Source organism: Chionomys nivalis, chromosome 6 (assembly GCF_950005125.1).
Source record: "Chionomys nivalis chromosome 6, mChiNiv1.1, whole genome shotgun sequence".
Lineage (NCBI taxonomy): Eukaryota > Metazoa > Chordata > Mammalia > Rodentia > Cricetidae > Chionomys > Chionomys nivalis.
Genome location: NC_080091.1, coordinates 36,664,869 through 36,786,764, shown reverse-complemented (window position 1 = coordinate 36,786,764; position 121,896 = coordinate 36,664,869). Strand labels below are relative to the sequence as shown.

The following is a 121,896-nucleotide window of genomic DNA, read 5'->3' as shown; positions in this document are numbered from 1 at the left end:
AAACAAGGTACGTTTGGAGAAATGAGGTTATTTTCTAGCTCCGGTTGTTGTGCTGGGAACTGAACCTAGACCTTGAACCCCACCCCTGAATCATACCTACAGCCCCAAATTGGGTGTCTCATTGGATGTATTTTGTCTGTCTACCATTATAGTATGTAGCTTCAAGACCTCAGTGATTTGAGTATCTTTATACTCATAGAGAAAGATGAAAACAGCACATTTATTTTCTCTGGAAGTCCTAATTAAATGTTCCTTGTACCAAAGGATTTCCTTCCAACCAAGCACCAGGTACAGACCAGATTTCCTTTGTGCTTAACGTATTTGTTGACAAAGAAAAGCAAGACAGTCTTTTCCATGACAATAGAAGATTAGATTGACTAAAATATGATAATGGTAAGGGGAGTATACACCATCCTGACACATTTTGTGACGTGTGGCCACAGCTTCTACTATACTTGAGACTCCTCTAAACTTAGCTCTTGAGCCTAAGAAGATCATGAATGTAGGTTCTGTAGCCATGCAGGGATGATTCTCTCCCCATTCTACTCTCTTACTGGCTCTGGGACTCTAAATGTCTCTACAAAATGGCCTGGAACTTGCCATCTGAGCCAAGCTAGCCTTGAACTGGTTTTCCTCTTGTCTCAGGCACTGAAGAACTGGGATTATAGGTATGTATCACTACGACTGCCTTCTACTTCTTACAATTTTTGTAGTCAAGGAAATAATAGACATGAAGTTCATAATCCATTATCTGAAGTATAATAAATATTTTCATTATATCACAGCTACCTCTACTATGTCCTGAGACCCAGGGTAGATGGGTCATGTCTACTTGGCAGGCCAATTCTAAGATGCTTCTTTCTAATCCCCGTATCCTGCTGCTCATATCCTCAGCAGGAGTTGTGACTTGATTCTAACCAACAGAACACAGCAAAAGAGAAATCACCTTTGTGATGTGGTGAGATTATTTGTCTTCCTAGAGGCTCCCTACTGCCTTTTCAGTTCGCATTCCTTGAAGCAAACTCCTTTTTTTAAGATTTTTTTTTTAATGTGCATTGGGGTTTTGCCAGCATGCAGGACTGTGTGAGGATACTAAATCCTTTGAAACAGGAGTTACAGAAGGTTGTGAGTTGCCATGTGGGTGCTGGAAATTGAACTCTCCAGCCCTATTTTTTAACAAATTTTTATGGCTTATTTAACTTTATTTTATGTGCATTGGTATGAAGGTGTCAGATCCCCTGGAACTAGATCTTCAGACAGTTGTGATCTGCCTTGTGGGTGCTGGGAATTGAACCCTGGTCCTCTGGAAGAACAGTCAGTGCTCTTAACCACTGAGCCATCTCTCCAGCCCCCCCCCCATGCCTAGATTCTTAACCTACAGAAAATGTGGGCTATGCTGTTCTAAGTCGCAGTTGAAATATAACCGATTAGCAAACCCCTCTCACCCCATTTCTGGTTTAAAGCCCATCGCCCCACTTCTTCAGCAACTTAACATCTATCCCATTACTTCGCAGCTATTAGTTTCCTTGTTTCTCCTACAGTGTGAGCTCTTCCAGGGCATAACCCTAGCTGGCCTGGAATTCTCCGTCATTCCTCAGTCTCCCGAGGGGCTGCATTACAGGCTGCATCCCCAGAACTTGCCAATGAGTATTAGCAACTAGTTTTCTGTGATGATTCTTTTTTTTTTTTTTTTGGTTTTTCGAGACAGGGTTTCTCTGTTGTTTTTGGAGCCTGTCCTGGAACTAGCTCTTATAGACCAGGCTGGTCTCGAACTCACAGAGATCCGCCTGCCTCTGCCTCCCAAGTGCTGGGATTAAAGGCGTGCGCCACCACCGCCCGGCCCCTTCTGTGATGATTCTTATCCAGGCTTGTGAGCCATTAGCTCTGCATCATCTGAGTCTTTTCCAGGAAAAATTGCATCCTACTCTTAAGATAGTTTCACTCAGCCTTTCTGATTTAAAGTGGAGCACGCCTTTAATCCCAGCACTCGAGAGGCAAAGACAGGAGAATATGTGAGCTCGAGGCCAGCCTGATTTACAGAGCAAATTCCAGGACAGGTTCCAAAGCTACACAGAGAAACCCTGTCTCGAAAAACAAAAAAAAACACAAGACAAAAACAAACAAACAAAAATTCTCTGAATTAAATTTGTAAAACGGTAACTGAGGAAGTGTAAACCGGGATTTCGAGAGCTTCCCAAACTGGAACGCCTTAGGGGGAGGGTGGCCACCGAGGAAGAAAGAGCAGGGTCAAGTCCCTAAACCTGCAACGGGCAGAGCCGCCTCGTTGAAGCCCTGATACCTCCAGGAGGCGGGGTCGTATCATAGGGGCGTGGCCCGTCCCGAGCATCTTCCCGGACAGTTGGCTCCGGGGGAGGGGCCGGGAGAGCAGGGCAGGGCTTCCTGTCTTCGCCTGCGGAATCGCCATTTGACCCCGGAAGTGTTGGCTGTGTCTAAGCTGTCACCGTGTACGGCGGCTGCACGTCGCGGGTGTGGAGCCGGGAGGTGAGTGAGTGCCCGGTCCCCACCAGTGGAGCTCGGCAGGAGCCACGCCGTGCTTCGGGCACCCTCGGCACCCCCAGCATACGGGCTTCACGGCGGGACCAGGCTTACATTGCCCCAGGGGCCGTGAGTCGCCCCAGCGAGGCCAAGAGAACCAGAACCTGGAGTTCCGGTTCGGTTTAAGGCTTGGCCCCAGAGTGGCCTGGGACGAACCCCAGTCCCCACCTCCTCCTCCCAAGCTTTAGTGTCCTCGGCTTTCATTCGTTCAGCATGTGTTTGTTGATCGACTCTCATGTGCCTGGTACAGAACTAGGCGCCGGGACTACAACAGCAGAAGAGACAAGGCTCTTGCCCTCGTAGAACTTAAGAGTCTAGAGGAAGGAGACAGTGAGCCAGTAAATGCATAAAGCAATTAAAGATATGACAATCAGTCACAAGGACAGAGATAATTTCAGGGAAGCTCTGGGAAGGTTTCTAAACAGAGTGATGTTGAACCGAGACCAGCAAAGTGATGGGTGACAGTCAGAGAAACTGAGGCAGCAGTAGCCTTGAAGATGCTCGTTGGCCGTATAACAGTTGTTAGTTTCCTCGAAAACACTTTCTTAACTTTCGGCCTTTGCTGCCCTGCCCAGAATAAGAGGTATAGTGGTGCATGGCTGTCCTGGTGTTTTACAACTCAAAATCTGGTTTTTGCTTTACTTTTTACCCATACTTTAAGTGAAAACTCAAATCCTCTTTGATCCCTCTGTCCTATAAGTCATTTTTGTTTAAACTTCATGAACCTTGCATATTCAGCAAACATCATGACACTGATTATTAGTTGGGTGGCAGTTGGTTTTGTACCTGTTCTCGTGAAGACTAAGTTTTGTGAATGGCACCACCAGGTCAGTTCTTTGCCCATGTTGGTATTTTCTGAACATCATTACCTGGTACATAGTAAGGACTGAAGTATCTAGAGCCAGGTGTGGTGACACATTTCTGTAATCCCAGTACTTAAGAGACTGAGACAGGAGGATTGGTTCAAAACCAGCTTAAGCTAAATGAGACCCTGTCTACTCTGTCTCAAAATTTAAAATAAAAAGTACAATTAAAAAAAAAGAAGAAAAGGCAGTAGGTGGTAGCGCCTTTAATTCCAGCACTAGGGAAGCAGAGGCAGGCGTATCTCTGTGAGTTCGAGGCCAGCCTGGTCTACAAGAGCTAGTTCCAGGACAGGCCTCAAAGCTAGAGAAACCCTACCTCTAAGGAGAGAGAGAGAGAGAGAAGAAAAGAGTGAGCCAGATGTAATATTGCATGTTGTGATGTATGCCAGTACTCAAGAGGCTGAGGCAGGAGATTGCTGGAGCTAAGAACCAGCCTGTATCACAAGACATTGTCTCATAAATACTTTAAAAGGTAAATTAAAGTGCCAAGGAAAGCATTTAGGAGAGTGCTTAGTGTCTAGCAAGCACATTGCTATTGTCTCGTCAGTATGTCTCATATCACCAGGACTGGGCCACACAACCTGATAACCAGTGGCTGATGATGTCCTCAAAAATCTGTCAGGACATAGTGATTTCCACCTTCTAGTCTTGATTTGTTTCTTGTTACCATTGGGACTTTTTTACTGGCATGTCTTTTGAAAGGCTTAATTCCGTGATTCAACCAATACATGTGTTCTCGCTAAGAATAAGCTCAAGTGGTGTTAGAAAAAGGGACCGTGGAAGAGCTGGTCTGCTGGTTTGGCTTTGTGAACTGTGTTCACATATATGTGGGCACAGATGTATGTGTGTGGAGGTCAAAGATCAACCTCAGGAGTTGGAATTGTTCCTCAAGTCATCTACCTTTTGTTGTTTGTTTGTTTGTTTGTTTTGTTTTTGAGATAGGGCTTGTCTGGTAGATTGTGCTGACTGGCCAAGGAAACTTTCACCTTCTGCTTTCTCAACGCAGAATTCCACGTTTTTAATGTGGTTTTGGGAACTGAACTCAGATTCTCATGCTTGTGCAATCTGGATGATGCTGACCGAGCTATCTCCAAATCACTTTGTGATTATTTTATTATTTTATTTTTGTTTGAGATTGAACCTAGAGACTTGCATGTGGTGAGCACAAATTCTATCACTGAGCTGTACACAGCTGACCAACTACTGCCTTTGAATCCAATTTGGCCCCTTTGTGGAAGGGATCATGTGTTGGCAGATTCCTATGGATTTTCTCTTCCTTTTGTTAGTTTGTCATGCCTTCCTCTGAAGCCTGGACAAGTTAAGTCTTGACACTATATATGAGGAAACGTCCATTGTCCCAACCCTTAAAAGACCGAAGGTCCCCTAAGAATTGAGAAGAGATTTTTTTTTTTCTTCTGAAGAACATAGCTCAGATAGACTAAACTAGCATCTGTGATGAGTTCTGTCCCCACCACAGCAAAGAAGATTGCTCCTCATAGTCTTTCATCCTTCATTTTGTGAGGCTGCATCTGCTAGGCCTGTGCTGATTGTAGGAAAAACGGCAAGAAAAAGAACTGTGGGTAGTGTCTTCACAGTGCCCACAGGCTACTTGAGTACAGCTTGATGCCCTGGGTTCCATCCTGGCACTATAAAAACAAAACATAAAAAGTAGTCTAGGTCCTTTTAGCTAGGACTTCTTTCTTATGGGAGTGGAGTTATCTGGATGGTATTTTTCTTCAGAGCTGAGAACTGTTTTAGGAAAAAATCATCCCTTTAGGCCAGCAGATGCATACCAGGTCTTGAAAGCCCACATTAGGAGTTCACTGTGGCCAGGGGTTGATGCTGGTGCTGGGCTCAGTCCCAGACTAGGCCTTGCCTCTAGGAGTCTGTGTGTCTGCTCTCTTCTTCCCATCCATATTCCTTTCAGGAGGGTCACACAGCACAATGCCAGCTCTGCCCCTGGAGCAACTCCAGATCACCCACAAAGACCCGAAGACAGGAAAGCCGAGGACTTCGCCAGCGCTGGTGAGCCAATGTCTTGATGTTGTTCAGCCTGATAGCAACCAGCCTTGCAATTCCAGAAGCAAAAAGTAAATCCTTTTCTGTTCCAGGAACGACCCTAGGGCCAATGGCTACTGCCGAGTAGTTGAGATGCTGCTAGGCCCCTGCAAGCCTAGCCTAGTATAGAACTTTATTTCTGAGGAACAGTGGAAATTTGAGTAGTATCTTCTATGTCGGGTCCCCTCCCCAAAGCATTTATTTCATTTCCAGTTAGTCTGAAGGCAGTTTTTGTTATGATTTTTTAAAAATGCTGCAAGATCCCCAGTGGCAGTAGGAAACAGAAATGCTCTAGGTTCCCGAATGGTGGTAGCGGGCCTTGTGGGCGGCAGGCAGCGCGCCCTAGGAGCAGCCAGTACCAGGCAGAGATGGCTGCCAGTTCACGAGAGGTGGCTGGTCCCAGGCAGGGAGATACATGGTGGGTGGGCTGGTCCCAGCTAGCCCTGCAGTGTGAGCAGGCGGTGGAGGCATATGGACAGACACATCATACAGAATAGAATTGGATATTTATTACGGGGGGGAGAAGGAGAAGAGGACAGAAAGAGAGAGAAGGTGGGGAGAAGTGGGGAGAGAGGCAGAAGCCAAGCTGCCTCTCCGAGAGGAAGATGGAAAAGAGCGAGCTCAGGCCGGAAGCTGAAGATCAGCCTGCCTCAGTGGATGGGAGAGGGAGTGGGCGTGGCTTGTCTCTTAAAGAGACCAAAATCATAACAGTTTTGATTTAGTCTGAGCTGGGCTAGAAATGGCTCCAAGTCCTGGTTTGGTGATTGGCCTTTGTGGTGGCCTTAAGATTGCATGTAGGAATATAAATATGCATTTAAATCTAAGCAGCTGCTCATGCTTGTATTGGATCAGTGATTTCAGAGGTCGGGCCAGTCTCTTATCTGGGGCAAGAAGTGAGACATACAGGGCCTCTGACAGGGCCTGTGAGACCGAAAACTAAGGAGGCTGTAAACGTGCCAGTTCCCACCGTCAGAGAGAGACTAGAGCCATGGAGAGGTGCCAGGCTGCTAAAGTAAGGGACAGAAGTGGGGATTTGAGTCCTTGTACCCACTTGTAGATTTCCCAAGAATATGAGCTTACGTGCACACGGTGGGAAAAAGTAGTTTCTGGAGGCTTGAGTAAAGTTGTGGGAAATGGGAGCTAAGTGTTTTATTTCGTGCATTTTGGTTGGCTTTATTATTTCCTCTTCAGTCTCTAATAATAGAACGTAACATGTATGGGATACCTCATGTGAGCCAAACCATTCTGAGCAAAGCACCCAGATTAACTTTTCTTCTTCCTTTCCCCCCTCATTTATAACTAGTTCTTTGAGAATTTTGTGCAGATTCATCCCCGATTCCTCACCCAGCTAACTTTGTGTCCTCTTGTTTTATGAAGCCAATCAAGTCCAGTTGGTGCTGACCACATGCTCTTGGATGTGTGACCTTTCTTAGAAGGTGCTCAACCCACCAGCGACTGTGCCTTTAGAGAGAACTGACTTTACCCTCCATCAACTGTTAGTTGCCAACAGTTCCAAAGCTAGGGATGAGACTTCGTGCCCACCTCCCCAGGTTACCCCTTTGTTTAAACTGGGTGTTGAAGGTGAATTAGCTCTGTCTGGACAAAGCAGGAGGGGAAGGAAGGCCTTGGCTAGGGAACTCGGGAATGCTTGAGGGAGCCTGACTCTTAGATCAAGCACAGATCCCTGGGGATAGCACTATGGCAGAGCTAGTGAACATGGACTTTGTACATATTTGGCAAGTTCTTTAACCTCACTAGGTCTGAGGATCCAAAGAAAGATAATAATGGGCTAATAATAGTGGGGTGACTGTGAGGATTACATGAAACCTCTGTGAGTTAGTCCTCTGCCTGGAGCAGAGCAGTTAGGATGGGGAGAACAAGTAGCAGCTGTGACGTTGAATGGGATAGGGTGGGGCGACAGATTAGCTCAAAGACAATTTCCTGGTCTTGTTGGTCAGACTGCGGAACATTAAGCTCCTGAAACATTGTCCTGAGTGCAGGTAGGGTTTTGTCTTTTGAGTCTCAGCTTGGGGCAAAAAGATCTCTGCCCTAGGAGCAGGCATTACAATGCCTCTTCAGAGTGAGGGTAGAGCTTATTGATATTAATTGAGTAGTTACTTACTTTTCAAGGATCATGCACTTGAAAAGCCTGTAAGAAATATGGTTGGACCCTTAGGCCATTCTTTGAAGGACAGTAAAAAAATGAGTTCCTGTCAAGATGTAGAGGCTTGAAGGGCAGTGTTTTCCTAGTTTTCCAGAGTAGAAGGGCCCTAAACGATTGAAAGGTGGGATTAAACTTGATTAGAGAGACACCCCTGGAGCTGCTGCTCTCCTGCTCTGAAGCTGTCTATGGCTACATGTGGCTTGTCATTCTAAGCCCCTCAGAGGCAAGATCTGGCCATTCATTCTTTTGTTCAGCGAATGAACGTGTGGAGGTCCTCTCAATGTCAAGCCCGGAGGAAGTATCATTGAAAGCCAGTAAACTGCATATTTAAAATCAGCACTTTGATTTTTTCGACATTGGTAAGATATCAATGAGACTGTCACCATCACCAACGGCCAAGACAGTGGACATTTTACCTTCCCTAAAAGTCCCCGGTGTTCTTCTATAATCCATACATCCCCCCACACCCCCGTACCCAACAAAACTGATCCAAAAGTGACTTTGATGCTGTTTAGCAAGTGCTATAGTCAGGTGAGCACAATGCAGGTGCTGGGCAGAGCTGTGGTAAACCCTAGTCCGGGAGGCAGGAAGGTCAGAAGGACAAGCGGTGAGCTCAGGGTAGCACGTGGATTGGTCTGCATTGTAAGCTTTGCTTCCAATCCTGCCTCAGATGCCTGTTTAACCTCAAGACCTTAGGAAAGTTCTTGGACCTTACTAAGTCTTTGTTTCCTCCTCTGACTGACAAGGAGAATACTGTCTCCCTTTTAGCTAATTGTAGATGAAAAAGGAAATAGTGAGTTTAGCGTACCTGCTCCACCAATTGTGGCACACACCTTCAGTCCCAGAGGTAGGCAGATTTCTATTAAGTCTGAGCCCAGCCTAGTCTACATAGCAAATTCCAGGCCTGCAGGACTATATCATCACACTTGAGAAAGAAAGAACAAGGAAGGGAGGGACGGGGAAGAGAGGGCAAGGTGTCTTTCCTCCACCTAAAAATCCTTTTCCTCCTCTTGGTTCAGTTTAGGTACTGGCTCACCTGAGAAGCATTCCTTTTCCAGGAGCTGCTATTTTCCTCCTGTGCTCCTATGACCCTCCAGGCCTAAGTTGTCACTTCATCTGTTTAGGGCTTCCTTGGTGACTTAGATGTGCATCTTCCTCTGTGGAACGTAAACCTTGTGACTTGGAGAAGACTCTGATCTGAGACCTGCAGCACAGGTCTTTTCTTGTCCCAACACCTGGTAGGGACCCTGTAAAGAGTGTCAGCAGGTCAGGGAGGAAGGAAGCTTGGAATGCAAGGAGATAAGCTCTCTTTTCAACAGATTAGTGGCTGGAATGCTGCCACTCTGTAAATGGGAGCGGGCCCCTAGACCTGTATGCTAAAGGACTGCAGTGGGTCCTTATGGGACTTGTGGAGCTTGCGCGCTCCTGCAGAGGTCCACACGGTTCTTGATTGTTCTAGAGGTGGCTGTGGAAGTGGGAGGCTAAGGCTGATAACAGCTGAGGCCTGGCCCTCCTCCTACTACAACTTCCCCTGAGAAAGCCACTCTCACTTAGACTGGGATGAAAGCTGAGCCCTCGAGCCCATCGGCTCTTCATTAGGTGAACAAAGTGGGGTTTGTTCATGGTTAGGCTGTGAGAGAGAACTTGTGACTCTGAAGCCGAGATCTGCAGCTACTTGATAAAAATCTTTAAAAAAAAAATTAGTGGAGCCGGGCGGTGGTGGCGCACGCCTTTAATCCCAGCACTCGGGAGGCAGAGGCAGGCGGATCTCTGTGAGTTCGAGAGCAGCCTGGTCTACAAGAGCTAATTCCAGGACAGGCTCCAAAACCACAGAGAAACCCTGTCTCGAAAAACCAAAAAAAAAAAAAAAAAAAAAAAAAAAAGGAAAATAGTGATATATAGAATATGATGCTGTTATATCAGATTATATCAGAAAAGGAAAACAGACTCAGATACTTGGTGTGCTTACACTATATTCTAATGTAAAAACCTAGAAAGGTAGCTAGGACAGCGTATGGTCAGTGGTTTCCCCGGGGAGGCCATGGAAACGAGGAATGTGCTTCCCCTCTCCCTTCTCTCTCTCCTTTCCCTCCTTCTCGCCTTTTATTTCTCCTTCTCCTCCTTTACCTCTCCCCACCATGCCAGGGATTGACCCCAGGGCCTCACATACCCATTTGACCACAGAGTAAAAAAAAGATGTTTATGTGTTACTTGATAATTAAATATTAATCTTAAAAATATATGTTCACTGTTTAAAAATGGGAAAATAAGGTCAAACATGATGACACCTTTATTCTAGCACATGGGAGGTAGAGGCAGGTAGATCTCTTAAGTGTGATGCCAACTGATCTACACAGTGAGCCCTTGTCTCTAAAAAAAGTCCTGAAAAATATATTGAAGCCATAATTCCCTAACCTCAAGATAACCATTATAAATTTTGGGGATTATCCCCGTCTTTTTTTAATTTTTATTTTTATGTGCATTGGTGTTCTACTTGCATGTATATCTGTGAGGATGCCAGATCCCCCGGAACTGGAGTTACAGACAGTTGTGAGCTGCCATATGAGTGCAGGGAATTGAACCCTGGTCCTCTGGAAAAGCAGCCAGTGCTCTTAACCTCTGAGCCATCTCTCCAGCCCCCCTTACTTGTTTTTTTACAAGTGTGTGCCAATATGTGAATACATAGACTTTAAAAAATATTCCAAACCTGTTTATATTAGAGTTTTGTGTCCTTTCTCTTACCTTAATCTGTCCACACCACTAAAAATTCTCTAAAAACATGTTTTTAACAACCGCCTGTGTTCTCTAGGTGCAACCATGGCGCCTTTGTTAGACACACTGGGTTCTTTATACTTACAAGCTCCTTGGAGGGTCTCTGGTTGGAACAGCCAAGTACTGTCATTGCTGTGGGTTGGCAAATGGGCCCTCGCTGACTAACCTCTGCCACGTTAACACGTGGTTTTTGGATCCGTAGCACCCTGAGCAGAAGGCAGACCGGTATTTTGTGTTATACAAACCGCCCCCTAAAGACAACATTCCCGCCCTAGTGGAGGAGTACCTGGAACGCGCCACCTTCGTAGCCAATGATCTCGACTGGCTCCTGGCCTTGCCTCACGATAAATTCTGGTGCCAGGTAACATTCTATCAAAATTAACACTAAGACAAAGCACATGACATGTCCTTGGTTGGTTGCTGTTTTTCTCTCCCTTAGGAGTTGCTTTTTTGTCTACCTTCCTTGATCCTTAACAGCAAATAGTGGTCTGGATTGCTGTCTCATGTTGCAACCTTCCTGATGTTTACTCACTGTCCAAGTGTCATTTTAAGAGACTTGTGTTTAGCCCTGGGCTCATTCATACCTCTTTGGTCTCTTGGGTTGGAGTGTTTGCAATAAGTCAGGGCTGATGGGCCATGCACACCTGTGTAGTCTAACTCAGGAATCGATCCTTGCTGTCTTCTCTCCTGGCTTAGGTTGTTTTTGATGAGACCCTGCAGAAGTGCCTGGATTCATACCTGCGCTATGTACCCCGAAAGTTTGATGAATGGGTGGCCCCTACCCCTGAGGTTGCTGACATGCAGAAGCACCTACACCGCAGCATTTTCCTCACCTTCCTTCGAATGTCCACTCACAAGGAATCCAAAGTAAGCCTCTGATTCCGTGACACCCTCCATTCAACACCCTCTGCCAGGCTCTACCCCTGGGAAAAAGCTCTGAGAGTGCCAGCTTTCCTCTGTGTCTGCCCTCTTTATTCCCGTCTTTTGGGGAAAAAAAAAAATCTGTGCCACCTTTTCCCCTTATCCTCTAATCCACCAGCCTGTCCACAATACACCCAGTGTTTTCATCAGCCAGAGCCCAGAGTCCTTGTCACAGCTGACAGTGCCTTTATTCATGTGACAGAGGGTAACGACATTGACTCTGACTTTTTGAAGAACTCGTGTACTTTTTTAAAGATCTATTTATTCGTGTATTTTTTGTGTATGAGTCTTTGTCTCCATGTATGTCTTTGTGTGTGTATGCTTTGTCTTTATGCGTACCAGAAGAAGAAATTTGTTACCATTACAGATGGTTGTGAACCACCATGTGATTGTTGGGAATTGGACTCAGGACCTCTGGAAGAGCAATTGAGTGCTCTTAACCTCTGAGCCGTGTCTCCAACCCTCATATGTTTACTTTGAAAAACATTTATTTTGTTTTTAATTAATTTGTGTATATTTCTCCATATTTATATATGTGCATGTGTGTGGGTGCTGAAGATTCCAGAGAAGGTGTCATATTTCCTGGAGCTGCAGTTATAGGTGGTTTTGAACCACCCATGTAGGTGCAGGGAACTGTAGTCTTCTGCAAGAGCCATAATCACTCTTAACCACTAAAGCATCTCTCTAGACCCTCATGTATGCACTTAAAAGAATCATTACTAGGTCGGGCGGTGGTGGCGCACGCCTTTAATCCCAGCACTCGGGAGGCAGAGGCAGGCGGATCTCTGTGAGTTCGAGGCCAGCCTGATCTACAAGAGCTAGTTCCAGGACAGGAACCAAAAAGCTGCGGAGAAACCCTGTCTCGAAAAAAGAATCATTACTGGGAGTTTGCCTTAGTGGTAGAGCCTGGCATGATGAATAGTCATCTCCAATACTGAAAAACATCATCAATGCTGTCTTTAATTATTCAATATTATAAAAATATGATAAAGATAATGAGTGCTACTCATAAAAATCCCCTGGCTTAAAGTTATGACTGGTTTTTAAAATTGTATTTCTTTATTTATGGGTGTGTGTGTGTGTGTGGTGTGTGTGTGTGTGGTGTGTGTGTGTGGTGTGTGTGTGTGTGTGGTGTGTGTGGTGTGTGTGTGTAGGTGCATTTGTCAGAGGACAGCTTGCAGGAGTTGGGGTTGTTTCTCTCCTTCTGCCATGTGAGTCCTGGGGATAGAACCCAGGTCGTCAGACTTGGCTGCAAGTGCCTTCACCCACTGAGACACATTGTCAGCACTCAGTAACACTACTATTGGTACATGTTCCTTCGGGGACTTTTTGTTCTTTGAGTGTGTGTGCATATGTGTGCACATGTGTGGAGGTCAGGGGACAACTTGTGAGAGTGGCTTCTGCTTCTGCCCTATAGGTCCTGGGGGTTGAACGCAGGTCATCAGACTTGTTGGCAAGTGCCTTTACATACTGAGCCATCTCACCAGCCTTCAAAGTCACTACTGTTAATGTGCATGCTCCTTCGTGGAATATAAAAACTGTTTAAAAATCTTTGTTTTGAGAGGAATACTAGCTTTAATTCCAGCACTCAGGAGGTAGAGGCAGACAGATTTCTGTGAGTTTAAGTCCAGCCTGGTCTACTTAGTGAGACCTAGTTTTTTTAAAAAGATATATTTTATCATTATTTTTTTTTTGGGGGGGGGGGGTTCGAGACAGGGTTTCTCTGTGGTTTTGGAGCCTGTCCTAGAACTAGCTCTTGTAGACCAGGCTGGCCTCGAACTCACAGAGATCCGCCTGCCTCTGCCTCCCGAGTACTGGGATTAAAGGTGTGCGTCACCACCACCCGGCTCTATTATTATTATTATTATTTTGGTTTTTTGAGACAGGATTTCTCTGTGTAACCCTGGCATATTTTAGAACTCACACTGTAGGCTAAGGTGGCCTTGAACTCGGATCCACCTGCCTCTGCCTTCTGAGTGATGGGATTAAAGGTGGGTGCCACCACTGCCCGGTGTATTTTTATTACTTTTAATTATGTGTGTGTCTGTGTGTTGGTATGTCCAGGTGCATATAGAGTCTAGAGCTAGCAGACCCCATTGGAGCTGGAGTTGTAGGAAGTTGTAAACTGCCCTATGTGGGTACTAGGAACTGAACTCAAGTTCTCTGAAAAAGCAGTATGTGTTTTTAACTGTTGACCCATTTCTACAGCCACTGGAAATTTTTTTTTTTAAGATTTGTTTAATTTTTACTTATGTATGTGTGTGACTGTATGTGTCAGTGGCGACGGAAGCCAGAAGAGGATGTTAGATTCCTTGGAGCTGAATTTACAGGCAGTTGTAAGCTGCCTGGTATGGGTGCTGGGAGTCAAATTCCAGTCCTCTGCAAGAGCAGCACTCTGGCCCTTCCTTCAGGAATTTTTGTTGGCTGGGAACAGAGAATTTAAAAACGTGGATCTTGGAGTTGAGGTGTAGTTTGGTAACACAGTATTGCCTAGTGTGCTTATATTAGGCCCTGGATCTGGTCCCTGACACCACAGTGAAAAAGTGTCTTGTTTTATTTGCTTCTTTGTGTGGAGACAAGATCTCCTTGTGTAAGCCAGACTGACCTCCAACTCATCATCTTTCTGTCTCAGCATCTAAATATTGATATGTATGTTTTTTAATATGCATGTACACCACATGTGTATATGAGCCCTCGGATCAGACATCAGATCCCTTGGAACTGGAGTTATAGGAGGTTGTGAACTACCATGTGGGTGTGAAAACTAAACCTGGGTCCTCGGCAAGAGCAGTAAGTGCTTTCTGCTGAGCCATTTCTCCAGCCCCTCTGAATACTGATTTTGTTTTGTTTTGTTTTTTTGAGGCAAGTTTTCTCCCTGTAGCCCTGGCTATCTTAGAACTCACTCTGTAGACCAGGCTGGCGTCAAGCTCACAGAGATCCACTTGCCTCTGCCTCCTGAATGCTGGGATTGAAGGCCTGTGCCACCACACCTGGCTCTGAATGCTGACTTTTTATAGGCATTCACCAGCAAACCCAATGGATCTTAATTTTTAAATCATATTTTCATTATAATTAAATTCCAAATATATGCATATATCTGAGTGAAAGTTTGATGCATACAGAACAGTGAATCCCATGTTCCTCTCTCACCACTCTATACTTACCACTGTTTGTTTAATGTCCCTTGAGTTTGCTTATTTTGTTGAACTGTTTTTATGTAACCCCAGACACTGTGCTGATTTACCCATAATACTCAAAAACAAACCCCAGCTGACTCTTTGATGATGTTTCTGTTTTTGTTTACATGAAACTGCAGAATCGCTATAATTCTGGGTCTTCATAAAGCTCAGACGTAAGGTATAGGCGTGCTACCATTGATTAGCCTGTCCCCAGCTGAAGAGCATCAGTGTGGTTTCTCATGAGTCTGCTGTTGCGCTGTCTGCACATTCAGCCTCCATTTTCTCTCTGTACTTTCCCCTTAGGATCATTTCATTTCTCCATCTGCATTTGGAGAAATCCTCTACAATAACTTCCTCTTTGACATCCCAAAGATCCTGGACCTCTGTGTGCTCTTTGGAAAAGGCAACTCACCACTCCTCCAGAAAATGATAGGTACGTAGAACATAGGACCTGGGGGTGCACATGCCAAACCAGAGGTCACAAATGCTTTGTTTCCATAGCACGGGAGTATTAGAGACAAGTGGTGCTGGGAAATTACCCCACAGTTGTAATATATGCATACATACATAATAGACACATAGATGTGTCAACTCTAAAATAAATGAGGGCAGTCAAAACAAAACCAAAACTGGGCCAGGCAGTGCCTCAAGATTCTGTGAGTCTTGCTGAGTGGTGCATAACCACAATCCCAGCACTCAGGAGGTTGAGGCAAGAGGGTTGTGAGTTTGAGGCCACCTTGGGCTACATACCATACTGACTATTAAATTGTGACCTTGTCTCAAACAACAACCAAAACAAAATGTCTGGATTTCTTAGTGTTAAGACAGGTGTCAGTCAGTGGTATGAATGAGAAATTTGCTTTGGCAATGAAAGTCAGATTACAATGACATTAGCCTTCTTTGGAATGTGGCCTGGGCTCTGTCATGACATGCATATCTTATTTGTTATCTCCACTGGATGCACACAGGAGCTGTCTGGGATCAGTGCTGTCATTGTCCCCATTTATAGATGAAAAGACTGAGGCTGAACTGTAAGGGACTTGCCTGAAAGTCTGTAGTAATCAAGAAGCCAAGCTGTAACTCAACAGTTATGGAGAAGTGACCCTGGAACTCTTGTTCTTTTTGCCCCCTGCTTCAGGGATAATGGGGCTGCCTCCAAAATATGCAGCATTGCAGAGAGCAGATGGGATCATAGTTTGGAGACTTTGTGTGTGATTGTGAAGAGTAAACACTAAGTTGGATTTCCTAACACAGAAGTGGGCTATATGTTCACTCAGAAATGGAAGTGGTAGGGGTTGCTGCAGAGGGTATGTCTCAGTTAATTCCTTTTTAACTGTAGTTCATAGTGTTGGGCCTGGAACAGGGTGGTGTTCATTCAAGCACTCCTGACAGACTTCCTCATCCTCAGACTATAGGGTATAGTCTTCTAAATATCTGATTGCAAAACTGGGTAGCCCTTGGGGAGCCTGAGGTAAGAGCCGTATGATTTCAAGTTCAGCCTATACTATATAGTGAATCCTGGCTTTAAAAACAAACAAACAAACAAAAAAAACCCAGGGGACTGGAGAGATGGCTCAGATGAAAGATGAATTTCATAGATTTTGAGAATTTTCTTTTTGTTTGAATTTTTAAATTACATTTCAAAATTTTCCTTCATGTGGGAGTAGGTTCTCTCCATCTACTAAGTGGATCCTGGAGATCCAACTTAAACTGAGGTCATAATCACGGTGAAAGGTACATTTGCTTGCTGAGCCATCTTGCTGACTATCTTAGATAGATCTCTGGTGCTGTGATAATCACCATGACCAAAAGTGAGCTGGGGAGAAAAGGGTTTGTTCAGCTTACAGAGCATCATTGAAGAAGTCAGGGCAGAAACTCAAGTTAGAAATGGAAGAAGAAGCCATGAAGGAATGTGGCTTACTGGCTCACTCTCCATGGCTTGCTCAGCCTGCTTTCTTATACCATCCAGGACCACCTGCCTGTGTGTAGTACCACCTACAATTGCCTGAACTGCATCAATCTCAATTAAGAAAATGTCCCACAAGCTTGGCTACAGGCCAGTCTTGTGGTGGCATTTTCTTAATTGAAGTTCTTACTTCCCAAATTACCCTAGTTTGTGTCTAGTTGACATAAAACTAGCCAGCATGATAATGCCTTTAGTTTGTTTGTTTGTTTGTTTGGTTGGTTGGTTGGTTGGTTGGTTGGTTGGTTGGTTTTTCAAGACAGGGTTTCTCTGTGGCTTTGGAGCCTGTCCTGGAACTAGCTCTTGTAGACCAGGCTGGCCTCGAACTCACAGAGATCCGCCTGCCTCTGCCTCCCAAGTGCTGGGGTTAAAGGCATGTGCCACCACCACCCGGCTCTTTTCTTTTGTTTTTTTGGGCTGTTTCTTACTCTCTAGCCCAGATAGACCTGGAAGTTGATACATAGCCCAGGCTGGCCTTGAAGACAGCCTCCTGCCTCTGCTTCCCAAATGCTGGCGCCTTCTTAATAAACTGGCAAGGTTGACATTGGGTATCAGCTAATAGCTTTGGGAAGCAGGACTCATCATATTTTTTATATGTATGGTGCTCTGCCTACATGCATGTGTGCTCATGTGCGTGCAGTGTCTGCAAAGGCTAGAAGAAGGCATTGGACCTCTTAGCACTGGGGTTGTAAGTGGCTGTGAGCCGCCATGTGTGTCCTGAGAATAACCCAGGTCCTCTGCAAGAGCAGCCAGTTCTCTTAACTGCTGAGCCATCTCTCCAGTCCCAAGATGTATTTATTTTTATATGTATAGATGTTTTGCTCCACATATATATGTACACCCTGTGTGTGCCTGACACCCACGGAGGCCTGAAGAGGACATCTGGTCCTGGGGACTGAACCTGAATCCTCTGCAAGAGCCGCAAGCACTCTTAACTGCTGACGGTTGAACCATCTCTCTGGGCCTGATTTGATTTTGTTTTTTAGGAGCTTTGTGAGTTTTTTGTTTGGTGTTGGTTTTTTTGTTTTTTGAGACAGTGTTTCCTGTGTAACTTTGGAAGCTGTCCTGGAATTCGCTCTGTAGACCAGGCTGACCTCGAACTCACAGAAGATCTACCTGCCTGTGCCTCCCAAGTGCTGGGATTAAAGGCCTGTGCCACCATTGGAATCTGATAAAGAAGAAAAGAGACTCTGAAGACCCCAAGGATAGATTATGAAATTTGAGTTATCTTTCCAGGCTTAGTGGTGCATGCCTTTAATCCCATCACTCAGGAGACAAGGTGGGTAGATCTCTGATTTTGAGACCAGTCTGGTCAATAAAGAGAGTTTCAGGACAGCCAGGACTGTTGCAAAGAAACCTTGTCTCAAAAATACCAAAGGAAAAAAAATATGAAATTGGAGATACTTGTTGCTTATAAAAAATAAAATCTCTATTTTTCTGGCAAGCAGTGAGGAAATGTTCCGGGTGGTCTGGGTGGTCTGGGTGGCAAGAGGAAAATGCCAGGGCCCAGAGAGCGCCCGTGTCAGAGAACTACCCGAGGAGGTGATACATGTCCTATGGTGGGGTGAATTCGGGAGATCACTCCAGCCAGAAGGAAGAGACTGCCTGTTGTCTGAGGTTGAGGATGGTTCAAGGGATGTTTATATTGCAGGGAATGGAAGCAAGTTGGCCTAGGATGCCAGCAGGGACTAGATTTCTCAGGGCTTTGTGTGTCATAGAAGTTAAGACTTGCCCTGGAGGATCGGGGCAAGAGGAACTAGCAGGAGCAAAGTTTGGTGGAGGGGCTGGCTCAGACATTCCTTGTCTGTGTAGAGGAGGAGGGTGTAGGTGATCCAGACACACCTTCATAGATTACATGGTCAGCACCTAAGGGAGGCAGGAGCCCTGAGCTAAGGAGGCTGTGCTAGAAAAACTCAGCTTTTTGGAAACAAGGAGTAAATACTATCTATCCTAGATGGTGCTGATGAAAAGCCCAGCTATTTGCTTATTCATCAGACTCAACTGGCAGTTGATTTCCTTCCTGTTTAGGTATCCTGGAATTGGACTAAGGCTACAGAATTATCCGTATGGTATGCTCTGGCCCTCATATACTGTGCAGGAGAGAAACAGAGAGAGGAGAGAGAAAAACCTGTTTCTCTCCAGATAGTTCCTCTGTCCTACTCTTGGCCATGTACCCCTTTGAACTCACCCTTTGGCCTTCTCAAACAATACTAAAATCGAAGCATTGTCTGCACTTGCATAAAAACCAGACCTCCACAGATGTAGGGGGCTCAAAGCTGCCTACGAGCCTGAGAGGCAAAAATTCTATCTTAGACTTTTCAGGGCATTGGTACTTCTCATCTTCATGTTCCCAGCTATGGTTCTTCCTGTCTTCCTCCCTCGTCATGTGGACAGAGAAACACTGGGTTCTGTCCCAGCTACTGTGTGCTGTCAGCATGCCCGTGCAGCAGCAGGCGGAAAGCCGTAAGCATCGGTGACGGGCTCCATCTGGACAGCACAGCTACAGATGTGTGCCAAGTCCGTCTCTGTGCATTGCTCCTGCCTCCTGTTTACCTTCAAAAGTAAAAACTTCTAGACATTTCTCCCTGGCATCTCCTCATACTTTTGAGGTGTGGCTCGGCAAGAATCCTGAGCTATTGTAGGTTTATTGAATAAAGGAATTATAATTCCAAATTTTCCTGGATAATGCAACTCCCAGTTCAGTTTGGTCACTCCCTGGGGACATCAGGACTAGCTGGTTTGACCAGGGCTACTCTTTGTTTTATAAAATTCAGAGGTACTTGAAAAGTTAAATTGTAGTGAATAACTTCCTTTCTCAACCCTGGAGAGGGTTCTCAGTGAGGACCAAGCTCAGTGCCAGCTGGGCCTGAGACAATACTCATTATTCTAGATTCCCCCACAGACAGACCTAGGGAACGGGAGAAAGGTCACAGCATGCCTATAATAAATTTAATGTGTCCCCATCCTCCTGACCTCTCCCCATTTCTTCCCTTCCCTTCTCTTTAGGAAACATATTTATCCAGCAGCCAAGTTATTATAACGACCTGGATGAAACCGTTCCCACCATACTTCAGGTACCATCTCTCTTACCCCGCCCGGGAGAGATTAAGTTGGACTTTTCTTTAAAAACCTGAGGAAAGGTTTGCTTTCCATTCCTTTTCCAGACACATCTTGAAGTGTGGCACAGGAGTGGAGTGCAAAGCCCCAGCAGATTCCATCCCCAGCAGGAGAGAGAGGGGATAAGGGGAGGGAAGAGGAGGAGGGAGAAAGAGAACTCGTCTCCCAGATTTCCTCTTTGTCCTGTTCTCGACTACAAGTCTTGTAATTCACCCTTCGCCCTTCTTGAACAAGACTGAAATCTAAAGATTTCACTTATACAAAAGGATTTGGTTTGCATTTTTTTATTTTCTAGCAGCCATATATCTCCAAAAGTAACTTTGCTCCTTTCAGAGGCCTGCATTTCTTAAATAGAAACTATGAAGGTTTATAAAACCATTTCATGAAAGAATAACGTGTACTGTAAAAATATGAGGAATGGGGGCTGGAGAGATGGCTCAGCAGTTAAGAGCATTGGCTGTTCTTCCAGAGGACCTGGGTTCAATTCCCAGCACCCACATGGCAGCTTATAACTGTCTGTATGTACATGCAAGTAAAACATCAATGTACATAAAATAAAAATAAATAATTTTAAAAAAAGAAAATATGAGGAATGTTAAAAAACTGAAAGGAGCTGGGCATGGGCTGAGTTCAAGGCCTAAGTTATAGTAAGACCCAGTCTCAAAATGTACAAAGAGTAAACAATCATAGAGAATATTATTCTTCCATAACCCACCATAAAGAGATCCCTACACATGCATTTGTTTTAAGTAACTTTTGGAATAGTTACATGGAAGCCTGTTTAGCAATAACATATCAGCACTGAGGAGGCAGAGGCAGGAGGATTCCTGTGAATTGGAAGCCAGCCTGGTCTACATAGTAAGTTCCAGGCCAGCCATGGCTATAAAGTGAGACCCTGTCTCAAAAAAAAAAAAATAAAAATTTAATTGCAAAAACAAAGATAATATGTCCCAGAAGCATGGTTTAGTAGGTAAAGGTGCCTGCCACCAAGCCTGAGGACCTGATTTTGATCCCCAGAACCCACATAGTATAAGGAGACAATGAGCTCCCACAGTTATCCCTGACTTTTACACACATGTCCACACACACACACACACACACACAGATTAAAAAGGAAGAAAGACAGTACTACCAATTCATTCTTACTTGATTTTATAACAGGTTTGTTTTCAACTCTGTTAATTTGTCTTTTGTTAATAAAGCTCTGATAATCACTGAATGTGATGGTTCACATCTGTAATCCCTGCACTTGGGAAGTAGAGACAGGAAGATTAGGGGTTCTAGATCTTTATCCTTATCTGCATAATGAGATCAAAGGCCTGCATGAGACCCTTTTCAAAACAACACGTACACACATATATAAAATCACCCTATAAGCTGTCATCTACAAAGGAGTCTAGACATTTCTTAAATGTTGCTGAAGGTATTTCTCAGGTATTGTCATATTTTGTTGAGTCTGTCCAGTCAAGTCATAGATGCGGGATTCTTGGGACTTTATATTTTATGTGCATGTTGTATGTGTGCTTACTAAAGATGGAAACTCAGAGTTCTGGATCTCACTGTAACCTTGGCTACCTAGAACTAAATATGTAGAACCTGGCTGGCTTTGAATTCAAAGAGATTCACCTATATCTGCCTTCTGAGAGCTGGGATTAAAGGTGTGCATTACCTCACCTAGCCTGGAACCAGGGTCTTACTTGGCCTGCACGCTATCACTGAGCCACACCATCAACCCTACATGGTTTGTATTTAATCCTATTCACCATCCCATTGGATGGTCTGTCCCGAAGTTCTGAGGCAGTTCTTGGGTCACCTGCTCCTAGTTGTGGGGTGGGGTCCTAGGTGCTTGTTCAGGATATGAAAGAGAGCCCTTTTTGCCTTTCTTAGGTCTTCAGCAATATCCTCCAGCACTGTGGCTTGCAAGGGGATGGGACCAGCACCACACCCCAGAAACTCGGAGAGAAGGGTCGGTTGACTCCTAGGGACATGCCTCTCTTGGTACGTTTGCTCCTGGGCCCAGCTTCTTTTGGCTAAATCCTTAAGCCTGGTTACACTGGAGCTGAGATGATCGCTAATGCTGCAGGGCACAGTGGTTTCTTCCCTGCCTTCGGCCTCTTTTTTTGATATAATCTGTATTTCTATCTGCCCTGTGGGTTAAGCTTTAAAGAAGGTTTTGTGGAGTATCAGAAAAGTACTAGGACTTGAGAACTGGGTCCACCCTCAGGTCAGGTAGCTTTGCTCTGTGGGCCCAGTTCTTGAGCCAGTCATCGACTCAGTAAGTATATCCCAAGAGACTATGCCGAGCCTGGGGGATAAAGCAGAAGCAGACATGGCGTTAGAACTTTAATGAGAGTGACATACAGAAAGTACACTTCACGGGACCTCGGTGCTGTGCTAAGCACTACAGACAGCTGGGATGTGGCAGCTGTGAGCTACCTTCTTGGCATTTGCCATCTGGTGGGGAAATATCTGTTGAGCAAGTGCTTCAGAAGAGTACGTGCCAGGAGCCTTGGGAACAAATCATCTTAGCACTCTGAGCCTCAGTTTCCTTATCTGTAACTTGAAAAGCCACCCAGCTTGCTTCTTCAGGATGGCATGAGACTCAGCAGAACAGATGAGCAAACACCCTGTGTTCTGTGTACCTTCTTCAAAATGTGAGCAAGGGGTGGGCTTGCTGCTCCTGTCTCCCCAGGCTGGATGGTTTCTCTCGGCACAGTGTTCAGATTCAGTGTTTATTTTCCTGCAGCATAGAAGAGAGACTATCAGAATTATAGGTGACATTAGCCATCATTGAGTGCAATGGCAAACTATGAGACAGGATGACTAAGCGGCCCAGGTTGCCCTCCTAGAGATGGACCATTCAGGCTGTCTCTGGGGCCTCCACTTCCCTGTTTCTCCTCTCAAGCAACTTCCTGCCTGCTGGGGACTCTGCACTCTGCAGAGCTGCCTTGGGGCTTGAAAATAATACTGTGTCTTCTCTTGACAACAGGAATTAAAGGACATTGTTCTCTACCTATGTGACACCTGCACCACACTCTGGGCCTTTCTGGACATCTTCCCTTTGGCCTGCCAAACCTTCCAGAAACACGACTTTTGTTACAGGTACATTGGGACTTCTGCCTGTTACAGTAGGGGCTCCGGTCCATGCATCACTCAAATGCATATTGACTGTTCCTTAGAGTATACTAACTAGTCCAGGGCCTGGCAGTTAAGAGCACTGGTTGTAGCCGGGCGGTGGTGGCGCACGCCTTTAATCCCAGCACTTGGGAGGCAGAGGCAGGCGGATCTCTGTGAGTTCGAGACCAGCCTGGTCTACAAGAGCTAGTTCCAGGACAGGCTCCAAAAACCACAGAGAAACCCTGTCTCGAAAAGCCAAAAAAAAAAAAAAAAAAAAAAAGAGCACTGGTTGTTATAATGGGGGACCTGGGTTCAGTTCCCAGAACCCATGTGGCAACTCACAACTGTCTGAAACTCCAGCTCCTGGGGATCTGACACCCTCACACAGGCATACATGCAGGCAAAACACCAATGCACATAAATTTAATAAATCATTAAAAGATAAAGAATATACCAGTCCATCTTCTAGTCTGGGGACACATAATGAGAAACACGGGTAAAACTATTGCTGAGAGGAGCCCTCCTAATTTTGTCTAAGAATAAGACAGGGGAGAGAGAAAAACAGCAAGAAGATGACAGTTTTCAGTCTGTCCTATCATGGAGCACAGAGTGACAGCCAGTGAGGACTGATGTGATGAGGAAGCAGCAGAAGTGTTGCTTCTTTGCTGCAGGGATATGTAGGAGAAGACTCCTCAAAACAGCCTTGAATACTGAGCAAGAAGCCTGGCACACTGGCTGTTCTTTCCATCTCAGCTCCTCAGGAGGCTAAGGCAGGAGGATCACTCAAGCCCCAGGATTTGAGGCTAGCCTAGTCAACATAGATCTGGTCTCAGAATCTCAGAAAAGGGATAAGAATGTTCTAGACAGAAAGGTCATGGTGACAGGAAGGGTGTTGACGCAGATGTGAAATATACAAAAAATTCGGACTAACTGCCAGGTGCCTGCTTTTAGTCCCAGAACTTGGGAGGCAGAGGCCAGCAGATCTCTGTGGGTTCAGTGTCAGCCTGGTCTACAAATTGAGTTCTAGGACCTCCAAGGCTACATAAAGAGACCCTGTCTCAGCATGGCGGTGGTGGAGCACGCCTTTAATCCCAGCACTCGGGAGGCAGAAGCAGGTGGATCTCTGTGAATTCAAGGCCAGCCTGGTCTACAGAGAGTTTCAGGAGTGACTCCAAAGTTACAAAGAAACCCTATCTCGAACCCCCCTCCAAAAAAGAGACCCTGTCTCAAGATGAATAGATAGATAGATAACAAAAATAAAATAAAAAATAACAGGAAAAGGAGTTGATAATAAAAAAATGAGGGATCCCCTGTTTGCCAGAGTGTGAGGAGTGGTGAAACCCTGACAAGAGTGGACCTTCATTCTGTAGGTAGTGGAAACCACTGGAGAGCCCATACAAAGACTGCGCTGAGGTGGACTGCTCAGAGGAACTTCCAGGAGGGAGACTCTGTCCACTTAGCATCATGAGATCTTTCTGTGCAGTGAGAAGGTGGGGAACATGGACTTGGGTATTCCCAGGCTGGTGTGAAAGGACCAGCAGCCTGCTCATTGCCTTTCCCAGTGGCCTGTAGCTGTTGCTCTTGCCAGGCATCTCTCTCAACCATTTGCAGCAGCTTCTGGGAGCTGCCCAACTCCATTTGCCCACCCATCTATCCGTCCATTCTGTCATTTACTCACCCGTTCAACAAAACATTATTCTAGCTCTGACATGTGCCAGAGATGGCAGCTAGTCCTCTGACTCCTCCTTGGTCTTCTCTGCTTGTGAGAGGCAGACATTTGATCAGCTTCCCTGGGATTATTAGAATAAAATGCTGACCAGTATTCTCTAGGGAAGAAAGGTCTTGGGTTAGGACTGTGGCTGTCCATTTTAGGGAGGAAGGTGTCTCATTATGATAAAAGAGCATGTGGAAATGTAGAAAAGATGGAAAGCCAGAGTCTGAAACCACTCTTAGGAGTTAGTTACATTGCTCTCCGCATTTTCGTTCTGCCTGTTTTCATTTACTTTAAGCATTTTCTCATTTTGTCCAAGCATCTCCCCCAGTAGGCACAGATGGTCTCTGAGGGAGGAAGCTTTGGAAGAGCAGATTTTTCCTACGAGAGGCGGTGGGAGCAGAAGAGTTCCCACCCATCTTGGAGTGCGTGGAAGGGTTGCACTTTGGAAGTGACTCTGCCTTTGACTCATGTTTAGCCTGCAGCTGGCCAGCTTGTTCCAGCCTGTACTGCAAGCTAGGAAATCCTTTGCTAGCTACACCAACATATACACAGCCCCCTGTTCGCACAGCTCCTGGTTAGGGGTCACTCTGACCCACAGAGCTCTTTCCCTTGGCCCTCTCGTCATCCAGTGTGCGGCTTCTGCTCTTGGGTCGTGTGTCGGTAGTGCTTTCACTTTGACAGAACTCAAAAAGTACAAAACAGGGCTGGAGGTGGCTCAGCAGGTAAGAGCAGGGCCTTTCTTCTGAAAGACAGAGTTCATTTCCCAGCACCCAGTCTGAGTCAACAACTGCCTGTAGCACCAGCTCCAGGTCTTCTGGCCTCTGTGGGCACCCTCACATATGTCACACACACACACAACTTTAGAAAAATGTAAACTATATGGCAAACTGTCTCCCCCTTTATAGTTCTTTCCATCACACGTCAACACTGTCATAGTTTGGGTGGAATTTTCCAGAGATATGCAGTATAGGAAAATATGCACATTTTACATTCCCCTCCCTTTGCTTTAGCAGTGATGAGAATGGAATCTAGGGCTTCATAAATGTTTAGTAGGGACTCTACCACTCTACTATGCTCTCAACCCCACCCCCTTTTTAAAAATTGAAAACTGGGGCTGGAGAAAATGTTCAGTGCCTTCAGTGTGACTGGGCAGCACTGTGCATCTGGCATACTGGACACCAGAGACAGATTGTGTGTGTGTGTGTGTGTGTGTGTGTGTGTGTGTGTGTGTGTGTGTGTGACTTTTTTTTAGTTATTTGCTATTTCAAAATAAATGACATGGTATACACATCACTTAGTACCTTTGCAAGCATATTTGAGGATTAGTTCCTAGAAGTAGAAATGCTGGGACAGATGGTATGTGCATCTTTAATTCTCACTTTTCTTGCCAAATCACCTTCCATGGGAGTTGTTCCAGTTTACCCACTAACAACACAGCCTGGCAAGTGTTGAATCAGCTTGGACCTAACTGCCCTCTCTGGCCTCTGCTGATGCTGTGTCTAGTAGGGCCTGTTCCTTTTGGCTTGGCTGTTCTCTGCCACGTGCAGTGCTGCAGTGAGACAGACATTGCAGAAGCCAGCCAGAGGATGGGCACATGCTTGCAGAGCACCTGCAAGCACTACCCAGCACTGCACTGGGCACGTAAGTGTCTCTGATTCGGGGAAGCAAGATGTTTGGAGGAAGAATTACACCCTAGAAAAACAACAGCTGCTCTGTCAGTTATCAGGGCAGCGTGTTCTGTGCACAGTGAATCTGGCCCCCGGAAGAAAGACTCCGTGGTTGAGTATAGCCAAGTAGTACACAATGAGGCCTGGAATGCTTCAGAGTTTGAGAAGGACAGGGCGAGGAAGAGATGCAGGAGGAAAAGGATAGCTGCCTCCCAGGCTTGCTCACCCATACTAATCTCAAACGTCTAGGCTCAAGCCATCTTCCTGTTTCAGCCTCCCAAGTAGCCGGAAGTACAATCATATGTAACTGTACTGAAACTCATAATGTATGTAATGTATAATATTTTGAGAAAAATTCAGATCTTATTTATGTGTATGAATGTTTTGCCTGCCTGCATGTGTGTGCAGCATATCTATGCCTGATGCCTGTGGAGTTCAGAAGAAGGCATACAGATCCCCTGGAACTGGAGTTACAAATGATTGTGAGTTAACCAAGTGGGTGCTAGGAACCAAACCCAGGTCCTCTGGAAGAGCAACAAGTGTTCTTAACCACATAGCCATCACTCCAATCCTGTGTGTTTATAATTTTTTTTATTGTTTTGCTATTGAAACAGGGCCTTGCTGTATAGTCCAGGCTGGCTTCCAACTTGTGATCCTCCTGCCTCAGCTTCCCAAATGCTAAAATTACAAGCACAGACCACCACATCTAGCTTTTAACTTTTTATTAAGAGCTGTAGAAAACGGGCTGGTAAGTCCCAGCACTCACATCAGGCAGCTCACAACCATCGTAACTCCAGCTGCAAGGAATGGCACCTTCTTCTGGCCTCTGTGGGTATCTGTACTCATGTCCACTACCAACTGACAGACACACACACACACATAATTAAAATAAATCATTTTTAAAACAAGATTTATAGTTAAACCAACTGGCTTAGTTCATAAAACAAATATGGAGTATATGATACATTTGAGTCCTGAGCACATTTAGCCTGTTCTGAATAAGCACATTGTGTTAACATTGTCACATGTAAACAATTTATAGAGATTCCAAGTCATGCAAGAAACTAAAACTTCATATCTTAGAACCCAAGTGAGAAAGATTATTGGTAACTGATTTCAAGACTTCTAGGGCTGGCATATTTTGAGCAAGAAGAAAGATAATCTGTCTGTTTCATAATCCCAGGGAGTCCTTGTAGCCCTCTGGTCCCTTTGTTAGAATAGATACAGCTATGGTCATTTTCCATAATGGGGCAATACAGTACATCATTCTGGGGTAGGCTCAGGAAAGCCTCTGGGTAGCCCCCAGAAAGTTGGTATAGGATGGGATGGGAGCAGGGAATTGACTCAGTACAGCAAAGTGAGGCCCTGAGTTTAATCTCTTCAGAACCCATGTAAAAATGTGAGGTGCTGGGGAGGTAGAGACAGGAAGATCCTGGCCTTCTGACAAGTCAGCCTAACCTAATTGGTGAGCATCAGGACTGCTTTCCTGAGACTAGCACTGAAGTTAGCCTGTGGCTTCCACACATACGAGAACACCCACATGGACTTATGGGAGAAAGAAATGAACCTTTCTGCTCTGGTATTTATGAATTAATCTGGCCTTTGCCTGTGTTTGCTTCTGCAGACTAGCTTCCTTTTATGAGACGGCAATCCCTGAAATGGAGTCTGCAATTAAGAAGAGGAGGCTTGAAGACAGCAAGTGAGGCAGGGACAAAACTACGAATGTTGTGTGGGAAGGGGAAGCCTAAACACAGGCTGTGGCATCCTTACTACTAGGGCAGAGTGGGAAACCGAGGACCGTGGTTGCTTGGTCTCCTAGTCCTGGACTTGGTGGTCTTCTAGCCCTGCTTTGTTATTTTTGTTATTTTTTTTAAAAACTCTAAGGTTTTCATTTTATTTTTTATCTTGTGTACTGAGGATTGAACCCTTGGCCTTTTGTATACTGAGCACATGTTCTTCCACTGAGCTACACTCTAAAACCTTAAAGATTGGTTTTGTTTTTGTTTTGTTGGTGGGGAGAGCAGGGTTCAAGACAGGGTTTCTTTTTGTAGTCCTAGATGTCCTGGAATTTACTTTGTAGACCAGGCTGTCCTCAAACTCACAGAGATCGCCTGCCTCTGCCTTTCAAGTGCTGGGATTAAAGATGGGCGGCATCACTATCACCTGGCAAAGATTTATATATATATATGCTTTGTGAGGACTTAAAGAGGAATACTTTGGCAAGTAGAGATTTATCAATCATTTACTTGCTTTATTTTTTCTTAATTTTTATTTAGCTCTTTGAGAATATCCTACAATATATTTTGACCATATTCACCCCTCCACCAACTTATCCGTGATTCACCCCCCACCTACCCAACTTTATTTTCTCTCTTTTTTTTTTCTTTTCTTTATTTTTTTTCTTCACATATCAGGTCAAATCTGTGCTCTTGGATATGTGACCTTCTACCGTGGTGTGCTCAACCTACCTGGGGTCACTCACACCTTTAAAGAAAACTGACTCTCCTGATAGCTGTCAGTTGCCAATAGCACCTCAGCTAGGGGTGGGACTTTGTGCTCCCCCTCCCCCTGCATACTGGGATTTGCTCTGGTTTGAGTTGGCATGTGACTTGCTCATTTTGTCATAATTGCTGTGAGTTTATATGTGCAACTGTCCTGCTGTGTCCAGAAAACACTATTTTCTTGTAGTCACCCACAGCCTCTGGCTCTTACGATCTTTCCAAACCTTCTGCAATGATTCCTGATCTTGGGATAAGGGGGTTTAATATAGATGTACCATTTGGGACTTGGCATTCTGGAAGCTAGCACAAGCAGAGATGTAAATATTAATTGTACACTGTCTTGCTACAGGCCACCTTATGGGGATTGTCTGAGAGTCCTTCTTGACCACTAAATCCATTAATTCCCTGTCCCCCAGATCATAGCGGATTATGTCTGGTCCCTGCATGTAAGCTCAGCTGTTGTTTCAAGTTCTTGGTAACTGACCTTGCTGCTCCTACCCTCTGTTTAACCGAGAAGTGGTCTGGAGCCAGCTGGCTACCCAGTATTTATAGCCTTTCTCAGCTGCTCCCATCAGTGGCCTTTAGGATTCCCTCAGTTGTAGGGAAGTTGCCATGGTTTCTTTCATCTTCTAAGTCTACTTCTCTTCTCTGACCGGCAAAGGCTGCTAGGTGACATGTGGCAGAGGCTCTCCCACTCCAAGAAAAAGCTAATGGAGGTGTTTCACATCATCCTGAACCAGATCTGCCTCCTTCCCATTCTAGAGAGCAGGTGAGCTCCAAGGAAACTCTACACATGGCATGTGTTTCTCATCACTCTCCCCTCTTCCTTCCTCTCTGCCAAACATAATGGGAAACCCAGAAAAATGCCTTTCTCCAACTGGCCAGAGACAGCAGAGGGGTAGGGTGAGCATCCAAGGGGTCTCAGATCGTCGTGCATTGCATGAGCTCATCTTCCCTCGTGTCCTGTCCTAGCAATGACAACATTCAAGGCTTCATTGAAGAATTCCTCCAGATCTTCAGCTCCGTGCTGCAGGAAAAGCGGTGAGTGGGGCTGAGCAGATACCAGCTATGAGACAGGCCCGTGTCTCTCTCTCCAGTCCCATGAAGCTTGCACAGCTTACATACTTACATGGAGCAGAGATTCTGGAGCCTGTGGTTGGTAGCAGACATGAGGTGACCTTCTGAAGTACACGTTCCTATGGCTTCAACCTTGACCCACCTTCCTGTGCTCTGCCCCGCAGATTCCTCCGAGACTATGACTCATTCTTCCCTGTAGCTGAAGACATCAGCCTACTACAGCAGGCTTCCTCAGCCTTGTATCCTCCTACAGCTCACTGGGCCAAGGCCTGACTAGGTCAGACATGGCATTCTGGGACCCGGAGGGGCAGAAGGCAACCGCTAGAATACTCAAATCACGAAGTCTAACGAAGGCCCTAGTTCCTCTTTTTCTAGAAGTGACAACCGCTCTGATGCTTGGGGCAAGGGAGAGCCTGCTCTCTCTAGATGTGTTCTGAGGCTCTGGTCTGTGTGTTCAAATTGTACTCTAGAAACCTTGAAACCCATTGTAGGAGATGAGGACAAGTAAAGTTGCTGCTAGGAAGTATCACCCGAGGAGAAGGAGGACTACACCTCACATAGCAGAGCTCAGGGTGGGCACCAGAGGAAAATACCCAAGCCAGAAATAGAACAAATAGAAGATCCCCTGGTCCAGGCTTAGGTTAAGGGCAGTCATGTTTCCAGGGGTTTGGAGGACAAAAAGAACTGGGTCTTTGAGGAGCCCTCAAATGTCATGTGTGGCGGTCTGTAAGGCAGTGGGCAGGAGTGTCTGGTGGGGATGTGGCAAGTGAGCTGGGATTGACCAACATTCAGGACCCTGTGTGATACCCTTGAAGAAGTTTGAGCTATGTGCGTCAGATGCTGGGGAGTGGGGAGTTGGGAAGCAGAATGACATGGGCTGTTACTACTCTGGAAAGGCTCTACTTGGCTCTGGGAGAGAATGCTGGCCTGGGACCACCAGAGACTGGGATCGCTGTTACAGGCCTCCCTGCATGGGTCATGAGGATTTGGTAGAGTGAGGGTGTGGGGGCAACTCCGATTTCTAGCCCAGTGCCCAGAGTGGCAGAGAGAAAGAAGGACTAGGAAAGAGCTGCCCTTTAGGCCATTTTGTTGCTGAGTTCAGTCCTGACTCAGAGACCCCCAGTTGGCCTTTGCCCTTTTCAGAATACCCTCAGCTTGGTGGACAGGAAGTCCAGTGAAAGTACTGTTGGCCCTCCCGAATATCCGAGCAAAAGTAGCTGTGGGATGATCTGAAAGTCTGGACACTGGTGGTAATCCCCAGCCCTGTCTGCCCTGAGCTGCTCTGCCGAGCAGCGGTGCGAGGGTTCGAGGCCTGTGCAGCAGTATTCTCTCTAGCACGCTGTTCCACATGGCACCCACCAGGCAGGCCGGCAGGCCCTGGCAAAGCCTCATGGTCAGATGCTGGACAGGGACTGCAAAGTCATACTACCCAGAGCTGGGGAGGTGGTTCCTGAGCAAGAGAGCCCTTAACACTGCCTCATAGGGATGAGACCCGGACTGCCTACATCCTACAGGCTGTAGAAAGTGCATGGGAAGGGGTGGACAGACAGAAAATCAAGGACACTAAAGAGCCATCGCAGGCCAAGGATCCTAATAATGGAGTCACGACAGCAGTGAAGCCAGTCAGTGAAAGGCCATCACAGCTGGAGAACTCAGAGGAGGATGAGGAGGTGTGTATCTGGGAGTTCCTGCCCCTGATCCCTGGTTCCCTAGCCTTCCTGGCCACCTTTTGAGAGATAGGCAAGTGGCCAAGTGCCCTTGTTTCTGTTTCAGGGAAAAGAGTCCATTGGAATTGGTAGCCTCCAGCACTGGGGCTGCTGTAGTACCATGGGGATAGAAGAGAACACAGCCCTTAAACTCTTAAGCTTGGTGCCTCTCCTCTCTCCTCTCCTCTCCTCTCCTCTCCTCTCCTCTCCTCTCCTCTCCTCTCCTCTCCTCTCCTCTCCTCTCCCCTCTCCCCTCTCCCCTCTCCCCTCTCCCCTCTCTCTCTCTGTCTCATTTTGAAACAAGGTAATAAAATGCTCAATGGTCCAGGCTAGCCTTGAACTCACAGCAATCCTCCTGTCTTTACCTCCAACTGCTGGGATTACAGGCGTGAACTACCATGCCCAGCCCTGTTTCCCTCTATAAAATGAGGTGAAGCTTTTCCTTGTGGACTCCTTCTCCAGCCCCTCCCCACGCTGGGTAAGGTGGAGTTCCTTTGCTGGCAGCTGAGCGTGGTTCCAGACCCACCTCCCGGGGATCACAGGGTTCCACTGAACAAGCTGGGAAGTCCTGGACCCAGTGCCTCCTCTCAGGTCAGGCTGCTCAGTGGTAACCTGACCTACTGTCTGCCAACGGTGTGTGGCAGATCTCTTGTGTTCAGTGTAGTTGCTCCTCTGTGTATAGAGATAGGTGTGGTGCCTGCTTCCATGATGTTGTTGGGGTTCCTAGGGCTGCTATATGGAACTCTCTTGATTCTGGTTGATCCTTGGTGCCCAATTAGCAAATGCTACTGTTCTTCCTGTTAAACCCCCTGATTCATTCTTCCCTGTTTGGCGGCTTCTCTGAGCCATGGAGGTCTTTATCATCACCATGATGCTCTAGTGCTGGTGCTGCGCAAGCATTCCTCCACTAAGCTGTATCTCTAGCCCTTTATTGTTTGTATTTGATCATCTTTTTAGAAAGCATTATAAAATGAAGCCACGGGGGCTGCAGAGATGGCTCAGCAGTTAAGAGCACTGAGCTGTTCTTCCAGAGGACCAGAGTTCAATTCCCAACACCCACATGGTGGCTCACAACCACCTGTAATAGGATCTGATGTCCTCTTCTGGCACGCAGAGCACTCATACAGAAATATAAATAAAATAAAAATTTTTTGAAAAGTGAGGCCACATTGGACAGTATATGAAATGACGTCTCCTTACTGAAAACAATGTGACGTAAGGGGACATCTCCACATAGTCTCACTGGTAGTTGCTGTTGTCCTTCAAAGGCAGTCACCTTGGTAGAGTTGGGCAGGATCTAGATCACTAACACATGACTGTCTGTGGAGACCTTCTGCACACCAGTACTCTGCTCTATGGGTAATGCGCATCTCTTCATTGAACCATCTGAAATAGCCCCATGAGACCAATGATAGTGTCCATTTCCATTCAGAGAGAGGATGTACAGTGCCCCAAATCACATAGGCCGAGGGTAACTCACCTAGGAAGTCATAGAGCCCCTCTTTTCACAAAGGAAGAAAATATAGGCTCAAATTTAAGTCACTTGGCAAAAGCCCTACAACTAGGAGGGGCAAGGCCAGGGCCCCTGCTGACGAATGCAGTGTTGTTTGGAGACTCTTACCCTTTCGTGGGGGCTGCTTAGTCTTTGCTCCATCACTCTGGCTTCCATTGCAGTGCAAGGGTGCAGCAGCTGCCCTGGGCCCGACCGTGTGTGGTGTGCAGCTAGACTCCCTCATCTCCCAAGTGAAAGACCTGCTGCCAGACCTCGGGGAGGGCTTCATCCTGGCCTGCCTGGAGCACTACAGCTATGATTCAGAGCAGGTGATCAACAACATCCTGGAGGACCGGCTGGCCCCGGAACTCAGCCAGCTGGACCGCAGCCTGAAAAGGTGAGTGAGGTAGATGGAGAGAGGTCCTCAAGGCAGGGTCCCCTTTCCCTGCCTCTCGCTCCTCCCCTAGACTGGAGGATACATTTGCTCCTTTTTCACAGCAGTGTTTCCTGCAGTTTGAACTAGTGCCCTTTCTAAAGAAAGCAAGCTTGGGGCCTGTAAGGTTCTCAGCACAGCTGGCTGTCCCTGCAGGACCTTATAGGAAGACTACTGGAGACTAGCAGTGTGGCAAAGGGTTCTCTCTCTCTCTCTCTCTCTCTCACACACACACACACACACACACTCCAGCTCCAGATCTGCCTCACTGTTAGCATATTCCCAGTTTCCGAGTTATGATAGCCAAAACTACTCCCTTTCTCTGCACTGAAGCTCATGGTTTTGGTGCACTGCTATCCCAAAAGCTTCAGGGGACAGCAAGAACAAGGGTACAAGTGGATGCTTATTCTGTGAACAAATGATGTTTGCCAAATGAATGAATGAAGTTAGCCTTGTGCCTTTGGCCACATCCCTCAGCCTGTTTGTGTTCCATGTTATAGACGGCAGTGCTGAGACACAGGAGGTAGACTGGGAGCTGAGAGTAGAGCTCAGCGGTAGAGCATGGGCTTAGCTGTGTGCAGTGCATTCCTGGCATCCAGAGCAAATGCAGCTGCCCTCCATCCCCCGCCCCAGCCCAAAACAGAAGTTGAGTGACATATAACTCCCTGGATTATAGGGCCATTGTGGACATTTAAATGAAGGATAGAGCTTTGAGGAAATAGAAAACTGGTATGCATGGCACACAGGAAATGAGGGTGAGGTGTGGCTTTGGGCCCTTGACAGGAGCCAGGTTAAGTAAAGCCTAATTAAAGGCCCCCCGTTAAAGAACTTATGTCCTAGGCTAGAATTTTGGGGTGGAGTGAACAGTATGATGGGAAGAACACAGTGTGGCTTAGGACAGTCAGTGTCAGCCAGCAAGGCCCTTTCAGTTGATCTCTGTGCTGTGGCCCCCAGACAGGTGAAGCCGGACCCCACACCCCTGCTGACGTCTCGTCACAACGTCTTCCAGAACGACGAGTTTGATGTGTTCAGCAGGGACTCAGTGGACCTGAGCCGGGTGCACAAGGGCAGGAGGTGAGTGTGGCAGGACATGGGGTCTGTGTTCCGGTTCTGGAGGGTGGCGAGAAAGAAAAGCCCTTTGTTTTTTTGTTGTTGTTTTGTTTGTTTTCGAGACAGGATTTCTCCATGAAACAGTCCTGGAACTCACTCTGTAGACCAGGCTGGCCTCGAACTCACAGATCCACCTGCCTCTGCCTCCTGAGTGCTGGGATTAAAGGCGTGTGCCACCACCAGCAAAGGCCCTTCTTGATAGAACCAGCCATGGATTTTCCCCTCAGAGAGTTCCACCCCTCCACTTTTTAATTTATTTTTATTTTATGTGTATGAATACTTTGTCTCTATGTATGTGTGTGCACCGTGTGCATGCCTGGTGGCCATGGAAGGTATCCATAGAGGCACCCTGTGGAACTGGAATTACAGACAATTGTGAGCTGCCATGTGGATGCTGGGAACCAAACCTGGGTCCTCTTAAGAGCAACCAGTGTTCTTAACTGCTGAGCCATCTCTCCATCCCCTCAGGGGTCCCTCTGAGTCCTGGCCTTCTACACTGTCATCCTACAAGAGCAGGTTCTTTAACAGTGTGCTGTAGGTCCAGCTTTGTGGGGGTGGCTGCTAGTGACAGACACCTCCTTGTAAGTGGTAGAAGGCCAGAGAACCACGTCTGTCCCCTTGTCCCTTCTAGTATGTCTTTTGATGTGTGTATGTTGACTCTGTGGGTGTAGAGCTAGACAGTGCTTCCTAGAAGCCAGTTTTTGACCTGATTTTTCTCTAGGCTGTGATAAAACAAAATTAAGTCACGTGAGTAAGTTTTTTCCAAAGATGAAAGAATTCTGTTTTAAGGCTTTCTTTCATTTTTAGTTTATCTTCTTCCTACTTTTTCAGCGTTGTAATCCATCCATGGCCTATTCATTCATTCAATAAATGCTTGCCTGGTGCTTATTGCCTTGGGTTAATTTAGTACCAGAGCTGTAGTGGGAAGTAAAGCAGACACTGCCTACACCGTGTGAAATGTGCATTCCTCAGCTCATCAGACAAGCACGATAGTGGGCAGCCTCCTGGTCCCTAAGAAAGTGACAGAGAACCGAAGGATGTTTAGGGGTGGCTCAGCAGAGCAGGGAGGAAACTTCCCAAACTGAGTGAGCAAAAGCAACGGTGGCTCCAAGACCAGTGTGAGTGTAATAAAGGTCCCATGAACTCATGAGCATTTATGTTTTATAGAAGTCACCTAAGCTGGGCATGGTAGCTCAAGCCTCTAATTCCCGCACTCAGGAACCTGAGAGGATTTTTTTTTTCAATAGTGAGTTCCAATCTAATCTAAGTGAGACCCTGTGTCACAAATAAATAAAAATTAAATATTGGGCTCTGGGAAGAAACTGAAGTCAGTGGTGGTGGCATAACAATGACAGCCAGGTAAAGAATGGGGGGGTTAATCTGCTTCAAAGTTCTGTAGTCACATTGAGTCATAAAACCTGGAAATCCAGGGGCTCTGTTCAAGTGCAGCCTGTGCTGTCCCCATCATAATAGTGGGGACAAGAGGGTCTAGAAAGGAAGGAGACTGTTAGTCTTGGAGCTGTGTTCTGGTAAGAGCCCCGTGCAATAACACAGTTGCTTCTTCAGTTCGAGTCCAGGGCTGCCCCCCACCTGGGGTTGTGTGCTGCCAGAAGCTTGCTGACTGAGGACTCAGCAGGCACAGGGCAACTCTGAAGCCATCTGGCTGATTGCACCAGAAATCCTGGCGCACTGCTTCATCAGTCCAATTGTGAGATCCCTGATCCCAGACAGAGCTGTTGTTCCTGTTGGTGACTGCTGGAGGGAAGAGCCACACAGGGTCCCCCAGGCCAGCAGAAGGTGTGGGAGCCTGACTGGGAGGACCCCCTACAGAGCTTAGCATCTCTGGACACAGGGTTCCCCTTGGCGTTCATCTGTAGGTTCAGCTAGGTCACTCCACATCCCCACCCAATTGGAGGTCACCTATGAGCATTTGCCAGTGGGCTGCTTTCAGCTGTCAGGGTCATCAGAAGGGCTGAAGCAGCCAGGTGTCCTAATTCTTTGGCACTCTGGCTGCCAGCAGAGAGCAGAATGACCAGTGTTTACCAATCCCACTTTGGGCAGCCCAGGGGCAAGGATTGTAAAGAGGTAAAGCCTTCATTCATGGTTCAGTATTTATCCACTCAGCAAATATTTATTAAGTGCTTTACTAGCGTGAGATCCTATGCGAGGCACCAGGAAAACAAGGTGAGCAGAGTGCCTTGGCTTTGCCCACAAAGGGCAGATACCGTGGGAAAGACAGATCATCAAATAATCAGGTGCACCAGGAGTTCAGCAGGGGCACCTGCCTAGTCAGGGCAAGGTGGAAGGGCGAGGGCCCTGCCTTCGGGTAGCAGGTGGAGAATTAAGTAGCACAAAGCAAATCACACCTGTGCACATATGCATTGAATCTGATGAACATGCTTGGCAGCTTTGGTAACAAGTAGAGTCTGGTCTGTTCTCTTACACACAGAGTTACAGAGGGCAGAGATGGGGCTTAGTTACCTTGTGGTTGGTTTTTATTTGGAATCCAGCACATGATATCTTCTGGGACCCTGGCTTAGGGGGTCCCTAGAGGTCTGTAAAGGGCTTCAGCTATTTGATTTTTGGCTACTAGAAACCATAATGCCCAAGGGAGTCCAGACAAGATATTCTTGCCTCTCTTTTATCTTTGTTTAATTTTGTTTGTTTCGTTTTTTGGTGATGCTAGGGTCCGAACCCAGGGCCTTGCACACTACCATTGTGCCACTACCCAACCCCATCTTTTTTTTAGAGAAGAACAAAGCAGGCCCAGAAGCTTCCAGAAGAACAAAGCAGGCCCAGAAGCTTCCATATTTTTCTCATGTGTCATGAACAGAACTGGGCCAGACTTTGGGGCTCTAATGTGGAGCACAGAAGTGGAACAATCTGAACTTGAGTCTGAGCTGGGCCTGGCTCACACAGTCCCAGCACATGGGAGGTTTTAGAGCTTGAGGCCAACCTGGGCTATATCAGGAGATCCTGTTTCAAAATAAGCAATGAAGAGAGGGAGGGAGGGAGGGAGGGAGGGAGGGAGGGAGGGAGGGAGGGAGAGCGGGCAGGCAGGCTACTAGAGTAGACTAGAGGGTAGCTTTGGTTGATCACCAAGCACCTGTGTACACAACATGTGCCCTTCTAACTCCTTTGGACTGCCTTGTAGAACCCTGGAAGATAACAAGAGTTCCCCTCAACAAAGGTTCTGTGGCCAGATATGTCTGTGTGTTTTGTCTGCTTCTTGGAGAATCATAGCGTACATTAGCATGTAAGACTGACAGACAGAAGAAACTGAATTCATTTTGTTGAGTTCAGCAAATGCTGGTCCATGTCTGTATCTTTTATAGCTTCTTTTCCTTTAGTTTTGTTGTTGTTTGTTTTATTTTGTTGTTGTCTTCTGTTTGAGATGGAGTCTAGCCTCAGACTCACTAAGCAGCCAAAGATGACCTGAGCTCATTGTCATCCTGCTCCCGTGTCCTAAGCATTTGGGGTCGAGCCGTGCACCCTATGCTCAGCTTTACACATCCTCTCATTTCATTCCCGGCTCACCCCTGAGAAGTGAATACCGCAAGCAGGAACCAAGGAGGTTTTTGTTTGCTTTGATTTTGAGATAGGGGCTCACTATGTTACCCTGGCTGGCCTGGAACTAACTCACTGTGTAAACCAGGCTGACCTGAAACTCATAGAAATCCTCTTGTCTCTGCCACCTTAAAGCTGGGTTTATCCCCCCCCCCCTCCTATTTTTTAAGTTACAGATGGTTGTGAGTACACATGTGAGTGGCAGAAATTGAGCCTGGGTTCTTGACAAGTGCAGCCAGTACTCTTAACCCCTAAACCATCTTTCCAGTCCTGCTAGTGCTAGCTTTAGAGGCAAGCACCCCACACCACACTGGACTGATTTAATGAGGCTAGAGACTTGTGACCACACAGCTTAGAAAGTGTAGAGCAAACCCAAGTCAGGACCTGAACCTTCCTTTAGAAGCTGTATAGCTCTGGGCAGGTTTCTCTGCCTTTCTGTGCCCTACCTGGAATGTTTGTTGTCTCTACAGGCCACTAAGGACCTGTTTGAATCAGGTTTTTATAGAACAGGGTTGAGTAGATGATAAGAGAAAAAGTGACCAGCTTCAGGAGAGCAGACATGTTCCCAGCCTTGCTGCCACTTTGTAGGAGGCCAGGATTCCAAAGACAGTCTGTGAAGTTCTTGTTGCCTGTATCTAGAGGAGGGTGAAGTCCTGGCTTATGAATGGGTCTTTCCCAGGTGCTTGTGTGGGATCTTCTTTCTTCTTGGCTCCAAATCCAGACAAGAAAGCAAAGTGCAATGCTCTAGACAGGCAGCCAGGCCCCTGGCTCTGCTGCCTGTCATCTCCCAAGGCCCAGGTGGGATCCATAAAAGGTGTCTTCTCCATCTGGCCCTGCAAAAAGCCATATAACTAGACACCATCCACCTTCACCCAGAACCTGGGATGACAGAAACCAGGAGCCTCAGGGAGCTGCCAGACGAGGATGACACCTCTTCTTCTTCTTGGGCCCCTGGCCCAACATAGATAGTACCTGGCATCTCAAAAAGCGTGGCTGAGTGCCAGAATGTGTTCTTACTAGTGGTACCAGCCATGGGAAAGGCTTAAAGCCCTTTCTCTTTTCTACCTCTTTACCAACCTGGCAAAGAAAGAGTCTCTGCAGCGCCAAGGCCATCATCACAGCTCCACAGCCCCAATCCCAGTGGCTGGGAAGGATTCCTGGATTGGTCTTTTGGGGTTTTGTTGTTGTTGTTGTTGTTCAGTTGTTTTATTTAAAACAAGGGCTAGTGTAGCCTTAGCTGGCCTCCAGCTCACTTTGTTGCTGAGACTGACCTTGAACTCCTGATCCTCCTGCTCCTTCCTCGCTAGTGCTGGAATCACACACTTTTGCCACCGTGCACAGCTTTGTGGTCTTTGTTTGTTTTGTTTTGTTTGAGATAGGGGTCTCTGTAGTCCAACCTGGCCTTTAACTCTTGGCAGTTCTCCTACCGCAGCCTCTCAAATACTAGGACTATAGGCATGAGTCACCACAGCCAGCTAAGATTTCTGTTGACCTAAGAGTTCACTCAGATCTAAACCGAATACAGCATCCCTTCTGTCCCACTGTCATGGGTTTCCTCACCCCTTCCTCCAGACCTGTGCTGGTGCCGCCCTCACTTCCGTCTGTCAGCGGCAGCCTGCTGCATTTGGCATATTTTGTGCCATTCACCCCTCACTCCACTGTGAGTACAGGTGCATATCTGATCCGTTTCTCAGTCTCCTCCCTGCTCAGGGTTAGAATGGCTCTGACAGGCCGGGCGGTGGTGGCGCACGCCTTTAATCCCAGCACTCGGGAGGCAGAGGCAGGCGGATCTCTGTGAGTTCGAGGCCAGCCTGGTCTACAAGAGCTAGTTCCAGGACAGGCTCCAAAGCCACAGAGAAACCCTGTCTCGAAAAAAAAGAATGGCTCTGACAGGTAGGGAGATTGTCACAGCACAGCAAAGCCTTGCCAGCCGTACTGAGACTGCAGTCCCAACCTGTACATGGTCCTAGACAAGCCTACAGACCCAGACGCCTGCCACCCACCCAGAGCCAGCTGTTAGACGATCTGCACAGAATCTGCACGGCTCTGTGTCTCCCTTTTTTTTTTCTCAGACCCCTTCCTCTTGATACATTCCAGAGATGGAATCTCATCATTAAGCTAGATTTCTTGCCTGCCATCTCTAATTGATTTGCCCCTGCAGAGCCAGAGAAACACATTCCATGAGCCTGTGTATGTGATTGACAATCCAGGATTCTCTACAAGTTTGCAAAGCCATGGTCAAGAGACCTGAGGCCCTGCTGACACTGTGATGTGCAGTTCAGTGTGAGCCAGGTGTGTCCCTTCCCCCTCCACTGCGCCCATCTGTCCTCGTTTTCGACATAACTGATGGCATTGGAACTACCAGACTTTCCTCCTCCCACGGTACTCTTGCATGGAAGCTGGCCCTGCATAACAGGGACGGGAGCTGCTGTAGTGGAGGGTGAGATGGAGAAGCCAGACCCCTCTTGCCTCACCCAAGAGTGCTTAGGGCTTTCCTGGGCTTAGGACAAAGACTGCATGTGGCCACAGCAGGGTCTGAGGTCTACAGAAGGGAACCCAGCATCTCTCTAGACCTTTTGCCCTCCACACTCTTCCAGACCTGATGGTGTCCTCCCTCTCTCCCTGCTGTCCCTGGCTCCAGGAAGGAGGAGAACGTGAGGAGCCTGGTGAACGACAAACGGGCTGTGGCGGCTCAGAGGCTTCGCTACCAGCAGTACAGTGTGGTAATGGAGGAGGTAGGCTGCCCAGCCTGGGCCTCTGCAGGGTGTGGGAAATCCAGCAGTCCCCTAGCTTCTCTGACCCATGAGTCCGCTGTTGCAGGTCCCAGTGCAGCCAGGAGAATACCAGGTTGATGACTACGAGGATGAGTATGATGACACATACGATGGCAACCAGGTGGGCGCCAACGATGCAGACTCTGATGATGAGCTCATCAGCCGCAGGTGAGTCGCAAGGCTAGCAGGCACCTGGCCAGCCAGCCAGATTTCCCGGCCCCACTCCTACCCTCTGCTCCTTCACCTCCCCCCTCCCCACCCCTGGTCTTAGCAAGTCATGTTTTTTCCTAAGTGTGGAACATTTTCCCCAGCAGAATCTTGTAGGGATTTACCTGTGCAGATCAAAGCAGAGCTTCCTGGTGAACAGAAAGATCGGAGATCCCTAGGGCCTCAGCTCAGCGGTTACCCCCTTTAAAGAATCTGGGGACAAAAGCGAAGCCTGCTTGAAAACCCCTGTGGGAAGGTTCCCTTGCCTCCTGAGCAGTGCCCCTCCCCAGCCTTCTCCCCAGGCAGGAGGCCACTCTCCAATTATTTGATCTCACTTTCTTTCCCAACCCTCAGGCCCTTCACCATCCCTCAGGTGCTGAGAACCAAAATGCCTGGAGAAGGACCAGAGGAAGACTATGATGAAGTGGAGGAGGTTGAAGAGGAGGCCCCCAAGGTCCGTCCTGGGCAGGTGGCAGATGAAAGAAATGCAGCCCTGAAGGGCAAATTAGGGCTCTGCGCCTGTCTCCCGCTCTGTTTGGAGAGCTGCGGACTTTGATCTCTGCTCCACTGCCCAGAGGGCTCTCAGGGGACAGGACAGAGGTTGGGGGCAGGGCGGGGTGGTGGTGTCTGTCAATAGCTGAGTCATCAGGTATTATGGTCTGGAAGAAGGAAGGGTAGCTGTAGGCTGCTGTGCCCAGGCTGGCTTTTTTAAAAATCAGACACGACTTAGAACCCTGAGGCTCTGGAAGTAAGCTATACCTCTTGTCTGAAAACTCACTTTTAGCAGCTAAACTTTTTCTTCAGCTGAAATCTTAACTTGAAATTCAAGCTAGAAAACAGATGAAAAGTGATTTTGCTCCATGTGAAGGGAGTAGCCAGGCACTCTACAGTCCCAAGCAGCCCCCAAAGGATGAGAGTCAGATGTTCCTAGAGCTGTGCGGAGGCATTAGGTGCTGTGATAGGAAGTGCATGGCCTGCCACAGGGCTCTCAGCCACAGGCTCCATACCAAGTGAACCATCTTCCCATGCCACTAGTTCTTCTCCTTTGGATATTATTATTATTATGCCATGTGTCAAAGCCTGCCTGTTTGCCGAGGTCCTAGCTTTGCCCTGCACAGGTCCACCATGCACTCTGAGCATAGAAAGTGGTCCTCAAGAGGAGTTCTCACTGAGCCCTCTGCTGTGGCACCAGAATGAGACCTGACCTCCAAGTCTCAGGGCAAGCCTGCTCCCAGGGGCCTTAGTCAACTTTCATGGTCTTTTGTGTTCTTTCCTGGTGACCATCTCAGCCATACCCACACACGAATTCATTGATGTGCCTGCTGTGGTCCTTTCTCCCCAGCAGCCTGCCCCACGTCCTTCAGCTCCCTCCCTCCCTCCCTAAACGAGGTTTCAGCTGGCGACCAGCTCAGTACTAAGATTGCCTGCCCCGCCTGGCCTGCTGTGGATGCCTCAGGATTCCTCCCAGCAGGGATTCACACAGCCTAGGGAAATGATTGCAGATTTTCTCTTCCTTCCACAGCTGGACCATTTCATCCAGGATCCTGCAGTGCTGAGGGAAAAGGCTGAAGCCAGGCGCCTGGCCTTCCTTGCCAGGAAGGGGTGAGCATTGGAGGGGCTAATCCACCCGGGGGAGACCCATCAGGGGAATCCAGCTGGCCATGCAGGAAACCCTGGGTGCTTTTTAAGATAGGGTTTCTCGTCATAGTCCTGGCTGTCCTGCAGCTCACTCTGTAGACTAGGCTGCCTCTGTAGACCAGGCTGACCTTGAACTCATTGATCTGCCTTCCTCTGCCTCCCAAGTTCTGGAAATAAAGGTATGTGCCACCACTGCCCGGCCCCTGGGACTTTTGGGGTAGTTATTTAGCTCCTGTCCAGCTCTAGGAAGTAACTATTAATATCAGTATCATTGTCCAGTTTGACCCAGAGACATTAAATAACTTAGTAAAGGTCATACAGCTTTAAGTCTCCCCAAAACATCAGAGCCAATCAAAGTATGTGCCTAAAGTCATAGCTCTTGGAAGGCTGAAGCAGGAGAATCATTTGAAAGCAGGATTTCAAAACCAATGTGAGCAGCATAGCAAACGCTGTTACACATGAAAGCCACGCATCACAATGTGAGCCGGTGAGTCCAGTGCTCAGGTGGCAAAGGCAAGAGGGTATGGTTGGTTTCTGTTGTTTTAACTCTTTACTCTTTGGGGGCCCTCCACCCAGCTTCCAAATAATCACATGGAGACTTATTCTTCCTTATGAATGCCAGTCTTAGTTCGGCTTGTTTCTAGTCAGCTTTTCTTTTTTTTTTTAAAGATTTATTTATTACGTATACAGTGTTCTGCCTGCATGTATGCCTACACCCCAGAAGAGGGCACCAGATCTCATTATAGATGGTTGTAAGTCACCCTGTGGTTGCTGGGACTTGAACTTAGGGCCTCTGGAAGAAGTCAGTGCTCTTAACCGCTGAGCCATCTCTCCAGCCCTAGATATCTTTTCTTAACTTAAATTATCCCATCTACATTTATCTACATTTATTGTACTTTTACCTTTCCCCCCCACCCCCAGAGACAGGGTTTTTCTGTAGCTTTGGAGCCTAGCTCTTGTAGACCAGGCTGGTCTCCAACTCCCAGAGATCCGCCTGCCTCTGCCTCCCGAGTGCTGGGATTAAAGGCGTGCGCCACCACCGCCCGGCTGGGTTCCTTTATCCTAGTTAAGAAACTGGCCAAAGTCTCCTGCGCCAAGAGTAGAAGCATAGGTCATGGGTGGAAGTTCAGTCCCAACCTAGATTCTGGGCATGGGGACCTCACCAAGAGACATCTGATGCCATGCTGAAGGCAACAGAGTCAGAGGTTGTTGACAGAGCACAACTGTTCTGATGTTTTTCCTCCCAGCCCTGAGGGAGCACTCTGAGTAGACCCAGAGGCTGTGGGCCAAGGGACCAAGACCTGGTGTGTAAACATAGAGCATTGTCCCATTTGTAGGGGGCCACCATCCAGCCCACTAACAGTTAATACTCATAGATGGGTGATGGGCCCATCTTCAAGGGCTAGGAGAAAATCAGACCCAAGGCTGGGGCTCCATTTCCTTTCCTATCTGGATCTGGGCCAGTGTGTGACCTCAGTGGTAGCCGCTAAGGTGGACTGTGGAGCCTTCCTGTCGGAGCCTTGTCCAACTGATGTCTCTCGTCATGGGTGGGATCACTCTCGCAGGTGCCGGCCTGAGAATCCCGCAGCAGTGGCAGGCAGTCCCCGGGGCCACGGACAAACCCGAGAAACCACCCAGGAGCGCAGGAAGAAAGAAGCCAAAAAGGCAACCAGAGCCAACCACAACCGTAGAACCATGGCTGACAGGAAGAGAAGCAAAGGCATGATCCCATCCTGAGGACACAAAGATACCTGGGTGAGGGAGGCCCTCAAGGCCACCACCATACCTCACCTGCCAGCCAGCCATGAGCACCTTCTTGTCGAACACAAAGTGCCTTATCCCTTGGTGCAGGAACCCAGTGCCATCAAGTAGGCTCCCTCCCAGCTGTGCTAGCGGGAAAAGATGGGGATGCAAAACCAAGGTGTCCTTTATCTTGTGCAGCAAGATACCACCTCACAGAAGTCCTGGATGCAGCAGACCTGTATATTCAGAAACAGCAAAAGGCCCGTGAATAAAGTTTCTGACCTTCTAACAATGTTCCGTGACATGCTCCAGCCTTTCCCTCTGTCATACCTCAGTGACACCACCACCTGAAAGACAAGAAGGCACAGTGGTGCCATTCACTGTCTGTTGACTTTCCGTGCGTGCCCTCAGCGCCCCTCCTAACGTTGCTCTTCCTTGCTGTGTGACCGAGCACATTGGCCCTTTCTCTGTGCCTGTGGAAGGATATTGCGCCTGTGTGAGGCCTAAGGTCCATTCTGTTGCTACCTCATGCACCTCCTCCCCAGGGGGTGGGCACTGTTTCCAGTTCAGAGTACAGATCGGAAAGTGGGACTTGGAGAGCTGAGAGTGTGTTCCTAGGCCACAGACAAGAGGTGGCAGAGCAGGTCTTGGAGACAGTCTGATCCCTGGCTGTCAGGTTATGGATCAGTGTAGATGATGGGAGCCCTTGTGTCTCAGCTGGAACGAGACAGAGGACACTTGGCCATTACAGGGCCTCGTAGTTATAAATAGACCGTTAGCCCCTAACCCTCCCAAATCTAGAGATTGGAAGCTACTAAAACAGAGTGAAGGTATGTTGTCAAGCCCTGTTGGAGCGAGTGAGACTTGGCTAATTTCCAGAACCCTGTCCAGGTGTGGCCCACTCTGCAGTGGGCCTCAGTTAACAGGTCCCTTGGGTTTTAACTGATGTGCAGGAGAGCTATAGTGAGCTCTTTGCTGGGCTGATCCTGATCCAACGTGGCCTGGAGCCTAAGCTGCAGACCTCGGATGCCAGGACATTGATTTGATTGCAGTTAGGACGAACAAGCAGACAGACACTTGATGAATTGTTTTGTTAGGCCAGCCTGCCCAAGTGAAAATCAATGACAATCCCTGTGCCTTGCTGGCCTCTGGGAGCATTTGAGATGCAGTGTGGGGATGGGGTGGTGGCCTCCCCAAGGGCTGCTGAAGTAGCTGAGATCTGGCAGGCTTAGCCATCCTGACAGGCAGCAGGAAAAGTTTCCTCCTGGAAGCACTTACCATTGGCCCAACTCAGTTGCAGGGTCATTTCTCCCTGTCTGAGCTCAGACCAAGCTGCTGTCTCCTGCAAGGCAAATAGGTGTTTGGAGCTTTGCCTGCTGTTATTCCCCACAGCCACCTCGAGGACTGCCCGGGTTTCCTGAGAGCAGTCTGGCTGAAAGAATAGAACACTACTATCTGTTTCCTGGCATGTCAGGCCAGGCCAAACATCCCCCAAGAAGCAACGTGTTGCTTGCACCTCTTAGTTCACCAGAACTGCCTTTCACAGCACTTTGAAACCAGCTCGGAGCATTCCTGTCACCCTTCCTCTCAGCCTAAATGAGAGCACTGGACCAGATGGATGGCACTATTGGGTGTTGGTGAAGTCCCTAGAGATGGAGACTGAGGCTGTTGCTCAGTGGTAGAGCAAGTTACATAAGTAAGTTAACATGCAAGAGTATCGGTTTGTCCCCAATACTACATACACAAAGGAAGTCCCTAAGGGGATTCCAGGTTTAAGAATAACAGCCCTAGAGTGTTGGGTGGGTGGACCATCCGGTCGCTGTCCCACCCTGTCCCACTGCTCTCCTAGTCGGGTATTCTAAGTGCCTTTTCTGTGCCCTGCAGAGATGTTTCTGGAGAAACTCTTAAAACCTTGTGCACAAGACTCAATCAAGTGTCTTTCATCCTAGCCTGTGAATGGCTGCAAGAGCTTCTGTGCCCTGGAAGGCAAAACCAGAGATGGATTCTAAGAGACCTAAGCCTGTGGGGAGGAAGCTGGCAAGGACTCTGCCCACAGTAACTTGGTCGTGGCTGCTGACCTTGCCAAGTTGCCCCAGCTGCATCCTAGAGGAGAAAACGGTTGGCACAAACGTCCATGTCACTGCCCACCAGGAGCTCAGATTCAGTAATATGTGCAGAAAAACAAATCAGACTCCACCAGAGTTAGACATGGTGGCACACACTTATTTCTTGGGGGTAGAGACAGAGTTCAAGGTTAGCCCAAGCTACATGTGACCCTGTTCATAAATGAATACAAACTAAATCTGAAGAACAAACTTAAGGGCAGAATGTGTGAGCAGCATCAGGCATTGTCTGTGAGAATGTTAACACTACGTTTGCACCCTGACCAAGTGTGCAAGGGAATGCATGGACTGGCCGTGCTGGTAGCAAGGCCATGGTTACTTGTTTTGGGAATAAACACTTTTCCTGAGCCAGAGTCTCTCCTCTGTCTTCCTGGAGTTCATTCTCTTGCTTAACCTTGCAGTGTTGGGTCAGGTGAGAAAACCGGGGTACAGGGAGGCCCAAGGTCACACAGCTAGGGTCAGACCCAAGAGTGTGTCCTGAAGCCCCACTGCAATCAAGGAAGACACCGGCAAGTACTTAGAACACAGGACGCTTGGACATGCTAGGCTGCTGGGACTCCCGAGTACAGGGGATGTTGTTCCACAGAGATGGATTTTTTTTCTTTTTTCTTTTTTTTTAAATTTTCATTTTATTTTCTGTGCTGCTCCCTCCGCCAAAGCTCTCCAGGTCTGTGCTGGCTTGGTGGCAGGGTTGCTTCCGAAGGGCTCTCTCTTTTTTTCTTTGTTTTCCACCTTCAAGAGATTTGTCTAGTTTACTGTTCAACCTACTGAATAATGCTTTGGTTTTGTAGGTGTGTTTGTGTTTTTTTTTTTTTTTTTTTTTTTTGGTTTTTCGAGACAGGGTTTCTCTGTGGTTTTGGAGCCTGTCCTGGAACTAGCTCTTGTAGATCAGGCTGGTCTCGAATTTACAGAGATCCGCCTGCCTCTGCCTCCCAAGTGCTGGGATTAAAGGCGTGCACCACCACCCGGCTTACCTGCAGCCTCTGTGTGTGCAGGATGTGAGTGAGGGGTGAGTCCTGAACCAGCCATGAGAGTCTGCCTTCTCATCACACAGAAAACTCTCTACGATCAATTAGTAAGGTGTCACCTGACCCTTAGCATTCTCGGCTTATTAAGCCCCTGTGTCTTCCCCAGGCTGCTAGCTAGCCCATAGTCTTGAGGATTTGTGAACTTCTGTGGGACTCTCCCAGACACAGAACTTCTGTCAGTTTACTTGCTGTGGCCTGAATGACAGAAGTGAGAGGCACTGAGTTCTAGTTTTCCAAAAATGACATCATGACACCAACTGTTTTTCCAGTTGCGAGACCCCACCCACCACTGTGACATAGCTCTTAAGTGTTCTGCCATCCTAAGGAGGTCATTGTGACTCACGCCCCTCCTGGAAAAAAAAAATGTGGAAAGTGTTCACCCAAGAACCAAGCTGAGTCCCGATTCCTGTAAGCTCCAGCTCCAGGCCTGCCTCCCATCTCACATTCTCATCTCCTTGCTCAGCGTTCTTTCACCCAGATTCTCAGGCCTGTTCATGCCTGTCCTCTTTATTGCTCATCCATCCATAAGGAGGGTGGGGGCGGGTCAAGGAGCCCTGGGCTGAGGCCAAAAGCCAAGAGGTGGGGAGGTGGCTCAGCTAGTTATGCGTAGGCTGCCTAAGCGTGGTGAGTTCTCATGCCTGGCACCCATGTAGGAGCAGGTGCAATAGGCCAGGGACAGTGGCACCCGCGATGCAGAGGCAGGTGGATCTCTGTGAGTTCCAGGCCATCCTGCTTTACAGAGTGAGTTGAAGCAGCCGCAGAGGCAGTCACAGCAGCAGCTCAGTCCTTAGCTTAAGGATGCAAAGTGGCCACAGCCGAATTCAAACAGGTGAGCCAGCCTCCAGGGTCCGTGTCCTCAACCCCTCATCTCTGCTCCTCTCTGGTTTGATACTTGAGCTATGTGTGTGTGTGTGGGGGGGGTGTATTCCGTTGTATGTTTGGTTTAACATGGACCACCTCCTTGATTCTAAACATGGTACTTCTACTGATGCAACTTATAATTCAAGTTGTTCTTTAAATAGAGGGGCAGAGGAAGGGAAAGCTAGGAATCTGGGCAGAATACATTTTGATAATTTCCACTTTACCACAGCCTCTCTCAATGGAGAGTTGGAAAGGCTTCATTAGGCAATCAGACATTCCATGAATTGCTGCCAGAGGCTGGTAGTGGCCTGCACAAGACAGAGACAGATCTGTGCAGACATCAAGGACAGGGAAGGGAAGAGGATTCAATTACACAGGGTAAGGCGTGGGATGAGATAAAGGCTGTCCCAGGAGTGCACCGGGCTGTGCGTTTAAATAGTGTTGGAGATGCGAGATTGCCCGGGACACAGGTCGCGATCAAGGGGACACGATCAGGCCTCAGAGGGAACACCAAGCAAGAGACGCTTGGATGATTTAGCTGCACAGTCATCCCCAGAGCTCTCAGTCTGCGCAGAGGGGATCAAATGTGCTAATTTATGCTGCTCCGTAAAGACTGGAGAAGGAGCCCCATTTAAATGTTTTAAATGTGTTTAGGTTTATTTTACATGTAGAACTGTTTTGTCTGCACGGATATCTGTGTACCGCCATATATACCTGTTGCTCGCAGAGGCCAAAAGAGGATGTTGGATCCCTTGGAGCTGGAATTGTGAATGTTTGTGAGCTACCATGTGGATGCTGGGAATCAAATCTGAGTCCTCTGCAAGAGTAACAAGTGCTTTTAACAACCAAGTCATCTCTCCAGCCTATGCCTGTTAATTTCTTTGTCACTGCAGTATACCAAAGGTGACCTGGTAGGCCTGGGCTGAGCATGCTGTAAGCACCACGGCATAGCTTCCTACCACTCCTGGAGGCCTTGCAGTCCTTACCATTCCATTCCTCATGAGAGGGGAAGCAGCCTCCAGCTGCCCCAGATGGAGACCGGAAGGGCTAGGACTCTTTTTTTTTTTTTTTTGAACAATGTGTGTGTTGTGTGTGTGCACATGTGCGTATGTGTGTGCACATGTGTGTGTGCGCATGCACATGCAAGCATGCTCATGTGAAGACCAGAGGACAACATTGAAGAATTGGTCCTTTCTACCCTACTGAGGAGGGGTGTCTCCTCTTGGTTCTGCCTTGGAGCACCCTCCAGGCTAGCTGGCTTCAGGCAGACTCTCCTGTCTCGCTGAGGAGAGCTGATGGTACAGATGCCTCACGACATTTGCCATCTCCGGTTTTTGTTTTGTTTTGTGGATGTGGATGTTTTGCCTGTATGTTATGTCCGTGCCGCATATGTTTACCTGGTTCCCAAAGAGACCAGCAGAGGACATTGGCTTCCCTGGGATTGGAGTGATAGTTGTGAACTGCCGTCTGGATGCTGGGACTTGAACTCAGGTCTTCTGGAAGAACAGTCTTTTAATGGCTGAGCTCTCTCTTCAGTCCCCACATCCAGCTTTTTGCATGGGTTCTGGGGATTGAGTTTGCATCAGCAGGCTTGTGTGGCTAGCACACTTACTGCTGAGCCAGTTCTCTGGTTTACAGGGGTAATATTTTAGTTCAGCCATTCCTTGTTTCCATAACCAACGACCGACAGACTGTAGAGCGGAGGATGCTAGGTGACAGGTTCACAAAAGAGAGGTGCAAGGAGCCTGGATCTGCAGAACAGGACTGGGAGCCTTAGAAGATATTTGAGCAGGAGAGTTGACTGGGAAAGGGAGGGCCTGAGAAGGTTCTTTGCAAGAGTTTGGGAACAGAGCCCAGCAGTGTTGGTGCATGTCTTTAATCTCAGCATTGTGGAGGTAGAGGCCGGTGGATCTCAGAGTTCAAGACCAGTCTACAGAGTGAGCTCTAGGACAGCCATAACTACACAGAGAAACCCTGTCTCAAAAAAACAAAAAACAAAACAAACAAAAAAAAACCCAAAAAGTTTGGAAACAAAGTTAGGACAGAAAGCAGCAGGAAATCCGTCGGCACAGACCACTAACCGAGCGGCTCCTAGCCAGCATTGTCTACTCTCATTGCTTTGTCCTGGGGCAGCTGGCATCTGCCCTTGACATTCAGTCTGTATATAAATTCAAGTCTATCAGGCCATGGCCCTGATGAAAAGAGAAAAATGAATTTTCCATGACTTAAAATAGTGGACGTGAAGCTGGATGTGGTGGAGAACGCACGCCTTTAATCCCAGCACGCAGGAGGCAGAGGCAGGCGGATCTCTGTGAGTTCAAGGACAGCCTGGTCTACCAGTAGAGTTCCAGGACATCCAGGGCTACACAGAGAAACCTTGTCTCGAATGAATGAATGAATGAATGAATGAATGAATGAAATAATAGAATAAAGATTAGTAGCTATGAACTTCCCCTCTGCCGCCGACTGCCCTGCCTTTCGTTTTTAGTAGCATGTACCCCTGACAGGACGACCACTCTGAGCTTCGTTTTCCACTTACAATGGAGTAGAGAGCAGCACATCTCCCTGGGGGTATGCGGATTCCCAGCAGCTGACAAGCCTGGCCATGGGGAGCCCAAAGAAGACAGTGTGTGTGTGTGCGCGCGAGTGTGTGTATGTGCACACGCGCGCGCTCACACACGCTAGCCGCTCACCCCCTACTGCGTGTTCATCTTTTGCTGTCTCTCAGGCAGGTTCCCTCAGCTTCGACTCACTCAGGGAATTTGTATTCCGCCCCGCCTCTGCCCATCGCTCAGACATTTACAGTGCATTGATTTCTGTCATCCTCAGAAGACTCAAAGCTCATTTGTAGGGCAACCCCTATTCCTCGTTTTGGGAAGGGCTGGCTGTGTGCCAGGGATGGACTCTATTGCTTTTAAATAACTTACACGGCTCTCCGCTCTTACCACAAAGACAATGGCACGCTCAGTATGGTTCCCACAGCTCAGCAAAGAAGAAACGATAATCCCCTGTGTGGAGAGAACTGCTGTTGGCTCTGGAGTTCTTGGAGCAGTTCTTATATACGCCTTGGTTTTCAGCAAAAGCCAGGATCATGGTGAACACACTGTTAGGGCTGTGTATTCTGCAGTCTGTGAACACCTTTCCTTCTCACTTCGTGTTCAGTGGTCACTCACACCCCAGTGCAGGCGGCTTCAGTCTGCCTGCCCCCTACAGTGTACACGTGGGTGATTTCTGATTATATCCTCTTAAGAGACAGTGAAGAGCCTCCTGCCTCAGTGCCTGCCTACATCCGTGAGAAGTTACTCTAGATAGAGCCTTAAGAATAAAATTGTAAGCCGGGCGGTGGTGGCGCACACCTTTAATCCCAGCACTCGGGAGGCAGAGGCAGGCAGATCTCTGTGAGTTCGAGGCCAGCCTGGTCTACAAAGGGAGTTCCAGGCAGGCTCCAAAGCTATAGAGAAACCCTGTCTCAAAAAACCAAAAAAAAAAAAAAAAAAAAGAATAAAATTGTAGGGGGCTGGAGAGATGGCTCAGCGGTTAGGAGCATTGCCTGCTCTTCCAAAGGTCGTGAGTTCAATTCCCAGCAACCACATGGTGGCTCACAACCATCTGTAATGAAGTCTGCTGCCCTCTTCTGGCCTGCACACAGACAGAATATTGCATACATATAAATAAATAAATATTTGGAAAAAAAAAAGAATAAAATTGTAGATCACATTTTTATTTTTTTGCCAATGGTGCCTACAGTTCTAGTACTCAGGAAGCTGAGACAGGAGGATTGCCATGATTTCAAGATCAGCCTGACTAAATGTGGAAACCCTACTCTCCTAACACCCCAAATTATTTTTTCTTTTCATTTTCCTAAGCAAGTGCTGTATTCTTGGTTTTACCTTTTTAAAAACTTTTATTTATTTGTTTTATGTGTGACTATTTTTTTAAAATATTGATTTATTATGTATATAGTATTCTGTGTGCGTGTATGCCTGCAGGCCAGAAGAGGGCACTAGACCTCATTACAGAAGGTTGTGAACCATCATGTGGTTCCTGGGACTTGAACTCAGGACCTTTGGAAGGGCAGGCAATGCTCTTAACCGTTGAGCCATCTCTCCAGCCCCCTTATGTGTGACTATTTTGCCTGCATCTATGTATGTGCACCACGTGCATGCTTAGTGCATGGAGCTACAGATGGCTGTGAACCTCCATGTGCATGTTGGGAATCAAACCCAGGTCTCTGGAAGAGCAGCAAGTGCTCTTTCCTACTGAGCTGTTTCTCCAGTCCCTAAGCTTTTTTTTTTTTTAAGACATAATTAGTTATTTATTTGTTTGTTTTTGGTCTTTTGAGACAGGGTTTTCTCTGTGTAGCTTTGGAGCCTGTCCTGGAACTTGATCTGTAGACCAGGCTGGCCTCAAACTCACAGAGATCCTCCTGCCTCTGCCTTCTGAGTGCTGGGATTAAAGATGTGCTCCACCACACCCCGCTCCCTTTTCTTTTTTAAAATGAACCCTAAACTCATGTCTTTGCTTTGGTGACAGTATCAAGCTTGTGTCCTCCTCAGGCCCTTGCATGAACTGCCCTTATTCCTGGAGTTCTGATGCTTTTGATCCTTCCCCGGCTAAGATCTCCACCTACATCTCATCTCTGACGTCATTTCTATGAACTACCAGACTACCTGCCTCCGTGTGGCTTTGAAACCCATGTCACCCTGACAGCACTCAGTTTCACTGTATTTTATTTACGTATTCATGGTCTTACTATGTAGACCCTGCTGGCCTCAAACTCCCAGAGATCTACCTCATCTCTACCTCTTGAAAGCATGTGACAATATTGTGGCTCCTTCGTATTTTCTTCATACCTAGGACTGGGCATGGTAGCACACACCTTTAATCCTAGCATTCAAGAGGCAGAGGCAGGTGGATCACTATGAGTTCTAGGTCAGCCTGGTCTACATAGTGAATCCAGGAGAGTCATGGCCATCTAAAGAGGCTATGTCTCAAAAAACAAACATATAACCCACAAACAACACATTAAAAAATAATACCTCTTACCTGATTTCTTCTCTACTATCTGTATGTGTCTCTCACATCAGCTTCAAGAGACCATGGACCTGTCTTGTCTCTACCATGTACCCAGGATCTAGGATGGTTTCATACAGAAAAGGCATTCACTAGAGATTCCCTGGCCTTGGGAGATAGCTCAGTAGGTAGTGTTTGCTGTGCACAAGGACCTGAACTTAGATCCCCAGTGATCTGCAACAATCAAGGCAAGGCGGCACATGCCTTTAGTCCCAGCACTCAGGAGGCAGAGGCAGGTGGATCTCTATGAGTTCAAAGCCAGCCTTATCTACAAGAGCTAGTTCCAGGACAGACTCTAAAACTACAGCGAAACCCTGTCTCGAAAAACCAAAAAAACTTTGAGACCAGCCTGGTCTACAGAGCTAGTTCCAGGACAGGCTCCAAAGCCACAGAGAAACCCTGTCTCAAAAAACCAAAAATAAAAAAAAAAAAAAAAAAAGTAAAGAATAATTATAAAAGACACCTGAGGCTGACTCTGGCTTCCATGCACACATAAACACATGTATACACTTGTAATGTGCAGGCATACTCACATATACACATATGAGCGCGCACACCACACACACACACACACACACACACCAATCTGACTTGCTGAAAGGATAGTGGAATGGATGCTTATGATTTAAAAGTCTGTGGTGCGGGAAGTGGAACCCAGGGTCTTGTGCATGCTAGACAGTGCTTTACCATCGAGCTCCATTTTCAGCTCCGTCCAGTTTTGTGTGTTTGATTCTGGCTTATTGATTATTTAATGGGCATTTTTTGTTTTGTGTCTATTTTTTTTTTTTGGAACAGGATCTCTCTACTGCCCAGTTTGGCCTTGAATTTCTGGGCTCAACTGTAGCCTCCCTAGTAGCCAAGACTACAGGTGTGTCCAACCAAGCCCCAGTGGAGAGAAACTAGGGGCCTGTGGAGGAGCTCAAATCCTATCTGAGGGCAGTGCTGCTTGCCTAAAACTATTTTCTAATAAATTAATTCAAAGACCTTCCAGAATTCAATTTATGTAGCTTTCTGACACCTTACTAGGTTTAAGCAATCCTCGTGCCTCAGCTCAGCTTCCCAGATAGCATAGTGCGCCCCCCCCCCCTCCAGGGTCTTACTCTGGAGCCAGTTTGAGTTGGAATGCTACTGCTTCAGCCTCCCAAGAACAGGAAATACAAGTATGCACCACTACACTCAGCTTCTCCTTTCGTGTGTGAGTGTGTGTGTGTGTGTGCAGGCTGGAGGTAGATACAGGGTATCTTCTTCAACCGTTCTTCACTTTATTTTTTGAGACGGTCTGTTATAGAACCCAGCACTCACTGATGTGTCTGGCCTGGCTGAGCAGCAAGCCCCAGGGATCCTCCAGTCCTTGTCTCAGAGTTGGGGTCACAGATGGATGCTGATGCAGCGAGCATATGTCCATACAACGCTAAGCAGAATCTGACAAGACAGCAACGAAATCTGAAGGCAAAGTTGCCAAGCCTTTTATCCCATTTTAGCCACCCATCGGACACCGTAGGCTCTAGTGAAGGGTAGGCATTTTAGCAAGGACAGCCTGCAGCTTGTAGGAAGTAATCCAGGTAACTATACCCCGCAAACATCAGAGGTGTGATCTGCAGAGAAGCTACCAGGCAGCTGATAATGTCCCTCGACTGGGTGACCTCCAAAATGAATCATTCTGAAGTCAACAAAGAACAAATGCTTGTGATTTTTGCTCTGGCAGGTTGCCTGGCATCTGGGTTTCTGGATCTTACAAGGGGAGTTCTGTTGATTGAGGCTTTTCTTTGGCAACAGCTCCTCCTGTCTTTTTCATAAGTGTAGCCATCTCAAACCCTACTGTCTGTACTTGGTATGTCCCTAAGGGGTTCCAGTTCTGGGAACATTCCAGCCTTGTGGCTCACCTGTTGTTGATGACAAGCTTTTGAAACCATGCTTTGAACAGGTAAGAGAGCCCAGGGGTTTTAGTTTGTTTGTTTGTTGCAGTTTTGTTTTTCAGAGCAGGGTTTCTCTGTATAGCCCTGGTTGTCCTAGAACTTGCTTGGTAGACCAGACTGGCCTTAAACTCATAGAGATTTGCCTGCAGCTGCCTCCTGAGTGCTGGGACTAAAGGCATTCCCCATCATGCCTGGCAAGGGTATGTCTTTTGTCCCCTTGTGGTGATCCTACTGTGGTAGAGAAATCTGTGACATAAAGTCCTGTTCAGTCCCAGCACTGACAGCCACCACTTGTGCATATATCCCACATGTCTGCTTGCATTGGCGTATAGTCCCCTGCCCCATTTAATCTTCCTCCATCATCGCCATGAAGTTAGGGGCCCCAGCACAGCAACATGTTGCTCGGAGCATATTTGGAGATGGGTATGTATGTGGCCCAAGCCAAATGGAGTAGCAGGTTTCAAAGCTGTTCCATTTGCCTGCCTCAGAGTCGTTCATCTTTCTTCACCCTCGTCAGCCCAGTAGGCAAGAAATCGGACTTCCACTGGGCACTGGTGATGCCCGCCTTCAATGTGAGCACTCGGGAGATAATACAGGTCTACCACTGTGAGTTAGAGGCTAGCTGGATTACATTGTGTTTCACAAGAGTATCCAGGTGTAGTGGCAAACATCTGTAATCCCAGGGTGGCCTCAAACTTGCAATCCCCCTGCCTCAATTTTCATTTTAAAGAAATTTTTCCTGGAAGCCTAATTCACCCTGCGTCATTCCGTTTAAGCATTGACAGCACAGTTGACAATGTAATTTCCTAGGTCCTGGCTTTTTAAGGAAATGCCATAAGTAGACCAAACTAGGTGATTCCTAGGGTCTCTCCCACATCTGCATGGCTTTCCTGATTTGAATCACCCACCAGAGAAGATTCTGGATTATCTATCTATCTGGCTAACTCAGAGCAGGTTCTAGGGGACTGGCTGCAGGTAGGTGAGTGTTTTACCTTCCTCGATTGGGAACTTCCCCAGCTACAAAAGCCAGCTTTTCTACACGTGTTCCATGCATACTTCTCGATGCTTTTGCTGCCAAGCCAGGAAGGCTGCCCTGTGTCGAGGGTGATTAGCTCTGCCTGCAGCACCAGTGTTTTTACGAGTGTTCATTTCTAAGAGTAGCACTAACACTCTGAGGTTGATCTGGTTCTGTTTACTCCCCTCAACCCTGTTCAGCCACTTATATCTCCTGTTGCACAAACATAACAAATTTAGGGTCCTGCACTCTGCTTCCTCAGCTTTGTTTCCAAGGCCCAACCCAAATGGCTCAATTCCATCACCTCCCTGTCTCAGCTAATTGGAAACCTCCAACTCCTCCGTGGTTGTTTCCTCTCCTTGTGAGCTCTTGATCCAGTCCATAATCACATCGTGGTACTTAGTGTTTGTTTCCCTTTAAAAAGTCAAGACCCACATGCAATGCAATTCTCTACCACATGCCCTTCGAGCAGGGCCACCCAATTTTTTTTTTTTTCCTGAATCAGTCTTCCTTACAGTCCTACTGCTCCAGCCTTCCAGAATGCTCAGGGGGCTTCATCCCTGCTGCCCCCCCATCCTTGGACCACGCCCCTGAGCCTGCTCATTGGCCATTTGCTTCCCATCATGATGTTGCCTGTCACGGAGCCATAGTGCCTTTCTCTGGGTCCTCATCATCCATTCCTGTCAGCAGTTGCCTCCTGTGTGACACGGTCTGTGGTTTAAAGGAAGACTGATTTGCGTGTGCATGTGGCTATGTCTGAGAGTGGTGCCCACGGAGGCCAGAGTGTGTGGTCCTCTCGCAGCTGGAGTTCCAGGCCACCCAAGGTGGGTGCTTTGTTTCAAACCTCAATCTTCGCAAGAACAGCAAGTTCTCTTCCAGCCTCCTACAGGCAAGTTTTTAAAATTCACAAAGCCCTCTGTAAAATAGATTATCTCTGTTATCCCCACCTTACAGATACGGAATCTCAAGTTCAGCAAGGTTGAATGTTGCCCTTGGTACACACAGCTAGAACTGTTGGGTTTAGAATTTAAATGCATCACAACTCTCATAAACTGACCTTGGCAGGAACCCTGGTCAGAGGCTGTGGCCCAGAAAGACCTGGAGATAACCAAAAATCACTCATCAATTTAAAATGCAAAAGACAGACATTGGCCCGAGACAGGGACTGGGGCAAGACTCCTAGAACAAGGTTTTTTCCTGGCCAGGACCACAGTGCTTCCCCACTATATGTGATTTAAAAATGGAGGGGATTGAAGAGATGGCTCAACAATTGCTCTCCCAGAAGATCTGGGTTCAATTCTCAGCACTCACTTGGCAGCTCGCAACCATTTGTAACTACAGTTACAGGGGTCCAATGCTTCCTTGGGCACCACAACACCCATCCATATTAAATAAAAACAAGAGACTGTAACTAATGGCTTAAAGGCAACATCTATCAGGCTTATGTGTTGAAACCAGAATTCTTTGGAAGTTAATGAAAAACTCCAAATAGTGGAGTCTTCAGGTGTTTGCATGGGGCTTGGACACACTCTCACTACCAAGATCAGAAAGTCAAAAAAGTGCAAAAGCAGGTCTCATGAGCAATTTCCATTTATTTGCTGATAACTGTAGTCAAACACACTTCAAACACAGCCGAAGCTAGAGTCTGTTCGTAGGATGGAGCCATTGCTTGCCAATATACGGGTGGTCCATGAAGAGTATCTTCAAATTCATCCTCAGGCTGAGGCCCAGCTCCAGGTGAGCAGCTGATAGGTGGAACCGTTCCCTCTTCAGGGGCAAGGGCTTATTCCTTGTTCTCATAATTGTGCTTTATGTGTTTCCACAGCTTCTGCATTTAAAACACAACAGTTGATTATAACCTTTGCCCTCACACTTTAAAACCTACTTTCATTGTCTGAAGAATATTGAGAAATCAGTGTCAAACTCTGATTAAAATTGTACAGTAGAGCCGGGCGGTGGCGCACACCTTTAATTCTAGCACTTGGGAGGCAGAGGCAGGCGGACCTCTGAATTCAAAGCTAGTCAGACCTACACAGAGAAACCCTGTCTCGAAAAACCAAAACCAAAATGAAAAGCAAAACATTCAACTCTCATTAACCATAGTAAGTAAGTGGAAAGAGGAAATCGGACTTCTACATGAAATTAAGGTAGATTGAAAGAATGGTCCCAAACCAGAGCCACAAGATGTCTGGGCTCAGCACATTTCACTGAGCCACTTTTTATTTCCTTAGACCTAAGCTGGCTACGGTTCTCCCTCCTAAAAGCATGGAAATGGGTGGGTTATAACAACGTACTTAAAAAAGATACCTTTTTGCTATCTGTGAACATTCACAATCAATGGAAATACTTACAAAGGTTGAAGCGGCAACACTTTTGTATGGGCAAGAAGCTACCCATGCCACAGGCAACATGGCAACTAGTGGACTGGGCCTTTCTGGGTTGTAGATCACAGAGCCTTGAATTGAAAACCAGTTGCTGGGTGGTGGTGAGGCACAGTTTTAATCCAAGCACTTGGGAGGCAGAGGCAGGTAGATCTCTGTGAGGTCGAGGCTACAGAGTGAGTTCCAGGACAGCCAGGGCTACACAGAGAAACCCTGTCTCAAAAGAAAAGCAAATGAAAGAGCTGGAGAGATGGCTCAGTGGTTAAGAATACCGGCTGCTGGCCGGGCGGTGGTGGCGCACGCCTTTAATCCCAGCACTCGGGAGGCAGTGGCAGGCAGATCTCTGGGAGTTCGAGGCCAGCATGGTCTACAAGAGCTAGTTCCAGGACAGGCACCAAAGCTACAGAGAAACCCTGTCTCGAAAAACCAAAAAAATAAAAAATAAAAAAATAAAAACAAGAATACCGGCTGCTCTTTCAGAGTTCAGGATCAGTTCCCAGCACCCATACTGTGGCTCACAACCATCTCCATCTGTAACTGCAGTCCCAGAGGATCCAACACCCTCTTCTGACCTCCCTCTGGAGGGGTGAGAGCGAGAGCGAGAGCGAGGGGGAAGCGGGGGAGAGAACAGGAACCGGTGCAGAGTGGAGAACAGACTGGCCATCTGGCCCAGGCCTTTCCCAGTACAGCCACGGCCTCATGACATAAAATACCCACAAGTACCTGGAACGGTTAAGTGAAAAAGGACTTGCCATTTCCTACTTTATGTCCCCATGTTCTCTAAGACACACGGTGGATGCTATCTTTCAGTGGTATCCTAACGGTGGCATCTCATCTGTATCCCAGAAGGCAATTACTACTATGATCTTTACTTAATGCCACCGTTAACTGGAAAGTTCCAGTATTCCCAGCCAGGACTTGAGATTTTATAGCCTCCACTTTTTAGTCAAAAAAAAAAAAAAAAAAAAAAAAAAAAAAAAAAAAAGTTGCCTGCATAGGAGGCCTTGGGAACTGAAACATACATCAATTTTTAAGCCACATAGTCTACGGAGACATACTTTTAACGACTGACCTGCTGCCCTTGACACCACCCATGGAGGCAGAGGTCGGGGTTCCAACTCACTTGTCACCGTAGTTCGGACCTTTAAAGTCTCAGGCATTAGCTTTTGCAAATGAGCATGTGGGGTGTGTGGCAGGACATACCGATACTCCCAACCCCTGCAATGTGGGGTCAGTGTGAGCCCTGGGACTCATACCAGGTCAAGCGACCTGAAAGTATAGTCTCAAGACAATGAACATACTTCACCGCGGTCCTGGTAAGGGAAGACTTGACTTTCGTCCTCCCTCCCTCCCAGTCACCCCTCAGGCGGGCCCAAGGTCAGGGTGGCCCAGTCCCTCACCCCCTCGTTGATGTGCTCGTAGACCGCATCTGCACCCTGATCGAAAGCGCGCTCGAAGACAAGGGCGCCCACTGCGATGGTTAGGGCGAAGGTGGAAGTCCTGCGGAACAGCAGGGAGTACAGACGTGAAGCGATCGTCGGCGCCATGTTACCTCGCTACTGAATTGGCACCACTGAGCCTTCGTAGAGACTCTTCTCGCTACACCCGACGCGCACTGCTTTATGGGAAATGTAGTTCCTCCTCTGTAACTTGGCGTTGATGTTTTGGACTACACAGAAACTAATAGCTTGCAGAGGGTAGCAGATTCTTACGATGTTTATATTCACAGAGCTAAAGTTTGATAAAATTTATTTTCCAGTCTTTCTCGTCAATTATGTCTTACTATAGGAATATTTTGAACTACAACTCCCAAAAGCCCTTTGGCTTCCCATCTTTCCCCGCGCTATCTTGTCTTAGCGTTCAGTCTTCTCGTACACCTTATGGAGGACTACGAATCCCATCGAGCGGAGCGCGACCGGCGAACACAAGAGGAGGAGCCCGGAGCCGTCCAGCCACGGAACCAGGTATCTTTGGCCAGACGTCCCGGGCCGAGTTCTAGGCTGCTTCTCTACCCAGACTATTTAGCTCTTCGTTTTGAATCCTCGCTATCAGCATTTTCTGGCATAGAGAGTGGCTAGAGAGGCGAGGGGACCTGCACTTCCGTGGCTTCATCTCGCCCCTGAGTCTCGTCTTCTAGGAACCTAATCCAGGTGTAGGTTTGGAGGTGGCAAAAGTCAGGCCCTAGAAGTCTAACCCTTCAGCCACGCCTCAGGAGAAAAAGGTGGCTTTGCCTTTGCTTCCTGTCCTCCAGCTCGTAGGCTTTGAAGCCAAGAACGCTGGCCTCAAAGGCGGGCGACCTGGTTGTAAAAGGCACCGTACAAATGCTTTTCTGAGGACCCCCTCCCGGTCTTGAGCTGGTCCTCAGCAGATGAGTGGTCCCAGCTCGGGTTATTGTGTGTGGGTAATGGAGAGGCCCAGCGCTTCTAGAGACTAGGACTTTGTAGAAGAGAGAGCTGAGTGCTTGGACAGGTTGGTGGTGCTCTTTAAGCCTAGGTAGCCACTTAACTGAGGACTGGCTATGTAGTAACAGGGTAGTAACAGGGTAAATTGGATAATGTTTGTGTGAAGTTTTAGAGGCAGTCGCAGTGCCGGGGTGCTTGACAAAGTGTGGAGTGGATCTGAATAGGTGGCCTGAGGTCTGTTCTTGTCTCGCCATGTAACCCGTGGTAAGGAGTCACTTCTTTTTTTCCTAATTGCACTAGGGAGTCACTGAAGGGCTTTAAACAGGAATGTGACAAGATCTAATTTACATTTTAATGTAATCTTTCTGGCTTCTTGGTAGAAAATAGACTGAAGAGGGGAAGTTATAGAGGAAGGTGATTTAGAGTAGAGTGGACTAGAATAATCTTTAGATTTGAGTTGCATTTTGGGAGGTGGGGTAGACCGAGCAAGTTAGCAAATGTGTCTAAAAAAGAGGAGTTAAAAGTCGGGCTCCACTGTGCAGGCCTTTAGTTCAAGCACTCCAGAGAGGCAGGTGGGTCTTTGAGTTCAAGGCCAGCCAGGGCTACATAGACAAATCCCATCCTGAAACACCCCCTCCCCTCCAAAAAGAAGAATTAACATCTAGGGTAAATCAAAGTTTGACCTCAGGGACTAAATGGTTTTTGTTTGACTGTTTTGAGACAAATTTTAACACTCGATCTGACTGGCCTGGAACCAGCTATATAGACTAGCCTGACTCTGTCTCTGGAAAGCTGAGATTATAGACCTGCACTACCATGCCTGGCCTGTAAACTGTATGTGCGTTGAAAGATTTATTTATTTATTTATTTTTAAGATTTTATTTATTTATTATGTATACAACATTCTGCCTCCGTGTATGCCTACAGGCCAGAAGAGGGTGCCAGATCTCATTACAGATGGTTGTGAGCCACCATGTGGTTGCTGGGAATTGAACTCAGGTCCTCTGGAAGAACAGTCAATGCTTTTAACCACTGAGCCATCACTCCAGCCCCAGAAAGATTTATTTTTTGTTATGGTAAACTATGCATATGTGTAAGGTGGGTGGAGGGGTCAGTATGTGCTCCTGGGTGGCAGTGCCCACAGAATCCAGGAGAAGGTATTGGATCCCCTATGATTCTGGAGTTAGAGGTGGCTTGTGAGCTATCCTATGTGGGTGCCAGGTACCAAACTTGGGTCCTCTGTTAGAGCGGTACTTGCTTTTTTTTCTGTTTGTTTGGTTTTTTTTTTTTTTTTTTTTTTTTTTTTGAGACAGGGTTTCTCTGTAGCTTTGGAGCCTGTCCTGGAACTCCCTTTGTAGACCAGGCTGGCCTCGAACTCACAGAGATCCATCTGCCTCTGCCTCCCGAGTGCTGGGATTAAAGGTGTGCGCCACCACCGCCCGGCTCAGTACATGCTTTTAACGTGCTCTCCAGCTCTATAAACCATGTTTCATATGAGCAGTCTCTTAGATATGAAGTGGAAGCATCTAGGGCCAATGGGGCTGTGATTCTGGCCTGGGACTGGGATAGAGCCTGAAGGCTGACCAGGACTATAGTCCCAACACTTGGGAGGTGGAGGCAGGAGGAGCAGAAGTTCAAAGTTATCTTTGGCTGCACGGCGTTGAGCTGCAGGGACTGCATTATAGACTCTTAGATTAAACCAAGGACTGATCTCTGGCATAGCTCTCCTGACCCTTGTGACCTTGGTTAGTCCTGCCTATCTACCTACTTTCTGTAAACTGTAGAGAGCAACAGTAAAGTCTGGTTAGGAACTAGAAGGGAAAGTAGATGACCCTGAAGTTGAGCTCCTTTCGGTGTGGATATTGTTGCAAAGCATCCTGGTAATTAATGTCTGGCAGGAAGTTGTGAGCCTGCAGGGAAAGACTACTTAGGGTTTGCTGATCACCTGCAGGAGACCTACAGCACACCTGGCTGAGTACAAGTTCAGAGGACAGGGAACCACTTTTACGAGGGATGAGTACGATGGGTACAAGGAGTTAAAAGTGTGGCTTGTTTTATTTGATTTAATTTTTCTTAGCGTCATTTTTTGGGGGGTTCTCTATTTTCGGATATTTTTATTAAAAACACATGTTAATCTTATAATTGAAAAAAAAACTTTTACAAAAAATTCTACTAGAAAAACTAAAAGAAGTGGCAGACATGCCCCTTCCTGCCCATAGTCTGGCTATCTTGGGGAGAGACTGCTGATAGCAGCCATGCCTGTTTGTGTCGTGGGCTGGATTTTGGAAGACTTACAATATAATCCTCCTGCCAGGCATCTGATATCATATTTATTGGCTTACTTCCCACTTTCTCTTCTAAAAGGTTCAGTGCGGCTGGCTTTATGTGGAGCTTTGATCCATTTGGACTTGAGTTTTGTGCATGGTGATAGATACGGGTCTATTTTCATTCTTCTACATGTTGATATCCAGTTATGCCAGCACCACTTGTTAAATATGCTTTCTTTTTTCCATTTGATATTTTTTGCTTCTTTATCAAAGATCAGGTGTTTGAAGATGTGTGGATTGATATCCGGGTCTTCTATTTGGTTCCGTTGGTCCTCCTGACTGTTCGTATGCCAATCCTAGTGTCATTTTTAAACAGTTATTATTTTTATCTTACATGTGTGAGTGTTCTGCCTGAATGCATATATGTTTGTGCTCCACATTTGTGCTTTGGATCCCCAGAATGGGATCATGGATAGTTGTGAGGTACCGTGTGGGAACTGGAGACTGAATCCAGGTCTTCTGCAAGAGAAACAAGTGCTTTAACCACTGAGCCATCAGTCAAGCCACCTCCTTCTCATTATTATTACTATTACTATTATTTATTATTATGAGAGACAGGGTTTCTCTGTGTAGCGTCCTGGAACTCACTCTATAGACCAAGCTGGCTTTAAACTTCAGAAATCTGCCTGCCTCTGCCTCCTGAGTCCTGGGATTGAAGACATGTGCCACCATGTCCAGCCTTAATTTTATTTTCATGTTTTAGGGGACTGGAGAGATGGCTCAGTGGTTAAGAGCACTGGTTGCTCTTCCAGAGGACTTGGGCTCAGTTCTCAACATCCACATCCACATGGCTGTCTGTATCCTCAGTTCCAGGCAACCTGTAAAACATTAGTTTTTTTATTTTTTTATTTTTATTTTTTTAGTAACATGTTTAAATGCTGGGCATGGTGGCACATCCCTTTAATCCCAGTAATTAGGAGGTAGAGGAGGCAGATCCCTGTAAACTTGAGGCTAGTTTGAGCAATATAGCAAGTTCTAGGCCAACCAGGACTACATAGTAAGACCCTGTCTTAATTTTTAGCTGCCTGGTCTATAAAGAAAGTTCCAGGACAGCAAGATCTACACAGAGAAACTCTGTCTTGGAAAAAAAAAATCTTTTCAATACAGGTTTCCTCTGGAGCTCACTCTGTAGACCAGGCTGGTCTGTATTCAGAGATCTGCCTACCTCTACCTCCCAAATGTTGGGATTAAAGATGTGTGCCACCACCGCCCAGCAAAAAAAAAAAAATTTTTAAGTTTTTTTTTTTTTTGGTTTTTCGATACAGGGTTTCTCTGGTTTTTGGAGCCTATCCTGGCTGTCCTGGAACTAGCTCTTGAAGACTAGGCTGGTCTCGAACTCCTAGAGATCCGCCTGCCTCTGCCTCCCAAGTACTGGGATTAAAGGCGTGCGCCACCACCGCCCGGCTTTTTTAAAAGTTTTTCAATGTAATTGTTGAGCCAGGCATAGTGGTGCTTACCTGTAATCCCAGCAGTCTGGGAGAAGAAGGCAGAACTATTGAAAATTCGAGACCAGCCCTAGGCTATAAAGTGAGACTGTCTCAGTGGGTGAAAAAAATCTTCAGTGCTCTACACAAAAACTTGGGGAAATAAGAAAAACGACCTTGACGTTTTTTGATTAATGTTTGAACTCAGCTTGAACAAACTGAATTCCTCTAGACACTCAGCCCTACTTTCATTTTAATTACATTCCCTTGAACATGTAACTCCATTCATAATTTTAATATATTTGATTTTCTTTTTAGTACTTGGGATGCATAACCTAACAAGCTCAATTTCCCCAAGGATACTTAGTTACTAGCAAATTTAATTAATTAAGTTTATACTGAATTTAGATTTCTTACAAACAATTCAGTAGTTTTTAGAATTGCTTGTGCTAGGGATGGACTTCATAAACACATTTCCACATAAACTCATTATGTACTCTGGCCCTTTCCTATTATTCCCAAACATTCCCACACATAGTTTTGCTTCTACTTTCGTATCTTATATGCATTTATGAATTTTATGTATCTGTATAAAATCTAGGATCTACAGACAGAATATGATAATTGTTTTTCTGAATCTGACTCACTTCCCTTAATATGATGTTCTCCAGTTCATCCATTTTCCGTAAATGACACGATTTTGTTCCTTATGGTTAGGTGAAATTCCATTGTATATATGTCCCATTTCCATAATCATTTGTCTGTTGATGGACACCTAGGCTGTGTCTATAAACATGTGCGGGTGTCTGTGCTGTGTTGATCTGAGGCCTTCAGGTATTACCCAAGAGTGGCCTGGCTGAGTGTATGCTAACTGTATGCTCGCTTTCTGAGGAGCCGTTGTACTGATTTCCACCGTGGTGCTGACAAACACCACACACCAGCAGCTCACGGGAAGGGTCCGCTCCCGAAGTACCCTCGCCAGCATTTGTCTTCCCCTGTTCTGAAGGGGTGAGATGGAGCTGGGAAGCATTTCTGTTGTTTTGAGAAAGGGTCTCTTCTCTGTGGGGGCGAGCTGACCTGGAACTCCCTGTGTAGACCAAACTGGCCTTGAACTCACAGTGACCCATCCACCTTGCTCAGCCTCCCTGGAATCAAAAGCATGCATCACCACACCCAGCTTACTATTTTTTAATTGAATTTTTTATATACTATGTATGTGTATATATAGTGTTGTTTTGTTTTTTGAGACAGGGTTTCTCTGTGTAGCTCTGGCTGTTCTTTCTCTCTTTCTAGTTCAGTTCTTTTTAAAAACTTAGAACAGTGACAACAAATTACAGACTCTGAAGCTGGGGATTTGTCGTGATATTTCACTTATATTTTAATAAATAAAGCTTGCCTGAAGTTCAGAGAGTAAAACAGCTGCACTGGTCAGCCTCACAGACCAGGCAGTGGTGACACACACCTTTAATCCCAGTAGCCACACTAGTTTGCCATAGAAACCGGGTGACAGTGGTGCACGCCTTTAATCCCAGCCCTAGAGAGAATTATAAAATGGGAGGAGACAGCTCTCAATCTCAGTCTTATTCTGAGATTCCTGGAAGCAGGATCACCATTTTTGGACTGAGGCAGAGGTAAGAGCCAGTGGCTGGCTGCTTTGTTTTTCTGGTCTTCAGGTTGAACTCAATATCTGTCTCTGGGTTTTTACTAATCGTGCTACAGCGGTTAACTCAGTTGGTGGAGTGCTGACTTAATATAAAGGTCTTGGGTTTGATCTTCAGCATGCTGTAACCTAGGAGTGAGTGAAACACACTTAACTAAGTAATTCCAGCACTAGGAAGGTGGGGGGGCACTCAGAAGTTCAAGGTCATTCTCGACTGTGTAAAGGTTGAAACCAGTTTGAGCTACCTAAGACCATGCCTTAACTCAACACAACACGTGTGCTCACACACACAACACACACACACTAGGCTCTATCCCTCACACCATATAAGAATATAAGGAAAGAGGAGGTGGACCCTAAAATGACATTTTTTAGCACCTAGATTATTCTAACACAGTCGGAGTTTCTAATCATTCACTGCTAATCTCTCAACCTAAAGCCATAAATCTAATATCAATTACTGATGTAGTCTTGTATATCTGATATTTCAACCCTAGATTTTAAATCAGAATCAGTCAGATACTTAGTTTATCAATTTTTTTATTTTAATGCTAAGAGTGCTTTCAAAATGGGCTATGGTGGCGCACGCCTTTAATCCCTGCACTGGAGAAGCAGAGGCAGGCAGATCTATGTGAGTTCGAGGCCAGCCAGAGCTAAACAGAGAAACACTGTCTTTTTTAAAAAAAAAAAAAAAAAAAAAAAAAGAAGAGTATACTTTTAAATACCCCATTACACAGGTGTGTGTGTGTATGTTGTGTTTTGAGACATGGTCTGGCTGTGTAGCCCAGGCTGGCCTGTGAAGTTGAGACACTCCTACCTCAAGTATCTGAATGCCGTGCTATAAAGAGATAGTTGTGCTCTGTGTCAGTTCAGGGCACTTCAGTGAGCTGGTGTTCATGCCAGTCTCATTGCTGGCTGGAACTCAAGTCCAGCAGCCTGTGTTAGTCAGAATGTTCCCATCGAGGCTGCCTTTCGGGTGTGGGATGAAGTTTATTCCTCTGGGTTCTTTTCTTGGGGGGGGAGGGGGAATCTAGACTGATTGCTTAAAATACAGATCTCTAGGTCACTTTCCAAATCTGCTAAGTCAGAATTTTGAGACTTGGCCCAGGACACATTTTTGGTAATAAACCCGAAGCCACACTGTTCTGGCCAGGTGCTTTCCTGTTGCACCCCATTTTGCCCCAGGAGGTTAGTTCTGTCTTTCATTCTTTGTGTGTGTGTGTGTGTGCGCGTGTGTGTGTGTGCGCGCGCGCGTGTACATGTGCACATGTGGTGTATGTATGAGTGCATGGCAAGGTACAGCTATGAAGGCCAGAGGACAGCTTTGGAGTCCATGTCTCTCTCTCTTAGTGTGGGTTCTGGTGATTTGAAGTATGGTCATGGTCATCAGGCTTTTTTTATTTTATTTTATTTTATTTATTTATTTATTTTGGTTTTTCGAGACAGGGTTTCTCTGTAGCTTTTTGGTTCCTGCCCTGGAACTAGCTCTTGTAGACCAGGCTGGCCTCGAACTCACAGAGATCCGCTGCCTCTGCCTCCCAAGTGCTGGGATTAAAGGCATGTGCCACCACCACCTGGCTGAGACTTCACTTTCAGCAGGGTTCTCATGTAGGAGCCGCAGCCACGTTGAATAGGGCTGATTTTAGGAGGGCTGCTATGATGCACGATGCAGGCCAGCAGCATCAGGGACATTGGCTACAAGTGAGGACATGAGGTCTGGCTTGATGACAGGAAGGAGGAGGAGGCAGACATGGTTTGGAGTCCAGTATTTAGTTCAGGAGGCTCCTTCAGACTATTTTTGTCTCTCCTATTTGGAAACTCTGGCCTCCTGAGACCTGTAACCATCTGATGAGAAACTGTCTGCAGCTTGTGGGCTGGCACCCAGAACCAGGTGCAGCCCACCTCACGTGGGGTTGCTAGGCCGGGTCTGCTTAGAACCAGGGTCTCCTTGGTGCTCACTCAGTGGGAACTGAAGGAAATACTTATTCTGTCCTTTTCAACTTCCACCCAGGTTGATTTATCCAGGTGAACAAAGTCCTTGGAACCATCCTGGCAGTCTGCTAAGGGGGAAAGAGTAAAATTTATCCTTTTCTGACAGATTTAACCCAGAGTCTCAAATGTTCCAAGTAAATGCTCTACTACTGAGCCACATCTCAGTTCATACTTACAAGTTTTAAAAGAATATTTGTGTATGTGTGTATATGAATGTTTCGTCTTCGTGTGTGTGTGTGTGTGTGTGTGGTGCCAGTGGAGGTCAAAAGAGGACATTGAATCCTCTGGACCTGTAGATAGGGATTGAGTCTCTCACAATATGTGGGGGCTGAGGACTGGACACTGGTCCTCTGTAAGAGCATTGAGCGCTGTCAACCACTGAGCCTTCTCTCCACTCCCTTTGGGGGCAGGGTCTCACTATGTAACCATGACTGGCCTAGAAAGTGCAATGTAGACCAGTCTGGGCTCAAACTCACAAAGGTCTGCCTGTATCTTCAGTGTGCTGGGAATAAAAGCATGAGACACCAGTCTCTTCAGTCCCCACTTTTTGAAGGGAATATTTTTGGTTTTATAGGTTTTCAAACAATCTACATTAAATATAGAACTTATTATAAGAATAACAAAATGCAAAGTGAAATAAAGTACATGTAATTCCTGAGCCAGGAATAGCCACAGTAAATGCTCTATGTCACTTCTAGTCTTTATGTTCTTTATATGTGTAGTGGAGGAAGATTTATTTTCTTAAAGATTTATTTAGCTGGGTGGTGGTGGTGCACGCCTTTAATCACAGCACTCAGGAGGCAGAGGCAGGTGGATCTTTGTGAGTTCCAGGCCAGCCTGGTCTACAAGAGCTAGTTCCAAGACAGCTAGGACTGTTTTGCAGAGAAACCCTGTCTCGAAAAACAAACAACAACAACAACAAAAAAAGTTTATTTAGCTGAGTGGTGGTGGCACACACCTTTAATCCTAATACTCAGGAGACAGGACAGGATCTCTGAGATCAAGGCCAGCCTGGTCTACAGAGTGAGTTACAGAACAGCCAGAGCTATACAGAGAAACCCTGTCTCAAAACAAAATACACAAAACAGAGAAGCAAAAGATTTATTTTTATGTACATTGCTGTTTCGCCTGCATGTATGTCTGTGTGAGGGTGTCAGATCCCCTGGAACTGGAGTTGTAGACAGTTGTGAGCTGCTATGTAGGTGCTGGGAATTGAACCTGGGTACTCTGGATGAACAGCCAATGTTCTTAACTGCTAAGCCATCCCTCCAGCTTGGAGGAAGATTCTTTTGCTTTGAGAAATGGTATTCTGTTGTGTATGGTTGTAATGATAAACCATTTTCCACTTAAAATTAAGAGCAGCTGTTCAAGAATTTCCTTTTACTTTACTTGTACTTTTGCTGTTTGTGTGTTTGAAACAAGGTTGTGTGTGTGTCCCAGACTGGCCACAAATTCATTTTGTAGCCAAGACCAGCTTTAAACTCCTGATCCTCTTGTCTCATCTACTATGGCTGGGACTACTTGCATGACTCACCACACTTAGCCTTTCTAGGGCTTTTTTGTCTAAAGTGATCTTGCTGTTGCTCAGTCTGGCCTTTAATCCTGGGATCAAGTGACTCTCTTACCTCCAGTCACCTGCCAAGTAGTTTAGTGACTGTGGTACCAGCCTTTAACTGTGACTCACATTCTGTTCCTGCTCTCCCAACAGTGCTCTCTGTGTGGACTGTCTGCGGACCGAAATGAGGGTTGTGATAGAACTAACACATCAGGCTTTGTGGACTATGCTGTTGAGCTCCCACCCCAACCCACATGGAACTCTGAGCAGCTTGCCTGGCATGTAGCTAGCAGTGGGTACCACCAGCTGCTCTTGGTGTTGCACAGTTAGATTTTAGTGTTTGCAGTCACAAAATATGCCTGGGAAGCCAGATGTGGCTCACACCTTCAATCCCAGCACTCAGGCAGAGGCTAGCAGATCTCCGTGAGTTCCAGGCCAGCCAGGGCTACATTGTGAAAAGCCTGTTTCAAAACAAAAACTGCCTACACTCCTATGACCAAAAGTGCCTCAGAGTTCAGATTTTTAACCTGAAAGGATGAGTTCAACTTTCTGACCATCATGAAGTTTCAAATTTTGAGCATTTTTGGGTTTTCACATTAGGTCATTCAACTGTGTCCTATGACTTTGTGACCTTCTGTGTCTTTATTGGAGGAGTTCCCTGTCCCAATGGGGTTCTGGGGCACAAAGCTTGACACTTGGCAGTGGCAGATCTGTCTGCCAGCCCTAGCACATACCTAGTGGTCCTTGTGAGAGCAGACACTGGGTTTTCTGGTGAACAAATGGGTGTATGGGGAATACGGTGCCTTAGAGTTGTGTGTGGGGGAGGAGGGGCTCCGATGACGCAGCTCAGAAATGTGTGTACCTGTGACGATCACAGATTGTTAAATGCTTTTTGTTGTTGGTTTGGTATGGGTTTTTTTTGTTTTTAAGACCAGGCTGGCCTGTAATTCTCTATGTAGACCAGACTGGCCTTGAATTTACAGATCCACTTGCCTCTACCCCCCAGTACTGGGATTAAAGGTGTGCACTACAGCACCCAGCTGTTAGATGGTCTCTAAAATTCATGTATTCCACTCTATTGTCTTTGATGCATAATAAATCACCCCCCCCCTCAAAAAACAAAACTTGGTGACTTAAATCAATATTTTTGTTTTGTTTTGTTTTGTATTTTGAGACAAGGTCTTACACTGTTTGGCCTTGAACTCACTAAGTAGACTAGATTGACTTTGAACTCCCCGTGATCCACCTGCCTTTGTCACCAGGACGTGCTGCCAACAAGCATTTATTATTTTATTATCATCTCATGTTATTTTTGAGGGTCAGGAATTTGGTCGGGGCTTAACTGGATGATTCTAGTCAGACTGTCAGCCAGAGTATAGTCATCTGAGATTGGCCTGGGTTGGAAGGAGGCACTTAGGAGTGGGGAAGTGGGGTGTCAGGGTCTCAGCCCCTGACCATGTGGGCTTTACCGTCAACACTGTTGACTCTGTGGTAGCTAGACACCCACAGACTGAGTGACTGACTAGAGAGAGAGCCAAGTTGAGTTGTAACTTGCCCTTGGAAGTAGCATGTCTCTTCTTGGTCATATAGATCAACCCTGACACAGCTTGAGAAGGAACTGTACTAGTTGGAAAGCCAGGAGGAAGAATCACTGGGTGTAGGGGCTGGCCGCTCCTTCCACAGTGGGTACCATTGCTGTGCCGAGTGACCAGCATATGTGAAGGGTCAGAAGTGTCTTGGAAATCGTGTCATCGGCCCACCTCCCAGATGAAGTACAGAGGGAAATTTATAGCCGTGGGCAATAGGGACTTGAGTTCAGACCTGGGCCAAGGGCTTGCAGGTGCTTCTCAATTGGTGCTTCATTTTGGACTAACCAATGGGCTGCTGTGGCCTGTTTCTGATGCCCAGTATCCTATGTGTTCCAGCATTTGGTATTTTAAGTACAGTTTCTATGGAAGGTGTGTAACCACCTTAAGTTAGGAACTTGGTACTTAGGAAGAACTCTGTTTCAGGGGTCGGTCCACGCAGCCCCTGCTCTCCACTTCAGCATCATCTACCACCCTAGACTGTTGCTCTGAGGACTTGGGAGCAGCACCTGCTTAGATCCTGGCCCTGACCCAGACTACCCAATTGGTAGGCCCCTAACAGCCTTAACTTGCTGAGAACGAGGTGATGCAGTTCATCCAGAGTGGCTAGCAGGCAAGCAGGGCTGAGGACTGGACGAGACAGTGTTTGCAGTGCAGCCTTGCAGCACCTCTAAGTGCTCCTATATACAAGGCCCACCTGCATTTCCTTGGCACTTCCTTTGAAGCAAGGTCCGGAGCAGGCAGCTTTGGACCCCCACCACAGACCAGTTCTGATGCCATCAATTCCCAGCGGCAAACATGGCACTGGGACCCTGCTGTGCTATTCGTGGGCATGTGATAAAGCTGTGCTTTACTGTTTACCTGGCTTCCGATGGTGACATAATTAGAAGAAACGGCAGGTGAGTGTGAGGGCAGCGTGTGGGGAGCACAAGTCCAGGGTGATTACAGCCACGTTCCAGCCCCTGGTCAGGCCAAGCTGTGGCTTATTTTAGCCCTGTGCCAAAGATGCACACAGTGGGAGGAACAATTCTGATGAAGTGCAAATGTCTGCCCTGCTGTAGCCTCAGGGGCAGTGGGAGAGGGCTTCATAAGCTCTAGAGCCCTGCTCCGGGATGCTTTGGCATGGCTCAATATTACTAGCCTTTAGGATAAGACCGTGTTATCACGAGCGATAATTGTTGCCGTTATTGTTAACTCTGCAGCTGTGAGCAGGTGAGGTGTACCGAGGAACTGCTCCTCCTGTCACACCTCAAAAGGACCTCTGTGGCCGGGCGGTGGTGGCGCACGCCTTTAATCCCAGCACTTGGGAGGCAGAGGCAGGTGGATCTCTGTGAGTTCGAGACCAGCCTGGTCTACAGAGCTAGTTCCAGGACAGGCTCCAAAACCACAGAGAAACCCTGTCTCGAAAAACAAAACAAAACAAAACAAAAAACAAAAAGGACCTCTGTGAAGGTGAACTAAGAATGAAATGGAGGCGGCCAGTGGTGGCCCACACTTTAATCCCAGCACTCGGGAGGCAGAGACAGGTGGATCTCAGAATTCGAGGCCAACCTGGTCTGCAAGAGTTGGTTCCAGGACAACCAGGGCAAACACAGAGAAACACAGAAAAACCAAAAAAAGAGGGTGGGGGTCTGGGGATCTGTAGCTCAGTGAAGGGCACTTGCCGAGTGTACACAAGGCTCCATTCAATCTCCAAACTGGAGAGGTGGCTCAGCCATTAAGAGTACTAACTGCTCTTCCACAGGACCCAGGTTAAGTTCCTAGCATCTGCATGAGGGCTCAAAGGCATCTATAACTCCAATTCCAGCACCCTCTTCTGGCCTCTGTGTGCACTGCACATGTGTGATACATACACACGTATGCAGACAAAGCACTCATACAGGTAAGAATAAATTTTAAAAGACGTTTCTAAAGAATGAAAGTGAGACACAAGCATGCGTGAGTCAAAGCTGGAGCTGTTTCCCTTACCCCCTCCCCTGTCTCTTTTCTTCCCTCTTGTACCTCTATGGTAGAGAGTGCTCATTGAGCCTGTAAGGTCATCAGGTGCAGTGAGACAGCCAGGACAGGGTAAGTTCCATGGGCAGCAGCTACACAGCAGAACAGCTCTGCAAGAGTCAGGTGTCCTGTATGAGAGGCCTGCTTGGCTTTTCCAAAAAGGGCCTGGGAGGAAATGGCATCCAGCAAGGTGGAGGGAGGGCTTGGCTCTACAAGCCACTCATTTATTCTGCAGGCAGTGTGTTCCTGGCAGTTGGTGGGCTAGACAGAGTTCTTTGCCCTTGAGCCTGTGTTCTGGAAGGGGAAGGAGACCCACAAGAGAATAAGTCTTCATGCGAAGTGGGATCTCAGGGTCCTGAGGCATTGTCTGACTGCAGTTTTCAAAGGGTGACTGGAGTGGTGGTACACACTTAATCTCAGCACTCAGGAGGCAGAGGCAGGCAGATCTCTGAATTAGAGGCTAACCTGGTCTACAGAATATACAGAGTATATTCCAGGACAACCAGGGCTACACAGAGAAACCATGTCTCAAGACAGAAACAAAGTACTGCATATGTATATTTTTTTTCTTGTCATTATTTCCTATACAATACAAGAAAAGAACTGATTCCATAACATTTACATATACTAGATATTATAAATACTCGAGATGATGTAAAATAGACAAGAGACTGTGTGTGGGTTAGATGGAAATTCTGTGACATTTTATATAAAGAATGAGCTGGGGAAGGTGATATTCATGAGGGTCCTGGAACCCATCCCTTGTGGATGCTAAAGAGCCATTGTGCTGTGAGCTGTGAGACCTGGTTTATAGCTACAGGCACACTCAGTACTTGAAATCACTTAGCAGAGGACATTGGGATTAGAATCTGCTGTGTGGTCCCAGAAGACCTAAGTCTGACTAGCTTAAGCATTATTCTCTGGCCATGAATAACCAGCCCTGGCATCTGGTGAAGCTTTGGGGAGCCAGCAGATAGTGTTATAGCCGTGGACCTGGTTCCTGGGAGTGGGTTGGTGGTACCACCTGTGTTCTTGGTGGGGCGTGGGGGCTGGATCACTCTGTTCCGGACAGGGCCTAGCTCACACTGCTGAAGATGAGGATGAATCATGGCGGAGAAGGTCAGCTTAGTCAGCACCCCACACTGCTGTCTGGGCCCAGTGCATAGACACTCCAGCTGTCTCCCTTCTGCCAACTCAGGGTCAAGGAGCACAGCGGCACAGGGTGTGCTTTGTGCCAGGATGCCTGGCTGTGGCATGAATGATTCTGTTTACAGTGTGGCAAGATGCTGTAGCTGGCTCGCAGGTTCTGTAGGCTGTCCCTAAATATGTGCCCTAGCCCTTAGTGGGAGGCAGCTGGATCAGGTGCCTAGAATGTCTTGTCTGGAGAGGTCACCTTGCTTAGGCCAGCTCCTGCCAAGGCATGGCTTCCTTTGAGCACCTGGCTATGAGGTAAAAAGCTCTGAGCCTCTTCTGTTGTCCCTGGGCAGTGCAGGCTATGGAGCCATCATGCAGTGTGGGAATCAGTCTGGCCTGTGGTGCAGAGGGTCCAGTCCCTCCTCTGCCTTTAGTGCTGTGGACTTTGGAAGCTCTGTGGTCCTCTCTTAAACTAACTTGTCTTATCTGCAGTGTAAATTGGCTATTTCCAGGGCTCACTTGAACACTGGCATCCAGTTTCAGCACCCTGTACTAACAGCCATCAGTAAGCTAAATGCTGATAGCTAGGGTTTCCTGAGGACCTCGGTGGGCCTAGTGCTGTGTTCACTGAAGACACGAATGCTCTGATGCTCACTGCCATCCATGGCCACTCTGACATTCCTGCTTTCATAAGGAACAGTCAGAATGAAATGACTGTTCAGACCAAAGTTAGAAAGCAGTCCCCAAGCCGGGCGGTGGTGGTGCACACATTTAATCCCAGCACTCGGGAGGCAGAGGCAGGTGGATCTCTGTGAGTTCGAGGTCAGACTGTCTACAGAGAGAGTTCCAGGACTGGCTCCATAGCTAGCTACTAGGAAACTCTATCTTTTTGTTGTTGTTGTTGTTTTGTTGTTGTTGCTTTTTCGAGACAGGGTTTCTCTGTGGTTTTGGAGCCTGTCCTGGAACTAGCTCTTGTAGACCAGGCTGGTCTCGAACTCACAGAGATCCGCCTGTCTCTGCCTTCCAAGTGCTGGGATTAAAGGCGTGCGCCACCACCACCCGGCTAGGAAACTCTATCTAAAAAAAAAAAAAAAAAAAAAAAAAAAAAAATACAGCCCCTCTGGGGCTTATTTGGTTTCTGGTGTGGCTGAGTAGGCAGTCAGAGAGGCGTGTGGCCCTGATTTCCTAGTGGGCTAGTGTTTGCAATGGTGTGAATAGAGGCTTCCCTGTTCTGAAACCTGTTCTATGGCTAGGGCACCCCATAGTACCTCTCTGATCCTCAGCCTTCTCTCTCATTCCTAAGTAGGTTTCAATATGTACATTTTGGGCTTCAAAGGGCTTCATGGGCATCCGTTGAAGGTCATGCGAGGCTTTGTGGGACGATGCATGCAAAGCTCTCAGCCAGTGTATGACATGGTACTTGGGGGTGAGTGAAAAGTCAGTACGTTTGTTGGAGACTGAAGTGGTTAGTAGTGCAGACAGCCCATCTGGGTTCTGAGCCCCACTCAGCTGCCTTCTAGTAATGTGACCTTGCCTGAGTGACTTTGTTTCTTGAAGTCTCAGTGCCCTTCTCCTGAAGACTCATGGGCATCTGTTGAAGGTCATGCAAGGCTTTGTGGGACGATGCATGCAAAGCTCTCAGCCAGTGTATGACATGCTCAGAACTGCAGCTCCAATGTTTACTGAGCACTTGCTTGATGCTGAACATGAAGTTTCCGTTCATAGCCATTTTATTTGTGGTGCTAGGGACTGAGCCCATTGCACATGAGTGCTGAGCAAGTGCTTTGCCACTGAACTGTAGCCTGGCCTTAATATGTAAGTTTGTGTCGCTGACCATTCAGATCCACTGCCTCATATTCACACAGGAAATTGTAGGTGTCAAGAAGGGACAGTGACTTGCACAAGGTCACACGGCTGGCTTCTCTGTGCTCTGGTTTTGTCCACCTCTGTCTGTTGCAGAGCCACTGCTCCTGTTGATGTCAGTCTCCCAGGGGGATACCTTGCTCCGCCCCTCCTTTTCCTATTACTCTCTACAGCCAGCAGCTCCTTGGAGCTTCAAGCTCCGTGAATGGCTTGGTTAAGCACTCGACCGTTAAGCGTTCATCTCTTACAATTTCAGTCCAATTCCTATAAGTTTATTGGCAAGACGGGGTGAATTAGAGCTGCCAAATTTAATAGATCAAGTCCTCATGTCTGGGATGCAGTTTCTTGGAAGTAATGGGAGAAGAGAGGTTTTATACGTTTTCATTTGGAATGACTACTGTTCCTGATCCCATTACAGCCCCTGACTCAATGGCTGCCATCCCTGTCTGCAGCAGGAGTAACTTTCTCCATCCGCCTGCTTAGTGCCTGAACCATCCAGGGCAACTGTGTCTCTCCTTCTCTCCCAGTCCCTTCTTCCTGAGCTGTGTTCCCCCATCTGTTTGCTCTGTTGATTGAGTCCCAGAGTCAGCCTAGTTTGCCAGGTGCATGGCAGTCTGCAGCTTTGACTACTTCAGGCAGCTACCTTGTAACCTCGGGAAGTCATTTCCATCTTCCTCTGGGCCTCAGGAGCCTCTTTTGTCATGGGAGGGGTTGCTCTGACTTGGTCTTTGCAGTCTTTCTTGAAAACTCCCAGTGGACTGCAAGATGCAGGACTTGCCGTGGAGCTGACAAAAATCATTGTCCACCTTGGGCTGCAGACTCCTGGCATGGGAACGGTGGCGAGGGAACTGTTGTTGAAGGACCTTAAGAACTGCAGTGCTCTTGTTTCTGTCTGAGGCTGGCTGGGGAGCTCTCCCAAGCTGCAGTAGTCTCCTTAGGAAGCTGCTAGCACCTGCTGTGGAGCTTGCTGGCTTCCCTGAGCACTGAACTAGCTGTAGGAGGGGGGACACTTGGCAACAGAATTTTTAGGGGACTTGCATTTGCTTTTGCTTCCCAGCTGTATGACATTAGGCAAATTACTTCCTCCCTCTGAACCCCAGTTGTCCCAAAGGGAATGTAGTGATTCATTGATATATTCTGCAAATGCTTGATTGCCTACCTACTCTGTTCAAGCATCATTTAGGTGCTGGGGCACCTAAGAAACAGCAGAATAGACTTGCTTTCATGGGTTTACATTCTTGCTGGAAAAGAAAGAGTGACATAACAACTAATTATTGCTCTAAAGGAGGTAAGTGCTGTGAGGAAAAGGAAAGCAGCACCTGTGTGTTCAGGTCCAGGGTCATGGCATTTGAGCAGAGATCAAAGGACTGAGTGAGCAAGTGTCACAAGTATCTGAGGGGCAGCATCCAGGTCAGACACAGCAAGTACAAGTGCAGGAAGGCGACCACATGCCGGACGTTTGAGGAGCAGAGAGGACACAGGAGGTTGGGGTCCGGCCAGGACAGAGGCTAGCCAGAGGGCTTAAGGTGATGTCCTCCAGTCTGTACACTCTTACAGTTACCTAGAAGCTTAAAAGATACATCTCCAGCCGTGTGTGGTGGCGCACGCCTTTAATCCCAGCACTTGGGAGGCAGAGACAGGTGGATCTCTGTGAGTTCGAGGCCAGCCTGGTCTACAGAGTGAGTTTTGGGACAGCCAGGGTGATTTTTCAGAGAGACCCTGTCTTGAAAAAACAAAATAGATAAATAAATAAAAATAAAGAAGTTGTAGCTCAGCCAGTGTTAGAGACTGTAGAGCAGAAGTGTAAGCCCTCTGGAATGAGGTCTGCCACCCCTGTCATCTGGGAAACTCCACAGGAAGCAAGGCCTGGGGCCAAGCTGCCGTGCTCAGTGAGCGTACATGATCTGCTCTTCAACTGTCTGACCAAGTGCTTTGTTGGCTCTGCAGGGGCCCTAGCATTTGGTGGAGGTGGCCATGGGGAAGCGATACTTCTGTGATTACTGTGACCGCTCCTTCCAGGACAACCTCCACAACCGGAAGAAGCACCTAAATGGGCTGCAGCACCTCAAGGCCAAGAAAGTGTGGTACGACATGTTCCGAGGTGGGTGCTCGCGGCTCAGTGGCTGGACCTCTTTAGGGACAGACTGCAATGGCCTCTTTTTTTTAATATTTATTTTTATTGTATATATGTTAGTATTTGTCTGCACATATGTAAGTACAGGAGGTCAGAAGAAGGTATCAGATGCCCTGCAATGGAGTTACAGGTGGTTGTGAACCACCATGTAGGTGCTATAAATTGAGCCCAGGTCCTCTTCTGCTCTTTTTTTTTTTTTTTTTTTGGTTTTTCGAGGCAGGGTTTCTCTGTAGCTTTGGTGCCTGTCCCGGAACTAGCTCTTGTAGACCAGGCTGGCCTCGAACTCAGAGATCCACCTGCCTCTGCCTCCCAAGTGCTGGGATTAAAGGCGTGCGCCACCACCGCCCGGCTTCTGCTCTTTTTTTAATTGCATGTGGAATGTGTGCGTGTGCACTTTTGCCCAGTGTGAATGTCTGTGGAGGTCAGAGGACCGATTGTGGGGATAACACAATAAATAACACCTTTATTTCAAGCACTCCGGAGGCAGAGGTAGGTGAATCTCTAGGAGTTTGAGCAAGGCCAGCCTGGTCCACATAGTGAGTTCCAGGCTAGCCAGGCCCTGTGTCAAAAAAAAAAAAAAACAACAAAGCCAAGGGCTGAGGCAATAACTCAGACGGATTGTGTGCCTAGCATGCAGAAGACTTTATATTTGATTGCCAGCATTGCAAAAGCAGTAAGGCAAAAACTGAGTAGAGAGATGGATAGGAGCTGTACTGAGCCAGCTGAAAGGTATAGGAGATTGGCATTGAGGCTACGGTGGACCAGGAGTCCCTGGACTGAGATGGGGTAGTATTGGTGCATTAAAGACTCTAGACAGAGCCCAGATTTGGGAAGCTAAAAACTTAGTCTTAGCAGCCAAGAAGACTTGAGAAGGGAAGCCGTTTCTTTCTCTGGGTAACTCTGTACAATAGTGACTCTCAACCCTGACTATGCATTAAGATTACCTAGGAACCTTTAAGGAAAAGATGATAGCTAAACTTAGTAACTTGGTGCTGTTACTTGGGAACCTGAAGCAAGACTATCTTGAGGGCAGCAGTTTTATGTTTTTTAGATTTTTTAAATTTACTTTTATTTTGTGTGCCTTGGTGCTGTGCCTGCATGTCTGTCTGTATAAGAACTGGAGTTACAGACAGCCGCGAGCTGCCATGTGGGTCCTGGGAACTGAACCCTGGTCCTCTGGAAGAGCAGCCAGTGCTCTTAACCACTGAGACATCTCTCCAGCCCTTTGCTTTATTTTTTTTAAACAAGATCTTACTGTAGCACAAGGTGACCTGGAACCTGGAACTCACTTTGTAGCCCAAGCTGGCCTTGACCTTGCAGCAATTCTCCTGCCTCAGCCTTCACAGGCATGAGTCACCAAGCCAACCTACATATACTATAAGAGCTCATCTCAATCAAAACAAAACATTGATCCCCTGATACCATCTCCAGGTGCAGGTTGCAGGGTGAGGGGTTGGAGCCAGCCATGTTTTTGTTTGTTTGTTTAAAGACAGAGACTCACTATGTAGCCTGGTTGTCTGGAACTCACTATGTAGACCAGGCTGGCTCTGTGATCCGCCTGCCCCTGCCTCCCACCACCACCACTGCTCCTCATCTTCAGCTGCATCCAGTCCTTTGAACAGTTCTGGGAGGAGGGCTGGTGGCCCAGAGCCCTCATTTACTGGTGAGAACTTTAATACCAAGTCCCCGGGGATCTAGTGGTGGTGGCTGAGTTGGCACATGAGCTCTTTCCACTTCCTCGGGATTCTGCCCAAAAGCAGCTTCCCCTTAGCTTCCCCGCCGCCAGCAACTCTTCCCACCCTGGGAGGCACTGTGTGTGTCACCTGGAGCTTCGCTCAGCCCTGCTTTGTCCCTCCAGACGAATCCATGAGCCCTCAGCAGCTGGTGTCCCACAGGCCGTGGTCAGGACAAGCCTAAGCCCTGAAGACTAGCTGCCTGTCAGTCATTGACAATGGGACCCTAACCTCATTGTACGTAAAACAGACACAGCAGCAGTGAGAGGGTGCAGTGAGTAGGAATGATGTCTGTGTCCCATCAAGGACTGACCTCAGGCCCTCATTTATTTATTCGTTGCTCAGTGAGTACTTAGCAGAACCTAGCTCACAGCCAGCCTTGGAGAGTCAAAGGTGGGTAAAGTAGGGCCCTCCTTTTTGCACAAGTTACTTATGACATTTATTTACTTGGGGTGTGTGTATGATTGTAGTGTGTGTGTGTGTTTGTGAGAGAGAGAGATGGCTCACATGTGAAAGTCAGAGGACAACGTATGAGAATCAGTTTTTTTCTACCTATGGGTTCTAGGTATGGAACTCAAACGTCAGACTGGGCTCAAGCACTGTTACCTACTGAGTCCTGCATTAAGGGCCCTGCAGCCACTTACACAAGGTGTTTTGAGCAAAGTCCCGGGCTTGTTCTGACTTCTATGTTCTGCTGGCCTTTCACTCCCGACCACTCCCTGCGTATCCTTTCTGTGGATATGCCCTTCCTGTGTCCTCCCCCATCAGGACAGTCCCCGAATCTGAGAACTCAAGTCAGACAGCAAACTGTCAGGAATGCCTCCCGTCCCCAGGGCCAGGGAAGGTCATCTGGTGACAGGTTCAACACTTACCGCATTGACATCTGTGTAGACTAGAGCAGCTGTAGGACTGGGAGGAAGGACGGGGTCTCATTTGCTCTGTACCAAATACTCAGCCTGGCACAGTGCCTGGTACACAGGAAGGATATGCTTAGTGAGTGTCTGAGAGATGAAGGGCTAAACTGAGCAAACAAGCATGGGGCACCAGGGGCAGCTGGGTATTTGGGACGGTGAAGCTTGAAGGATTGATACTTCAGGTCACAAGTCATGCATGGAAGCAGGGCCTCTCTGAGCAGAGTCTGGGTTCTGTTCACTTTCTCAGTCTGGCATCCTTCAGGGGCACTGAGGAATTTTTAGAAATTATTAAGACTCTTCCTCTTGGAGAAATTAAAGCAGATCCTGGAAAAAGTGCATACCTATAATCCCAGCACTCGGAAACTGAGGTAGGAGGATGAAGAGTTTGAGATGGCCAGGGCAATACAGTGAGTTCAAGGCCAGCCAGGGCTCTTTAATGAGATCCTGCCCAAAGAGGAAAAATACAGGCGGAACCTGAGAATCACCCTTGGTGATGCAGGCCTATAATTCCAGCACACAGGAGGATGAAGCAGGAGGATCATAAGTTCAAGACCTATCTGAACTACAGAGACCCTGAGAGGAGTGGATTGATTGTCCATAGCTGCCCCATGCTTCTGAAGGGAGTGGGGTGGAGCGACACCAGCCAGAGCTGGGCCCCTTGTCTGGGTTCCAGGCTCGGCTCTACAACTAGCCCCAGGCCTAGAAGGATCCTGAGAGGGTAGGCATTAGTGTCTGTAGTCCCAGCTGGAATGAATTCTGACAGCCAGCTCCAGTCCCAGAGGACTGCTGGCCCGCTAGCCACTGCTACTCTGCAAGGAAACATCCCCTCCGCGCTGTACACTTACCCGGCCACAGGCTTGGTGCTGCTACTTCCTGACCACATGCCCTGTCTCAGGCTCAGCCCCTGCCGCTACAGGATGGAGCTGTTCGCACGGAGGAAGGCCGCTTGGCAGTGCTCTTAAGTGCTGCCCAAATCCTGTGACTCTGAAGCACCAGCAGGATTGCGACCCACTTCTCAAGGGCTCCCCATCTGTTGTTCTGTGAAGCTTTCACAACAGCCCTGCCAAGTGGGAACTTTTCTTCCCATTACGTGGGGAAGAACAACCCTGGAAAGACAACAGCTTCCTGTGGCCACATAGAGCTGGGGCTCAAGCTCAGGCCTTCCGGACTCAAGAGCCATGGCCTCTGGAAAGGTGTGGGTGAACGTCCAGTCCTTCTCCTCTTGTCTAGCATGCTGAGAAGAACCTCTGAGCTCAGGGTCACCTTCTCTACCTTACTCAGATTTCCTGTTTGTTTTGAAACAGTATCTAGCTACAAGGCCTAAGCTGGCCTTGAACTCTTACACTTGAACCCTCCTGTGTCACCTTCCAAGTAGTGAGGGCTGTGGGTACTCACCTCCATGCCTTGTCCACTCACGGATTCTTTTCCTGCTGAGAAGCACACAAATTCAAAACTGTAGGATGAGCATAAAGAGAGGAGAAACGGGAAACCAGGGCTAAAATGAACACCTAGAATGATCACTCGGAAGTCCTGTACAGGGCAGTGGCTAGTGTGGCCGAGTGCCTGCCACTGGAGCCAGGAAAATGAAAAGACTAGGAACCACAGTTTCGCTTCGGGAGCCTTCCCTGACAGGGATAGAAGGCGACAGTCCTGTGCATTAGGACTTTCTGGGAAGTTCTTCATGTTGAAATATCACGTGCCACTTAATAACAGGGATACACTGTTGTGTGAACGTCACAGACTGGAACAACCATCATATCACTAGGCAGGAGATCACCATTGGATATGTGGCCTGCCACGGAGCAGAACATCTGTGTGTGGGCTGTGACTGTACTCACAGACCTGCAGAGGTTAGGAAGATAGCACACAGAGGTCCCCCACCCCCATCTAAACCCATTGACAGACAACTGGAGCACCTCTAACCTCAGACTGCCTCATGGCTTTAGCTAGTCCTGAGGGGTGTGAGGAGTGGAGGTCACCTCAGTTTGAGTCCCTTTATCCACCATCTCTACCCACTGTGGCCCACCCTAGCTTACACCCCCTCCACCGGTGGAGAGCTCTCTTCTCTTCTCATGACTGTAGCCACCGATGCCAGGCCCTGGAGGCCCCATCTCCATTGGTGGAGTCATCTGAACCCAGACTTCTCTTCCAGATGCAGCTGCCGTCTTGCTGGATGAACAGAACAAGAGACCTTGCAGGAAATTCCTGCTAACAGGTAAGTGCTCAGCTCTGGTCCTTACAGACAAGCAGCATCTTGTCTGGCCTGCATGGCACCCGGTAGTGTCTCCTCCAGTCCCTGACACCATCCCGAACCACTTGTAGTTTTGGCTTTGACTGACTGGTCAGTTAAAGCATCTCCAGGAACTTGTTCTCACCTAAAGACCTTCAGGCGTGGGCTGTGTTATTGACTTACTTAGAATAAGAAGCTCTGGGGATAGCCGGGCTGTGGTGGCGCACACCTTTAATCCCAGCACTTGGGAGGCAGAGGCAGGCGGATCTCTGTGAGTTCAAGACCAGCCTGGTCTACAAGAGCTAGTTCCAGGACAGGCTCCAAAACCACAGAGAAACCTTGTCTCGAAATACCAAAAAAAAAAAAAAAAAAAAAAAAAAAGAGCTCTGGGGAAAGTGAGCCAGGGAACACTACTGAGGTCATAGACCAGCTGGTTAGGTTAGCCAGGAAGCCTGATCTCCTGCATCTCCCTTCCCAGCTGGGAGAGGCAGAGACAGGGTGGGTCTAGCCATCCCAAGTTCAGGGTCAGAAGCTCAGGTGCTCGGAGTTCCTTTGAGTACTTAGTGAGTACATAAAAGTGAGTATAGAGCTGGGTGTGGTGTACTAGCCCAGCATGCTAGTACTTGGGCAGTGAAGGCAAGCCGGGCCAAGGCTGTCTAGAAAGCCCTGCATTTAGAAAAAAATCACACACACACACACACACACAGAGAGAGAGAGAGAGAGCAGGGAAGCTGTCTCAGGAGACAGTGCCGCCTGACAAGTGGCCAGCAGGCCTGCAGGTCAGGGTCCCCCACAGACTCACTTTGACATGCTTGTGCTGCTGCTAGGCTGCTCTGCCGAGGATGCCACTGATCTATAATTTTGAAAGCCATGATTCAGATTCCTTGATTGATAATAGGAAAGCCATCCAGACATTGACTTCTGCTTGGCAAAGCTGCCCCCAAGTTCTCTGAGGAGCAGGCAGAGCACCAGGTGGGGCCACAGCGTGTGCGGTGAGCTGGTCTAGAGAGGAAGCATGAGCCTCTCAGGAATCCACATGGTGCTCATTGAGCCCCATGGCCTGGACTGGTGAGGATGGCCTAACACTGGCAGGCTTCGGGGGAAACTCATGGATACTCCTTGCAAAGCATCAGGAATGGGCGTGATGGACCAGGCTGGCACCTCAGGCCACTGAGTGTGAGCGGGACCAGAGAGTCTGGCTTTTTGTTCTAGGCTGGGGGTTGTTACTCTAGATCAAAAAATCCTGCCCCTGAAACTCAGAGTTTTAGTAAAAACTCAGTAGAGCCCTCCTGAGTGGAGAGTAACGGTCTTCCCATTGCAGGCCAGTGCGACTTTGGCTCCAACTGCAGATTTTCCCACATGTCAGAACGAGACCTGCAGGAACTGAGCATCCAGGTGGAAGGTACGTAGGGGTGAAGCAGAATTGGGGGCTGGAGACAGGAGAGGTTCTAATAGCAGGAAACTGTTCTATGCCACCCCTCTTTCCCTTTCAGCATGTTCTATGTGAATAAGCCTCTGATTGCCCAGGCTAATGGAGAGTCCCTGAGCTTCCCCATTGGGTGGATGTCAAGAGCAGGGCTGTGTTCCTTGGGAATGAAGCACCCGTGTGACTTCTTCCCAGCACCCTGAGGGCATGCACTCGGCTCACCTGCTAGTCTCTGTTGTTCCTAGATGCTCCCTCCCTCCAAATGCCCTCCTTCTCTACCTCTACTCCTTCCTCCCTCCGCAGTCAGGAAGCACGAGTTTCCCCACTCAGCACCAGCAGATGACAGAAGTCTGCAGAGAACACTTCCCTACTAGGCTGGTGACACACCTGTAGTCTCAGACTTGGAAGGTGGAGATAGGATCAAGAGTTTAAGGTTGTCCTCCTGAACTTGAACTACATAGCTAGTTCAAGCTAGAATATACATGAGACCTGCCCACCACCACCCCACCCCCCAATAAGCCACTTTTCCTGTACTCAGGTTCCCACAGCCTGGTGATTGTGGCTTCCGTGAAAGCTGGCGTGTCTGCCTTTGGATTCCACTGCTCGTTCCCATTACAGATCCTGGAAGTCCCACTTGGGTGATTGTCACCATCCCCTGTAGCACCTTAATGAACAGGTGGAGAAAATGAGCCAGCATCCAGGCAGAAGGACCTGCAGTCTGGCACCTCCAGGGTTTCCAGGAGCTTTCCCAGGGAGGAAGTGAGGCCACATGGGGCCAGCCGCACTGGACATGCACTCTCAGAACGGTTGGCTCACAGTGGAAGGAACACAGGCCACAGAGCCTGAGCAGGAGGCCATGTTTAGTGGAAAGAAAGATAAGGTGAGGCCTGGGACAGCTGACAGTTTAAATGGCACTGGTTCTGTCACCGCCTGGAACCTTGGAGACAGTAACGGTTGTGAAGATGAGTGAGATGACACCTGTGTAGTCAGTGTAGAGCCTGGTCCTGAGCGAGTTTATCTTTCCTAGCTCAAGCCCACATCCCACACTAGTGAGAGCCTCACTCACACCATCTTGTGTGAATTCTTTCCATTCATTGGAGAACCGAGGCTTATTTATTCCCTTGCCTGCAATCAGACTTGGCAGGTGTGAGCTGTGATTCAGCCCCATTCTACAGTCCACAGGGCCTCCTGCATCCCGGATTGAGACACCTTGAGAATTCAGCCCTGCATTCATTGTTCTGCTTCTAGCTCCCCACGGCTTGGAGACAGCAGTCATGTCTCACAGAGAGCAGAGCGAAGCTTACACCACTGAGTCACTGGGGACAGAGGAGCTAGGCAGCTAGTGGGATGAAGGAGACGGACCTGTGGCCCTGCTCCTGACCTGCTGGCTCACTTCCCCTGACAGACCAGTATGCCAACCCAGGGCTTTGTGCAAAAGTGAGATCCGGGCCAGTGGGAGTGTGGCCTTACCCTTTGTCGTTCTGTCCCCAACAGAGGAGAGGCGGGCCAGAGAGTGGCCACTGGAGACTGCTGAGCTTCCTGAGGGTCACCTGGAGGACTGGCTGGAGAAGAGAGCCAAGAGGCTGAGCTCAGCCCCGAGTATCAGGTACAGGCCCCAGGGTTGTCCCTCCTCCTTTCTCATGGAAGTGTCCTGAGCCAACCTGACCATGAACCTCCACTACAGACCTTCCTGGAGGTGTGGCTCCACTGGGAGATCTTGGGTTCTTAAACCCCAGCTAGAGGGAGTTATATTGGAGAATTGCCTGGTCCTTTGGCCCTTCTTTTAATAGCTCACCCCATACGGCTGAAGGAGAGGCTAGTGGCCCCACACCTGGTATGGCAAAAGGTCAGGGCCTACCTGTGGCAGCTAAGCGTCCTATGTCCCTGGGGCTCAGTGTCCCCTGTAGGGCCCTATACAAGGAGAAGCTGAAGCTCACAGACACTGGAAGAAGCAGAGCAAGGGGATGACAACAGGGTCATTGTCCCACTACATCCCTGAGAACTCAGGATGCTCTGAAGTGGAAATCTCTCCCTTCTTATACAGGTACTAGCTGAGCCAGGCACTATTAGAGTGGCCGCATCCTCCTCTCTTTGGAGTCAGTGCAGTCCACACTTCACCTCAGCGGACAGATGCACAGCAGTGGGGCAGGAGCATCTGCAGCCACACGGTGGTGACACAGCCAAAGGCAAGGCCACAGACCCCTCCAGGTGTTAGAGGTAGAGAAGGAGGAAGGGATAAGGCTTGTTTGAGAGCTGGGTGTGACTTCGTACAGATGGCCTCTGATTTTTAGACCCCATGTATCTCTATGCTGTGGCCTCAAGGGACAGTGGCTTGGCTATGTTACAATGTCTGTCAGACATTCTGTGGGTGAAAACGTCCCTCCAGGCTCTGCCATGGAGGAAGGCTGAGGATTAGTATTGTGTTTAAAACTGTTGTTTTACATTTATTTGGGAGGAGGTAGTGTGCACGTGCACACACACACACACACACACACACACGCCACAGCATGCAGAAGGGAGTCAGGACAGCTCTTAGGAGGCTGTTCTCTCCACCCTGTGGGTTCAGGTCTGCAGACTTGGTGGCAGCACCTTCACCTGCTGAGCTGTTCTCTAGCCCTGCTGTGCATTTTAAAATCACCTTTGTGCAGGGTGGTGGCACTCACTATTCCAGCACTCGGGAGGAGAGGCAGGCAGACCTCTGTGAGTTCGAGGCTAGCCTGGTCTACAGGGCAAGTTCCAGGACAGCTAGGACTGTTATACAGAGAAACTTGTCTCAGAAAGCCTCCCCCGACAAAAATCACGTTTGTATTTTACCCCTCAAAAAAAAAAGTGGTTTAATTTTTATGTGTATGGATATTTTGCCTGTCACTTGTCTGCGTACCATGTGTGTGCATTGCCTGTGGAGGCCAGAAGAGTTGGATCCTGGGAGCTGGAGTTTAGATGGTTGTGATAGGTGCTGGAGATCAAGCCTGGGTCCTCTGCGAGAGCAGCCAGTGCTCTTAACTGTTGAACCTCCTCTACAGCCCCGTCTTACTTTCAGCTCAAACCTGTACCCTGTGTCTGTGCCCCATTTTAAAACACAGTACAGATACAACTTAAACAGAATATGACACCGCTTTCTTTTGGACTCATTTGAAGGGATCTAGGCTCTTTCAACAGTGTCCAAGGGTTCATGCTGGTCAGAAACCCACAGGGTGCTCATTCTGAGCCCACCGTGTTTCTCTGAGCTTTCTTGGTAACTGTGATGTAGTGGCTGCTTACTCCACTGTTCTGCCTTAGCAGTGCCCTTTCGTGTAAATGACAGCCTGGGCACATTGGGGTGGTGAGAGGGTTCAGGAAGACCCTGTCTCTGAACTTGAGTTAGTGGCAAGCAAGTAGAGACAGCATGCCCAAAGTCCCTGCCTGAGTACAGAGAGACAGACATGCCCAGAGTGGATACAGGAGCAGGGGATGATATGGGAACTGAGGATGAACAAGTAGCCTAAGTTGCCACTAGAGGTGGCGGCCACACGATGGCTCGGTTTGCTGTTCGTGGTGTGTCCTGTACATGGTCCCAGGCACTCAGAGCCTGGCACACACTTGTGCAACTCTGGAGTTTGCTCTTCCTGCTGCTTAGGCCCCGGCTCCTCTGTTAAGGAGTTCAGGACTGCCCAAGGACCACCACTTCAGGTGCGGGTCCGAAGTGACAATGGCAACGACTTGGTGGGGAAGTTGCCATCCTAGGTTCGTAGAAGTTCGAATCCTGATTCCTGGGCCACTCTCCTTCTGGTCACTTCCAGGGAATTGCTTTTCTCTTAGCTGCCTGTTGTCTCTCTCCGCCCAACCGCTCACCCGAGGGCCCCAGGCAAGACGGCTTTTTTCCTGGGCAGAGACACTCATGCAGCCTCGAGAGAAGTTGACAGGAGAGAGGTGATGGTTTGCTCTGACATGTGTCCCCAGCATTGGGTTCTGCCTCTGCATCTCTGGACTCACTGTGGGTTTCCCTGTTCTGTCTCATATCCCTGAGAGGAGCTGTGTGAGAACAGTGTTCCCTTAGCCCCTGACTGTCCTCTGCAGCCCTTGCAGCCCCACCAGTTTTTTGTTTTTGTTTTTTTTTTTTTTTTTTTTTTTTTTTTTTTTTTTTTTTTTTTTTTTTTAAACAACTTTATTTCATGCACATTGGTATAACGATGTCAGATTCTCTTGAACTGGAGCTACAGACAGCTGTGAGCTGCCATGTGGGTGCTGGGAATTGAACTCGGGTCCTCTGGAGGAACAGTCAGTGCTCTTAACCTCTGAGCCATCTCACCAGCCCCTTGTTTTTGTTTTTGTTTTGGTTTTTCGAGACAGGGTTTCTCTGTAGCTTTGGAGCCTGTCTTGGAACTCCCTTTGTAGACCAGGCTGGCCTCGAACTCACAGAGATCCGCCTGCCTCTGCCTCCCGAGTGCTGGGATTAAAGGCGTGCACCACCACCGCTCGGCTCCCCACCAGTTTTGAAAGGTACCTTGGCCCCAGGCTCTACCCCATCTGAGACCCTGCGATGTCCATTGAGGTTGAGGTATCTTCTTGGGACCCAGACTCAGAGGGACAGGGCCTGGGGACAGCACCTATTACCCATCTCTTAACCTTGCTTGGGTCATTGGGTGCTGCCTCCTCACCTCTTCTCCTGGCAAAACCCTGCTCAGCCTGCAAGCTTTGGTAGAAATGATGACCAGGACATGGTGACTATTAAGACACATTTTGGGGATCAGGGACCCTAGCCTGAATGGCATCCCCAAAGGCCCATTGTAGGGACTCCTCCTTTCAGGATGTATGCTCTCTTCCCTGGGGCACAGATGCCACCTGACTCACTCAGCACCACCCAGACCTGTGGGCTCTCCTTAATGGGGGACATAGGCTTCCCAAAGGCGTAGACTGTTGGTGTTTGATCATTTCCTCAGTCCTGACCCTGAGGGACTAGCCAAGAGCAGACAGCAGCCGCAGAAGGGAGCAGCTGGCCTCAGACCTCGGACGGACGCACAGACTAATCCCTGGCCCGCCAGGCAGTGCTGTCCGCTTCCTATTGTTGGCTCTTGTGATTGAGCCTTTATCCTTCTTAATCTCCCACGTGCACCCCTCTCTGGGCCAGCGCTCTGTCCTGCACATTCACCCCTGTAAGACTCTTTCCTTTTGATAAGGACCAGAGCTGGGGGCATGCCAGGCTCCTGCTGCTGCCCTTGTACACAGAGCGAACGGCCATGAAGAGCACTGCATACCTGTGATCCCTGTGTTCTGCAGGAGTGGGCTCTGAGGCAGGGTCCGGGCAGGGTGTCAGTGTCCACGAGTGGACATGAATGATGCCCTGTTGGGGGCCTCAGAGCAGGCAAGGCACTGGATGAGCCATTTTAAAGGAAAGGTCTGAGGCTTAGGGGCAGGAACTCCCCAGGACCACCCCTCCATGGGGGAACCCCACCATTACTTTGGCCCCACAGGAATCCCCAGGTTGGCTGCTCTCTGGGATACTCCCTTCAGCAACTGTGGAGTTCTGTCCTACACCATCGTTAACTGTGCTTGGTGGTGCTTATAAACCCAGCCCTGTCAGTCACGTCAGGGCTGCTTCCTGCAGTCACTGAGCCAGGTGTCCCTATCCTCGCAGTGGGAGTTCTGGAAGCTGCATTGGGGCTCTCAGCAAGACCTCCACGCTAGGCAGTACTGCAGTGGGTCTGGCCCTACAGACTGGATGGACATGGCCAAGCAAACCCTGAGGCGGTCCTCATAACCACCTTGGTCCTGAGTTGTCCTGACACCTCACTGGAGGCTCAGTTCTTTCTGCAGAGGGCTGGTTGCTAGGCACCTAAGGTGGTCAGGAGCTGCCAGGACCTCTCCTTTCCTGAGAGTTGAGGCAGAAGAAACTGAAGGGTTAGGGGACAGCGTGAACCGCCTCCTCCCATCGCTTGTTTTAAGGGCTTATGTGCTCGTAAAACTTTGCTCGTGTGGCTGACCCTTCACTGCCTTACCTGAATTCCGGGATTTCTCTAGACCGTGTGTCTCTCATGAGAGCTCTTAGTCTGGTATGACTGCGTCACTGGATGACCTCCTAGTGCCAGACCTGGGGCATAGACGCCATCCCTACCACTCATCTCCAGCCTGAGACATCAGGCAGGTGGGCCTAGGTCTGCAGGGTCTGGGTAGGGGACAGGGGCAGGCTGCCTGCATGCTGCTCTGGGCCTGGGTACTACAGGTTGCACCCAGGGGTCCTCCCTAAGGATCATTTCAGATGGGCTCTGACTTTAGGGAGGTGAATAGTAAGGAGAGTGAGTGGCATAAGAGGTAAGGCTTTTTTAAAAAACTTGATTTCTTTTTTCTAGTTTCAAAGGCTTATGCGCTGGTAAAAGTTTTGAGAAGTATAAAAAGGTTAAAACAAACCGCCCCTATCCATAACTACACCACTCAGATAGAACCACTGTTAACATTTTCTGTGACTCCAGGGTTGTTTTTATGCATTTATATATGTTATATATTTTTAAACAAAAATAGTATCATGCTATATACATTATTTTATAAGCTTTTTCTCCTTACATAGTATATCTTTCCTCATCAGTGCATATAGGCCTTGATTTTTACACAGGCTGCATAGCATTCTCTGCTGTTGGCGTGCATATATGTCTAACCGGTCCCCACAGGTGGACACTAAGAACACTTCCATGTTGCCCCAGACCATTCCTGTCATTCAGTCTCTGCCTGGAGCCCCGTCTTGGACTCAGTTCTGAGAAGAGGTCACTGGCTCTGAGCGTCTGCTTCCAAAAGGGCCATGCAGGAGGTCACCATTCCCACAGTCGGTGGGAGGTGGGAGAGCAAGGTGGCTCCGGGAGGTGCCCCATTCTGACTGTCTTTCTTCTCTCTAGGGCGGAACCCATCAGAACCACTGTCTTCCAGTACCCTGTGGGCTGGCCACCAATGCAGGAGCTGCCCCCCTCCCTGCGGGCACCCCCTCCTGGAGGATGGTCCCTACAGTCCAGAGTCCAGTGGGGCTAAGCTCTTCTCCCCTCCCCGCCTGACTTCTCCTGGTCACCAGTCACAGTAAAGACATTTGCTCAACCTATTAAGCGGGGCTGCCTTCCCACTGCTCCCCCTAGAGCCTCTGAGACTGTGAGCTTGGCCTCCTCATCCACCCACCATCCCTCAGGGCATATCTTGAGAAGATGGTGAGAAACATCCGAATGTTGATAAAGTCTGCCCTCCATGGTCTTGCTGGAACTCATGTTGTTGACTCTGTCCTCCTGCCTCCGTCAGGGGACAGGCGGGCTGGAATGAGACAAAATCCCCTCCAGGGTGTCCTCTGCACACAGTCCTTCTTGCTTAGGGATCAGCAGAGGCTCAGCCAGGCTGGGCACAGAGCATGCCAGTGTGGCTGTGGCCCCAGGCTAGGGAAAGAAGCCCAAGGACTCTGCCAACTGTCTCGGCCCTGCATCTGCCCAGGCTGCACCAGTGCCAGGAAATGGGATGGCACACGTGGAGCGCGTATGAGAGCTGAGAGCTGGATCTCCGGCCTTGGGGGTATAGAGAAGTGGGACCCCAGAAGGACAGGCCAGATCTTCAGGGGAGCCAGGTCCTTCAGGTTGCACCCTGGCCAATGGGGAAGTCATGTGGGCTACAGGGGCTCTGCTCTCCTCCTCAGTTGGGTTGCTAGGTTCTGTGCTGGGAGACAACTTGACCTTGGTCTCTAAGACTTTGGTGGAAGGCTTGGCAATTCGTGGGCCTCAGAGCTACCTCTGATGCCCCATCTTGCATGAGCATTTGCCTTTCCTGAAAAGCCATGTGGAAGAATCTGAAGCCAGATCTTAGCCCCCACCCCCAGCCTCAGGCTCCTCACCTCTGAAATGGAGAGACACAGGCCCCAGAAGGTGGATGGGAGGACTGGCTTTGAGTCTAAGGAGGATCAGAGGAAGGGACCCAAGAGCCCCAGCCTTGTGCTCACCTCCACCCCACCCACAACTCTGGACATGAGTTTCTCGCCTGCCTAAAAGATGACAGCACGAGCTGGGTCCTAGGGACTCCTGTAAAGCCCCTCCTTTCCCAGGAGCTCCCGGGCGGTGGGAAGTTAACGCTACACAGGCCAGGTAGGGGCACAGGCAGGGTATGGGGCTAGGATTGGGGTGGTCAGTGTCCAGGCTCAAAGTGCCTGTGGGTGGTGGCCCAAAGAGTAAGCTGAGGGGAAAGGCTGCAGGCCGCAGTGGGTGTGGGGTGTGCCAGGCAGGCACCCGTGTAGTGCCTATTTCATGCCACTGCGCAGCACCTGGTTGGCGGCAATGAGCATGACACTGATGATGAAGGCGATGGCGAAGGCGCAGATCAGGCTCTTGCGCACACACGTCTGGCGGATCTGCTGGTTGGAACAGGCTGCAGCCGCCCACCAGGAACACCGGGGAGACAGAAGGGGACAGCAAAGGGATGGAGTCAGGTCTGCACTTCGGCACGTGGACTTGACGGGGCAAACCAGGACACAAGGCTGGGGACAAGGAGGCCCCATGCAAACCCCTCGTGTGTCCCCAGCTCAAGCATCGGAACCCACCCACGAGGTTCCAAGACAGGCCACTCACTCTCCACGTCCACAGGACACTCCTCGGTGGTGCCCAGGTGGCTCTCCTCCTCGGTCATGATGATGTTCTCGATGTCCTTCATGGACAGGTGCTCGCAGAAGGTGTCATAGAGGAGTCGCTTCAGCTCGTCCACTGTCAGCTTCTGCATGTCACACTTGGGTGGCAAAAGGGACAAGCTCTGACCACTACCCTGCCACATTCCCCACCCAGCGCCCTGTAGGAACACAAGTCCAAAGACAAGCCTGTAAGATCCTGTAAGACTAGGACCACCTGGTCCATTGCCTCAAGGAGCCCAGGCCTCCAGGAAGCAGGACAGTGGCCATTCCTCTCGTTACAGTGTGGATCTGACCACACGCAGGCCCCTCAACACCTCCACAGTCACACAGCAGAGTCCCGGCAGCCAGGGCATACCTTCCAGAAGACAGTGTCAAAGTCAGTACCGTGGAACTTCTCCGGGATCCCCGAGGTGGAAAGCTTGGGTCCCAGGAGTGTCACAAACTCCTCGAAGTCCACTTGGCCATCACCTAGAATGGGCATAGGACTATGAATGGGTCAGGCTGAGAGCATGGCAGGCACTCCAGAGTTCAAAAGGCATGAAATGGAGTCTTGGCCTGCCTCAGACCTTCCATGGGACCTCAACTCCTTCCCTGAGCCTCCAGTCAGTTTCAGGGATGCCTAACATGCCAGGCTCTGAGCTGGTGATGGGGCTCTCCTGGGGGCTGGGGGAGGAAAGCAGCAGATGGTCCCCAGATGTATGAACTCTCCTAGTACACTCAGAACTCTCCATGGCTCCCCAGCACAGCGATCATCTCTCTGCCATTCAGATGGGAGTGAGCAGCATGGAGCCGGCTGCCTGGACAAGTGCCTGCTCTGGGGGGAGAGGAAGGGGCGAGGAGGCAACAGGTGGGATGAAGCATTGCCAATCATTCTTAGGAGTTTTTCTTTAATAAAAATAGCAGGTGGCAAATACAGCTACCATTTGTTTGGGTGATGGAAGCTGAGTTATTTTACCCCCCTTTTCCAACCTTAAAATCCTTCTCGGACCAGAGTGGAAGGGGCAGTCTTCGATCCTGTGTGTGGCTGTCACCTCCTGTTCCCTCACTGTCTAGCCTGAGAAGTGCAAGAGGTAAGAGGCCAGAGCAGCCTCAGCCTCCATGGTTTAGGCGCTGGGGCCTAGGTGATGGTGGGAAGGAGATCGAGGCAGGGCATCTCACCATCCATGTCCAGCCGCTGGATGATAACCTCCAGCTCCACCTCATTGGGCATGTAACCCAAGGAGCGCATGGCTGTCCCCAACTCCTGCTTAGAGATGAAGCCATTGCCATCACGGTCAAACACCTTGAAGGCCTCTCGGATCTCTGTGGAGGAACAGAAGGCTGAAACCTCGGCCTGACCCCAGCGTCCCCTTTCCCAGGTTCCTGGGATCTGAGCCCTACTCAGAACCTAGAACTCTGTCATAGGGTGTCCAGGTCACTCTTGGGCTGTGATCTGGAGTATCTGGGCAGGCAAGGCAGAGGAGACAAAGGTGTACCCAGCCTGAGACAGTGGCCACCCGTGGGTCTGACAGCCTTCCTGGTGGGCACAGGGAGAACGCCAGATTCTTGCCTCATCTTCCTGTTGGGCTTCCTCTCCCAGTTCAGACTCTTGCCATCAGGTAGCATTAGCTCACTGGGGGGGGAGGGGGGGATGGCCACGTGACTCAAGCTACTAAGTGATGGCTAAAATTCACAGGCCTCCTGGTTTAGACGAAAATAGATACAATAGCTGATCCCCACCAGGCCCAGGCATGATCTCTGAGCTTCATACTCTGCATGGCATAGTAGGAAAGACTGAGGCATGAGGACCTGAGGGATTCTGGGAGGAACAGTCCACTTAACTAGGCCCTGGGGACCAGGCAACTCAACACATGCGCTCAGACCAGCCTTCGTCTCACCCACAGCAAGTGGGTGCAGTGTGTGAGCAGCACTCAGGCAGAAGCGGGGAGGGGGGACTTGAAGGGTCCTAACCTTTCACCTTTGCCCCACCTGTCCGTCTGCTTCTGCCTTGATTATCACACTCGGCAGGGTCCTAAAGAACATTGCCCTAGAGGAACAGACTTCAGTCCTTAGATCCAGTTCCCTGTGGGCTCTTGTTCGTTTGGCAGCCTCCTGGCCCCTTTGCCTAAGTTGTTCCCCCGATTCAGCAGGCAGTCAAGTCGTGTGTGTGTGTGTGTGTGTGTGTGTGTGTGTGTGTGTGTGTGAATAAAGACATGAGATGCTCCATGCTGCTCTATTGAGGCCGGGAGCCCAGCCCAACTCGGTGAGAATTCAAGGCTCCTGCGCTGTGCTGCCAGTTACACGTTCACAGAGTGCAGGCCAGCAGTGTGGCCCTGTCACAGAGCAGAAGTCATGGCCCACAGAAAGGTGGCTTGACCCCACCCAGGTCCCAGTCCTCACCTGGTTCTTCCATGTAGACTCATGTATGAGAACTGGAGGTCAGAGTCCCACAGGTAGGCTGAGGTAAACAATACCCCCCCACACACACACACACACATCTCAGGCAAGTCTCAGAAACTGGTTTCTGCACTAGGAGCTTTAGGGCCAGGAAAGTAGCTGAGCTGAGCTGGCAGATCTGAGCCAGATCCAGGGGGTACTGAAAACTCTGGACCCTGGCAGCTCTAGGTCGAGTACCACCACCATTTTTCTGGGCCCTGAGGGAGGCAAAGTGCCCCTTGTGACCAGAGAAGGCCGGGCAGCAGTCATGGCTGCCGCAGAGAACTGTCTGGATAGTGGAGGTGTGCTTCCGTTCTTCCTCCCCCTGCCCCATCTCATTTCTAACCATGTTCTCACCTTTCTGAACTGGTGTCATGGGCACAGTCCCCAGGGGACCCTCAAGCCTGGGGACACCAAGACCGCTCTGAACCTGCTGCTGCTTTGTCTGCAGCGTTATTCTGTTCTCGTATCTAACTCAGATGTAGCCCGGAGTCCCGGCTGGCATGACTCTGCCGCTCTGCCCCGAGCTGGCCTGGCCTTTGCTCTAGTTGCCCACCCCTCCACACATCTTCTCTTTCCTGGATTGTTCTGCGACAGTGTCCCCGTTCCCTGGAGGAGGACCTGTCACTGGAGCAGAGACCTGCCGGATAATGGAAGGACGGAATGGCCGACGTCGGGCCGGTCTCCTAGAGCCCTCAGAGGAAGGCTCAAGCAGAGGTTTATGCACCTCATACAAGGTCTGTGGGCCACCCACAGAGGAGAGAGACAAAGCTAGAGGTGGGGGAAGCAGCCACGGGTTGGTTTGGGGAGCGGTACAGTCAGAAATTGTACCCCTTGGAAAATGAAGTCAATTAGGGAGCTCAAGGAAGGATGGAAAAGTCCTAGATACGGTGGGGGCTGCTGCGAAAGCCACCTTCTGCTGCGAGCTGATGTCTGAGCGGGGTTCAAGGTGACTCCCCAGTTGCAGGGCTGCCTTGATGCCCTTTTCTGAGGCCTGCGAGGAGAATGCTCCAGACAGGAGGGACAGTAATGAGCAAGTGACTCTCGGGGTATATGCTCAGGGGGCGGGCTCTGAGACAGCCGCGTGGGGACCATAGACATCATGGCTCAGGCAGGGCTGACCTCCCAAGGCTACTGGATAAACTCATAGCCGGCCGCTCTCCATCTGTGCCTCTCCCAGCCCCCACCCTCCCAGCTCACCTAGCTCACACTAATGTTTCAGAGCACCGACCCAGCCCGGTTCACCTCCGTCTGCCGACAGAGGCCCAGGGAGTCAGAGAAGCAGTCGCTGTCACAGACCCGGGGGTCTGCTGTCACAGACCCGGGGTGAATCCCAGCTCTGGCCCATCCTTACGGTTAACCTATACAGTGGAGCTCTCTGCAATCAATGCTGGAACAAGAACAATCGTAGATGCAAGTGTTTGGCCAAGCCTGACTTTGAGGTGGCCATTGTTAATCAGACCATTCCACATGGCAGTGTGGGAAGGGAAAGGAGGCCTGGGTGAACCTGGGATGCGAGGCTGGCCTACGTGCTGGCTGGGACCAAAACCCAAGGCCTGGGTTTGAATTCTAGCTCCCTGCTGCTCATCAGCCAAGACTGGAGCAAGGTACTTATTTCCCTCTTGAGTCTCGGATGAGGTTCTTGTCCCATGGCTGGGGTCTGGCCTCTGCTAAGGGCTCCCTAAGGGGGTGGGCTTCAGGGTGCCTGTCACTGTGTATGTCGTGGACATATCGCTAGGTGCATTCCCCGAAAGCCTTGTTCCTTCTCTGCCCTGTGAGGCCGGACAAAACTCATTGTACTCCATCTTGGCATAGGGATGTCTGGCCCGGGAATGGGCTGGCAGGGCCTCTTTGTTTCCAGGCTGATATTGTCCCCTACTTGCAGTTTTTAGTCTGACATTCCCAGACCCCCCCCACCCTCAACCTGTGGCTGTACAGGGGCCGAGTCTCTAGCAGACCCAAAAGGAAGCAGCGTTCTGCCAGAGAGTTTGTCTGGATAGACAGGGGACACTGGAGGGGCAGTAGTCATCTGTGCTGGCTGCCATTGTCCGCCGCATTGGCCCTGCGCCCCAACTCTTCATCCTCCCTGAATTTTTGGCCTGTGCAGAGGCGGCTGCTGAGCTTGGCTTAAGGAAGCAAAGGCAGAAAGGGGGGGGGTGTGTGTGGACCTACCCTAGTGCCCCTAGTTGGCCACCCTCAACACAGGCTCCACAGTCAAGTGTGCACCCCGGAACCTAGCTGTGTGGCCATTTGCCTCTCTCCTCTTCCTGGCCGGCCATTTCCATCCCTACCCTTGAATGCTGGACCAGTTTGTCTCGGTGTTCCTGGAGGTCCCTGCTTGGATACATTCAGAAGGGGGGGGGGGGGTGTTCCAACCATGGTGGGGTGTTCATGAGAAGTACACTTGCCTCTCTCACAGGGGCTGGGTGGACCTCCAAGTTAACTCTGCTAGCCCCTTCCTCCCCCTGCCAATTAGCTATGAACAGCTCCCCAGGACCGACGGTCCCCAGTCCGGGCCCTAACTCTCCTTGGCCAATCCCCATGCCCCTTGCTGCCACCCCACACTCTCCAGGCTCATAGGGTGCTCTTCCTCAGTCTCTTCTGCCGTTACATTTGGGTCCTCAGCCCCCACTGCCAGGCCCTGTGCTGAGTACTCCCACGCCATCCATCCTGGAAATGGCAACACCAACCCGCTTTTATAGACGTGGAAACCAAGACTCATAGGCATACGATCGTCCAAGTTCACCCCACGAGCCAAGAGTGTGGAGACTCGAACCCAGTGCTGCCTGGCTGTTTTCATTTCACCCCCACATCCCCCTCCTCCCTTCCTACTCCTGGTCCCCCACCCACACAGACTGACCGCCCCCCTGGATTTCTGCAGCAGGCAGGCACGAGATGTCTGCAGTATTTCATCCCAGGCCACTACTACCCTCTCTGGTCCATGTGGCTTCCTCACAAACTCCTTCCAGCAATGGGCCTGGGTCTCACCCCAACTGCCCTGGGACAGGAATGCTAGTGTGTCCTGGAGAGGCTGAGAGGGCAGAGGTAGCATCTGGAGGAAGGACAGCCACTCCGCACTCAGCCCTGGCATGCAAGCCTGCTGCCAGGAGCCCAGGACCAGGACAGGGCCTTCGCAGCCAAGAAGAACCAGGGACAACTTCCTGCCTTCATGTGCAGATTCCCACAGGCATCCGCTGGCTCTGTGCCCTCCACCTGCCAGCCACAGGGATGACCCTGTCCTTCAGGTGCCCCCTGCATTAGGGTCCCTCCGCTAGCCCTGAAGGGGATCAAAGAGAAGCAGGGTGTGTGTTTGGTAGGACGGTGACTAACGCGGCTGGGCTTCTGCCAGCATGTCCGCGGGATGGCTCAGATGGATCTTGGGCCTCCTTGCCCTTGCACTGCCCACCCCTGCATGCCAGTCTCTCTCAGCTTCTCCCTGTCCCTGAGTGTGCACTCTAGGACCAGGGGATCAGGAGTGGAGGGACACAGTGAGACCTGGAACTGTGGAGCCAGGGTCATGGTTGGGATGCTGGAAGCAAAGGAGGGAATGAAGCCAAACCTGCCTGGGGTCTGGGAAGACATGTTGCCTCTGTCCCAGGCATGAGGAGGAAGGCTTCTGTGTGGCCCAGAATAAGAGGCAATAAAGTAAAGGAAAACCGGCCTGTGCCGTGTGCCCCTCCCAGACCCTATCATCTCCCCCCTACCCTCGACCTGAAGGAGGCTCTGCTTTGGTCCAGACAGGACAGGACCTGGGTTTCACAGGGTGAATGCTAAGGTCAGGTCAGGGACAGCATCCTTCCATCTGTTCTGCCTGAGGCCGAGACCCCCCTCTATGGCTGTTCCTGTACCTGAGTGCCGGCTGGCTGTGGGAAGCGGTGTCTGGTGCCTGTGGTGCAGTGAGCATGGGAGTTGCTTTCTCTTTCTCGCCACAGTCTACTCGCCCAAAATTTGCCCCAGGCCAGGCCTGGACGAAGGAAAGACTTTATGAAAGGCTCCTCCTGAGCCCCTACTATTGTCCTTTCTGTGTTGGTCCCTCCAATGCATTCCTATGGGCTCAGATGAGACCTCAGAGCTGAGACCCCTCGACTCCAGCGATAGGAGACTGGCCCATTCTCTGGGTAATATCAGCCCCTCCCCCAGCAGCCGACAAACATCCTAAGGGACCAAGACTCCCTCCAGTTGAGTCCCCGACTCCACTCCATACCAGTCCTCAAGAGCCCTGGGGGAGGGGAATCTTGAGCATACCCCCGCCCCCAATCTCAGCAGAGAAGGAGCTAGGAAGGCCCCAGGGGTCTGAATGCGCCCCAGGACACTCAGTCCGGGAACCCCAGCCCCTGCCTGCTGCGCTGATCTTTAATAGCCAACAGCCTGCGGTCCCTATTCCCGAAAGGCACAAGGACTAGGGTCGGGGGAGGATTGGGTTCCGGCCTCTGCCTTTCCCTTCCAGGCTTCGCTATCGCGACTGAGCCTCCCAATCCGGCCACTTGTTGTCGCCACCGCCTCCCGGCCGCTTTGGCAGCGCACGGGTGGGGGGTCCCTCGCAGGGCCGCAGAAGGGGATGAGGGCAGCCCCGGCACCCGGTAAGAGCGGGGCAGTCGCCCTCTCCCCTTCTCCCGCTGCCGGAGCGGATTGGATTTTGAACGCGACACGAGCGGAATGTCAATAGGAGCGCAGAGCCACGGGCGGGCGCCGTAGAAGGGATCAGGATGCGGGCGCTCAGGCGGCGGGCGCGGGGGGCACAGCTCGGACCCCCAGCTTTAGCCCCCGCCGCCTTGCCGCACCGTCACCGCGGGCCACGCGGCCCAACGATCCCGCTGCGGGGCCCCGCAAGTTTCCGCAGCGCCGGGGGCCACGCGGGCAGGGGCCGCGCTGTCCCCGCGCCGCGGCAACCCCTACCGCGGAGCACGGGGCAGCCGGGCCGTCCCACCTCCCGCGCAGTCGTTCATCCGAGTCGCGCAGCAGGGTCCCCGGGCCCCCCCCGGTCAGCCAGCGCGGCACCTGGGCGCACAGGTAGGAGGGCTCGTGGCGGGGGTCCTGGCGGGGCACTCACCCTCCAGCTCGTCCTCAGGAATATCCACCGGGCGCTGCTCCGACAGCAGGTTGGGCACGGTGTAGATGCCCCGGTACATCAACGCCGCCGTCACCGGGTGGAACGGCATTTTGGAGGCTCCGCGCCCGCCCGCCCGCCGCAAACTTTGAGGCCGGGGCTCATGGGCCGCCGGTGGCCCCGGGGGCGGCCGGAGCGGGCCGGGCGCGCGGTGCGGCGCGCGGTGGCGGCGGCGAGGTACGGGGCACCCGCCCGGGACCTAGCGCCCCCGCGCCCCGGGCCGCCGGGCCATGCCGCCAGCTCCCTCGTCGGGATCCCGGCCGGGGCCTCTCAGGGACAGCGGGGGCGGCGCCGCTCCGGCCTCTCGGTTCCGGCTCCGACCGCCGCACGCTGCGCTCCCTCCGCGCTGCCCCGAGCGCTCTGCGCTGCTCGCCGCCCGCTCGCTGGTGCGGCCACCCGGCCCGCCGCTCCGGCTCCCGCCGCCGCCGCCTGCACTCTAGCTCGCTCGCTTGCTCGCTCTGTGCGGCGCTCGCCGCGCTCCCGCCTCCCCCGCCCGCCCCTCCCGCCCCCGCCCCTTCCCGCTGCCGGCCCCTGAGCGGCCGCCCGGAGCCTGCCCGGGCGCCTTCTCTCCGGTTCGCCCCGATTCTGCTTTCCCCCAGTCTGCTTCGGATTGTTGTCTCCCGCACCCCACGTTCTCAACCAGCGGGACCACGGTGCTGTGGACTGGGGGTGGAGCTGTTCCTTGTACCCACCGTCCCACCTGCTCCTCTAGCCCTCCCCCAGCAAGCGCGGAGAGATGAGAACTAACGACTAGAGACCCAGAAAGGTGAGGTTTCCCCAGGCTCGGGGATCCTCAAAATCAGTGATCCTCGTGTTGGTGCTAGGAGAGCCTCCAAGGTGGGGAAACTGAGGCTTAAAAAAGGACGTTGGCCAAGGTCACCAAGCAGGACCAAGCACAGATCTGCTCTGCAGGAGACTACCAGCCTGTGACTGACACCAGCAGTTGACTGGATCCCACAGGGGGCTCTAGTCCTGGATCCTTCTAGGGGCCCCTGCCTCTCAGCTTGCAGGGCAGGAGCCAAGGTCTGTCTCATGTCCCCAGGGGCAGTGAGGAGGAGACAGATGACCCAGGGCCTGCTGGTCACATGGCTGCAGGTTAGACCTTCCTCAGATCTTGAGCATGTGTGCTACGGGGGTGGGAACAAGTGTCTGAGGGGCAGCATGTGCATGTGTTTATCTTATTCTTCGTCCAGGACACTGTGTACATGCGTTTTCAAATCCACATGCCGATGAGTGTGCATGACCACCTACGTGTGCCGGGACTGTGAGCTGGCAGGGAAGGGCATAAGCCAGGAGGCAGGTGTGGCCAAGTGTGAAGGCCCTTGAGTTGGGAGTGGCATGCACACATGGGCACAGATATGTGTGCACAGGTACAGTTATGGGGTATGGTGACCTTCTGGCCTAGGTGGGCTTCAGCTGGAACCCCCGTCTGAACTATCTCCCTGCCCCCTTGGGTCCAATCAGCTGAAGGCCCCAGCGGGAAAGCTGATTGCCACATCCTTGCCTGGCCATGCCCTTCCCAAGCTGATTACATTTTTCTGCTTGTTTCTGCTTTTGTTGATGATTAATCATAGCCCTGACTTGGGCTGGGAGAGAGGGGGCTCGGTGAGAGACACCAGCCCCAGCCACCCTGGGCCAAGGCAACATTTGGACATGCTCTGAATCTTCACAGGCATATGAAACCTGTCGAGAAGCCAGGCAAACCCCAGCTGTCATCTGAATGTCTGCCTCAGGCCTCTGGAGCAGCTTGCTGCCTGTACAGACCTGAGGTTGGAGTTGTAAGAACTCCCAGAAAAGCCCCCAAAGCTCCTCTTGACCGAGTCAAGCTGGGTCCTTATGACCCCTTAGGACTTCTGATGGAGCAGAGCTGTGGCGTAGGAAGAATCAGCCACAGACCCAGAGACATTGCATCTGCTCTTGATCTAACAGCTTCCTTCGATGGGACGTCAGTCATGTCCCTTAACCTCCCAGGGCCTCAATTTTCCCACATGTGAGGTAAATGATACCGCTCAGGCAGGGAGGAAAATGAAGTGATCTAATGTGAATGGCTCCTGACCTCCTGGGATCTCTTGGGGTTTCCTGTTAGCACAAAAATCCCCCCATGGGAATACAAACTACTAATCATGGTGTCAAGTATTGATCGAGGGGTGATCTGTAAGCACCTCACTTGCTAAGCCTTCCCAGACAGTTTGCCAAGGGAGCTGCTGACAGACCGGCAGGAAGCGCACCTCTTGGTTCTTTCTTGGGAGGCCCAGCAGGACAAGGCAGCTCCCTCGGGTTCCCTGAAGCCCCTGGCCTTGCCACCCGGTCAGGGAAAATCTGAAAAGAAGAGGCAGAAAGGAACGAAGAACAAATCAAGTGGGCATCCTCCATCCAGCCAGGCCTGCGAGTCTATGCTGAGGTGCAGGTGTCCATGGATACAGGGACTGGCCCCTAGACACTGACCTTGGTCTGCTTCCAAGGGGTCAAGCTGTCCACATCCTCCAGGTCAGAGTGGCAGGAAACTCTGGGATGATGGCTTTAGCATCACAGTGTACCACGCCCTCCTGGGCAATCTTGGACATTTCAGTCCCCTGGTATCTCAAGCTGGTCCCCCCACTCTCCCCTGATGCAAAGCCACAGCCCAGGACATTCTACCCGCTGATGCAGAGGGCTGCTCTTCCTATATAGTACCTGTACCTGCTCCCCTTTGCCTGCTAGCTGGGGCCATAGGACACAGCTGGGCTACGCATGCAAATCGCCTGGTCCCCCTCCTCAATGCCTTGCTCTCACAGGCAAGGACATGCCTGCTGAGGGAGCTATAGAGACCAAATCCAGCTATAGAGTCTTCTGAGGCAGAGCTGGAGATGAGGCCCAAGGCAGAGGCAGGGGCTCCCAAGGCCAAGCTCTGGTGTGTGCTGGCTCTCCCTGTTCTTCTAGACTCTGGGAACCTGGCTGCTCTGGGAAGCACTGTCAACCTCCTCCACCCTCCAGTGCTGTGTGTGACATTCAACAGGCGGCCCCCATGTGCCAGCCCCTGCATTCAACGCCAGCATGAAGGCAAGGCACTGCTGTGCCTAGGGCCCACAGAGCAAGGGCCACGGGTCTGCAGAGTGGCTGATACCAAAGTCCTGCTGTCTGATGTCGGTGGGGCAAAGCTTTTACAGAGGGATATGGAGGCAGGACTTTGAAAATCTCAGGGCATGGGATCAGGAAATGTGATGTGAGGAACAGTCAGAACTCTAGAAGCCAGAGCTCACTAGCAGGGTCCTACTGAGCCTCAGTTTGCCCATCTATTAGATGGGAATGCATCTAATGCAGAACGGTAAGGCTCTGATTTCATCAAGTCAGGAGAAGTCTGTTGTGGAGTGAAGAGGTTAAAGATGTGAAGATCACTCTTCGCTTTAGAAGGCATGCTCTGGGGGCTGGAGAGATGGCTCAGCAGTTCAGAGCACTATCTGCTCTTCCAGAGGAGCCAGGTTCAATTCCCAGTACCCACCAGACAGATCACACCTGTCTGTAACTCCAGTTCCAGGGGATCCTGTGGTGATATTTTGTTTGTGTTCTAACAAATAAAACTTGCCTGGAGATCAGAGTGAGAAGCTAGCCGCTAGTTAGCCATAGAGACTAGGCAGTGGTGGCACATGCCTTTAATCCCAGCACTAGGGAGGAGGAAACAGGAAATGCTGGCTGGGCAGCGGAGAGGACTATAAGGTGGCAAAGACAGAGCTTGGTCCTTTGGTTTGAGGGTCCAGTAGAGATAAGGAGTTGCTCAGGTGGCTGTTGTTACTTTCTCATTAGCATTTAGAAATACAAAGTTAATAAAGCATTATACAATCTATTGCTGGGGTTTATTAAACATATCTTTTTTGGGGGGGGGAGTTGGTTTTTTCGAGACAGGGTTTCTCTGTAGCTTTGGTGCCTGTCCCGGAACTAGCTCTTGTAGACCAGGCTGGCCTCGAACTCCCAGAGATCCGTAAACATATCTTTTAGAGGTCAATTTGCTCTTTCTATAACTGCTCTCCCTCTAGGAGTGTGTAGTATTCCTGTAACATGCTTTACATTGTAAAACTCACGCAGACACACAGGCAGGCAAAACACCAATGTGCATAAAGAAATCATGAGAAAGGCAGGTTCTGAGTCCTCATCCCTCCGGCTCCCCACGTGTGGGTTGGACTTGGGCAGAGGACCGGGAACCCTGTGAAATGAGTGTGACAGAGAATGAATGCCTGACAGTCACCCAGCTGCCCTGTCCTCTCTGCACATCAAGGGAGCAGACGGTGTGATCCCAGGGTGTGAATTACGTCTGTCGCTCCCCATCTGGGGAAGGAGATATTGCCATCACTCTGCACTCCTTGGGTGCCCACTGGGAGATGCATGGGCCTCAGGCCTTCTTGAGGGGAATCTCATGGATCTCAGGGCTTATCCTTGGCAAAAGGGACTGGGGGGCCAGGCAGTGGTGGTGCACGCCTTTAAACCCAGCACCTGGGAGACAGAGGCAGGCGGATCTCAGTGAGTTTGAGGCCAGCCTGGTCTACAAAGCGAATTCCAGGACTGTTACACATAGAAACCCTGTCTCAAAACACACACACACACACACACGCACACACACTGCCTGGAGAGTGAGGAAGGGTGATTCACTGAAAATTTAAATTGTTTCCTCAACAGCCATCCCAGTAAGAAGAGAGTAGCAGCCGTTCACCAACTCCAGAGACTCACTCTGTCCTCCCAAGAGCGGCAGAGTTCCTGCCCTGCCCAAGACCAGGGCTCCTGGAGGCCTCTCTTCTCAACATGCATGCCCTGGCTGGATCTGCTCTCTGACACAGGCTACCTCTTGCCACCCACGTTCAGCACCAGGGAGAGCACCCAGTACTGCTTTGGCGGCCTTAGAGTTGAAAGGAAGTGGTGTAGGACCCGGGAGAGCCTGCCAAGACAGCCTGAACCAGGGACCAGAGGAAGCCAAACTTGAGGAAGGTAAGCACCAAGGTCACGTCTGCACCATTGGCCACCGTGTTGCCAGAGCCAAAAGGCCTGACTGGAAAGAAGCGATGGGGTAGAGAGGCAGAGGTTGGGGAGAGGGGTGTCTAGGGACAGCAGAGGCTCTGGCCTCTGCACCTTGGCCGGAGAATAACGTTATTCCAAGAACCTGGTGGGGACAGTGTCTGGAGGGAATAAAATATTCATCGTCCAGGCACTCACTTGATGAATAATGAAATGTGTACACTTGCAGACTCAGGCCAGCCAGGAGAGGGTGCAGTCTGGAACCTATGGGCTCCGTTTGCTCGGATCCCTGTCCTGTACTGAACACCCCTCTGAACCTGAAGGGGACAGGATCAAACACGACAGCATGACCAGTCATCTGAGGGACGTGGAGAGGGCAGTCCTTACATCTGTTTCTCCTCCAGAAGCAACTTGAGGACGAAAAAGAGCCCAGAGGTGTGGGATTCAGGGTGATGGTGATGAACCCTGACTACAGGCTGTCACCGGCTTCATGCCCTGATGGTGGCAACTGTCTGGGCCTCAGTTTTCTGCCTTGTGAAATGGGCCCATGCTTCCAGTACACAGATTGCTACAAAGAGGTGCTTAGTAATGAAGGTGAAGGTAGCTGATGCCACCGGCCCTGGCTCTAGACTTTCTGAACCTATTCCCTGGCTCCCATGATCCCATGAGTCTAGGAGTGGCCTCACCTAGCTGACCGGAAACAAATTGAATGACAGAAGAGATGTGATCACAAATGGGGAGGCATTCAGGACCCTCAGGGTAAGGCTGGCCATTGGTAACCATAGAAACCGAGCCCACCAGACACACATTCATACATATGGCCCCTTACCCTGAGAAATGCTGCTTGCATTTGGCATATGTTAAAAACTCAGTGAGAGCCTCCAGGGGAACAGAAAGAAGGCTGGAGAGAGGGGGAAATGGGCTAAGAAGAGTTTGGGGTATCTTGCGCAGAAAGCAGCAGGCAGGGGCTGGAGAGATAGCTCAGAGGTTAAGAGCACTTACTGCTCTTCCAGAGGTCCTGAGTTCAATTCCCAGCAACCATATGGTGGCTCACAACCATCTGTAATGTATACATGCAAGCAGAACGCTGTATATGTAATAAATAAATCTTTAAAAAAAAAAAAAAGAAAGCAGCAGGCAGGGACCCTGTCCCTGTTACCCCAGGCCTCAGTCTTCCCCTTAGAAAAGTGGGAGCCTCTGGCTGGAAACTGGCAGAACCACAGACTGTGAAGCTGACTGGGAATCAAGACTTGGCAAGGACGGGAGGAAGCCTTGGTGTCACCAGCCTGGCCCTTGCTCCTGGTTTCTTCCCTAAGCGATCACTGTATCTGGTATAGAGGAGACACAAGGTTGGTGGTGATAGCCCTGGCCTCCCAGACTCCTGCCTCAGCCTGTTGCTTATAAGTGCATCCAACTGTCTGAGTTACCTGCTGGATGCATGTCAGTCCATGCTGGTGCCACAGCCACAGGTGATGTGTCAGTGGAAGTTACCTCTTCTGGCCAGAGAACGGCTAGGACCTGCGGTCCTCTCTTCCGGTCTGCATGTGACATTAAAGCTTATCCCGGTGCTGAGATGTGTACCTGTGAGGTGAAGGTCTGTACCCTGGAGCTGAGGAGTTTGGGCTTATCCTCTGGGGGCATCTATAGGGCGAGTTATTGTATCTCTAAGAACCTGGGTACCTCCCCTGGGGCAAAAGGGGAGCCCAGAAAGTATACGATATGAAGGAATTGATCCTGGAGTCCAGGACAGGCTAATCAATCTCATGGCCGTCCGTGATGTCAAAGACCTTGGGTAGACCTGCCTTCACATGCCTGGATGCAGCCTGTTTGCATTCCTCTGGGGACAGGGCTCTCTGCCCAGAAGTGGCTAGCACATGCCAGTTCCTGGACTCTGCCTTTGTATGCAGGGATTTCTCCTGCTTCCACACAAAGCCCTGAGGGCCGTAAAGGAGCAACTGTGCTCCCTGGGACAGGGACAGCGCTGAAGTGGGAATGCCCATCAGAGTGGCGCTCTTCCGTCCTGCGCACCTGTGCACAGAGAAAAAGGTCGGAAGGGTCTGAATGGACACAATGAGGGCAGAATGGAGATGAGTTCCCTGTCCCTCATTCCGGCTACTGAGATTAGCTTGGCATCAACCCAGGGCACTGAAGGGAAATGCTTTGTTCACAGGGAGTGTGTGAGAGGTGACCAGAGACGTTGCCTCTGGAGGAGCTGGGCTCGGGGAGTCTCTCAGCCCCCGCCACTGCCAGATCTGTGTGACACTGCCTTATAATCTGCTGGAGTCCCTGAGTTGGGGGACCGGGTCAGCTGGAGGCCTTGTGGGTGGCAGGTCCCTCACGGCCCACAGCACCCCATCATGTTGAGCCTAAGTGATGGTAACGCAGCTGCAGTTAACTGGTAATTAATCCTGGACAGGGCAGCAATGGCGTTACTAATTGGATCGTTAGAGATTTGTGCTTTATGGCTGTGTAATTAGAGAAGCTGTAGGGGGCCACGGTGAATTGAGGGGGCATGCAGGGTTGGGGGCAGGGCATACAGACAGCACCCCTTACCAGGCCATAGCTGGGTCACCGCAGGGCCTCTGATCTGCTCACCTTCCATGCTGTGGTCCTAGGTGTCTGAGTAGTGGGGCTGGCAATAGCCCTACATGCCACCTTTCTGTGCTACTTGAGGGGACCCCACCCCAATCTCATAGCCCAGTTCCACAGGGGCAGAGGGACATTTCTTTATGCTCTCCAGGCTCACTGGCCAGCTACAAAAGGTCCTCGTCTGATTGCTTATTGTTACCTTTTATGGAGCTAGGATTGGAGCCTTGCGCACACTGGACATGTTATCTACCAGAGAGCACATGCTATCTACCACAGAGCACATGCTATCTACCACAGAACACATGCTATATCTACCACAGAGCACATGCTGTATCTACCACAGAGCACATGCTATCTACCACAGAGAACATGCTATATCTACCACAGAGAACATGCTATATCTACCACAGAGCACATGCTATATCTATCACAGAACACATGCCATCTACCACAGAGCACATGCTATCTACCAGAGAGCACATGCTATATCTACCACAGAGCACATGCTATCTACCACAGAGCACATGCCATCTACCACAGAGCACATGCTATATCTACCACAGAGAACATGCTATATCTACCAGAGTGCACATGCTATATCTACCACAGAACACATGCTATCTACCACAGAGCACATGCTATATCTACCACAGAGTGCATCCTTAGCTCCCAGGGGAAGATTTGAGAATAGAAAGGGCTCTTGTGTCCACTCTCTTAGTCGATTCTCAACGGAAGACACCCTTATGTGTGCTCTATGAATAATTTCTCATCACACATGTGACACATGCTGACCGGCCCTGGACACCAATATGGAACAGTTTTCAGGCACACATGTGAACCATGTGGGTGAGTGTGAGCAATTGTGGGGGTCTGGCTCCTGGCCCAGACTCATGGGTATGACATTGTAAAATGCACTGTGGGAATTAGGAAGGGGGGCAGGCTTGAACTAAAAAAAAAAAAAAAAAAATCTAAACTGGCACTCAACAAATATTTGCTGGATTAACTAATGAAAAAAGGAGAAAGAAGGGGAGTCTGGAAGACAGTCAGAGAGGGCGGCCCCTGTCCCCCACCCATTGGACCCCAGCCTACAATGCTCCTCCAAACTCCCAGCTGTCCCCTGACCCCTCCCTGTCCACCCTCCTGGCCCAGGGCCTTTGTGGTCTCTCATCTGCCAGAAATGCTCTCCTCTTAGGATTCTTTATGGCGCATTTTGTTTGTTTGTTTGTTTGTTTGTTTTGCTTTTCAAGACAGGGTTTCTCTGTGTAGCTTTGGCTGTCCTGGAACTCACGCTGTAGACCAGGCTGGCCTCAAACTCCCAGAGATCCTCCTGCCTCTGCCTCCCAAGTGCTGGGATTAAAGGCGTGCGCCACCACCGCCCGGCCTTATAGCTCATTCTTTCAGGTCTTAACTCAAAAGTCCAAGGCTTGTCTCTCTTTCCTTCCTTCCTTCCCTCCCTTCCTTCTCCTTCTTCAAAGATTTTTTTAAAATAATATTTGTATTTAGGGGCTGAAGAAATGGCTCAGTGGTTGAGAGCATTGGCTGCTCTTCCAGAGAACCCAGGTTCAATTCCCAGCACCCATATGGCAGCTCACAACTGTCTGTTACTCCAGTTCCAGGAGATCTGACACCTTTACACCCGTGCACATAAAATAAGTTAAATAAAATTTTAAAAAATGAAAAAAAATTGGGGGGCTGGAGAGATGGCTCAGTGGCTAAGAGCATTGCCTGCTCTTCCAAAGGCCCTGAGTTCAATTCCCGGCAACCACATGGTGGCTCACAACCGTGTGTAATGAGGTCTGGTGCCCTCTTCTGGCCTGCAGATATACACACAAACAGAATATTGTATACGTAATAAATAAATAAATATTTTAAAAATGTAAAAGATGTGTATTTCTGTATGTGTTGTGGCATGTGTACCTGTGTACAGGTACCTACAGAGGCCAGGGGAGGGTGTCAGATTTCATGGAGCTGGAGTTACAGGTGGCTGTGGGTGCTGGGGACCAGACGTGGGTCCTCTGGAAGAGTCACCTTTCAGACGGCCCTTCTCTAGCCACCTTCACGTTAAACTAACCAAGCAGGGGACAGACAAGTGACGCTTGTCCTCATCCTGTAGAAACACATTTATCAGTGTGCCCCATGGCAGACGTGTGTACCTTCCTTGTCTGGATTTTGTTCACTGCTGTAATGATTGTTGAATAAAATGAAGAACTTGAGGTTGCTTACAGAAGTGTCCCTGGAGGTGAAGCCGCATTGTGGGGACTTGGGGGCTGAGCAGGGACCATAGTCTGACAAGGGACAGGGATAATAAGGATACCCCTGCCTAGAGTCCACTCCTTGCTGACCCAGCTCCCACTCCTCAATCCCCAACAGCACCACGGCAGGAGATGGTGCTCCAGCTTCCTGTATCATCAGATTACTCGGGAGGAAGGGATTGGGAGAGAAAAAATCCCATACTGCCAAATAGGGCAGCTGCCACCTTCAGCCAAGTCACCCTGTGACCTCCACCTGACTTTTTGTTTTGTTTTGTTTTCCAAGACAAGGTTTCTCTATATAACAGCTCTGGCTGTCCTGAACTCACTCTGTAGAACTGACTGGCCTGGAAGTCACAGAGATCCACCTGCCTCTGTCTCCCAAGTGCTGGGATTAAAGGCGTGCGCCACCACCCCTCCCCCCACTGCCCCAATTAGACTCTTTTACTCTTTTACCTCTCCCCCATAAACAGCTACATCCAGATTAGGTCTTGGGGCCCCAAGATGGTCTCTCCTTGGCAGACACTAGGCCCTAGATTGCAGGGAGGAACCATACCACCCGAATATCCCCCGATCATAGGTAAATAGCGCTGAACCCAGCAACACGCTGCCCACCTGCCTGGACTGACTGCCTCAGCACAGCCAGGTGATGTACGACCCACTGTCCTGCCAGGAAGTGACAGCAGATGAATGGGCAGGGCCGGGGAGCAGGCTCAGAGCCAGGTGCTGTGAGCAGTAGGAGGCAGACGCCTGGCTCTGGAAAAACCATTCCGGGAACGTCACCTCCCTGACCCAGGGCGAGATGGGAGGCAGGGACTGTCTTGGGCATGATGCCCATGCACTAGTCTTTAATGTGGGGCAGTGCAGGGAGCGAGAGTTGCAGGGGGGTTCTTGACCTCAACTTCCTCCTCTATAAGATGGCCAACAAGGAACCACTGAGAGACAGCCCCCAGACGTAGGCCAGCTGCAATCCAATACTCCGAGTCCTGGTCTCTAAAACCATGTTTCTCCCTCTTTGCACCTCTGAATCTGAACCCCCTCCCTTGGCTTATGGGGAATCAGGCCCAGCTAGCCCTAATTGCCCCCCCCCCATCTTTCAAATTGGACACTTAGGAAGAGGACTTGGCAAGGTCAGGGCCGAACTGAGGAGACTCCGCGTGGTGGGATCTGAAAGGAGCCCTCTCCCCACTGCAGTCCCCTAGTACTACGTGCCAGTTGCCTTTGATGCCCAGCAGGGATAAGGGACAATCAGGGCAGCGCTGGGTACAGGGAAGGGGGCTGGGGGCCAGTGCTGCTGCTGTGACCGAGTTGGGATGCGCCAGACGCCTCTGTGTGCTCTGTCTGCATCCAAGGAGACCAGGACGTCAGGCGGACGCTGTGTCCTTGCAGGCAGGGCCTGGTGAGGGATGAAGAGGGGGTCATTCTGGGGACCCAGGCTACTTGCGGGGCCAGGCAGTGTCTCCTGCCATCTGCTCGAGGGTTCTGGACACTTTGGGGCCTCCAGTGACTGTGGACGTGTGACACAGGTGTACCAGGGCAGATCTAGGTGGTACAGACACCACTTGCTGGCTGGGATTGCACACAAACACGCAGTCACTGGATATGTGGTGGAGGTATCCGCATGAATGGTCTTACATCTGGATCCCAAGAAGCCAAGCGTTGGCAGACCAGTGCAGACATGTGTGGACACGTGTACCGGTGTGAATAAGCACACACCATTCCCATCTGGATGGGGCATGTTTTTTGCACACGTATATGTGTGAATACACACTCACCAAACAGCCCTAGGCAAGATGAAGAAGGCCAGCCCCCACTGTCAGATGGGGAAACTGAGGGCAGAGGCCTGGCTCAGGTTGCTGGGATCCCGAGTGGGAGTCTAGGCAAGTGAGCCCCGTTCGTCCTCTGCACAAAGTGGCAGTCAGGCTAGAAAGCATCCCTGCCACGAGGGCTGGGGAGACAGCTCTTCACTAAAGAGCACTGGCTGCTTTTCCGGAGGACCCAGGTTCAATGCCCAGAACCACACAGTGGCTCACAGCCATCTCTAACTCCAGGGGATCTGACACCCTCTTCTGGCCTCTTTGGGTCCTAGGCAGACATGCGGTGCACATGCATACACACAGGCACCAAGGTAGGCAGACAGGCCTTGCAGGAAGGCTTTGGCATTAGAGTTGGGTAGGGTTGCCTGAGTCCCCTGCCTGAGACCACCTTTGGAGAGGGGACACCCTCGCTCGGTCCCCAGTCTCCTCATGTGTGGAATGGTGTCCCCACTCCTCCCAGGCTCTTGATGGACAGGACTGATGAGGTCTTAAATACCACATCCTTCCATGAGTTAGGGCTGGGGACCGAAGGTCACCTTAGAGACAAGGCTGTGGTCCTGAGCTGCACCGTGCACGGCTCTCCTGCTGGACTGACATCTGCGGGAGGAGAGCAGCCTGAGGCGGGGGATGAGGGCGCTAAAGGGATGTGAGGCTGGGCGGCAAGCCTTCTGGTCCAGTTAGTGAAAGGATTTGTCATTTTAATGATGTGATATTTCTTGTCTGGCTCCTGTCAGAGGTAGGAAGAGGGGGGGGGGGGACAGCCGTCTCTACAAGTGAGAAGGTGCTGGCCTTTTGGGGCAAGCCTGGCACCCAAGTCTGTCCAGGCTGAGGTGGATGAGGCTGGAACTTAGGGGGCGGAGGGGACAAGAGCTTTCACGTCCAGCCCAACTCTGCATGTTGCTCTGTGTGACCTTGGGCGAGTCCTCTGTCTCCAAGCCTGCTTCATCGCTGGGCTGGGACTGGTACCCAGCTCATGGCACAACCACTGTGATCCCAGTCTGGTGCCTCCTCTCCTGACCCCTGCTCCATCTCACTACCACCGTTTTGCGTTTGTCATTTCCTTCCTCGTTTCTAGATCAGGTCCGGGAAGGCGTTTACCCTATGTCCTGGCCACTTAGCGATGGCTAATGTCCGACTCTATGGGTTTAGCACTGTGTTCCAGCACACAGTAGGTCCTGGATAAGTCTGTGTTTCTTGAACGATTGAATGAGCCGCCCCGGACCTGGCCTCCCGATCCCCTTACAGCTTCATGAGTGCAGGGTGGCAGCGGCAGTGAGGGGCCTGGTGGGCGGCCCCATCCATCAGCCTGGCAGTGTGCCTGACCAGATGGAGCCGAGCCCCTGGGAGGAGGGAGAGAAGTAGGTGGCAGGCGTGTGGGCGTGCCTGTCCGGCCCCTTGTGGGATCCCCATCCATCATACTGTACCCGGGACTCTCTGAGGAGGTGAACAGTCTATGGCCTCAAAGCAGGCTTCTTAGGGTAGGTCCTTCAAGGGATTTCAGCTCTATAGTACAAAGGGGAAACTGAGACCTAGACGGTGACAGAAGTTCAAAACAGGGGCTCTAGGGTTAGACTGATGAGCATTTGAATGCCACCTCCAAGACTCACTTGTTGGGCCGGGGGGTGGGGGGCTCCTGAGGGCTGGGGGTTCACTTCTCTGTGGGGATCGTTTTATGGAGAAAAGCTCAGTCTGTCTTATGGAAGGTGCTCAGGCCAGCTCGTACCCCCAGGCTAGAGGAGGAAGAGGTGACTTCTAGTGGCAGGACCAGTGGATTCAGGCAGGGCCACCAGGGTGAGGGAGACTTTGATGGGTGCTCTTCCTGCCAATGAGACTGGGGGAGGATCAGTTAGTGATGACCCTCGGAGGTCACAGCTCAGCTAGCTGAGCAGCTGGCCTGGGAGACATCAAACTGCAGCCTTCCCCGGTCCCCATGCCCATTTTCTGGGACATCACTGTCCCCTCCTCAGCCTTTTGATTGTGAGAAGGAGTCCCTGTTTCCCCTGTGCTGCACACTGGCCCTCCAGCCTGAGGTCTTCAGCCTTCCGGCCAGTGCGTATCAGACACTCCCATGGGAGACTCCGTTAGGCAAGCGGGTTCCTGGGTCACATGCTTGCCCTGGGCACTGGGGAGGTTATAGGGGGTCTGAGCTGTGCATCAAGCCCAGGCCTGACAGACGAGTGTTAGGGACATTAGCCCTTTGGTGTCACAAGCTCCCTGGCAGTTATGGGTATTGCTCGACACCAGGTACCAAGCACGCACTTTGTGGGCATTGCTTCATTTCCTCAGCCACGGTAGACATCGGTGGTTCTGGTTTCCAGCTGGGCAAACTCAAGCTCAAAGAGATAACATGACTTTTGGGGGACCCTGCCGCTGGAGGGGAGAACAGCATTTGGGCTTACAACTTGTGTTCTTTTCTCCCTACCAGGGTGCACCAAGAACACCCTCCTCTTCAGCGCCCCTGCTGCTGGAAGTCAGGCAGACCTGGGACTGTCTCCCTAGAATCTGATGCTCCAGGGACAGTACAGGTCGACCTCGACTTGTCCCATGCTGCCAAGTCCCCAGAAGATTGCTGGCCATGTCTGGGAAACTCAGGGACAGGACTCCTGGCCTGTGCGGATAGAGTGGTTTTCTTCTGAGGCTAAGTACAGGATGAGCCCAGGCATGGGAAGCAATGGGGCTTAAAACAACTGGGGAAGTCATACGGGCCCTGAGTCCATTCCTTCCCATCGTACAAACAAGCAGAACACACGGGACCCTCTGGGGCCTCCCATGACGCCTCAGGTGAGGACCCAGGCAGGTGCTGCAGCTGCCATTGGGCTGTGGTGTACAGTGTCCAGGTCTCCTGGGACTGCCACAAAGCTTGATGGAGAATGCAAAGGCTGCTTGACGCAGTGGGCAGGCCTGTAACCCCAGCACTCGGGAGGCAGAGGCAGGCAGATCTCTGTGAGTTCGAGGCCAGCCTGGTCTATATAGTGAGTTCCAAGACAGCCAGGGTTGCCTAGCGAGACCCTGTCTTAGTGCAGAGGCTGGCCAGCAAGGTGACTCAGAGGGTAGAGATGCTGATCACGGATGCTTGATGACTTGAGTTTGATCCCTGGAACCCAAAGAAAGACAGAACCAACTCCACAAAGTATACTGTGGCATGGGCAGCCCCCTCTGTCACACACACACTAATAATAATAATCATAGTAATAATAATAACAAATTAAAATATTGTAATACAGATTCTAAGTGTGTGCAGTGCACACGTATAATCTGAACACCTGGGAGGGAGGAGCAAGACAACCACTGTAAGTCTGAGGCAGCCTGGGCTACATGTTGAGTTCCAGGCCAGCTGGGGATACATAGGGACACCCTGTCTCAGCAAGCAAGCAAACCGAATGCTAATGAATGATATGAATCTGTCGACAGAGACAAGAGATCAGGAGTTCAAGGTCATTCTCCTGTCCACTGTAAGTCTGAGGCCAGCCAGGATCTATGAGATGCTCCCCAAAAATAAAAATAAAAATGCCAAGGGCAACTCAGGCTACTATTGCTATTCATTTCTCTTACATTTCTCAGGCCTGATCAAGAGCAGGTGTTTAGGAGACAATCCCACAAACACAGGGGCTGTGCTTGAATGGGGAGGAGGCTTGGTTGGTGTTGGGATGGGCTGTGAGGAGCAGGGGGAGCCAGAGGAGGGCCTTTGCTGTCCAGCCAGTGGAGCATAGAGACTCTAATGAAGTGAGTTAGCTCCCGGCCACACTGATTTCACGTCTCGATGGCCACTTCTCAGCTGGTAAATGTCACTGGAGAGTAGCAGACAGGGCTGGCAACGGCCCAGCTGCAGTGGGGTAGGCCGACTGCCAGAGGGGCTGAGGATGCCCTGGGAATGCTGATGCAGGGCCAGGGGCCCCGGCCTGTGGACCCCTTGCCCGTATCCCAGGATGGTGGCACCCTCCAGGCTATAGTTCTGTCACCAACCCCGGAACACTTGTAACGGCCAGTACCAACTCTGATCCTCCACAAGGCGAACTCCAGGCTGGCTCTTGGCTGGCCACATTTGCCCCTTTCTTCTCTTTGTGAAGGTTCCAAAAGTGGGGCCCAGCTGCCCTGGGCTCCTGAGTAGGGAATAGAACCATGCGGAGCTCTCTGGGCCCTGCTCTCCCTGCCTTGAGCTGTTGCCGTCAATAACTGATTCAGGACAAGTAAATAGTACACAGCTATAACCACACAGCAGCCGGCCTCGCTTCATACACTCTCGCTGCAGCAGGAGTTGGCTCAGAACTAAGGCTCCCTCATCTAATGTGACCCAGGAAGACCCTGTAGTGGGCTCAGAGGCGACTCTTGTTGGAAGGGATGTGAAGCTGAGAGGCCAAGCAGCAATATGGGCCAGAGCATCCTCACATGGTCCTTGTGGACCCCAGCCTTCCTCCCATCCCTGCTCCAAAATGTCTCAAATCAGCTCCTGAGGTGGGAGTTCACCCTGGAAGTCAGGTTGTTGCTTTTTCATGGCTCATTGACCTATTCAGGATAGGGAGGCTGCAGGGGCAAATGGGGTTCCCTGAATATTTGGAGGCACAAGACAGCCCAGCTCAGATAACAGCAGAGGGGAGGCATTCACTTCCCACCGTACCCCCTTTTTCTCTTCTTTCTGAAACCCAGTCTCCAGGTCTAAAACCTGCCAAGTTCAACACAACTCATACCTTTCCAAGACCCCAACATTTCTTATGCACAGACCTGGGTTCCTCCCAGAGGAGCCGGGAGGAGCGGCCTTGGGGCTGATATGCAGTAGCCAGCCAGGTTCCCCAAGAAAGCTGTGGTTTCCACTCGGAGACCTCACTGCAGGGGGGAGGGGGCTCAGCCAGTGAGCACCTTCCCTGAGTTAATGGTAGGCAGTTCCTAACTCCTGGCATCCCCCACCCCAACTCTCTTCCTTTCCCTTCTCAATTTGCTCCACGAGATGCTGGGCCCCTAACTACGTGTGAACTGGCCACAGCAGGGCCTGAGAAATGCGGCTGGCAAAGCTGAACCAGGATCTCAGAGAGAGGGCAGGTGTGGCTGTCTTCCCCAGGAAAACAGTTTCACTGGGAGCTGCTCCTTGCCCCTCGTTCTTGGCATCCCCATGCGGAGAGGGAGTCCTGGAATCCCCTGTCACTCTTGCCCTTCCTTGGGAAGAGAGGAGGGAGGAGAGAAAAGCCGTCTCAATAAAAGAATAGGATGCTGCGACTAACTCCGCGCTGCTGTGTGCAGCCCAGAATAGCAATGGGCTTTCTCAAGGCAAACAGAACTCCCCAGGTGTTAATGCAAATTCACTCGCTTAAGATGAAAGAGGGTTGTTTCCCTCGTCGCTGGTTAATATGAAGGACTTAATAGATTCAGCCTAGGGAACTGGGGATCTCAGCCTGGGAGCTGAAGGCTCGGAGGAGGGAGGAAGGGACGGATCAGGCGTGGTCCCCCGTGGATTTCAAAAACAGAACAACTGTCACAGCAGGCCAGGCTGAGGACTCAGCTCCTGCTACCCCATCCTCCATCCTAACTGACAGGACCTGGGACTCAAGAGGCAGAGCCCTGGGAAAGTCTGGCGTGGCCTTGCCAATCTTCTGTCTAGGGGTCTTCATTAATCCGGGCACCTCTAAGGCTCCTTCTTAAGTTGTGCCAAGAGGAGTGTAGGGTTAGGAGAGAAAACGGGGTGAGGCCAGGCTGGCTGGGCCTAGTCCATCTCCATCAGTCTTTTATTTCCCCAAACGCTCTTTGGACAGAGCCCAGGAAAACCAGGCTGTGAAACTGAACCTTGGGGGGGAGGGGGGGGTCCCTGAGTTCTTGTGTAAACGAGACCTTGTACAGCCCAGAGAGGAGTCAAGGCATCCTGGAGGCTATACACCTAAAGGAGTGAGCTACAGGGAGGTGCACCCTGCCTGCAGCAGCTCCCTGGGGCTTTCTCTATCCGTCTCTCCTCCCAGCCTGCAGACCCTCAGGCCTGGCCTAAGCCACACAACCCAGAGCATCCCAGCTTCTCAAGCAGGCTTCCCAGGGTACCACTCTCCACAAAAGCACTCACGCACTAAGGACCTCCAGGGAGGGAAGGGTAGGGCGGCACCATGCGATGTTTAGCCCCCACAGGGGAGTGTCAGGAACTCTAGAGGGGTGTCCCTTGGACTCAGCTTAAGCTCGGCTGACCCAGTGTTGGTTAGAATTTAACGATAGTCTCTTGGGGTAAATGGCACAGCAAGGTACCTGTCACAATACACCTCCACAGGCTCTTGCTTTTGTTTACTGACTTAATTCCTTTAGATCAAAGGCCGCCCCTTCCTTCCCAATGGGGGTGGGGTGGGGCGGCAAATTACATTATTTATATTGGAAATGGGCAAGGCTCTGTAGGGACTCCCTCATGCCTGATAAGAGAAAATGAGGTCACTGGCACCTCTCTTTAGTGTCTGCTGCGTGATTCTCTCAGCCCAGGTGCCTTGGAGAGGGGCAAGAGCTCCGCGTGGTCCTTCTAGAGCCTCCTGTCCTGAGCCTCCAGTAAATTATTGACCCAAGTGGAGAGTATTAACGTGGCACAGTAATATCCTTCCCGGGCAGCCCCAGGCCGGGTTATCTATCATCTCATGGGCTTTGCAGCTGGCACTGGGCAAACACTGAGGACAAATAGGCCAGATGCAAGGTCATCAAGCTCCAGGTGCAGGGGGTGGGATGGGGCCCACTTGGGGCACTGCGTGGGTCTGGTGCCTCTGGGCTGACTTGGTCTGGGTCACCCTGGTTCTCTTCTCTGCTTCCTCCTGCCTCGGCCCTCCAGAAGGCACTATTCAGAGAAAGTCAGCACCCTGGAGTGACCACATGTCTAGGTCCTCTGCTTAGGGCCTTCTAGGCACCATTAATCTCTATAAAGTGCCGTTGACAGCACCATACGAGAGGAGAGACCACTTGCCCAGGTTGGAATGGCTGGAAAATGTCCGTGTGGGACCCCAGGTGACTGGGTCAGGTCAAGATTTCAAGACTTGTCCCCAGAGCCCTGGAGGACACACGCTGCTGAGGACACACACCTGCTGTCTTAGCACTTGGGAGTGAGGTGGGAGGACATTCTTGAGTTCAAGGCCAACCTGGGATAGAGGAAGAGCCTGTCTAAAAACAAAAAACAAAACATCCTGTTTCTTCCTGTTGTTCCATGCCCATACTACACTTTTCTGAGAAATTGGAATACTTTTTTTTTTTGTTTTTTGACACTCTGTAGACCAGGCTGGCCTCGAATTCAGAGATCTGTCTGCCTGAGTGCTGGGATTAAAGGCATGTGCCATCACTGTCTGGCATTTAATTTTTTTTTTTTAAAGATTTTATTTATTTATTATGTATACAACATTCTGCCTCCACGGATGCCTGCAGGCCAGAGGACTCCAGATCTCATTACAGATGGTTGTGAGCCACCATGTGGTTGCTGGGAATTGAACTCAGGTCCTCCGGAAGAACAGTCACTGCTCTTAACCGCTGAGCCATCTCTCCAGCCCCTGGCATTTAATTTTTTTATTATTGTCTTGAAATACTTATTTTTTATTACACATATTTATTGGGGGATGGCATGCAGGTGCTGTTGTGCTCGGGTAGAGATCAGAAAACAACTTGTTGGAGTCGGCTCTCTCCCTTCCAATACCTCGTGGGTCCTGGGACTGAATTTAACAGCAAGTGTCTTTACCCACTGAGTGCTCTTGTGACTCTGGAGTGCTTTTTGTTTCCATCCTTCATCTGCCGGAGGTCCCTAGAGGTATCACTGTCAATCCCTTTCACAGAACTGACGGAGGACGCTGCCCTGGGGGTAAGGGCTGTGCCCAGCTAGGCAGTGCTGATAACTGAAGTTTCTGTGGCTCCATTTCAGGGTTCTCAGGCGGCCCTGAAGCCTACCTGGCAGCAGCAGGCGAGGTGCTATTCTGGGGTGACCACTCCAGTGAGAAATGGGCATCCAGTGGAAACAGAAGAGGAACCAGCGGGGGTCCCCTCTGAGCCAGATAGAGACCTTGCTGTGCTGATAAACGGCCCCATAATTTGCTAGTGCTGCCCTGCCACCACGCTGATGGCTAAAGGAGCTTTCTCCCTACAGGGCTGGAACTGCAGCCTCGGGATCCTGCCATAATGCAGTAATGACAGGCTGCCAGGGAGCCCCACACGGCAGGCAGGGAGGGGCGGGGGAGAGCCCTCTTGCTGGAGAGGATGTCTGGGTTGTCTGCAGGGAGACAGAGAGGTGAAGACAGTGACTTTCTCTTCTCCAGACTGCAAGGGATTGAACCAGACAAGGTTGCAGCAATTTACTGCCTTCAGAACCTTCTGCCCTTCTAGACCTGGGTTCCCAGCTCTTCATTATAGGTGGGACTCCTAATCTGATCCTCCCCAAGAAGGCTTCTGGGACACTCAGCCCCGGAGGGCAGCTGCCAGGTACTCCCCACTCAAGAAGCACAGGCAGAGGAGGAAGTGCTGGCTGGGAGACCGCAGTGACAGCAGTGGACACCACAATGAAGGACCAATGTCCAAGCTACCCTGAGTTGCCATCATAGGCCAGGACAACTGAAAACACTAGAACTTGGGCAATCTGTTCCACACCACGATGCCAGGCAGAACCTGTCATTCCATACCAGATGAACACCTGTATTTCAGCACTAGAGTGAGCAAGGCAGGACTGGGATATGGGGACAGTCTGGACTACATAATGTTTCAAAATAATGGAACTATCAGCCAATACTGTCAGTTCCAGCTCTGCTTGATGGAGACGCTAGGCTGACAGTGTGAGCACTTTGGGCTACTGGGGTCTTTAAAAAGTCAGGTAAAAATACTGCTTAACATGACCAGTAAATAGAGAGCAATTTCTCTGCTTTGACTGTGAGGAATTCAGGCCCCTCCAGTTATTAGGACTAACAATTTATACACAGGAAACTTGTATTTAAATTGATCCAATACAAAATAGCACACCTGAAGCCCCGGGTAGGACCCCCAGCACCACATAAATTAAGAGTGGTGTGGCTGACTGTAGTCTCAGTACTGGGGATGGG

At 49.7% G+C, this 121,896-nt stretch overlaps 4 protein-coding genes across 7 annotated transcripts; 2 read left to right on the top strand and 2 right to left on the bottom strand.

Annotated features, from left to right (window-relative positions):
• Positions 1–2,444: 2,444 nt before the first annotated feature.
• Ascc2 (activating signal cointegrator 1 complex subunit 2) lies at positions 2,445–46,787 on the top strand. Of its 3 annotated transcripts, XM_057771858.1 has the most exons (20): positions 2,445–2,502; positions 5,347–5,444; positions 10,616–10,774; positions 11,110–11,280; positions 14,817–14,946; positions 19,483–19,550; positions 21,481–21,591; positions 22,583–22,695; positions 27,716–27,790; positions 29,254–29,361; positions 29,565–29,633; positions 29,834–29,908; positions 31,153–31,339; positions 33,050–33,264; positions 34,255–34,374; positions 40,619–40,712; positions 40,798–40,919; positions 41,313–41,412; positions 42,481–42,560; positions 44,162–46,787. In XM_057771858.1, the coding sequence occupies exons 2-20, from the start codon at positions 5,364–5,366 to the stop codon at positions 44,331–44,333; spliced, it is 2,250 nt and encodes a 749-aa protein (XP_057627841.1). In that variant the 5' UTR covers positions 2,445–2,502; positions 5,347–5,363; the 3' UTR covers positions 44,334–46,787. The 3 variants fall into 3 exon arrangements, with proteins under 3 accessions (XP_057627841.1, XP_057627842.1, XP_057627843.1); XM_057771859.1 differs by lacking the exon at positions 10,616–10,774; XM_057771860.1 differs by lacking the exon at positions 2,445–2,502 and having other exon boundaries at positions 10,689–10,774.
• An 11,140-nt stretch (positions 46,788–57,927) lies between these two features.
• On the bottom strand, positions 57,928–60,309 carry LOC130875523 (cytochrome b-c1 complex subunit 9). Its single transcript, XM_057771468.1, has 2 exons — positions 60,137–60,309; positions 57,928–58,183 (listed from the first exon to the last, which is right to left on the bottom strand). Exons 1-2 carry the CDS (start codon positions 60,281–60,283, stop codon positions 58,139–58,141), a joined length of 192 nt encoding a protein of 63 aa, XP_057627451.1. The 5' UTR covers positions 60,284–60,309; the 3' UTR covers positions 57,928–58,138.
• A 274-nt stretch (positions 60,310–60,583) lies between these two features.
• On the top strand, positions 60,584–92,115 carry Zmat5 (zinc finger matrin-type 5). Of its 2 annotated transcripts, none has more exons than XM_057771466.1 (6): positions 60,584–60,700; positions 78,622–78,775; positions 83,608–83,670; positions 85,007–85,087; positions 86,606–86,717; positions 91,975–92,115. In XM_057771466.1, the coding sequence occupies exons 2-6, from the start codon at positions 78,649–78,651 to the stop codon at positions 92,102–92,104; spliced, it is 513 nt and encodes a 170-aa protein (XP_057627449.1). In that variant the 5' UTR covers positions 60,584–60,700; positions 78,622–78,648; the 3' UTR covers positions 92,105–92,115. The 2 variants fall into 2 exon arrangements, with proteins under 2 accessions (XP_057627449.1, XP_057627450.1); XM_057771467.1 differs by lacking the exon at positions 60,584–60,700 and adding an exon at positions 61,108–61,402.
• Positions 92,116–93,330: 1,215 nt separating this feature from the next.
• Cabp7 (calcium binding protein 7) lies at positions 93,331–101,680 on the bottom strand. Its single transcript, XM_057771465.1, has 5 exons — positions 101,191–101,680; positions 94,884–95,027; positions 94,081–94,193; positions 93,670–93,823; positions 93,331–93,469 (listed from the first exon to the last, which is right to left on the bottom strand). The coding sequence occupies exons 1-5, from the start codon at positions 101,297–101,299 to the stop codon at positions 93,342–93,344; spliced, it is 648 nt and encodes a 215-aa protein (XP_057627448.1). The 5' UTR covers positions 101,300–101,680; the 3' UTR covers positions 93,331–93,341.
• Positions 101,681–121,896: the final 20,216 nt, after the last annotated feature.

Coding starts and splice junctions, on each gene's coding strand:
- Ascc2 (XM_057771858.1), top strand. CDS start 5,364: ATGCCAGCTCTGCCCCTGGAGCAACTCCAGATCACCCACAAAGACCCG. Junction 11,281..14,816: donor CCACTCACAAGGAATCCAAA/GTAAGCCTCTGA, acceptor CTTTCCCCTTAG/GATCATTTCATTTCTCCATC. Junction 29,634..29,833: donor TCCGTGCTGCAGGAAAAGCG/GTGAGTGGGGCT, acceptor TCTGCCCCGCAG/ATTCCTCCGAGACTATGACT.
- LOC130875523 (XM_057771468.1), bottom strand. CDS start 60,283: ATGGCGCCGACGATCGCTTCACGTCTGTACTCCCTGCTGTTCCGCAGG. Junction 58,184..60,136: donor ACGAGCACATCAACGAGGGG/GTGAGGGACTGG, acceptor TTTTAAATGCAG/AAGCTGTGGAAACACATAAA.
- Zmat5 (XM_057771466.1), top strand. CDS start 78,649: ATGGGGAAGCGATACTTCTGTGATTACTGTGACCGCTCCTTCCAGGAC. Junction 78,776..83,607: donor GTGGTACGACATGTTCCGAG/GTGGGTGCTCGC, acceptor CTTCTCTTCCAG/ATGCAGCTGCCGTCTTGCTG. Junction 85,088..86,605: donor ACTGAGCATCCAGGTGGAAG/GTACGTAGGGGT, acceptor TGTCCCCAACAG/AGGAGAGGCGGGCCAGAGAG.
- Cabp7 (XM_057771465.1), bottom strand. CDS start 101,299: ATGCCGTTCCACCCGGTGACGGCGGCGTTGATGTACCGGGGCATCTAC. Junction 93,824..94,080: donor TTGACACTGTCTTCTGGAAG/GTATGCCCTGGC, acceptor TTGCCACCCAAG/TGTGACATGCAGAAGCTGAC. Junction 93,470..93,669: donor GTGTCCTGTGGACGTGGAGA/GTGAGTGGCCTG, acceptor GGGCGGCTGCAG/CCTGTTCCAACCAGCAGATC.